Source organism: Python bivittatus, unplaced genomic scaffold, assembly GCF_059951505.1.
Source record: "Python bivittatus isolate LINGU-HERP-01145 unplaced genomic scaffold, Pbiv_v1 ctg000580_np1212, whole genome shotgun sequence".
Taxonomy (NCBI): Eukaryota; Metazoa; Chordata; class Lepidosauria; order Squamata; family Pythonidae; genus Python; species Python bivittatus.
In genome coordinates, this window is record NW_028277087.1 from 9,371,884 (window position 1) to 9,516,062 (window position 144,179).

Here is a 144,179-nt window from a genome sequence, read left to right on the forward strand (position 1 = left end):
CTACAGACTCCTTTTTTTTCCCCCTTGCCAAACATATCCTATGCCAACAAGACTTTGTTGATAGAATGATGAAGCAAGAGTCAAAACTGATCCCCACACACTTTTGATTCCTTTGGGGTCTCTGTACTCTCAGATGGGATGTATGCATTTTGTTTCTCTTCAATCCATGTCATTACTTTTAGTAAAGAGAAAAGTAAGAAAGCAGCAAAGATGGAGGGGTGGGTGGGGTTCACACACTTCCTACGCTTAGGATAACTGAGTTGAGTCCTATGCAGAGGTGCTACTCCAGCACAGCATCCCTTTTGGAAAGATTTCATAGCAACCTAGAGCTAGAGAACATTATTCTTTCAAAAAATTAAAAACTGCACTATTTCTATATCTGCCTAATGTATGTGAATTATGGAACACATTGATCCTGAGGAAAACACTGGAGCTGAGCCAAAATATTCCCACCTATTTCAATATCTATTTGCAGATTATTATGTTCAGTATCAATTAAATTCAGGTACTTTCATGTCTTGCAGCTCTTGGCAGCTAACAGTAAAATATAACAAAGTACTGTTAAGTTGCAAACCAAAGCTTAAGGTGCCCATTTTATTTCTTATAGCCCCACTTCAAAACAAAAGGATAAAACTTTTCAATCCACCCATTCTAGAGGGTCCTGGGAATGTGGTGGGCCATATGTGCTTTGAAAAATACTTTGCGAATAACAAATGTACTCAGTGTGTAATGTAGACTAAGCGTGTGCATCTGAAACAATTTCATATTCTGTTTTTATCCTGGTGTAACCGAACTTTTCCATAACATTTGTTGTTTATGCAGCGTTATCAAGTTCTGCACATTTGAAGCAGCATGCACACAAACTGAAACACAGTCATGCTTTGAAATTCACAAAAATTGATCAGGAAATGCACACAGAAATGGGTATATTAGGCAAGGAATATACAAAAATAATACACAGATTAGAAATAATGGAGAGAAGTAATAGATAATATACATTATATTAGCTGGAAATGTAAAGGTCGGCAAGTTTCACAACTGATATGCATCATGTTTTTTTAAAAGGCACACCCTTCCACATTTTTCTAAAAGATTACTGTGATCCAGGCACAAGAACCTTCCATGGTAAATATGAGCAGTATAAGAAATAAAACACAGCATGGTTTAGCAGGATGGGTTGCCTCTAAGGGGGAATAAACTTTTGCATTGGGAGTGCCTGACAGTGCAACCCTGTTCACATTTACTCAGAAGTAAGATTTTCTGGAAACACATAGTAAATGTGTAGCCTGAATGTTCCAGTCACAGAGGAGAAGGCTAAACTGCCTTTAAGGCTTTTTGGGAAGAGAAGCTAGAGCAGGGATCTTCAAGCTGTGGCCTATAGAACCTTAGGATTCTGTAAGAGATGGATGGGCGCTCATGAGAGTCTTAAAGGCAACAACAACAAAGAATTCAAATGCAGTCAGTCATAGAGCTTTGCCTTTTGATCAGGGGTTCCAGGATCTTTTTTATTATTTTACTAACAGGTTCTGAAGCCTGAAATAATTTCAAAACTCTTGGACTAGGGGATCACGCAGAGTTGCACTGGTAGGGCTCCTCCAAACATGTCAAATTCTGCTGTGTCCCTCAGCTCCAGGGATTTCTAGTAAGTTATAACTGCTTATAAAAGAGAGATCTGGAAGACCTGTTCAACAAAGACTAACAGGAAGGTGGCAAGGCCAAAACAGTGCCTCAGGCAGAGATGCAACAAAGAAGTCTCTTCTGAGGGCAGCTAATCCAACCGCCCTGCAAACGTATTACATGGATTTAAGTACCAAGTCTTTAAAAAGAAAGCAAGGCCGCTTCAGGGGGAATATTTGAAGCTGCTTTAGAGCAGGTTGGACTGTTCTGATCAAAAGCAGTAGCATTGTCTCTGTGGAGATTTTTGCTGAGGATTTGGGCAGGGGGCTGTCACACTGGCTTGGTGAGTCTCCTTTCTCTCACGTCTTTACTTCTGTGAGCTGCTCCAGTGGAAAAGAGCTGAACAGCAAGAACAGAATATGATAAAATAGAGCAGAGGCTACCCAATGTTTTTAAAACCAGTGAACTTTTAAAGAGAGGCTAGAACAATATTTGTGTTAAATATAGGATCCACCAGGGCATAAGTGGCTGGGGGAGACCAAGGGATTACCTGGTCCAGCATTCTGCCCCCTCAGTGACCCTCCAGGTGTTTCTGGCAAGTCCAGAAGCAGGAAATGGGGCACCATCCTTCTGTCCAAGTCCCCTTTCACTAATATTGAACTCACTTCCCATCAAAGTTTGAGAAAGGAGACATCATTATTGAAATTACTCACCAGCCTTTCCTTCTATAAATTTGCAAATTGATTTTGTCAATTGGGGCCAATGTGTTCAGTAGTGGTGGATTCAACCAGTTATCCATGTGCTGTGCAAAGCAGGCTCTCCTCTTTATGACTCTCCCGCCCTTTAGCTTCATCAGATGAATTGCGGCATTATGGAGAGACTCCTAGACCTGGAAGGACCTGTTACAGCCATCCAGTCCAGTTCCATGTGCTGGGCAGGAGACCACGTGAAAGCTTTCTCACTTGTGCAAGGCTGCATTTTCTCCATCTTTAAACATCCTATTTGGGCTGAAATGTACACAAACTGAACAATTCATGGTGGTGGCCTACACTGTAGGTGACATTCCAAGGCAGTCACACCACAGATGATTATAAGTGCACTTTAATATCAGCAGGTTTATTTCTGATGCATTTCTTAGTGATCCCTAATATGGAATTTGCCTTTTTTTCCCCCCTCCACACCAGCCACCCACTTAGACTAGGTCTTCCCATCACACTAAGCTGTAATGTGGTTAGCTTGATTTTGGTGAAGTGTATTTAATTACTTATATTTTATTAATATAAAAAATTATATCCGACCCTTCTAATGCATATGCATTACTGAAGATGGCTAACTAATACAAAATTTAAATTATTTAAAAGAAGAACCAAAAAAAATATGCCCCGAAATAATTACAACAGCATTAACAAATTAAAGCATACAATAGAGCCAGCAAGTAACATTTCTGAAAATATTCCACTATCTTTGAAACAAATGCTGCCTTCCTAAAACAGGAAGTTCTTTCCCACTTGGCAAAGACCACCAGGGAGGTGCCAACCTGGTCTCCTGAGGCAGGGAGTTCCATACTTTAGATGCAGTACTGGAAGTCTTTCTGCATGAAATGGTGAAGGGATGTCCCATGTTAAGGAATGGTTAGATTAGTTTGGAAAAAGCCGGTTCCTAAAATATGCCAGACCACAGGTTTTTTAGGAGCCTAAATGCTATCGTCAGCACGGTGAATTGTGCTTGGTGTCAGTTAACTAGATGATAACTTAATCCTAAAGACTCGTGTAATCTGCTGTGTGAATGCAGCTGGCTGTGGCTTATTCTGTAAACCATAGTTAAATAAAAATGGTTTAGTGCAGTGAGAGTCTTTGGATTGCTGCAGGATAGACAGGTGACAAATAAATAAATAAATACATGCGTGAAGCCCCCTAAAAGTGGCCTTTTCAGCCATAGTCCTGACAGATGCTGTCCCTTAGGGAGAGGAAACCGATGATTTGTTCAGGAGAAGAATCAGGAAATTAGATCTGATCCTAATACACTGAGAACAGTTGGGACCCGTCAGTGAAAGGAAAAACAAAGCGAGTGGCATGTTCACACTGTCCACTTTCGCTTTACTCCATTGTTGGCTTAGGTTCAGAAAGGAATGAAAACAGAATAGTCTTTTTTGTCTTTTGTTTCTTTCCGCTCTCACAAAATTATATACATCAACAAGCTTATCTAGTCAAACACATGATTTTCTGGTTTTGGAAAGGATTGTAACCAAAGCTGTCATGTTTGGGGCAAAGGTCACCCTGAGTCTGATTTTTCACACTCTGTAAATTGGCCCAGGAAACTGCAATGAAACAGGAGAGGAAGTGACCCGTGTGGATTGGCAGTGGGGGCCTGAAGCTAAGCTTGTCAGAAAGAAGAGAGAGATTATGCATACCAGAAATCTGTGCAATGGGGGGACCAGGAAGGGGGCTGCCTTTGCTCATTGCTGCTGGGCTTCTCTTTAACTTGCACACTTGCAAACAGACAAGTTTCATCGTGAAAGGACACTGGAAATACAGTGGAAACAACAAAGTGCGGGGTCCAAATCCGTCTTCAACTGTAATCCACACTACCCGTGTGATCTGTTGAACTGTCCTTCAGTTGAACACACTGGCTTCAGGATTGGGGTGTCCCCAGCAGGAAGTCATTTTTCTCCCTTTCTGCCTAAGCTTCTGAGTAGGTAGTTTACCAACTCGTCCAGTGGATTAGCACAGCACACAAAACTTGGTTAATTTAATGTTTATGGTTTCTGTGATTATCCTTTTATCAGGAGTCAACAACTTTTGCAAGCCTCTAGATGCTGCTGTAGGATTTTCCACCACTCCACTTCATGTGATGACCTATTGGGTTATCCTGGGCCAAAAACCTATCTATGCTGTGCATAATTTGTATGATTTCTAGTGTAGTAAACGATAGGTTAAACATGAGCCAGCAATGTGAAATTGCTACTAAAAAGGCAATTGAGGTGCATTACAACAAGACTATAGAATTCAGACCATGGAAAGTAATTGTTTTACTCTACTCTGCCCTGGTCAGGCCCATTTGAAATACTGTGTTCCAGGGGTCATTTCAAAAAGGACAGTGACACATTGGAATAACTTTGGAGCAGAGCTTCCAGGATTGTGAAGGGACTGGAAATCAAAGCCTACAAGGAACAGTTAAAGGATCTGGGTATGTTTAGCCTACAAAACAAAAAACAAAAAAAACTAGGGGAAGATATCATAGCAGTCTTCAAATATCTCAAGCTTGTCACACAAAAGGAGGAGCGAGTTACTTATTGCTCCAGAAGGGAGTTCTAGATCCAATGGCTTAAAATTACTAGGAAGGAAGTTCAGGCTGGACCTCAGGGGCAACCTCTTAACTATATGAGCTATCAGCTACTCCAGAGGTTTGCAAACATTTTCAGGCTGTGGAATCTGTTAATTAAAAAATTGCTGGACCCCTGATCAAAAGGCAAAGCTCTAATGATAGAAAATGGGCTCCATTCAGGTGAACTTTCCTTTCCCCCCCTGTAATCTCTTACGGTGAAGAGTTTCTTGGAATGTTGTTTGAAACATCCTTCCTTAAAGCATCAGATAGTAAGTTTTGCTGTTAATGTACTCATCCCACATACTTTGCTTACTTATCTTCCATGTTCCAACCATTTCTCTTGATCCTTCAATCCCAAACATCTTCCTATGAAGGCCAAGGAAACAATAACATCAAGGATAGTGGAAGGCTGTAGCAGGCTGATATTTCATTTTGGTTGGAAAAATGGCATCTGTTAGGAGTGAGGGGTTAAGAGTGCATTGGTAAGGGTTCAGCCTCCAAGATACTTAATTTATTTGGGTTTTTTTTTTAAATGGACCACCAATTCAGAAACTTATACTTTGTTTTCCAGGAAAGATTGTATAGGATTTCACAGTGAAATCAACACTAGCTGTGTGTGCAGTACTCTGTAAGCTGAATTGGGATGACCATTTTGGTGGATAAATCCAAAGAAAGAAGAAAGGAAATATAATTCGTCCTGTGAAACTATACAGGTAGTTTTTCTATGCTTTCATGTGTTTGAGAGAAAGCCCTCCTGGATGAACAACTTAATGCAAATTTGTTTGACCTAAGCATCCCAATTTCATAGGCTGCCCTTTTGCTATTATTCCATTTTCCCTACATTAACATTTTGTGCATGAGGCAAGAAAAGAGATGGAAGAAGCCATTTGAAAAGCCACAAAGGAGACAAAATTATTGCATAAGTAACCAAAGTCATCTTCCATTTATGACCCTTCCACCCCTCCTGTCTTTTTTCCTAAGCTAAAAGATCTGCTGACAGAGTGGGAATAGCTGTAGAATGTCTTTTGATAGAAAAGGTTAGGAACTCTCTATCTGGAAGCCCTGTAATAATATACAAAATGCAGGAGGTCCCTGACTATATCTTTCCTTACAAAGAAACAAGGATTCCCTTTGAAACTTTCTGCTCCTGCTGATGCACACAGCTTTGTAGAATCCTATGTTTATATTCCCTGCTTAATCCATTTTTCTGGGTTTGCACAATAAATGAACCATAAAGTAAGAGGACATGAGTGGGTAAACCAGAGCAAAGTGTTGCCTGCCTGGAGACTAGCCTTCCCTAACTTTGTACCTTCTAGATGTATTGGCACTGCAACTCCCAGGCTTCCCAGTCAACATGGTCTTCCCAACTGGGGATTTTAGGAGTGATGCTCTCAAGAAACCAGGACATGCATAGAAATATACACACAAGAGGTACAAACTATTTGCCGAATGTCCAAGCCACCAAGATCTTCCTAAGAAGTTGAAATTTAAGGGACAAGCAAGTCCATGCACCAGGAGATGAGAAATTCACTTCACTGCTGCATTGTTTTTCTCTATCCCTCCTTGCCACTTTTTCTTGCAGCCAGTGCTTAACTGAAAAGTACAGAGATTAAAAGATTGTTGGGCAGTTATAATCTCTGATTTTATAAAGCCTTTCTCTGGATTTCAGGCCATCAGAGCCTTAAGGAAATGGCAGAGAGGGGCCAACTCTGGTAGCAGGATAGAAATGGGTACCATCGAAACTGTGGACAGGATCAGATCATACTGTGCCAAGGAGAACATCTTATAATTGAAGAAACAGAGTTCTGTGATTGAAGGTAGGTTAGTCAGAAAGATCTGATCACTGAATTAAATTAAAAAAGAGGTTGAGGGAATTTTTAAATGTGTAAAAAGCAGAAGAATCCCTGCTGGCACCATGCCTGGAGCCATTTTGGCAGATCTGATTCCTTTCTTGAATTGCATAACACGACAGGGGTGTTTTCATCAGTCACTGTCATCATCTATGTTCTGGATCTGCCCTGTCTCCCAAAGCTGAGCCAGGACGCCCCTACGGCAGATCGGCTTGGTGGATTTCACAACCTGTGATAAAGCAAAGGTTCCATCAGATAGGAAGAGCACTCCTGTCTCAGCCTTTACACACACACACACTCACACACACACAGAGGACGCTGAGTCTCAGTTTAGCCATACCCAAGTATAGTTTTTAAGATCCACCATTGGGCACAGTACGTAGCAGCATGTTAAGACTTTAACTGACCCCCCCCCCCCCGAAAGGCCAAGCAGGATTGGATCTGGTTAGTAATTGGATGGGAGATCACCAGGTCATCTCAGGGCTGCACATTGAGTCAAAAAACATTCCAGAACAAGGCAAGAGCAAACCACTTCTATACTGTGGCCAGTAAAATTATATGTTGTGCCCATTTAGTCATCAGGAGTGGAGCTCGCTTAGAATCAGAGATTGGATGGGTTGGAAATGATCCTGGAGACCTTGCTGTGATGGGCAAAAGTTTTGAGAAAGATAGATCTACGGGATTAGCTGTCTGTGAGAGCTCAGTCCCTTTCAGCTGCCACCTCTTCCAATCTTGGATCAAGGTGTGGGAGACGTAGCAGGGGATGTCTGCCCACTTGCCAAGCTCTTTCCAGGCTGGATCAGCCTAAATAGTTGACAGCCTGAACAACAGCTGATAAGAGAGGGGGTACCTGACCATGCCACTGCCAACATAGTGAAGTGTATCTGATTTTACCCATGGTAAAACTGCTGTGGCTTGTGGGTTGCTTAAGGAGAAAACACAGCTTTAACACTGAAATAGGTAAGAATAACTTCAGGCTGTCTGGAGCATGGGCCAGGGATGAGATGAAGGCATTGTCCAGGGAAACAGCAGATAAAAATGGCGACCAGAGCAGGTGATTAGATGCCAGGGGAAAGGTGCTCAAACTGGTATCTCCTTCCTGTTACCCAAAAGCAATGCCAAGATACGCTGCTCCCCACAAAGCTTACTTTACCTCACTGTCAATCTCATCCTTGAGTTCAATACCAGCATACTGGAAAAAGGGAAAAGGGACAGAAAGTTAGAAGGCGGGAGTTAAAACCAAAAGTTTGCAAACTGTGGGAAAGGTTGACTGTCCTCCAACATTTTTAGGCTAAAATGGATCTTGTGCAGTTCATGACTGGCAGCCTTTTTGCAGCTGAGTATGGCACATTTTTAAAGCATCGTTTTAGGCACCACAGGCCTTAGGGTGCATCATCAGGAGCAGAATTTTCAGGCCTTTTTTTCCTATTTTGTTTGTTGGTTTCATAACACAGCTAACATTTTTCTACTTGTTTTACCCCCTCTCTGTCCCGTAAAGTAGACATGTATGCCATTGATATTTGGTGGATTTCAATAGTAGAAATGGGAGGGGGGGGGCTGCAAAAAGGAGTTCTTTAATTTTAATCAATTACAAAGACAGAAATATAAAACAAAACCTCTTGAAGTTGTCTGATTTCTCAATCAGTCCCAACCTTTTCCTTTATTTCAGATGTGGACAATCTACCACCTGCAGGTCATTGGTGGCTCCTCAGTACCCCTATTTGTGGCCCCCAGAGTCCCTCCAGAGAAGGTGAGTCTGAGCATGTTGACCTTTTTTGATTAGTTAAGGAGCAGTTTGGGGGCACTTATTTCCTGTCAGGGTTAAGTAGCAAAATTTTGCAAGATTTGAGGCACGCATGTAGTTCCTTATATCTACCCAAATCAAAGCCAGCCCTGCCCATCTGATGATGTCACAGCACCACTGACCACACCTTCTGATATCTCCAGCCAGGGTGCAAAGAGAATGTTCAGCCTCCAGCTTAAAAAAGGTTGCCCAATCCTGCTTTATGTAGAGCATTATATCCACCCTAAAAGGTTTTGCAGCTCCTTATGTGAACTGAATGTGCAAAAAGCATCAGTCCATGTTATTTACGTTCAGAAACTTATATTTCATTAGGATGTTTCTGGAGCAAATTACATTGTGAATAGTAATCACAATGTTGGGCTGACATTGTGGAAACCCAGATTCTAGTCTCCCTTCAGCTACAGAAGTTCCCTGAGATGCTTTTGGCCAGTCTGTCTCTCTCAGCTCAAGAGCCAAGGTGGTCTACCGGAGAAGGTGCTGGACTAGGAGTGGAAGACCCAGGCTACTGTCATGTAAGACACTTCACCCTAAACCCAGGTTGGCAAAACACATGTGATACCCAAGCAACTAACCATATTCTGGCATAATGTGAGGTTATGCATCATGTGTCATAGATCTAAGCTCTGGTCTCATCAAGAAGGCCATTGTGTGTAGCACATCATAACTGAGGGCCAGGAATTTATTTCAAGAAAGCAGTTCTGTGGTTCCCATCATGGATCAGCCTGATTATCCATCAGTCCTGCTGTCTCTAACAGCAGCCAGAAACATTCTGGTCTTTAAGGTGCTAAATTTACTTCTCTGCTGTTGATCCTTGGCCAGCAGTATTTTTCAGTAGGCTACCTCTGATCTTGGAGCTTCATGTAGCCATCCTGACCAACTGCTGTTGCTAGAAACTCCTCTACCTGCACGAGTTTGGCTAAGGCTAACCCCCATTCCTTCAAGTCCTTTCCCGTTCGTTACCTTCCCTTCCTCCTTTGGCCTCATCCGGGACTGTATTGGACTCTGGCATGTTCTGAAGTTTGGTTCAGGGGAGTTTGTTGTTACACTGGTGCGGTACAGGATGGGTGAAGTAGGTAACTTCATGGGTGAATTAGGAACAAAAACAGGCGAGGAGGACACAGAGTAACTGCCAGCATCTCCTGATGCAGCTGAGGAGGAAAAATACAAGAGTGTTAAGGCCAAGCCAAGCGACGTCTTCACAGTGCCCTTGCTGATCCTAGAAGGAGTCAAGTGGAGAGAAGAAAGGTAGGAATTTGTATCGGAGTGAGATTTGAACTCAGGGCTTCAAACAAAAACCCTTTGTTGTCCTCTGATGGCCAACTGGACATGATGTTTTGTGTGCAATTGGCAGCTCTGTGAATATTTTTTAAAGTAATAGCAGCTATGCAAAAACATGAGGGCAGATCCAATTCATGGCTGCTATTGTGGGGCTTAACTGTTTGGCTATTCTGAATTGAGGGGAGGGGAGCTCTTATTTTTGCAAAAGCTTCATCTGAATCTGAACTCCATTCAGGGCCTCAGTCAATGTTTTACTTTGAAAAAGAAAAGCTGGCTGCTTTACATAATAGCTGACTATGTGATTGACCCAGTGTCCAGTTTGCCTCCAGCTGTTCCCTTTGACTTTGCACCTCCCGGAACAATGAATATGGGGTGATGGAACCCCTTTGGACATAAAATAAATTCAATGCTGGGTCACAGGACCTTCAAGTGGACATTGGCTTGGTTCAAAAAAGGATTTGGGCAATTTGCAGAGAAAGCTGTCGGAGCTTCTAGTAGACAGCTATATGATCCTCCATGTACAGAAACTGTCTACCTGAATACCTTGCTTGATAGAATGTCAGAGGAGGTCTGAGTTACCTCCATTAGTTGGGCACTGTTTGAAAAAGGATGCTGGCTGGGGAATTCTGGGAGTTGAAGTCCACACATCTTCAAGTTGCCAAGGTTGAAAAACACAGCTATGGGCTAACAGGATCCAGATAGCTTTCTCCCCATCTCTGCTAGGGTTTCATTTTCCCACTCTTGTTTTAAGCTTAGAAGAAAAAAGATTTGCCTTTTCCGCCAATGGTACATTTTTTAAAAATCAAATTGTTTGTGTGTACTGTTGCACGTATCCTCCTCTAATTCTCCCCCTAATCTTTGGCTATATGATTTATTTATTGAAACAGAGATGACACCACCTATGAGTTTCTTTGGAGATTTATGGGCTGCCTTTTCCTGTAGCCTATTTTCACACAGCTAGGGCTGGGAAACAGCCTTCATTGACAGCAAGGATCAGGTACCTATCATTCTATATATTACATTGTGACTGTTGTTCTTTTGATAATGATTTAGAAACATTAAGCTGCCTTTGAAAACAGAAACCTTTCCCCAAAAGATTTCTGTAAAACCAGCCATCTCCAACAGTGCCCTTCATACAGAATGTTTTAGGACTGCAATTCCCAGAATTCCTAGCTAGCAATAGCGGCTGGGAATTCTGGATTGCTGTTCCAATATTTGGAGAACACCAGATTGGAAAGGACTGCTGTAAACAAGCTTTAAATAAAGAGTAATAAAATATATTAATCTCAGTAATATAAAAAGAGAAAAAGGACTGAAAATGCAGGATAGCCAGAATCAACAGTATTGCACAAATTTTTAAAAAGTCAGTTAAAAGAAGAGCAGTGTTATATTAAAAGCAACTTATCTGCTCTGTCCAAATCTGCACAGAACAAGTTTTTAGGGCACAGCTAAAAAAACAAAATTGCCAAATATCTCTCTCATGGAACGGAGCTCTAGAGATTTGGACCAACCATGTCAAATGCTGACTTGCATTCCTACCGGTCCAGTCATACTGGAAGAGTCTCTTGAGCATTAAACCATCCTTGAACAAAACAGTCCCATGGTTCTAAGGAGAAATTTTTCAAACCTGGTAGCGTACAGTATGGTAGTCTCCTGCACCAGTGCTATGTCATTGGTCAGAATCCAGCACAATTTCATTGTTATTCTCTGTTCCTCTTACCTGAACTTTGAGATGACACCCGTGAACTTGGGAGCTCCTCGGTGGTCAATCTGATCTTTCTCCTCTGCTCTTGAAGTTCCAATTCTCTTTGCAAAGCATCTTGGATTTCCTGGTCAATCAGGGTGGATGTCCGGGGCCGCCATGTCTTCACAGTATAGAGCTCATCCCGTGGAGCTGCTTTCTGAGGTTTATGCTCTTTTTTCTGAAGGCTTGGGGGTCTCTGACCTTCAGGAAACGAGAACTGGAATTTCCGAATCGGAATGGCAAAATGTTGCTTCTTTAGCACAAACTTGTCTCTTGGAGATTTCAAATCCTGGCTACAGGAAGGGCTTTGGCTAGGGAAATCCATCTTTCGGGTAGAAGCAGCGGAGCACAGGTTTAAGGATAGTTCATTTCCTGGGGTTTTCTTGCCAACAGCTGGAACTGAAGAGGGCCGATGGATCTCAGAGCTCCAGTTCACATTCTGGCTTACAATTCTTTCTCTGTCCTCCTTGTGTGGGACAACGGCACAACAAACTGGTGCAGAGTCACCATTCAGGGGCTCCAGCAGCTCACCCTCTTTCTTTTGTTTGCACAGAGAAGGCAGCGGAGCCTCTTCCTCCTCCCGCTCAAAAATTTTCCGACGTTCTGCAAGCTCTTGGCGAAGTCCTCGGTCATATATTCCTGGCAACCTCCCTTCCTTTTGCAGGTCCTCCTCACGCTTGGTTTCCTGCTCAATCTCCCTCTGGACATAAAAGGAAATGCGAGGCTTATCCTTCCCTTTCCTGGAGGAAGCTGGAGAAGAGACTGGGGATGAGAGAAGAGGCTTGGATCGGATCTCCACCAGATCATCTCTGGAACTGATTCGCTGGATGCCCCGCTCTTTCCAAAGGTTCTCCTCCCTCTCCATGGCCAATCTGATTTCCCGCTCAATGGGGGTCTCATTCCTAACTTCTGGCTCTTTTGCAGGATCTTGGCCCCTGGCCAGAGGATTTCCTGATTCCTTTTTGGATGTCCTTCCATTAACATTCCCCGTGCTCAAGTCAGGGAGTGCTTCCCTCAAGCTAGAAGGCATCTTTTCTCCAGAAATGAAACTAGTCCCTGAATAAGAATTGGCTTCTCTTTGGGGGAGAATGAGAAGGTCTGCCCCCTTTGAAAATTCTTTCAATCGTCTCTGGCTGCACTCATCTGAATCCTTATCCTTCCTTGGCATTTCAGGATCCTGAGGTTCTTTGCTCCCATAAACATGGCTTGTTGCCTTCAGCTCCCTCACAGAAGGAACTTGTTTCTTGGGTTCCAGCAGCATCTTTGGATTAGTCTTTTCCAGCACAAGGAACTGCTGTCGGGCAGCAGCAAAATTAATCTGTTCTGTATCTATGTTCTCAGGATTGACAGGGATGCTTTCCCAATCTGGGGAAGGATTGTCAAAACAAAGAGCAAAGCTAGTGGAGTAGTTCCTTCTGGGCTCTGTTGTACCCTTGCCAAGAGAGGCCATGTTATTGGCTTCCAACTCATTCGTGGAGCTCCATTTTTCTGCTATTGTATTGCTTTTTCTCACAACTTGGCTTCTGATAATCTCCTGCCGTTCATCTTCCAGTTGTTTGGCTATCTCTGGTGAGGCAACCTTGGAGGGAATCTTATATTGCAACCCCTCATCATCTTCTTCATAGAGTCTGGAAGGTTTCTTCTCTCCTTTGTAAGCCCGGATGTCATAGAGTGAGCCAGATTTGAGTACTTCCAACTTGGATTCTCTGTCTGGGGGTGGCATCCAGAGATCTGTCCTTCCATTTATAGATTTGGCCATCCACTGGGATTGATCTTCTGTGGAATCTAACATTCTCCATCCATTTTCAACCTTCAAATCAGGATGACCCAAGTCAAGAAACTCATTATCTTTGTCCTCAAGGCTTATTTCTTGTTGTAAGACTGCTTGTTGACCACTCTGCTCATGTTGACCTTCATAACTGAACTCTGTGTTCTGAGCGGAATTGTAGAGAATGTCCCTGGTGTCAGACTCCATTTTTGGAAGAGAGATTTCATGGACGTCGTCTTGAGTTTCTGGAAGATGTTCCTTAGTGACAGGAATCTCTTCAGTCATCCAGTTTTCTTGAGAAATGTTTGCATCAACAACTGGGCTTTGTAGATTCTGAAGGACAAGAAGACATTTAGATAAATTACATGCCTTAACATACGTATAATACACGAAACAGAGTAGTGCTTAAGACATTGGATTGAAACTGGGGAGGCTCAAGTTCAAGTCCTCATTAGACATGGAACTCTCTGGGTGATTTTGAGCCAATCACTCTCTCTCTCTCTTTCTCATCCCAAGCTCCCTCATGGGATTGTGTGATAGGGTTATGTTCCCATGAGCTCTTGGAGCCATAGTGGTATACAATACAGACATTTAAACAGGCAGAGATATAGCGATACATCTCCAACTCCCTGTCAAGGCAAAATTGTATATTCTTGCGAAAGCAGCTGTTTCAGGATCTAAGACTTAGAGTGGATCCTTCTCACTAGAAATGAGTGAGTTCTTTAAGGCAGGGTAGAGAATTTATGGGTGTCTACATGTTGCTGAGCTACAACTTTCTCTAGCACTAGCCGGCATGCCCAATCCTGGAACATGCAATCCAGCCATAACTGGATGTATTTCAAGTTCATGTTAGTTTATTTCATTTCATTTTATTTTAGCCCCTGAGTGAGCAATCATTTCAGATACTTTTACTTCCAGAGATCACATCTGTGTCTACCACCTGACGCATATTCCACCTACACCTTCCTCCTTGCACACACATCATTATTCGCTCCTGCAGACATTCTCACCTTCACAAAACACACACTGTCCATTCAGGATCCCTGGAAGGAAGATCTGCCTGCCTGCCAGCATTCTGGGATGGATGGAATTGCAGTGACAACAGGGAAACGGATTCTCCATTCCTTACTGGCCAAGTTCCTTAGCTAACTGGGCAAGGAAATGAGGCAGGGTATCCAGCGGTTCTTTGGCACAGGCTTATTATTTATGTATTTATTAACTTTTTAGACCACATGACTCTTGGCAGTTTGTAAAAAAGAAAATGTCCACAGTCTAATAGTGTAATAATAATTATAGTGTAATCATAAATCGGCACTTATTATTAATTTAGAACCAGAGCGACCTATAAACACTTCTGATGATGCTTTCCTAATTGCATCCAAAGGCCTTCTGGAAGAGTTCCTTATTAACCTGCTACTGGAAGGCCAGTAGGTAAAGCACATCTAGCCTGCAGTGGAAAGCTAGTTCACAAAAGCCAACCCATGATTAAACGGGAAAAGCCTGGGCCCTCCTTACGCTTATTAAGGAAATTTTCGAAAGCCTGTCTTGTTCCTCTCCTCCAAAGGGTTTAGACCAGTTCATCAGAATGAAATCATTCTTATAATAACTCCATGGGGTGGAAGAGAAGGCCAATCCAAGCAGAGTTTTATGGCTAAGTAGAGACTCAACTTCTAATGCCACCTTGCCTGTCCAAAGCTGTGAACAAATGGCCTTTTGTGATTCTTCACCTTCTAAGTGACCAGCAAAAATGGAAGGACCACAAATTTCTTCAAAGGGAAGGGAAACACAGGGGTTCTCAAACACTGTGATACCATGAGTCCGTACAAGAAGAAATGATTTTGTGTGAATAAAGTTAATGGATTCATTAGAGTTGGGCAAGAAATAAGCATGCCACTTACATTTAATACTTATCACCTGGGGACCGCCAAACTCTGCAGTATTGTTGTGGGCTTGTGCAAGCAAGGTGGGGAAAAATTTGACCGGGCTCCTACTTTACCTGCACAAGCTTGGTCAGGTTCTAAAAAAAAGAAATCACAATTTGTGACCCCTTGTTCTAACACGCGCTGCAGTTCTTTCTTTACATGTATTGATTTGTCATGGGGGTAAAGAGGTGGCTGCCACTGAAATTGAGACCTAAGATGATGACTAAGGGGACGCGGTGGCGCAGCGGCTTAATGACGCTGAAAGTTGCTGGCCAGAAATGGTCGACGCTTCAGCGGTTCGAGTCCAGCCTTCGCGTTAGCAGGGTGAGCTCCTGTTTCCTCCCCAGTTCCTGTCAACCCAACAGTTTGAAAACTCACGTGAGTAGATAAATGGGTACTCTCACTCCGGTGGGAGGAAAAATGCTGGCGGCGCCTTGCAAAAAGGAGTCGGGAGCAGTTGCTGGTAAGCGCGAAAAACCGTGCGCGCCTGAAAAGGGCGCGAAGCAACGGAAACCCCGCCTCCTGCGCTCGCCAGCTGGGCTCTGCTCTAGGAAGGAGGCTCTGGCAAACCACTTCCGAAACACTTGCCTTGAAAACTGCAAGGACTCGTCCAAGCAGTCACTGCAGAGTCGGTAACGACTGAGCGCAGATTAAAAAAAAAAAAAAAGATGATGACTATTTTGGACAAAATTCTTGAAAGCTTTAAATATCAGACACCAATATTCCAGAATTCGTGGCCCAGCCAAGCTGGCTACCCTATGACGAAAGATGAGTAACTATTACCCTCTACTGGAAGAAACAAGAGTTTCAAGTTAAGTTGGATGGGTGAGAGCAAAAACAAAAAACAAAAACAAACCTTTATTTTTACACAATCCATGATTAGCAGAACCCAAGCTTATTTGTAAAGATTGTGTAGCCAGAATGGAGTCTTTTGCCATCCTGACACAGTGTTAACTTTACAAGTGTGAGGGGCAAAGCAACCAAACGTGTGAGTCATAAACTGTTTCACAATAAGAAAACAGTGCACTTTAACCCAAAGGCCATGCAACATTTAATTAAATTCCATCCCTCGTCCCTCAACCTGGGCATTCAGCAATTTGGCACCAGCAATGGACAATTTCAGCAGAGAGAAATAAAACTCCAGTTTTGTTTTTCGTTCCTTTAAAAAAAAAAAAGAATCTGGATTGAAAGGGATGGAAAACTGGGCTTAAACTAACCAAGTGAGTTTCAGTAATAATGAATGTAAAATATATACACTTTTTTTTTTTTTTTTGGTGCCTTTGAATCAATCTTGACTCCTGGTGAGCGCTTGGACAAGTCCCTGCAGTTTTCATGGCCACATTTTTCAAAAGAGGCTTGTCATTGCTTCTTCCTAGGGTTGAGAAAGAGTGACCGGTCCAAAGTCACCCAGCTGACTTGATGGCCAAGGCAGGACCAGAACACAGGTTCTCTGCTTCTAGTCCAGCACCTTCACCTGTACACCAAACTGGTTCTTGGGCTGAGAGAGGGGGATTGGCCCAAGGTCACCCAGGTGGCTTCATGCCTAAGTCAGGACTAGAACTCACAGCCTCTTGGTGTCTAGCCCAGTGCCTTTGATCACTACCCCAAACTTTTATGATGAATGTAAGACTTTGCATTAGGAAGAATTATTTACCACAAATGCAGGATAGGTGACACATGCCTTCTAGCAGCAGCTATGAAAAGGAGCCAAGGGTTTTTGTGGACCCTGTGCAAAACACGAGGCAGCCATACGATGAAGCTGCTAAAAACTACAATCCCTGCAGGACTGCCCTGACTGAAGCACATGAGAATTTTGAAGAGCAATGTTTCCATTCTATTCTGCACTAGTCAGATCTCACCTTGAGGACAATTCTGGGTACCTTGTTTAAGAAACAGTTTGACAATCTGGCTCTATCCAGAGGAGGGTGGCAGTGATGGGGAAGGAGATGGAGATTAAGTCCTGTGAGTCAAGGTTGAACATGGGGATATGCTTAGGCTGAAGAAGAAACAGGGATGGTCCAATACGATACTCATCATCATAAATAAGAAGGCTGTAGATCAGTGTTGATCTAGATCAGATAGGTGGACTTCAACTCCCAGAATTCCCCAGCCAGCATGGGGAATTCTTGGAGTTGAAGTCCATCCATCCTAAAGTTGCTGAGGTTGAGAAACACTGATCTAGATGATGGAATGGATTTGTTTTCTGTTGCTCCTGTGGAGAGGGCGGAAACTGAATCAGTGAGTGTGAATTTCAACAACAATATCAGACTAATTTTTAGGGACCTTATGAAACCAGCTGTTCAAAACTGGGATACCTCAAAAGGTATAGAATAGATTTTCCTTCTAGACTATAGCAGTATGTTTCCTGCACTAAGAGCTAGACATTGTTTTTTGAAAGTCCCTTTCAATAATACGATTTCATGGCACTTTCCCCCTCCAGCTCAGATTATGTAATTTAGATCTGTGCTATGTTGTTTCTCTCTGTTTATGTTCAAACGGTGTATTTGTAAATAAACTCCAAATATACAAAATAAACAAAACACCCTACAGTTTTCTGGGAGCTCTCCTTCCAAAGGAAACCAAACCCAGATAAGTTCCCTCTGGGGAGCATTTCAGGACCACAGCAGTGAGGAGCTAGTAATTCTGGTTTTCGAAATGGGATCAAGTTTCTTTGCAAGGGAAATTAGGCCAAAAAAGAAGAAGAAACAGCCAAGCTCCAAGTTGGAGGGCTGTCAGATTTCAGCTTCTTTTCACTTTTCATTTTTGCAATCTTAAATTTCATTCTGCATCAGTTTGAGAATTTAAAAAAATGTTTGCAGGTAGACTTGTACATATATTTGTACGCATGTCTCCTAACATGCTCAGTTTTTTTATACAGCCTTTTCACAAGTGGGCACTTTTCCCAGTGTTTTTCTACCTTACTTTCATTAACCTGTGTACCAGTTGTGCTCATTTTCCCCAATTATACTTTATCTTGTGGTTATCTTAGAAAAGGACTCTGTCGCAAAACTCAGATTGCTATAAATTCCCATACTGACCTGAAAATAAAAAGGAAATTAAAATGGTGAACCAAGAATTTCTCTTCCATCCCCATTCCAGGTGTAATTCAAGTTGATTTTGGAAACCTTAACAGAATAACTCAGAGACCAAGTCTGATGTCTCAGAGTAGCGCTGGGATCAGCAAAGTGGTGCCAGGGGTACCAAGGGCTGTTCTTCAGTTTATTCTTGGCACCTGCCAGCTTTCCTGACTCACCTAACTTAAAGGGGAGATTCTTTTAATTAAAAGAAAAAGCACCTTGAGCTTCCAGCATAATGTTTTGTTTACTAGATTGCCTCTGGAGACCTCCTAAAGCCCACTAAGATGCTCGGGATTAAATGTGATGTGTCAGTGCAGTCCACAGCTTCATTTGGAAGTGCGTCCACTTACCCCTTCCCTAGAAAAAAATGAAGGATTAGGGGATTTGTCATCATGTTTATCTGAGGTCATTTCTATACTCCTGAATACCATGAAGTCAGAACTGAACTCCTAGATCTGACCTTGTGACTGGCAGAATGTGGAAGTAGCCAGTGAATAACCATAGAAACGTGTTTGTGTATAATAACAACAGGATGAATCAGGCACTTGGTGCTGACAGAACTGGAATAGGCCAGGTAAAATAGCATTGCCACACCCACCCACCCAAGACAGCTTAAATAACCACGTGCATTGCAGAAACAACCATGGAACTGCAACTCCTACTGATTCTGGGACTACTGATGGACCAGGGCAGTGTTTCTGGCTGGGGAATTCTGGGAGTTGAAGTCCACACATCTTAAAGTGGCCAAGGTTGAGAAACACTGGATCACGGCATCAGTTGTAGCGTTCATCCAATCATATGAAACCCACTGTCACATCCACAGCCTGCTAGGAGATGGTCAAAAATGAAACCCAACCCAATCTTTATACGTTACCTGCCGATTACCGAAGGTGATGCCTGCTGTATGAACAATCCTGTAAGGACAAGGGAAGGGTGACTAGCATAACTGTGGGATGGGGAGGGGGGAATTTGGGAACCCTTGCCCAGAAGGGGTATTTTGGCTGCTTGCTCCCCCGCTAAGTAGCTTGGTTTGTTCAGGCTTCAGGCCAGGCTCCTTCCCTTGCCGCCCAGGGAGCAGAGAGATGTTGCAGGCGGGGTGGGGTGGGGAGAACAAAGCGCAGTGGAGTGCCTTTATCTGAGTCACAGGTTCTCTCCCCAGGAGAACAAGCTGTCCTTGTTTAATTCTCACCTCGCAGTGGGAATCGCATCTATTGCGCACTCCCAGGTGTTTGGTATCTAATGCCGAATGCCGCCTTGTTTCTTTCTCTTCCCCAAACGCTCAGCTACTAGACTTCCATGCTAAAGGAATGACTTGGGAATCTGCATAGTGTAGGGAAACTGAGATGATGTGTGAACTGTGGATTGTTTTGACCCAGGTTTTTGTTTTTTTTTTAAACAAGCTGCAGTGGCTGGGTTCACACATGCTAAACCATAAACCAAGGGAACAAGACTGAAATGTTTGGACAATTTTAGGGGGCAGGCTTTTGAAGGATGGAGGTTAAAAAGTAAATGGAATCAAGCAGAGGTTTAACATGTCTAATTTTGCTTGATATTTTCACCTCCTACCCCTCCAGCTGAAAAATGGCGCCCTCAAATTCTGGTGAGGGTCCAGAGATCATAGAAAATGGGCTGATGAGCTACAGGTAGCCTGAAGGTTGCCTACCCCACTCCAGTCATAAGCCTAGGACAAGATAAACCACATTACATCTTAGCCCAGATACAAGATATGAAGCTGGCGATTTCACCATGTCTGATAAAAACCAAAAGAAACATTTTTGAGCAGCCAAGCCTGTATCTGGTAGTTATGGACAAGAGTGGGAGAACAGTTTGCACGTATGCCCCTTCCCTCTGAGCTTTCCAGAAACACCTGGTTGGCACAAGAACGAGAGTCAGATTGCTCTTTTGATTTAAGCCAGATGAACCCTATTTTTTATCAGAGCTAGATGGGTGTCTCTATGCAGAGACAGTCTACCTGCAAATAACAATTATGGCAGATATAGAATGGGGGGAAGAACTGTTGCCTTCATGCCCCTGATTGTGGGCTTCCTGAAAATATCTGCCCTACTGTTACGGTATACAAGATGCTGGGCTAGATGGACCTAATTTGGTTTGAGTTAGGGTGGTACTTCTTACAAGGTTTTAGAGTGCTCCAATATGCTAATGCAACTAAGCACCAATCGGGGTTCAGATGTTGCTGAATTATAATTCACAGCAGGCTCAGATAAATTGTATCATAAATGTTGAGGAATGCTGAGATTTGCCACCCCTGATTTACGTGATCTGGAAGGCTGCTCTTCGCACTCTCTTCTCTGCATTCTCCCCACTTATTTTTGCTAATAATTATTCCACTCCTTCTTTGTGGTTGGCTGCTATGATGTTTAAATCCCTTAAAAAAATTTTTTTTACAAAAAATAAAAAAACAAAGAAAAAAGCTACAAAACCAAACAAAATAAAGCTCTCATTTCACTTGAAGAAAAGGGGTATCAGAAATGGCTCCACTGCCTGTTTTATTCTTGTTTTATGCCTAATTTTATTTTTTGTTTAGACAACAAAATAACATGTTCATGCACTTCCTTACTTACAATGCCAGGGCCTTGCCACTTTCCAAATCCCAATATATTAAAAATTAATTTGAGTTAATCACCTGGGAGTTAATTCTGCTTCACCATAGGTGAGTAGGCAAGCAGTATTTCTTGTTTTTTTCAGCGAGGGGAAAGGAGGTTCGGTTCTAAGCCTTCCCCCACAAGGTAAAGCTGAAGTAGCGACTCAGGAATTCCTGTCCACACCCTCAGCCCATCCCCACTGTCCCCAAGTATTTTTTTTCCCTTTGCCAAATTCCTCAAGTTTTACTCATTCCAACAAGAGTTTGTTCAGTCCTCTCGGTCTGACCTTTGGCCAAACCCAAGATAGATGTTTATGACCTCTCTGCAGCTTATCATGCTGGGGAGTCAAAAGTCCATCCAAAGAGGTTCTTGCTATTGCAGGAATGCCAGCTGGGTGTTTGCTTATAGTTGGCATCACTGTAAAATGTGCTTCCCCCTGCCCCCTGCTTTGCTCAGGCAGCTGTTTGAGTTTGGAGAGTGCGGTTGCTGAGAAAATTCAGGACAAACACAGGATCGGACAGGTTGGGACTCGGTAGGAATGAATTGAGAGAGCTTGCTAGAAGCCCCCTCCCCCCGGCCTCCTTTTTGCACAATAGATACTGCCCAGGTAGGAGATGTAATAAAAAATTGAGAAGACAATGTAAATCATTGGCTCTGTGGCTGACAAGTAAAGTGCCTCCTAAATCAGGTTAAAATGAATCCTGGTGCTTTCATGTTTTATGTTTTAAACTACACTTTCCTGTTTTAAACTACATTTCCCATAAATGCTTATCATTGTCTGTGCAAATGGGAACTATAATCCAGAAAGTTAAAGAGCTCCAAACTGGCTAAACCTCTTGTCCAACACCCCCTTTTCAATATGTCTTCTTAATGCCTCTAAAAAGATCAAATGGACCATCCTCCCCTGATCTTTGACCCCAGCAACTGGTCCTGAAAGGTATACTGCCTCTGAGTTTAGAGGCTCCACCCTTGGGGGAAAACAGATCAGAGGGCATTTTATATCCATGGAGCAGCCAAGCTGATCTCTCTCCCCAAGAATGTATCCCCAGGGTGTAAGAAGAAAAGATTCTGCTTTAATTTAATTCCACTGAATTAGCATCAGAACATCCTGCTGGATTGTCCAAAGAAAGCTACTTATCTCTTTCTTGGAGCACATCAGCAATTCATTCAGAGTCCTGGCCTAAATAGTTTGAGAATTACTGCTAACTTGTTAAAGGTCAGCACAGCTTGAGCATTTCAGCACAGCAGTTATTGAGCATGATGGCGAAGTGGACATTCCATGTTCAGGGGCAGTCTATCTCTGAAACCCAGATGCTGAGGAAAATGAAAGGGAAGGCCCATTGCTTTCCTGACTTGTGTCTGGGCATCTTGGAAAGAGGAAACTGGACTCCATGGACCCACTTTGGCCACCAGCAGCTCCCATCTGGGGTGGCTAACAATGGTGCTTCCGTGCTCAGAAGCAATACATCTCAGTACGCCATCTTTATGTGACACACATGAAATACATTTCCACAAACAGGTAAAAAGCATCATCTTAAATTATTTTAAAAGCCATCATGACTAAGCCATGCATTACCTCCAGATTCAGAGGCAGTCTACCTCTGAATTACAGAAGCTGGGGTGAAATGCTCATGACTCCATATCCTACTTGTGAGCTTCCCAAAGGCTACCGTTTAATCCCTGTTGGAAAAAGGATGCTGCGATAGATAGTTGGAGGCATCTTGATTTAATCCAGCAGAGATCTTCATATAAGGCCTGTTAGGTTCCCTCCTCGATTGCTTGCTTTTTAACTTTCCTTCTGGCATTTCACTTAGGAATTAAAACATCAGCTCATACAAAACTCTAGAGAAGGGCAACACTTGTTCTCTCTTGTTCTAGAGTGGAATAATGGATTTAAGATAATGCAGGGGTGTCCGTGGGGTGCAGGCAAAAAAGTCAACACTGTTTTTTATGTGCAACACACATAAACAGTTGCACATTTCAACATTAGAAGTCGTGGGCTTCCTGTCATTGGATGTGTTCAGGCAGGGGCTAGACCAGTGTTTTTTCAAACTTGACAACTTTAAGATGTGTGGACTTCAACTCCCAGAATTCCCCAGCATGGCTGGCTGGGGAATTCTGGGAGTTGAAGTCCACACATCTTAAAGTTGCCAAGGTTGAGAAACACTGGGCTAGACAGCCATCTCTCCTGAGGACTTGAATTTGGATGCCTGAAGTAGGCCAAGGTTAGATTCTGTAGTCTCAATGGCCCTTTCTAACTCTCTGATTCTGATTCCGATTATAGAGTAGTTCATATACTGTATCTTCCAGTTTTTCCTGTGCCTTATGGAGTAGCAGTTTGATTCCAGAAAGTCAATTAAAAGGAGGTCCCAAGATTTTAGGAAGACAAATTATCTTTCTCCTCCTAGGGATAAGCAAATTCTTAGTTCCCCTCATTTTCCTAAACTTCATTAATATGTTTAAAGATCACATTAACATTTCTCCAAACTCACAGATTCTTATAGGCAATTCTGTATGGCATTCAGATGTTAAAACCAAGTTCTAGATTATCATGCCTTTTGGTTCGTCATTTTTTGTAAAAATGCACATTCACTTACATTACTATCCATCATCCTTATTATTAGTGAAATGCATTGCAAAATTTGAAGAACTGTGAATTTCAAATAATAACTAAATTTCAGTTGGTGTATGAGTTTGGAAAGGAAATTAAGTAAATCTGCACCCAAACGCGTTCTGAACCCATTTCTCTCACACATCTGGCCGATACCCCATTCCAGGGTTGTTTGGGGACCTGATTCTGGAATCAGGAGCCACAGGCAAAATTTGGCTAGAAACCGTATCTGTCCGCTCTTCATTCCACCATACAATCCCAAATTTGAGCAAGCCTATTCCAAGTCCCCAAGGACTCACCTGCACAGGATCCCAGAGACCCATTTCTGAATTTGCACAGGCAGCGTCTAAAATCCATGCCTAGCACAGGCAAAACCAGACATGTCCAGTCACAGCCTTTGGAGCCCGGACCAACATTTCCCAATTTGAATCTCTTTCTGCTCTGGGAGGCCTGCTCGGGGGCATCTGATCAGAGAGGTATTTGCAAGTCGAGCTGCGCTGGCAGTTTTGAACAAGAGTAGGAATGGGAGGGGCAGAGACACTAGAAGTCCGTGGGCTGTGTCACACTGATAAGCTTTCTCCACCAGGATCTCACCCTCACACACACACACACACACACAAATGAAGACATTCCTAGAACTTGAAATAGCAGAGGTGCAATTAATTTCAGGCCAAACTGAGCCCTCCCTTTTGCCACCTGCTATGGAAAGCATTCTTGCTGATTCTTCTAGGAAGAGAGTCAACGCTGGGAAAACAATAAAGAAGAAAACTGGTCAAGCCTCCTACTGCCCCACCGCCCTAAATTCCTAATCTGAATCTGCAGTAAAGTAGGCATTAATCAACTGAGGTCATTTGAGGGTGGCATTTGTTCAGAAATTATCCCAATCAAAAAAAAGATCCACCCTAGAGAACCGTCTAGAGACAGGATCCTGTATGAAAATGAAAAGTAAGGATTGGCTCATTTTAATCCTGCCCAATTCCAGAGGCGACGTGTTCTTTCAAAGCCCCGTGTGCAAAGTCCTATCTGTTTCATAAGACTTTTGGTGAGGATTTAATGAGCCCTTCCTGATTTGGAAAGCTCTCTACAGTTCTTGTGGTTTCTGCTCTGTTTCGGGGTTTGTTTTCGCTGTTTTCTGCTGCTTTTTGTTGCACACTGAACTGCTATTTAACAATGGTCTATGGGGAAACTGTGCTGCACTGTCATTTCAAGAAGCCGGGAAAAAAGACCTTTTAAAAATCATTTAATAAACAATGTGTGCCCTTCTAGAGCCTGTGTAGATGAATTTCTGCCAGAACCCATTTGGCACTGAAACATCCTCCAGTATATTATAGGAAGGCTAAACTAATTGTTATATCTTTGACTTGGGGTTTTAAGAGATTGGTCAAATGATGGAGTTCATCATATCTCAGTTCCTAGATCAGTGTTTCTCAACCTCGGCAACTTTAAGATGAGTGGGCTTCAACTCCCAGAATTCCCCAGCCAGCCATGCTGGCTGGGGAATTCCGGGAGTTGAAGTCCACTCATCTTAAAGTTACCGAGGTTGAGAAACACTGCATTAGATCATGGTAGTAAGAAAGATAGAGCAATCAAACCCTGTGGCATACCAGGTTGACAGTCCTGCTCCATATTTACCCTGGGAAGTCTGTTAACATCTGGAGGGGGGCATCATACGCCCACTTATCCTCTGAGGTGTGTATGTATGTATGTGTGTGTGTGTGTGTGTGTGTGTGTGTCCCACTGCAACCTACATGGGGCAAACTAGACAAACTTCCTCTTGCATTCAGCCTCTATCCCTTCACTTGTCCTCTCCCAAAGGCCTCCAATGGTTTTTAAAGAGGGAAAGACGTGCTTGGGTTGAGCTCAGTTCCTGGGGATTCAGTGTTTCGACAGTTAGAGAAGTCTTCCCAGTCTAGAATAGAGCCTGGATTTCTTGGGTGGTTCCTCGCCTGAGAACTAACCAACCCAACTCTGCTTAGCTTCCAAGATCAGCTAAGGTCAACGAGATGCTTGCATAGCTAAAATGTGGTGGCAAATTGTCTGCAGAAGCACGGTTTCTGGGTGATTTTTGAAATAGAAACGAAGAAAGAAAAAGCAAGGGAAGTTTTCTTCACAAAATCCTCCCTCCCAAAATGTTGGCCTTGCCAGATAATCTTGGGACATTGTCTCATTGGCCACCAAACTCCAATCCAATAGAAGGTTGGAGAGAAGTTACGTAAAAGGGTGTAGGACATTGTCCATTAGCATATGATTGCTCCCTGAAAACAGAACCAAATTTGTTGTGTGGGGAGAAGCACCAGAAGAAAGATTGAATACAAAAAGGGGCCACAGCAGGAAGGGGGCCACAGAGAACCCCGCCCCCAAATACTCACAATGTATCCTATGGGAGAGGCAATTGGGCATCCATGTGGAATGTTCCTGACTGCGCCTAAGGCCGCCTCCCTTCCAGTTACCTGACCCGCCCTGTGCTTCCCAGTGCATATGCACAGATGTGTCATGAGGGGAGAGCAGAAATACATAGATACAAGTTATTTCATTGCACAGAAAAATACAGATGCTTCCTATGGCCCTTGCTGATAAAGGGGTTAGAATTATTCCAGAAGCCATGTTCCTTGTATTAAAAGAGTGCCCCTTAACCACTGAAAAGTTGCCCACCTCTGTAATGTAAAAGAAAAAAGGACACACATCTGAATTCAGAAATAGCAAATCTGAAAAAAATATTGGAGACCACTTCAGTTCCCAGGGCATTCTATCACTGATCTGAAGATGGTCATTCCTTTTTTTTTATATTAATTTTATTAAAAATTTGAATTAAAAAGGTAAAAACTAATGCAAACTAAAAAAAGAAAAAATAGAAACTGCACAAAAGAAAAAAATAGAAAAGAAAAAAATAAGAATATAGTAAAGAAAAAGAAAAGAAATATATAAAGAAATGACTTCCCCCTTTATCACAATAAGTATAAACAATTTTAGTAACTTATCACCTTCTCTTAAAATACAACAAATGATCTCTTCTTCCCATATCTCAACTCTTATCTATAAACAAATCCCTAAAACCCCCTCCATTCAGTCCTGATCAGCAAAAGTCCATTAAGGGTTATCAGAGATAACAACTTACCTATTTTAACCTTGATCAAATAAACCAACTTTATATTCCTTCCTTTTACTTTTAATAATCCTGCTCTTTAGTTCCTTCAAATAATGTCCTAGAGCTTGATTTCATTTCATTTTTTTCTTTGTCTCTTCTCACAAAATTCAAAACTTTAACAAGCCTCTTTTGTAAATCCAATTTAGGAAAATTATCCAGGTCACACTTTGGGTTTGTTATTTGTATATCCCTTTTAATTATTAGGACAGCAGCCAGTTTCATTTGTATGTCCAGTGTAGCATCTTTTTCCATATCATTCTTGTAGCCTGTCATTCTTAAATTTGCTTTCAGATCAGTCTCAGTCTTGTCCAGTAAAAGTCTTGTTCCTCTTCCGTAACATTTTTTAAACACTATCTATCTATAGAGGCAGACACTCTTAAAATTAACTTCTCGGTCCATTGTTCAAAAAGATCCTTCAGTATGTCCAATGTTAAAATATTTTGCTCCATTCTTTATTAGTAAGTCAAATTTAAGCATTCTTCTCCTTTAATTGTAATTTTCTAGTTCCCTCTAGTGTCCAACCTTCAAAGTCTCATCATGTTTTTTTTTAAGAGAATTCAAAACAAAAGCATTTTCCTGCAGGAAGGATTTTTATAATTAATTCCAAAATCTTATTTCAAATCCATCTGGACCCTTAGTCTGTTTGTAAGTTTCCAGAATCAATTTTCTAATCACCCTTTTGCTGTTTATTCCATAAGAAATTTTTTTTTAAGTCTTTAAACTTGTATTTAAAACTTCTTTTGCTAGGATTGAAGGAAACTCACCCAGTGCTGTAAAATATGTCAATCCAAAGGTTCCTAATAGCTAAAAAGCACTTAAGAAGCAATTTCCAAAAGTAATTAGAAAAGGAGGTATGCAAACCCAGTGTCCTTTTGAAGGCACCAATCACACTTTGAGGAAAAAGATAGCTGTTCCCTCATCTCTCAGAGCTCTAACCCCACCAGAGACCACTGTCTTGCAGTCTTCTCGCAAGGAGTGACTGTATGGAACACTTGTGGATAATCTCAAGTCCTCTTCTTGACCAGAGAGGAATTACTAAGAGCCGGTCTACTTGCTGGCTCTTCATTCCTCTGCAGTTGTTGGCTCCACTCAGTTCGCCATTTTTTCTCAGGAAGTCCCTCAAGATGGTCATTCTTGAGCAATAGAATTACAAAAACCAAATATATCATGAAAAGTTTTTAATTTTAAAAACACTACAAGTGCTGCTGTGGCAATGCCAACCTACACTGAGTAAACGGAGCAATGCAAGCCTTTGTAATGTCTGTAGTATGAAACATTCAGATCTGAAGTCCCTGTCTCCTGGCCCTCTCACACGCTTACTACAGGATGCACTGGGGAAAAGCAATGTAGCAAGAAAGAGAGGGGGAGAAGCAATGAGCAGAATGAAGCTCAGAAGACCCAAGGGAGCAATTGGCCCTGCCATTGTTCCTCCCTTCAGCACCTCTTCCACCTGCCTAATGGGAGAATAGGCCTTGATCCTTTATGTTCAGAAGCTTCATTCTTAGAGCCCACTGTAATTTGCTGCAGGCTCAAGGAAATCCAATCTTATCCCAAGTTAGTCCAAATCCAGGAAAGAATAGGTGTGTGTCAGCATAGTTCCCGGAATATTTCTTCATGACAGAGGAAAACGTGTTAGGTGCCAACTGGTGATCCTGTAAATCTCATCTTAATGGTACATTGAAGACAAAGTCCACGGCTTCCAATGAAAACTTCATGCACGCCCTTGCAACAGTTGCATTTTTATGACCCAATAGAAACTAGGTTGCTTCGGGTTTTTTTCTTTGTGCCCTAACAATTCTTGAAGGACTTTTTAAACATTTCCACAGGACAAGGCCTTGTATCCTCACCTTGCCACAGAAAATTTATGACTGCTTTGCTCCAGAATTTTTGTGAGATGGTAATTCAGCCCGTCCCCAACTTCTTGTTCTCCAGATGTGTTGGACATGATCCCAGCCAAAAGATGTGTCACATGGAGCCCAGTATATTTAAAGAGCCCCAGGTTGGAAACTGGGTTGCTAGGATCTTCCTGCAAGATCCTAGGAGCATTCTTTGACTCCTGATAAACTGAATTAGCCAACCTTGAACTGTGTTGAACCAAAACAAATTTGATACTAACTAATGCAAGTCTTCCAGTGCTAAGTGGGTATAAGATTCAGTTCCCAGAACTGGGCTGCAAATATCCAGATGATCATTAGATGGCATCAAAAAAAAATACAGAATAATCTAACTTTAGATAAGGTAAATTGGTGGTTTCATGAGCATGACTATGTCATTTTCATGTTGGCAATATGGAAGTAGCGTGCCACTGCCTATTATTTAAATTTATTGGCTGCCCAACTGCAGTGGGCTTTGGATGCTTTTTCAACTACTCAGACTAGCCTACAGTCCTGGGATGTCCTAGTGGTTTCTGATCCAAATGCTAACCAGGCCTGATCTTGGTTAGCTTTCAAGATCAGCCAAGGTCAATTAGAAGTTGCTAGCTAACTCAGTTTAGGGAACTGAAGAGCAATAAAGCATGTCTCAACATGGTTGTGGTTGATTGCAACATACTATTAAGACCCCAATTAATATCTAAACTTAAATGGCTTGAAAGGTCTTCCTATCCCGCTAGCCTGATGGTTGAAGGTACAAAGTTGGCTCTGGATCAACTGATGGTTGAAGGTGTAGGGAGATGCTTTTCTCCCCTCCCAGCAGCTTCTGCCCCCACCTCTTTCATTCATTTTTTAAATTTAGATCCCACCTTTCCTCCAGGAGATCAAGCATTCCCTCCTCCAGTTTTATCCCCAGGACTACCTTGTAGAATAGGTTAAGCTGAGAAGATGATTGGCCCAAAGTCTCTATCCTGATACAACATATTAACCCATTTTCTTGGCTCATACAATATACACTGAACCATTCACTGGCCAGGTTTTCATAATACACTAACACAATTTAATGTGTGAATGCAGCTGCCAGATCCTTTAACAGATTTGGGGACGAGTGTTGTGTGAATGCAGCCACTCAACTCCCAAAGCTGAAGATAGATTTCAGATGAGGTCTCCCAGTCTCAGGGCAACCCCTTAAAAGATGCACCACCTGGTTCTCATGACTGCATTGCACTCTCTCTGTCTCTGTCTCTGTCTCTGTCTCTGTCTCTGTCTCTCTCTCTCTCTCACACACACACACACACACTCTTAAAGTAGAGCATCCCCTTCCAGCAACTAAGGTAGGGACATTTATTACCAATGGTTGCCAACCCTCCAGTCCGATCAGACTCTGGGTGGTGAATAGCAAAGCACAAATCACAATCATAACAGGGGCAGCCATAACAGTAGCCGCCAAAGGCAATGCATTTCGTTTACAAAATTTGACATCATGCCCTGCCCCCCCCCCGGAAGAGATGCTTCCAGAGATAGCATGCTTCAAGGGGGGGAGGGGGCTGCTGCTGACAAAACCTGCTACCTAGCCCAAACTGCTTGCTTCTCTAGAGAGATGAGGAACCTCCAGAAGCCCTCACGAGATGTTCAGGCCAGACAGGCCATTTCAGTTCTGGCAAGGCATTTGCCTCATGTAGGCCAGGGCTGGGCCACAGGGAGCTTGACCAAGAAGGAATCACAGAAGTGATGCAGGGTCACATGAGGTTAATTTAAGAATGAGGTTTCTGTGACAAAGTAAGCCCTTTGACAGTATAGATCAGACTAAAATGTGGCAGATGTGATAGTTACGGGATGGGCCAAAACACCTGGTTATTCTTTGGAGGAACCTTTGCAGTGAACAAGAAGCTGGTGTGAGAGCTGAGTTTGGAGAGGTAGAATGGTTCAGAATACAGTACAGAAATGCACTAGGAGGCACCTTGTCCCCAGCTCTGTTTAACTTAACAGACAATATGTCTCTGGGGAGATGGACAGCATACAAATTTAATAAATAAATAAAATAAAATAAATAAATAAATACTGGAAGGCTTGTCAGCTGGTATCAAAATGCAGGCTGCAACCTTAGCAGTTTCAGGTATGAAGATGATACCACTGTGTTAGCTGAAAGTAAATAAGACAATGAAATGAAACATGGGAAGTGAAAAATCTGGGTTAATACTGAATATTAAGAAGTCAAAGGTAATGTCAACCAAAATATTTAGTGGACTTACTTTTTTTTTTTTGGCAGGGAAGAGGTTTAAGAATAGATAATGACAAAGATATGTTGAAGTTGGAGAAATAAAGAAGAAATTAATCCTGAGGAGGAAGACAATAACCAACGCAGACAAGATATTTGTAGGGCAACAGATCACCATCAGAATAATTAAAGCAGTGGTTTTTCCAAGAGAAAGGATAGTTACAAAAGCTGGACATCAAGAAAAAACAAGAGAATTTGAATTATGAATCTGAAGATGATTCCAAAAACTACCACTGATGCCTTTGAATTGTGAGGCTGAAGAAAATGAATGAAAACAGCTTGAACGACAAGAGCAAATCAGTCAGCACTAAACAACAATTAAGAATACTGTGGATTACAAGAAGAACTAACCATCGAAAAACAGATGCCTCCCTTGGGTCAGGGATCAGCAAGTGACCTTTTAGACCTACACCTCAACAATGCAGCAAGACTACTCAGTGTCCTCAGAAAAGCAACCCGAGGATTCAGCCAGTGCGCTACAGGGAAAATAATGCCACTTTTATTCAGACGGCATTCTGTGCTCAGTGATTAATCAGGTCACTGGTTCAATGTGACTTTCCAGGTTGTTGTGCGAATAAAATGGGATATGTGCTTGTGTAATCTGCCCTCAGCTCTTCCTAGGCGGATGGGAAGGCTATAAACAAGGCCAGTGTTCAACAGCGGGGGATCAGGTTTGGATAAAGGGCTTGCAGGCTTAAAATCATGTTTCTGTGCTTCTTAGAGACTTCTGTCTGGCTAGTGTAGAAAAACAAGTACTAGGCTATTTTCAGTTGCATCAGGGAAACTTTTAGGTAGAGAAGTTTATCAGATGGCCGGAGTAGAACCTGCATGTCTTAAGGCAGTCTATAATATGAGAGTGCTGTTCCCCAAAACGGGAGAGAGGATGTCCAAACTCCCTGAACCTCTGCTTCCACATCTGCAGCCAGATCCATGTGGGATCCTCTCCCAGGTGGATGTTTTAAGCGCCCTAGGAGGCTTTGGTGTTGTTTCATCAAACCTAGCCCTTCAGCTGTTATTTGAAACTTGCATTACTGTTTAACACTCTCCTCTAAAGAATTCTGGATGAGGGACAGCAATTCATTATTCAGCCTGGCTCTAACATACAGAAAGGGCAAACGCAGAAATAGCAGGAAGAGTCTACCTCACAGGGTTCTTGGGAGGCTGAGGTGGGATCTCTGTGATAGGCAGTATAGATAATCTTATAAATTGGGGGGGGGGGGCACAGTTTTTTTCAGAGTGGACTGCCTTTGGTCACTGAATAGCGTCCCCTAAAGTGGGCATGGCCAAGACAAAGAAGTGGATCATACCTACAATGATGCAATTGAACCCAAATTTAAACCTGATCAAAATTAAATGATGTTAATTAAATATAGTATCTGTTTAAAAGGCAAGACTTTCAAGTGACATTCCTGTAAAGTCGCTTTCTTAGCAACACCACCCAATCCCTTCCATAAATCTCATGGTTTCCTTCAACGCCATTCAAATTTCAAATTGGTGGCAACCTTTGGATGAGTCCTGGGGATAGCCACACGTTGATCTTTATTGTCTTACCTGCGACCTGGACCCCAGAGCTGCACAGAAGACCTGCCACGGTGGAGTGTATTTAAAGAGCGACACTCTTGAACCTGCCTGCTTGAACTGGGGATGGAAGACAGGAGAAGGAGAGTGTTCTGGCTCGGCCCCAGGGTGCTGGGGGTGAGAAAGGCTCCCATTTTCTGAATCCCACATGCTCTTGAGTGCCACACGCAACCAGCATCCGTTGAGATTCAAAGTCAAACTGAGGAGCTGGAAGAAAAGGAAAGTGAATCAGCACACACCTGTTCAGGTAAACTCCCCATCCCGTGGCCACTCCTTGACTGATGCTTCTTCGCATTGCCTCCTCCCCTCAAGAAAGAGGCTAGAAGGAGGAAATGGGATGAGAAGAGAAACTGCAGATGAATGTGGGCCAAAAGGAATCAGGGCAAAGCGAAAGTGTCTCCTTTCAAACTTGTTGCATCAGAGAGGGAGGAAGATTTTTCTTAAGAAAAAGGAGAGTCGACAGGAAACTCATGCTGGGAGGACAGTCTTTTCCTCCGGCAGCAAAGTTTACCCAGGGTAACTTACCAAACTTTTTAAAATCACAATTTTAAAAAACTGAGATGGAAAACAGGGAATGAAAGTACATAATGTCCAAACAACCATAAGTTCTAAGTTGCATAACAGAAGCAGGATGAAAGAACTTACCTCATTGTGCATGGTTAAAATAGTTAACTATGTGCATAGTTACAATAATAAAATATGATTGTAATTAAAATATTAAAAAGCCTTGAGAAAAACAGTGTCCTTGCCTGGCCCCCGAGAGATTATAATGGAGGCATCAGGCGTTGCCTGAATGTAGAGGAATTCTGAGGTCTAACGGGGTGAGAAGGCAGGCCCTTCGATATGCCATATGCACAGCGCCCAGAACACGGTGGCCTTCAAGAATAATCTTGATTTGGGCAGGAAGATATAAGAAGAGACATCATTTCTTTCAGATTTTGGGATCCCGCACCATTAAGGGGTCTATACAGTTCTTGTTGGCTTGGGCTCCTATAATCTGAAGGAATGCCTCTTCCTCGGCCTTCCATCAAATCAAATCAAATCAAATCTTTATTATGGTCATAGACCAGCATAAGGAGGGTGGGGTACAGTCACTTAAAAAGCATGAAAGATCCATCGGAGTTTATTAAAAGCAAAGTTTTGAAAAAGGGAGGGTAGGAGCATTAGATGGGTGTGGGGCAGCGTAAAGGTTAGTATAGGGCAGACTGTATCAAATTACTGAGCACTCTAGTATGACGAACTAGATGCTCGTTAAGTCTAGTTTATGGCACAGGTCTGATGAGTTTTAATCGCTGCTGCACAGAACCTGGCAACATTACACGCGTAGCAGGGTTGGTATCTGAAAGCAGCAGCCATCAGTCAAAGGTTACTAACACCCAATTCAAGACGGTAGCATTAATCCCTTTAAGGCAGTATTGTCCAAACTTGGCCACTTTAAGATGAGTGGACTTCAACTTCCAGAATTCCCTAGCCAGCCATGCTGGCTGGGGAATTCTGGGAGTTGAAGTCCACTCATCTTAAAGTGGCCAAGTTTGGACAACACTGCTTTAAGATGATCGTCTTGAATTGGGTTTGCTAGCACCATATTTGCTGAGTAGGAACCTTGGCTGGGCCCAGAATCGAAGCCTGGCTAGTGTTTGGATAGGAGATCTGCAAGAAATCCCAGGGCTATAGACTCGACCAGGAGGTTGAAAGACGTTCCAGAAAAGGCAATGAAAAGCCACGTTGGTGCTATTGCCAGGAAAGCTACATAAAATCACCACAAATCAAGCTTAATTGAAAAGAGTCTCTATCTGCTTTGTAACGGCATCTGGGTTTTTGGGTAACCTTTTATTTAAAAGATGGAGGTGTGAAAGAGGCAATGGAGCTTGCTTGTTTTATCACCAAAAGTCACCAGTGCAGCCTTGCAAATCACAGTTTTCCAACAGGCCATGGAAAAACATGAAAGGCAAGCATTGGGGATTGCCTTTGACAGGCTTGGGAATCTCAGGGAAATGGAGATGGCTGAGATGGCTGCATGGTTTGTAACACCAAAGATCCTTTCCTTTGGTCTTTTTAAAAAAATAATATTGATGTTTTTATTGTAGAGTGTTTTAATGTTTGCCTTTTTATCGTACGTCACCCAAAGTTACATTTGTGAGATGGGTGGCTATATAAATGTGAGGAATAAATGAATAAATACATGTATTTAATTCAATTTAGCCAACTGGCTCCTGGGTGTTTTATAATATAATACCATAAAAATCAATATAAACCAAAACCAAGATGGGATCCGGGCATGATATACAGACAAATACACAGCAGACACACCAGACAAGGCCCCAACCACTCTCCCAACCAAGGCTTGGGAGAACAACTTCAAGACTTTATGGAAGGCCAACCCAGGGGAGTCACATAGATTTCAGGGGGAAATAGGCAGTCCCTCAATGTGTGATGTGCTTAGGTGTGCTTTGCACATCAATAAAACATTCCTCCCTGGCTCCATTCTCAGAACATGTTCAATGGTTTGGTTTCGGCTTAGCATGTCGTATGAATCCAGCCAATGTGGTCTGCAAGCTGGTTTAGTGTGTTTTGCAAATCTGTCCAACAGTGTCTTACTCCGTAAACCATGGCTCCATGTGATGGACCTTGCTGCAACTGAGTGTGCAGCTATGCAGACCACGGTGGGGCATTTCTGCAGGGTTTCAGCCACGCGCTTCCCTCATGCGGAAGTGAACAGTCACAAGACAATGGGGGCACTGAAGAGTTTTGCAGAGGCGGCACCGCGCCATAAAACACTGGAAAGATAAACTGAAGAGGGAACAAGAACAGGTTCCAAAGGCACCCATTCCAGTTCAAAATGCATTGTAGATCACCAGGACTGTCTGCATCCAAAGAGAAGTTTGGAGGGAGAGAATCTTGGAATGATTCCCAATTCAGAGGAACAGGAGCAATAAAGGAATCAATGGCCAGGTAGAAAAAGAAGAGCCTCCAGGAAGAAAGGACCAATGCGCAAGAAGGCAATTTCCACTTGCGACACTAGATGGTGACCAAGGGTAAAAACACAGCCAGGCCTTTTTTCTCAGGAACACAAATTTGGCCTGGGGCTTCTGCCACCTCTTTAAGCTTTGGTGGTGGTTCTTCAAAACGGCCTAAGCTGGAAATTAGAAATGTGTATGTAGCACAGATTGAGACCTGCCGATGATGATGATGATGATGATGATGATGATGATGATGATGATGATGATGATGGGTGGTCAGTCACACAGTCTGCCAGATGTTTAGACTGGATTTGCCATTTTTATCCACCTATCAAGTCCTTCCCAAGGACCTGGGATAGGCAGATGTTTGTTATTATCATTGCCTTTGAGTCAGTCCTGACTCCTAATGACTGCCTGGACAAGTCCCTGCAGTTTTCTTGGCCACATTTTTCAGAAGAGGCTCGCCCTGGCCTTCTTTTTCCCAGGGCCGAGAGAGAGGGACTGGCCCAGGGTCACGCAGCCAACTTCCTGCCTAAGGCAGGACTGGAACTCGCCGCCTCCCCCTTTCTGTCCCCTTTAACCACTAGACCAGAGTGGCGCTTGAGACCTCCGTAGTCTTTTTCATATGTGTGCCCTGTATTTTGGAGTTTCCTCTTCAGGGGTATGCAAGGCGACCTGGGCAGGTCTTACTGGGCAGGCAGAAATAATCGGAGACAGTCCTGCAAGTAACTCAGCTAATTGTAGAAACCGGGGTGTCTGCAGAGGGAGTCACATAAAAAAGGGACAGAACTTTGATGATGTGGTTGTGGCCTTCATCTTAACTTTTTTGACCCCTCTGTGGACACCCCAGCTTCACAAGAAGGTCCCTGCCTTTCATAGGTTCATAATTAAAGTTAATGGAACTTCAGCATTCAGAGGCAGTCTACCTGAGATGATGCAGCTTGTGGATCAATACAAAAGAAGGTCCCTGCCTTTCATAGGTCCATTGTTACAGCTAAATGGAACTTCAATATTCAAAGGCAGTCTACCTCAGATGCAGACGAATCAGGAATTCAGTTATGGTAAGCAATTCTTACAAAATGTAGAACGGAAAGCTGAAATAGCCAACAAAATTAGAGGCGTGGGATAAGGGGAAAAAAAAGAAAAGGAAATGCAGCTAAACCTATGTTGTGCCAACACAGTTCACAACATTTCTGCACTCCTTTGTTGAATTTTAGTTCGGTTTTTATATTGGAGATTTAATTCCAGAGACCTGGAAATTAAATCTGTGAGAGTATCCTTCTAGTGACTCTCTGTAAGCATTTTTAAAAGCAGCCACATTCTCTCTCCAGAGCAAAAGGAATATTTGGGGACAAAGGCCAGAAAAAAGGGAGTGCCCTAGAAAACAAAGTGGAATGGAGAATCTGACATTGCTGCTCAGGAAACAAAAGTTCACACTGTTAAAAGAAAAGGCCGCTTTGTGAAGGGAAATGGAGTTGTTGCCTCTGTACACAGGCAAGGTCAGAAAGTACTGAGAGGCTCAAGAAGCAAAGCATGCAGGGGTGCGGCGGGCAAACTCTCTTGAGAACACTTCAGGCACAGAGGGCTACTCTAGGCCAGTGTTTCTCAACTGTGGCAACTTGAAGATGTGTGGACTTCAACTCCCAGAATTCCCCAGCCAGCCATGCTGGCTGGGGAATTCTGGGAGTTGAAGTCCACACATCTTCCAGTTGTCAAGGTTGAAAAACACTGCTCTAGTTTATTGATGGCTGCAATTTTTCCTGGCCTGGAGCGGCTCCCTTTGGGGTTCATCATTCGCAGAGGGAACTTCCTTCCCAGCTCTTCTGTGTTCCTGGGAGTCTCCCATCAGGAAACAGAGCAGGTGTAATGGGATGTGAGATTGACCTTGGGAGACAGGAGGAAGAACCGCAGCCTAAACAAAGGTCTGATAGACGAAATTGGAGTCCGAAAGAGGAGGGGTGGCGAAAGCATCTCCTAAGGGACTGTCCCTGGTTTTCAGGAGAGTAAAAGTGAGGGACTTGCAAGATTCTGTGAAAATAACCTTACAATAAAGATAGAGCTAGTACTCCTGGTTGTGCTTCTTGTCTGGATTACCTCGCAAGGCTGACATCAACCTTGCAAATCTGAAAGTACCCCTCCCGTCCTTCACTTTTCCTTTCCCAAAAACTAGGGAGGGTCCCTTCGGAGACGCTTTCCCCCACCTCTCCTTCAGACTCCAATTTCGTCTATCAGATCCTTGTCTAGGCTGTGGCTCTTCTCCTGTCTCTCAAGGTCATTCCCACATCCCATTACAGCAGGGCCTCCTAGATCTGGAACCCTGCATACCTCCTGAACCTTGGTCCTTCCCCACAGGACTCTGAGGGATTTGGCCTGTGGGTTTTGGAAGATCAGCTGGGTGATCCAGGAAAGATCTGCGGGAAACGAGGATGGGGGCTCAGCTCTAGTTGGCAACAGCGAAGCTGCTAGAGGGGATGGATGGTGTCTCCAGAAGGGTAAACAAAGGGAGGGGAGGATGGGTTGCTGACGGGGCAGAATGCCGGCACTGGAATGTTGCTGACCAGGAGCCTTTGAAAGACCCAGCAGTTCCCCTGCCATCAGTACAACAGAGATTCAGCGAGAAAAGGAACATTCTCGATGGGATCAACGTGGCTCTCCTTAGCCTGCATTCTAGCCCAGTGTGATGCCTTCTAAAGCAAGCCCTGAAGCCAACCACTTTCCTCATGTTGTTGCACCCCCGCTGTACGTATCATCTGAGGTAGACTGCCTCTGAATATTGAAGGGCCATTCAGCTATAATTTTGGACCTATGAAAGGCAGGGACCTTCTTCTTTATTGATCCAGAAGCTGCTCTGAGATTTTTTTTTCCAGCTAAGGACCAGGGTATACGCTATTATTATTTATTTCTAGCATGTTCTCCTCACAACCCCCCCCCCATGATCTAGATTGGAAAGGGGGGGACCTTGAATTACCTAATACAGTGTTTTTTAACCTTGGCAACTTTAAGATGTGCAGGCTTCAACTCCATGGCTGGCTGGGGAATTCTGGGAGTTGAAGTCCACTATCTTGAAGTTGCCAAGGTTGAAAAATGCTGACCTAATCAGATTCCATGGTGGATGGCGACTTGAACCTGCACTTCTGGGTCACAATCCAACCCTCTCACCACTAAACTATACTGGCTAAAAAAAGAGACTCTCACCACATCTTGCTTTGGGGGAACCCAGGGCAGGTCATCACACTATGGCATAATGTGGTTTGTTTGTTTCGGCAGATCACCTTGAATGAGCACAGTAATTGGGCTTTTTAAGCCTAGGTTGATGGTGTTACTGTGTTATGGTATATATCCAATGTCTGTGGTGCTACAGCATGCTTAATCAGCTCAAAGCCCCAGCAAATGCATTTCCACACCACGCTAAACTTTGTTAGAGTTAATGCTGGTTAGGATGGTGGCTTGTTGGCTTGCTTGTGTTTTGTTTAACATGTGGTGTGTACTCATTTATGCTTCAATGTATTGTGCAAATCCAGAAAATAGATCAATAGAATGTTAGGTTAATGGTGCTATATAACTACAGTAGCGAGTTTTAATGAACAGAACTGGGATTTTGAATCTGGGTTTCCCCAACCTGATTCCCTAACCCAGCCTTCACCAACCTGATGACCCTCAAATGTGTGGGACCAGTGTTTCTCAACCTTGGCAACTTTAAGACATGTGGACTTCAACTCCCATGCTGGCTGGGGAATTCTGGGAGTTGAAGTCCACATGTCTTAAAGTTGCCAAGGTTGAGAAACACCATGTTGGACTACAAGTTCAATACACCTCCACGTTGCACTGAGTTGAGAAATGCTGCTCCCCTCTGACTTGTCATATTTTGGGGAACTCTTCTGCCATTTTTCCCCACCAATTTTAAACTTTTAAAAGGGAAACTGGGGTTTTCTGCATGAAACGTATCTTAATCAGCTGTGGCACAGCTGTATTTTGTTAACCGGGGTTTAGGGTATTATGTGAACTCACAAGTGTAGTGTCCTTCCCTAATATTGTCCCCAGCATCTGATCTTTGGAGGCAGACTGCCCCATCTCCATGATAGCCATAGAATAATCGTAAATCATAAATTGTAGCTGATTTAGAGAAAGTTTCTGCCAGACTGCAAATTTTTTAAATTCTATCCTCCCATTTCCACCCATAAAGAGAGGCACAAGAATGAATAGAGAGCTGCTGGATCGAACAGAAGAATCTGTCTTGACAGTGTAGTTTTTCCAAGTGGCCATCCAGATGTTTTACATGTTCACAAAATGCAGGGTAGATTCTGCGAATCAAAAGCGGACGGTCTCTATGGGAGTGAGAGGTGAGGGTGGCTTAAATGCCACCAATCCACTAATTCTTTTTTTTCCTTTTACAGACTGTCTACTAGCAGTCATCACTGCATCCTGAGGAAGTGAATTCCATCAGTTAACACTAAGTTCTGGATGAAATGGGAGTTCCTGTTCTCTACTCTGCACCTTCGGTCAAATCGACTTCTTTCAACAGTGCCCAGGCACAAAAGCTGCTTTCCTCTGATCCTCCAACGATGTCCAGAATTCCCAGCCAGCTAGGTTGTGTCAGGTGGCTGAGGTTTCTGGGAATTGTAATTCCAACATTTCTAAGGGCAGCACAATTGGGAGGGCTGGCCTGGTTCCTGAAGGAGAGGAGAAAAAGACTTCTTGAGCAACTCCCCTCTTCTTAGTTTGAAAAAATTTGAGGACTAAACTGCACACAAAATGGTGATTTTGTCTTAAAAGCTGCCAGGAAAGTAAAAGGGGGAAATAAATGTGCCCGGGAGCGGCAAAAGAACTCAAGATGGTGGCTGCACTCACCCAATTGAAGGTCCAGCCCTTCTTAATGGGTTGTACATATTCAATGCATGTAAAAAGAGGGGAGGGGGCTTCGGTTAAGGTCGACATTGTGACCTTCCAGCAGAAATCTATAAACGCTAATATGCCTGGGTATGTATGTATATGTATATTTAAAAAATACTAAATCTAATAAATAAATTAAAATTAAAATCACAGTAAAAATGGCCATCATGTCATTACATCTCATGTGAGATTTGACTATCTTGTTAAAGTATGCTGCTGTGGATGGTGCTGTTGGAAGTCAGAGGGGTGGATCCCAGCGCTGGTGGGTGTGACACCCCACAGGGTGCAAAATCTGTTCGACTTTGTCACCAATGACAAAAGGTCATCAAGGTCAGATGAACAGTGGTGGGAATGGCTGGAGGGACACTATGGGTTTGGGCTGATGAGGGGTTTCCGCTAAGATGGGAGTCAAAAAAGTCAAGCTGGCAGCTGGAATCATGTAGTTGAAGCCCTGCTGCTTTTTTTACATAAGGTAGGTGGACGGTGACCAAGCCAGAAATCTTTTAAGGATGACAGATGTCTCATGGAACACTTTCCCAAGAAAGAATGTTTGGTTTGACATTGTCATATGATGAAAAAAAATTATTTGCCAAGACCAATATTTGCATGTTTGGAATACCTGTATTGCTGAACACTGATGCTGAACTTTTAGAACTGGGCAGCTCTACTGTTCATCTCTGTATGATGTTGCATTTATCATATGCCACTTTTGCAGATTTTCTAAAGAGCAGCCTAACTATCATTCTCACAATTTTTAAAAAAGAGGAAAAGAACACTTCTGAACTTTTTTGTTCCAGATGATTCACACTTTTTATTTGCTCTGTTTCAGTATATTACAAACTAACAACAGGGAAGTGTGCATGTGTGTGTGGCAGGGTGTCTTTAAGGTGGACCTTCAAACAGTTGGCCATGATGTTTGGAAAGCTTGGGAGAAAGGGGGAAGTGCACTTCTGCGAGCCAAAGAAGATGGAAGGAACTAACAGTGGAGAACTGGGCACACAAAGGGTATCATCACCATGTCGTATACATTAGATGAGACAGAGACTGGGTTGTGGGGGAGAGAAGACGGGCAAGGGGTTTACTGCACCAGCACTGGAATCTCTGAAGCAGTACCTGACAGCATGTTCATTCCTTGGTTCTCCCTCAACCCCCTTGACAGATCTTCTCAGTTTCAGAGAAACAAGACATTGCTGATGGAGATGGAGATGCTTGATGTCCGAAGTTGAGGGCTTTCCCGATGGCCCAAGGAACAGCTTGAGATGTCTAGAGCTGTCTAAGACTGCCCCTTGTCCATTACAGGGAAGTAGATTCCGGAGTGCTCTCTCCACAAAGTGTCAAAAGTTTATACAAATGGCGTGCGGGGCTCTTGCCTTGTGAGCTGACAAAATTATGAGTTGGTTGGTAAGCGGTGAGTTTTCAGAAGCCCATTGAACAGATGATCAAGTGACACACCTTAGTAATACTGGAGAACAAAGGGTCTAAGAAGGTCCAGTTTCCAAGTCATAAACTACAACAATGGACTTTTGAGCCCAGAGCCAAAAAATCAGGGCAGCTTGAGTAGAAAGTCTGGAGACACGCACAATCTTTCCTTGGCTTGGAAGTCATGGGATCCACCTCTTCTATCTTCCAGCTCTCCAGCTCCCCATATCAAATAGGGAAATTTGGCAAGGATACATCAGTGGACTTTTCTTCCCCTGGAAGAATGGATTCAAAGCACAGACCCACCAAATTTGAAGGGATTCCTAGAATCTCTTGAACAGGGATTTCCTCCACTCCACTGCACAATTCTTGAATTATCATCTTTAAACACCCTCTTTTGCCACCCATACATTGTATTTATTATGCAGGATAATTCAATTTTATTGTAACAGAATAATACATGATAACTTTTTAAGCACAACCAGCCTTGCCCAACCATGGAGATTGGTTGATCCAACTTAAATCCCAAAGGAATTCCTTTACAATTAAATTAGAATGATCATGCCCTTTCATTATAATTATACCAATGGGATTTTTTTTTAGACCTTTATTATATTATTCCCTTGGTCTCCATCCCCAATCTCCCACCCATTTGGAAATGCAAAGGTAATTTTCAGCCAGAGAGATAGAAAAAATAATGGTAATAAAATAAGGCATAGTCCACATGTGGCTGGCACTGAGCGAATGCAGATGACCAAGCTCTAATTACATAGAAGCTCAGCCCCTACCTGTTTTTATTACCCACATGATCATGTGGGGCCCCAACAATACAAGTGAGGATCCTTACAAACGTTGAGAAAGGTCAACTATATTAGTGCTAAGTTTTCTGCATCAGCACCAGTTCTGTGATTTGCCCTCAAAAGATACTCCCTATCACAGATACTGATCATCTCAACACTGGAGTGCACTGGAGTGCTGAATATCTTCTCCCTCTCTACGGGTTAGTTGCAGGTGGGCTATGCAGCAGCTAAACCATGGAACTTTGTTCCCTTCTCTTTAGGACTGCTTTCAACTCTTCATCAAGGTTTACAAATTTACAGTTGAAAGAAGATGAATTTGAAGAAAGCCCATCACTCAACAGGACAGCATATGCTTTGCATGCCAAAACTTCCAAATTCGATTAGCTAAGGAACAGAACTAAGAGGGAGTTTTCTGATGAGAGGTTTTAGAAGGGCTACTGCAGCCAGAGTGGACATCCCCGGGCTCAGTGGACAAATAATCTCACAGCTCAGTGTGCAGGCAAAAGGTTCAGGTGTGATCCTTGTTCAGCATCTCTGGTAAAAGAAGTAGCAGGTCATCTCTGCACGGCTTCTTCCAATACCCCAGCTGCTTTGCTAGTTACAGGAAAGTAAGGAAGCAGAGCATGGGAGGAGAAGGGAAACAGGATGAGCTCCTTCACAAAGAAATGATTGTCAAGCCAAGCAGGAATGTGCAAAAGAAGCTTACCCAGCAACTTCTCCCTGCCCTAAAATGCTGCACGGATGCATTTTATGAATACAAATGGAAGAAGACGCTTGAATGATATCACTATGGAAAACTCTTCTTCTAGGTTCTTTTGGTCAAAGCAAGGGAGTGTTCTCAGAGTAGGCTTCCCCCAACTTGGCACCCTAAAGTTGCAACTACAGTACCAGATTCCATTTGACCAGGCTGTCTGTCACAATCTCAGTGCTACTGGGGAGACAGGATGGGGAATCTACTCCAGAATCCTGAAATCCTTGGATAGAGCTGATCTATCCATGATTGCAGTGCTTTTGGGGGGGGGGGGAACTGCATGGTCCCATTGGACATACCCACTCTTATGTGCAGAGGGGGTCTTCTCCACCATGTAACAATTTCTTCACTGCTTCTCTATCATGTCTAAGGAAGACTAGTCAGGCCTGCTCCTAGCACTTGTGTGGGTTCAAAGATGCTGTGGACTCTGATACACCATTTGGAAGATATACTTTGGGAAGCTGATGTAATAGTATGTTCAGAGCTTGGGAAAGATTCAGGAGATGCTTTGAAAACAATTATCTATACACCTGTCAGATATCTGGGAGGAGAAGAATCAGCTTACTAGTTCACAAGAAACACTTGAGAAAGTCTCAGTCTGAACAAACTGAAAGATAAATTGAGTTCTAAAGTGGAAGTAATCTAGTTGTTGAGATTGCTATAACTTTATCCTTCACCCTTTCAGTAAATCTTGTTTAAAAAGATTCAGTGGGGAGCTCACTTTCAGTTGAATTGGGGGAAACTGATGCACCTTGATTCCACCCTCCAGCCCCACTCTAGATTTTCCAAGATCAGCCCAGCCCAGAGCTTGGAGTCACATTCTTGAATCTTATTTAGGAAAAGAAAGCCGTGCTGATAATCTAGGAAGGAGCAGAGGAGAAGGAAGTGCAGTTATGAAACTGGTCAGTGGTGCCACACAGACAGTTTACCAGCATAAAGCTGGGTCTCCTGGGGAAACAGCTTAGAAAGCAAGGCCAGTCCATGGATCTCAATCAAGCAAAAGGGAAAGTAAGATGGCCTATTAACTGGGTATGATCATGGCCAGAAGGATAATTACCCTGGAGATTGATTGATTGAGATATATATATATATATATATATATATATATATATATATATATATTCATGCATGTTGCTTCTGAATTCAAATGGGTGGGATAAGCCTTCTGCAATCTGGAACCCTCCAGACTTACTATGACTACAATTCCCAGAATTCTAGGTTGGCAGATCTATGCCAGGTGGGAGTCTGGGAGCTATGGTTCCTATACATCTGGGGAGTGTGAGATCAGAGAAGGTTGCTCCAGTGAAATCTAAATATTTCTTGTGTCATTTGTCTCAGGAGCTGAGGTGGAACTGTTTACTTTGGCACTTCAGGTTGTAACATCTCAGGAATGGGAGCAGAGACGTGTGGCAGACTCTAGTTTCTTTAGGGGACAAGATTGTCAGCACCTTTTGAATCTGATAAACCTCTTCTCCGAGACAAAAATTCCAACCACCACAATTTAAAAGAAATGTTTGTGAAGCAGCCTTGAACTGAAGAACCTTTTAAAGGATGTAAATAGAAATGGGAAAGGCCAAGATAAAGATAAGGATGAGGGAGGGGAAGTCTTGTTGTTACATATCTAATAGTATCAAGGGCACTTTTTCCTTAAAAGACTGGGGGAGGGGGGAGCAGACAGAAGGAAGTGGTATTTTCAGAACAATGCCCCTCTTAATTGATATCAGAGAAGTTCCTCATTGGCGCAGCTTATCAGGTACCATGGTGCCAACCAGCTATCACCAATTCTAATTGTTCTACAACTTCACTATTCTCCACTTCGTGTGAATGACTGGGAATCTCTCCTTTTTGCATCTAAATTATATTCCATCCTGTTTCTTTGCTTATTGTTGGTTTTAAATGCATTTTGCTTCTTACGTCTCCTTCAGTGAACTTTGTGACCCTTCCATCCCCCCAGCAATCTAGTCTGGGCCTTTCACTGGACTGTTCTTCTGCCTCTAGCCATTGGCGGGAACATGGGTTGATGGGATCTGAGACTCCTGAATGTCTGGTGCTGAGCACCTGACAGTCCAGCACAGCTCTCTGCTCCACTGATAGAATCCACTGTATCTTTTCCCAACCCGGATGCCCTTCAGATGTGTTAGATGACAGCTCCCATCATCTGTAGCCAAATGGTCCAATGCGTAAGTCCTGGGTTGGGGAAGACTGGTCTAGCAGCCACAAAATATACAGTTAGTGTCAATAATTCTTATCTTGGACTGGGACTGCTCACTGAATCATAAACTCTACTTGAACATCAACCATAGTCCTAGAGTCTTATAGTCCAGAGAAGGAGTCATCATGGCATTTGGAAAAAAAGAAAATATACAAGAATCAAAATCAACCTAGCTTTTTCAGAGCTTTAAAGCTCAACAATTACAACCTTGTCAAAGTTCTTCCAATCAACAGGAAAAGAAAGGCAATAATTTCTTGTGGAGATGTTGTAGAATTATTTTGGAGGTGAAACCAGCTTCCAACATCTGGATGCTTTGGATCAGGACCAAGTTCTGTTGTGCGCAAAAAATGGGTTGACCTATTTTTAAAGCTTGTGAAAAACTTGATTTGCTTGTTTCTGATCTTAACACTCCCATTGTAGAAGATTTTTACCATCAGTATTCTTAAGGAACTTAGGAAGTTAAGATTATGAAGGACTTTGGGAGATATCAAAGATAACTGGATTTCAAAAGATTCAGAAATCTCAAGAGGGAGCCAAGAACTGTGAGTCTCCTTCCTTGATCAATTAATTTTTTTTCAAATATTTCAGAAAATAGAAATGGGGCTGAATTGTTAAGGTGGGGAATCACTTGAAGAAATAAATCATTAAATTTTATGTCTGTTCCTTTATGAAATAAAGAATAAAGATGTTAATGGAGGCAGGGAAAAATCAGACTGGCATCTTGGTGTCATTGTTGGCTATTTTACACGATTTCACCAGCACTGCACTTATATTCCCCCAGTCACTTGAAAATAAGGGGGGAAAATCCATGGGGGATGCAAATAGCACATCTTGCTAAGTAAAAATAGCAACACTTTGAACTCAGACCTTTGTAGAATTGAGAAGATAACCGGAGAGGCGGAGTCAAGGTGTCCAGGTGAGAGTGATGGGAAAAGGCAGTCCTGATTGGCTGTACAGTTGAGGGTGGGGCTTGGCAAGGGCCTCTTACATAACCGAGCAGCATTTACAACGCTGTTTCTTCATGTCAAGATCCTGATCTGCTCCTTTGGGGTCCGTGTCATTGGCTGATGGCTGTGCCCCAGTTTGGTTCTCCTCCTTCTGAGCCAAGGGTTCCATCGCGCTGCCATTAGGTGGGGCATGATCTGCTGTATAATCTCCTGCCGGTTTATTCTCAGCATCTTCTATCACCACCAGCTCTGCCTTGATTTGCTCTCCCTCGAGCCCCAGCACTTTTTTGGTCTCATTTTCATCTTCCACGTTCTGGTAGCCCATGAAGATCATGGTGACGGGTTGTTCTTTGCTGGGCTCTGGGCCATCACTGGAAGCCAGTAGCTTTGGACTCTCCATTGGTTTAGCCTGCACACCTGTGATTTCCTTCCGTGGGGTGACCTTCTGGCTTGGGAGGTTGCTTAGGGCCTCTTTGGCAGCCTTCTCAGAGACTTCACTCAGGGTAACTTCATCGGCCTTATGGATGAGCTCATCCACTTCAGATGAGCTGAGCTGGTGGAGGCCGTTTTCAATAGCCCCATCTTCTGCATGGACTGCGTGGACCACTACAACAGAAGACAGAGAAGGTACACAATGAGGATGATGATAAGAGTCACCAGACCTTCATTGTTGCTTTCAAAAATGACTTATGGGCCGATATCATCGTTTCTACTCCTTAACAGAGGCTGAAGTGGCACTAGAGATCCAAAGATGCCAAGAATTTGCCCTTTAAAGCAGTATGGATTTTTATCTTGGAGGGATTTGATAAGGCTCATGGACTTCTGACAGCTCTAACAGTTAAGCACCTCAAATGCCAACCACACCTACCCGTTCTTTACTCAAGTGTTTTGTTCTGTATGTGTGTATACTAATGTCAGGCCAGTTCTCAAGCAATTTGATGAAACAGCCTTCACTTTTCTTTCAAAGGAGATGAGGTGGTCATGGAAGGCCAAAGGAGATGTATGAATGTTCTGTCTTCCACTCTATCTATCTATCTATCTATCTATCTATCTATCTATCTATCTATCTATCTATCTATCTATCTATCTAATCATCTTTCTGGCAGCCGGCAGCCTCCCTGGCTTCCCCCCCTTTTATTCCATCCAAAGAAAAGTAGGGAAGATCTATGGGGCTTTTTCAGAGTTCTTCCCTTGAGAAACAGCTGGAGATTTTTTTTCCCCTAGAGAAATTTAGGAAAAAGAAATCTACGCATTTGGTGGAGAATTTAGAAAGGCCATTTGTACTCGGCTATCAAAGGTATACCTTTTTTTTTTTTAGGTGAATTTGGTCAGAAAAAGAAAAAGCAGTAAGTGTAGGAAATGAGTGGGATTTTTCAACCATGACAGTTAGTGCCCTTTTTATTCTCTATCTTCTCGACCTTCACTTTCTTAGTAAATCAATAAGGATCCCTTGCATTATTATATTCTTCACACTGGAATGGAAGGTAAGAAAAGTAAGGAACATTTTGATGAGGAGTTAGTGTTTTTGGCAGAAAAATGAAAATATGACTATGTTTTTTAAACTGAAAAAGAAAAAAAGGGTAAATATGCCCTCTAATTGAACCTAACTCCTGGGTATGATCACTTAGTGCTCTAGAATTGATTGGATATTGTTTTCTTTCCAGATTTTTTTGAGCTGTCCACTCGAGCCTACTATTCCAGAATTTCCCAGGGATTTCCCATCCAAATACAAACCCATTGTGACCTTACTTAGCGCTTCAAAATCAACTAATGTTGACCAAGTGCTGCCACCTGCTGAGACTTAAAAACTTTATGCTAAAATCACCATCACCATCATCATCATCATCTCAAACATAGGATAGATATAATTTCAAAATTGTCCATTGGGATTTATGTGGAATATTCAACTTTGCTGTTTGCAAAAACCACTAGGATTTTTATGCTTGAAAAACATTTGCAAAATGAGATCCAAATTTTGTGGGATTTCAAAATTCAAACTGTTAGGATCATGATATAACACGTGCTGCTCTTACAGAAAAGAAGGTATCGTTCATTGATATCACAATATCTGGAGACAGCTGAATTGTTGAAAAATAATGGGAGAAAATATCTGAACACCATAATTTATAAACTGAGGTTGAAAAATAATGGACCATTAAACATTGATTGTTAATACCAATTGTAACGGGAACTCTTGGCACCATATGAAAAGGATTCACCAAATATTTAGAAATGTTAAACTTACTGGACTTCTGTAAAAGTTGTTTTACAGCAATACCTCCCTAACTCAGGTCGTAGGAGTGATTGGAGTCAACACCCGGTCAATGAGAGTATGATATTCATTTGGATAAATAGAATAATATTAATAATTATCAATAGGAAGTCTCGGCTTCTGAGCATTGCACATATTTCCAGCAGACAGCCTTCCTCCTGCACACAGAACGGCACTGGAACCCTTTTTCTACTTTGCCTGCCAAGTTGGATCCAAGGAGTGAGACGGGGGTCCCTCTTTTCCAGTGCCGGGGAAAACCAACACAAGTTGCAATTCTGAATCCATCTACCTGAAATTAAGTCCGCTAAACTCTTCGGATTGTAAGGCTTCTGAGGGTGGTTTTATTTGGGCCCTTTCCAGGGCAGGCCAAGATGGATGGTACCCCATCCTCTAGAAGCTTCCCAACATCCCGGGGCAAGTAAGGTGGCAGTGAGCTAGTCAGGGGTCCCAGATCAGGCAATGTGCTTCAAGGCTGAAAGGGCACTGGGTCCTTGGCCCTAACACAATTCCAAACACAACTCCTAACAGCTGCTGTGTTGTGGGAAAGAAACCAGGACTTGCGTCAATGTGATGTGATGTTCAGAACTCCATCTGAATCCCAGGGAGCATGAAAGATGATTGCAGGAGGCCAGACACATCCTTGGTCTGGGGACACTCCCTTCCAGTGCATACCTTTCAGCTCGTCCTCGTACACTTTGACTCCCTGAACTGAGTTCTCTTTGGGTAGTCTAGTGGTGCTGGACAGGACTTTGGTCTCCCCCGTGAGTTTGTCCTTCTCCACAGTGATCTCTACAGAGTACATAGCTGGGACACAAACAGGACACAGTGAGCAGCAAAAACGTTTCTGCCCCCTCCGCCCACCAACCTCTCCCTCCCTGAGCTCGGAAGTGAAGCATTCAGTACGAGCAGGGAAGGTGGGAGGCGCAGGGCAGGCTGGGGGCCCTGTGGACGGGCCCAAAGCATTAGAGGCACAGTGAAGAAGCAATGCACAAGGCAAGCGAAGGGCCTGAAGTGCTTTCTTCTAGCTCAAAGGAACAACGAACCAAAGAGCATCTGAGATGTCGCTCCCCTAAATCCTTGGTGGAGCCCCTCTGTGGCTCCCCTGATGGAATCCTAGTGAGCATTTCTAAAACGTTGACCTTCGGGATGATCTAAATCAGTGTTTTTCAACCTTGGCAACTTTAAGATGTGTGGACTTCAACTCCCAGAATTCCCCCATGCTGGCTGGGGAATTCTGGGAGTTGAAGTCCACACATCTTAAAGTTGCCAAGGTTGAAAAACACTGATTTAGATCTTCAGAGTGTTATCAGGCACACAGAAATGACGAGCTCAGCCTCAAGTAGCTTATAGTTGACCTGTTAGCCAAAGGTGAGATGTGGGTTTAGTTAAAAGGTTATTGATCAGAGTTTTTGCTTTTGCAAAAGGTGGGTAGGATAGGGAGGGAAAAACAAGAAGAGGTGAAGCTTGAATGAAGCCAAGGAAGGATGAATTTAAGAATCGCTCAACAAAGGATGGCTCTGCATAAGTGCTGAGATGAGTCTCCAGGAGAACAGACCCACAAGAGCCACATGGGAGAAAAGAAGGATGATTTATTTGTGATGCAGTAGTAAGTATAAGCAATAAGCACATTAAAAAAATAAGGCCCCCTTTCAGCTGAGCTCAATTTTGGTGACTTCCTGGATATTTCTTCTGCAGTAATATAAAGATGGTTTATCATTTCTTTCTTCCAGGTGGCTTTTTCCAACTTCCCAGTTTACACAACAGCCCTGGATTTTCCTGGGGATCTCCTAGCCAGGAACCTTGTTTCGCGTTTTGAGATTGGCCAAATTTGGTTTTATAAGAGTAGGATTAGGCACAACAAAAGTCTCAAGCAGGAAAGAACAATGAGGGAATCAAAACCGAAAGCAAAGAAACCTGGATTGGGCATCCAAGCAGATGGGAACTCGGAGGCAGGGTTTAAAGCAGGGTTAACTTGCCTATATCGGTGGGGAGAGAAAGATGTGATTGGAACAGGGGAATTTGGGGTGAAAGGGAAAGACCACAATGTGGGAAAGCACAACTGGAGAGAAAGGGGCTGAGTCAGCCAAAGGACTGTCACTCATTGCCCAGCAAACGTGCGGCCAATGTCAGCATAACATCAGCCCAAAGTTCATTTGCTTACTCTGACAAAGATAATATATTTTGTCACTGTTCACATGCAGAAAAGGAATATATGACTGTACTAGCAGGCTGTCGATGATCTCAGATGAGGAAGGAACATAAAATAGCTGTAAAACTATTTCATTGGCAACAGGCAAGCATACTTTCAGCAAAGGTGCTGCTGAAGCAGGGCAAGGAAATGTCAAAAACATGAACATCAGGATGATGTGCGCTCAGTTGAAATGCAACTACCATTTTGGCTTTGTTAATTACTTAAAAGCAGAAATGCAAAGCATCGAGCGGTGAATAAGATTAAGATGAAACGATGAATAGAATTTTAGGAAGTGTTTTCCCCCAAAAGTGCTAAACCATCCCCAACTTGGTACCCCCAGATGTGTTGGACTACAAGGTCTATATTTTCCAGCTACAAGTGCTACATTGCCTAGCTAGGATGGGAGTTGTAGTTCAACACGTGTGCAGCCTGCCTGATTGAAGAAAACTGGCATAGAGTTTGGGATAATCCCAGTTGACAATTGTCCCTGAAAGCACATAAAATTTAAAGGCCAGGACTCCTTTAAAAACAGTAGACAAACTGCTTTCTCAGCATATTTTTACAGTTTTAATTCAAGATGGCTCAGTTTTCCAGTTCCATCAATTTTGTTTGTTGAAATACGTATTTAAATACAGTGTAATTTTTGAAACAAAAATGTAAGTGCAACATGTACTTTACCTCAAAGCACACATTTCTAAATGCAGATTCTGCATGATCGTTTGCAGAGTGTTGCCTAGTTGGTCATGGAATAATTTTCTGGGGGAAACAGCAAGGACTGTGTGGCCTAGTGACTAAGCAGTGTTTCTCAGCCTTGGCAGTTTGAAGATGTATGGCTGGGGAATTCTGGGAGTTGAAGTCCATACATCTTCAAACTGCCAAGGCTGAGAAACACTGGATTAAGGTGTTGGACTGGCAGCAGGGAGACCGAGATTCTGGTCCCCCCTCAGCCACAGAAGCTCTTGAGGGACTTTGGACCAGCCACTCTGTCATCACAGCCTACCTCACAGGGGTTTTGTGGTAGGGAAAACTGGGATGAGAGAGCACCATGTACATTGACTTGATTTCCTGTAGGAAAGCCAGGCTAACAGAGTAATAAATAAATGTATGTTACATTTGCCAGGAAATTCTGGGAAATGTGGACATATAAGACTGCAGCCTATCTCCCTCCCTGCCCCTATGGATTAAAATGCCCTATTAGAGCTGGACACCCAACAGAGCAGAAAGGCGGCAAGTTCATCATGATGATCGAAGCTGTGTTTGAGCCCCGAGCATGAAACAGGTCAAACTGGACAGCTCACTCAGGTTTTTCAGTTCGAGATAGTTGTAGTGCAGTTAATGGGTAACACACCTGTTGGTTAAAATGACATTTATCAAGGGCAGATCCAGGGCAGTTCTGTGATGACCGGGTATTTTCCCCCCAACCCCCTGGCCGTTCTTCCTTTGACATTGCAGAAACTTAGGACGTGTCATTTAAGGCCGTTATCAAGGCAAAAATACATGCAAAAGGGAACACCAAATCTGACCTTTTAAATACCTTTGGAATGGTTTTTCTGGGTGGGAATTTGTAACTAGAACATAAAACATGACCTTAGTCCTGAGCTTTAGGCATAGGATAGGATAGGATAGGATAGGATAGGATAGGATAGGATAGGATAGGATAACTGAAGTTTTATATAAAACTTTACTATTTACTACCCGTGCAGCTGAACTGTGCACCATTTGAAGTTTCCGAATGCTCTTCAAGGGCAGCCCCATATAGAGCGCGTTGCAGTAATCCAGATGAGTCTTGTCTGGATTACTGCAACGCGCTCTACATGGGGCTGCCCTTGAAGAGCATTCGGAAGCTTCAAATGGTGCAAAATGCAGCTGTGCGGGTAGTAGATGGTGTTGGATATTCAACACATGTAACACCAGTGCTTCGTGAGCTGCACTGGTTGCCACTGGGCTTCTGGGTGCCATTCAAGGTGCTGGTCATCACCTTTAAAGCCCTTCATGCCTTGGGACTGGGTTACCTGAGGGACTGTCTTCTCCCAGTTGTTTCTATCCATCTAATTCGGTCCAGCAAGTTAGGCATGTTGCGGGCCCCATCAGCCAAGGAATGTCGGCTGGCAGGGACCAGGAGATGTGCCTTCTCTGCTGTAGCCGCTGCCCTCTGGAACGTCCTCCCTCCAGAGATTAGGATGGCCTTTCATAAGGCCATGAAGACCTGGTTATGTGTCCAGGCCTGGGACCTCGAGTGTTAAGGGCCCAATTTCTTGGCTATATGAACATCTATGCCAATAGTTTTACTCAGTGACCATATATATTTATTTGTATTGTTTTAATTGTTTTATGTTTTTATGATTGTACACCACCCAGAGTCACTTGTTGAGATGGGCAGCTATAGAAATCAAATCGGATAAATAAATAATTAAATAAACAAGCCTATCTAGGCCAGCTTCTTAATTCCTACTGAGACAGCCGGCAGCTGAGTATATGGAGACATTTAGAACCAGGCACAAAGTCAAGGCAGTGCACCAGGATAAGGAAAAAATAGTTGAAAGGAGGTGGGGTAGTTGCTTCAGCCTCATCTCAGCCCAGATGGAAGACTTAAATAAACTGGGCTCATGTCTCTCTATAAATCTGACACAAAAGGGACACATCATTCAGTTGGACTGATGGGACAGAAATTGACTGTCGGAAGATTTAGGGACTAAGAACTTTGTGGAACTTTATGGCAACTTAGTGACAAAGCAGTTTTTCCCGCATAAAAAAGATTACCAGGGGACTGTTACTGAATCCCTGGGAGAGTGGAGAGAGACAGCTGAAGGGAGGATATATGAACTGGGAAAAAATAGTTAACCATGGTTTGTTACATAAATCACCATTGGCTGGGTTTGTGCAACACAGCAAAACATAAATCATGCCCAGAGGCCACTGGAGTGGACAGCTATATTAATAATAATAAAATTGTCATCATAAAATGACAATGGTGAGGTTCACCAACAAGCAACATGAAAACTAAATGAGCCACATGATGGCTTAGCATATAAATAACAGGTTCTATTAATTCTAGTTTTCAGCAAAGCCCAGATCCAGGCAAAGGTTTCCATATAATTTCCTTTCTCCCCATGTAGATTCAAATACGCAGAAGTGGACATTTTTGTGGTAACTCTGGACCTTTTGCTTGGCTCACAATTCTCTCTGTTCCTGTGACTCATCTCAGAATGGCAGGGGAATTGTCCCAAAGAGCTGGCCAGCTACTCTACCAAGCTGTGTGGAGACCTCAGATAGTGTAGATGGAAAGGCTGCAGGAACCTAGTAGCTAGGGTCTTTCCCCATTCGCACTTAATCACGGCAGTGCAACATCTTGTTTCTGCCATGTCCTGAGAACGCTGCCTTCATCTCAACCCCAGCCCATCCCTGAAACAGCTTAAAGTAGTCTTTATTGTTCTGGGGTTAAAATCCCTTTAAACATGCAACAGATTCGACGGTTTGGCCCTGGATACCATCTGATGCATTTGATCAGTGTTGCAGTCAGGTGTCCCCTACGAATGGAATCAGCCAATCACCTACTGGTCATTTTAGGCTGATGCTGGTTCCTTCCCCTCTCTTTGGGGATTGAAGACTGTCCTCCAGGGCTGCTCTCTTTTCAGAGTCTGATTCTTTTAAACTAGCCTCTCCCCCAGCACCCACCAGATCTTTGAGCTGATTCCTGACTCAGAGGCCTGGATCAATCTGAATAGTGGCCCATACCTGAAGCAGGAAAAAAGCCTGCTCTCTCTTGGCTGCCTCACAGTGCAATTCTCCCAATGGCTGCCAATTTGGGCTGTTTTAGGCTGCTTTTGAACACAGGTTTAATCCTGTTCTGGAATAGCACTAAACCCATATGCAAAAGGAGTCCAGTGGTCAGCTTTGGTTTGGTGCAAGTGTTTTATACCAGGGTTCCTCAATCTCGGCAACTTTAAGATAAATGGACTTCAACTCCCAGAATTCCCCAGCCACCCATGCTGGCTGGGGAATTCTGGGAGTTGAAGTCCACCCATCTTAAAGTTGCTGAAGTTGAGGAACCCTGCTTTATACAAGTGCTTTCAAAGGGAATCTGCTGTTCTAACCCTCTGTCAAAACTTGCCTCCCTCTACCCCAACACATGTTAAGCAGAGTGAGAGGTATATGTCTCCCCGCTAGCTGGTGATGTTTGGTAGGCCGGAAGAGAAACAAAACTTGGAAATCCACCAATCCCTGTTCTTAATGTGAACCACACATTGTAAATAAGGACAGCACCATTTCCCAGAATCAGGACAGGGATTGCTACCAAGGCGGCAACTTTGATGCCGTTATAGTTTTCTGCTATCTCAAGGACTGTTTGCTCTTCAGCTTGACCATGAAGAGGAGCCCTGTCCCCAGGAAGGCCCTGCTAGCTATCCTATCAAATGGTCACTAATAGATTCACCTACCATTCTAATAGGTCCTTTTTTAAAAAAAAAAAACAGGCCCTGATATGGAAAAACTCCCTGACAACAACATCTAGACAACAGAAGAAGTCTATCTATGGACCTCCCCATCTCTGGCATCTGTGGGCTCTCCATTTCTGTAAAAGGCTGGAGAGCTATCAATCGTGGACGATTTAACGGATTTTCCTGCACACTGCAGAAGGATGGACTTCCTTGTGGTCCCTCCCTTCCAGCTCTAAAGTTCTGTGATTTTGTGACAGAACATGTCCCCATTTGCAGCATGATGACCTGGGAAAGAGGTGATACCGCCCTGGAGTGGCAGGAAGAACTGCATCAACATGGACCATGCGGCATGTCTGAATGTTCATCTCCATGAAAAATCATCCTCTTCTGGGATACGTTTTTCATAGCAATGGAGAATATTGTACTGGTTATTTACATTTAAGGAGTTCCTTCTTTAATGGGTTAGCTTTACAAAAAAGAGGCAGGTTGGAATAGAAATGTCTATATTCCATCATCTCCATATTCCAGTAACTCATTTTTTTTATATGACTCCACTAGCCTAAATTAGAGGATAGAATCTCATTTTGCCTTAATAAATTTCAATTAACAATAGGTCAGTCCTTACTTGTTTAAACTTTCCAATTAGGTTCTGTGATTTAAAAAAAAAAACATATCTATTTAGCTATAGTTCACCAGCTAGAATCTGCAGTTTGAGTAATGTAATGAATATCTATTCCATTTCAACCTTTCAATTATTGTAGTTTCTCTATCAGGAAAATCTGTTCATCTAAAGCTTCCCATTAGATTTTGCAATTCGATAAGAAAGCAAATCGCTTTCTCATCTAACTTCCAAGAAGGTTCCATGGCTTAGCAATAATAAATAAATAACATTTAAAATTTCCAATTACTTTCAGCGGTTAAACTTAAGAAATGTAAACCTATCCTTTTCCACTGCAATTCATCTAGGGCTCCTTAGCTTCTTTTAAAAATGGGGATGGAAGAAAGAAAAAGATGAGAACAGTGTTCCAAATGGTCTAGAAATTCCATCCTCTGTTTTAATTCCTGGTGTGTGAAAGCTCTTTACAGTTACCCAGTGATGAAGGGTCAGAAATATTTTCATGTATATTTCACTTTAAAGGCCTAGTACTGAACCCTGATAGCAGAACTGTGTCACAAAGTCCAATTATGGCAAGCAGTTCTGTAAAACTAGCTGTCTGACTGTCTGTCTGTCTGTCTATCTGTGTATCTATCTATACCTATCTTTATCTCTATCAGTCTATCAATCATTTATCCATCCATCCATCCCTGTCTACCTCTTTCTATCATCCATCCATCCATCCATCCATCCATCCATCCATCCATCCATCCATCCATCCATCCTCTTTATCTATCCACCTCTATTTCTCTCTCTCTCTCTCTCGCTACAGACAGAGATAAAGACAGACAGAAGCGAGCACCAGGCAGCATAACGCAGCAGGGGTGAGGCTCTCCTCTGGCTTTGCAAGGAATGAACTATGACTTGGGGCGGAGATTCCCCAGTTCCTTCTTGGTGAAAGCAGACAAGCGGCATGCGGTTATGGGCAGCCTGGGACACCCGGGGCACGCGTGGGCCATGGGCCATGAGGAAGTCCCCAGGTCTGAGCAAAGACAGCAGGACCAGACCTACCTGCTTTCATCAATCCACTGCCTTTGCCTTCCACCACTTTTACAGGGCTGTTGGAGATTTTGTTGTCTGCTTCAGGAGGGGGAAAAAAAGGAAATCAAAACTTGAATAGTAAACACAATCATCTTCCCCAGATCTCTTTCTGCTTCCGGAATCTCTGCCTATCCACCTTTTCTTTCCCCAAAATAAAAACTTCTTTCTTTCTTAGAGTTATGTCCCACCTCCTCTAAGGAGAGAACATTAATGGACATAATTGTTCCTTCTCCCTCATTTCATCCTCGTAACGATCCCGAGGTTTAGATTTGTCTGAGAAATTTGACTAAGCGTCTCCAGGACGGTGGAAAGGAGGACGTCATGATGCCCATTTCATCAACAAATTAGGGATGGCCACCTGTGGAGATAATCGGTGGGTTCACTCATTGCACTAAGCCATGGTTCATTCAACCATTGTTTATTAAATAAGCCACAATTAGCTGGGTTTGCACATTGTGCAAACCATAAACCAATGTTTACACAGGCTGAGATCACACAACACGCTAAAGACTTGGCTGTTCGCTCAGGGGTTTCATGAAGGTGATTGAAGCCCACTTTGGGTTGTGTGGGTCCATTTCTTTTCTGTTCCTTCCTGGTTTTTGTTATTTTTGCCATACTTTATTCTTGTCTATTACTCTATTTTTTTAAATTGTTTTTCTTATTCTTATTATTATTTTTTACTGTAAACTGCCCACAGTCATTGGAAGTCAGGAGATATATACATTTAATAAATAAATCCACCAAAAATGAAATACACCCATCCTCTTCAAATTTTGTCCAAAGTGTCATTCTGGGATTTACTGCTTCCACCAGTGTCCCCAGCCTGGTGACCCCCAGGCATCTTAGATTATGGCATCCATTAATTCCCAGCTAACGTGCCAGTAGCATTCTGGTGGGAATTACGAGAGTCACAATCAAATGCAACGGAGGTGGGTGGTGGTTACTTCTCTGCTTTTTTTGTACAAAAGCTTCAAAGTTTCTTATAAGTCAAAGCTTTTGTTTCTAGAGCATGTTTAAGTGTTGAGGAGATTCTCAGAAAGAGAGAGGCGAGAAGTCTAAGGAATGAAAGGAAATGCACGAAGGATTAAAAGGTATGGAGAGACAAAGTGAATAGCACTGGCGTCAACTGCACATAGCTATTTTTCCTTTTCTTATCTCAGGCTTTGAATGTCTTCGGTTTCCCGTTTCTTACTCTTTGCTCTGCATAATATTGCTTGCCCCAAAGGGGAACAGCATGATGAGTCTATCTATCTTCAGATAGATCTATCCACACACACATGGTGAGACCACGCCAAATTGACTGTGGCAATTTTTAGGCCATTTTATCCTCCTCAAACGTGGCAGCATTATTTTGGATATTTTTCAGAAGTAAAGTGGGCTTCTTTAATGGGCGAAAGCATCCAAGAGGCTTCCATAAGCTCCCTCCCCCCCATTAGTCTTGTCCTAAGGTGTTTCCTGAATTTGGGGCAATTCAGAATGGCACTGTCCCACATTTAACTGGACCACTGTTGACTACACCCAACCCAATTGCCTGGAATCACCTTACACACCAACTACAAACTACCCAACCATAATATAACCTGTTACTGTATGTGAACCTGGATGGTGTGAACATACAGTATCATTTCATCAGGAGGTCATTTAATTTGAGAAGGGCAATCACATAAAGAGGGCCGGTAAAAATGAGGCAACATTTTAAAAATAAGCCATTTCCAGCTGTTTAGACTGCTGTAACATGCCCTGTGTAGAACTGCCTTTGGAAACAGACTGGAACCTGCAGTGGGGCAAAATACAAGGGCTTCGTTTGTTTGGGTCTGTATGGATTGCATATGAAATGTTGGCCCAGGCATATGTTATGGTGGTGATGATGACAATAATGATTTGTATTATGCTTTGCTGTTTTAATCTTCTGTCCCCTGCCCCGAGTCACTGTCATGCCCTAGGTGGCTATGTAAATTGTTTGAATGAATGAATGAATGAATGAATGAATGAATGAATGAATGAATGAATGAATACCCCGTCAGTGTAGAATGACTCCAGTTTGGAACCAGTTGGCTTTCAGGCCTGATTCAAAGTGCAGCTCATTAAAGCCATTTATTTATTTTGCCTGATTCCAAAACAACTCTGGGCAAGGTCAAACAAAAAACAAATTAAAAACACAATACAATATAAATAACCAATAGGGCATTGGATCACTCAGTGCAGGACATGTCCAAAAACTTATCCAACGAGGGGCCCTGCCCACCCTTCCCCAAGGCCTGGGAGCACGGCCAAATCTTCAAGGCCCTCCAGAATGCCATCAAGATGGGAGCCACATAGATCTCAGGAGAGATCTCACTCCAGAGGGCAGGTGCTGTGTTGGAGAAGGTACAGTGCCTGGGTCCCAACAGATGGCATTGTTTAATTGAAGGAACCCTGAGCATGCCAACTCTGCCAGCTTGTAATGACAGGGCAGAAACCATGGCGTAGGACTGGGTTATATCAAGCAATACTCTGGTGAAACACAGCCTGCCCATCTAGTACAATCATCTAGAGAGGATCTCTTGAGGGTCCCCCACCCTCACAAAGTACAGGGGATATGGACAGACAACAGATGTTCCTGCAGGTGGCTCCCACTTTATCGAACATCTTTTCATGGAAGTATGGAAGACCTCCTTGCTTGCTTTTCAGAAGCAACTTAAAGCTGTACTATTCCAGCAGGGTTTCAGCCCTACGTCCTCTTTGGGTGTCAGCCCTTCAAGGTAGACCAGAAACAGACTCCACAGGAGGACTAGAACTCTACTTGACTGAGATAGGCTACAATAACAGAACCTTGAAAATCTGCCCATGTCTCCCCTTCTTTCCTGAACTGCAGGGAGTCAGGGGTTGGGGGGCAATCTGAGTCTCAATCTGACACTTTCCCACCTCTCTGGACTTAACATGTATTTCTTCTGCGCTTGGTGCTTCCCTGACAATCTCTGCATTCCTTCCCCAAGGTTATCTACCATATCTACAGTATATTGGGTAGCCATCATAGGATGATGGGGGGGATGATGATGATGATGATGGTGATGATGATGGACTGTTTTATACTATGGTATGGTAGTTCACTGCCCAGAGTCTGTATGGATTGGGGTGGCCTATTAATCTTGTAATCAACAAACAGCTTTCAAAAACTAGGGGGGAAAACTCTTTAAATGCCTTTTCTCATTTAAAACGTTTTGGAAAGAAAAATAAATAAATATGCTTTATATTCCTATTCCTTCTTTGGGAGAGAGGGAGAGGATAATCTAACCAAACAGAGGAGAACAAATAACATTTAATTGCTGAACAGAAAGCTGAGTCAATTTGGATATTGCTACCTTGCAGAAGTGATTTTGGACATCACCATAGTACAGTGTTTCTCAACCTTGGTAACTTTAAGATGTGTGGACTTCAGCTCCCAGAATTCCCCAATCAGCATGGCTGGCTGGGGAATTCTGGGAGTTGAAGTCCACACATCTTAAAGTTGCTAAGGTTGAGAAACACTGCCCTAGTGAAACCAAGATTTAAAAGTGGGCAACCTATTTGGGCCAGGACACATTTATTTAAAATTTTGAGAGCAAGTGGTGGAGACGTCCAGAAAATGGTGCTCTAAACAATTCCCCTAGGATGCTCCTTACCATCCAGGTGGGATCTCTGAAGAACCCAGAGGAATTCCTACAGATAACTACAGTGCTAAAGGCTGTCACTCTGCTTTATCCTTCTGACTCCACTGTAGCGCCACTAGCTGTGAGCTTCCTACAGACTTTTTTTAAAACTAGAAGATGCCTTTAAAAGAGAAATCAAGTGAGGCACAGAGTCTGGTAACACCAAGGAAGGTATCTAGAACTACATTGGTAGCTGTGGGCCTCTCACTGTTAACACTTGAATGCAAGTAAAGAAATGGAATAGAATGAAAGGGTGTGATTGATTGTTACACAGCATCTTGTGTAGGCAAGAAAAGGCAGCTCTTACAGGGGCATCTACGAGGGGTAGAGGGGTCAAAAAAGTCAAGTGAGAAGTCACAACCACAGAATTGAAGCTCTGTCCTTTTTTTATGTGTATCATGCATGCCCCCTGCAGATGACCCTGAGCTCCTAGTTACTACCCATCATCGAGATTCAGGACTTTTTTCTTTAAAAAGCAGGTGCAATTTGTGTTGGAACCTACCTTTGGCTGAGCCTAGAGGAGTCTGTGGGAAGAAGAGACATAGGTACATTACCAAAATAGAACAAGAAAAGCAGACGTTTCTTTGCCCATCCATCTTGGCTGTGAGTCAAAGCCCCGTGCGTGGCATTCTGGATCCTGCAGGAGCTTTTAAAGGCTTCCCTATTAGACAGCATCAGTCTCCTGCATCTTTTATCAAATTGTTCAGGAACATGAGACCTGAAGCTGTTCTCTCGGGGTGGCACTGCACGATGGGCTAAGCAAACCCTGGAACCATTGGCCAAACCAGAGGCAGAAGTTGAATCCCAGCATTAGCCAGAACTGGAGCCTAGCTTGCATCTAGTGATCAGATCTGCCTGCCAACCTCTCTTCAGTGAATTATGGTACCCATGTGGGCATGGCGGGGGAGGGCCTTTCATTCCATCCTCTTAAGAACCCTGTATGGAGGCCGCATTGAGAGAAAGAAGCTGGTCCTGACCTTCGGCGTGTGGGGTAGTTTCTCTTCCTTGGCCACCACTCTGGTTTCCTCAACCATGTTCTCTTTGGTGGAAGACGCTGAGATCCCATTTTCCAGTTGTTCCAGTTCTTTCTCCAACCTAGACCAGGAAAAGATACTGGCTGCTGAACACTGTTTAAAGCTGCAGAGCTGAAATACTGATTCCAGAAGAAGATATCCTGCTTTGCTACCCAGACATACAAATTATTCGATATAACATCCTTTCTTCATCATTAAAAAACTTATTTGCCTGATCCTCATCAATGAGAATAGACCACCAATTCTGAAATTTAACTCAACATATTATATTGTAACATAAGCTGTGGCTCTTTTTCAGAGACATCATTCTGCCCTAATTATCCTAGTCAAATAAATGAGCAAAATAAATAATAAGAAAAAATGTCAGATATCTTTGGAGCTTCCTGTAGCCTATTTAAACTGTGTGTGTGCACGCACATGTGCATGTATTTCCAGATATGAATTTTCTGGATTAAAACATTAACTTTTTTTTTTAACTTGCAAACTATAGTCCAGCATCAGAAGAGCCATAGGATTTATCAGATTTCCCTCTCCAAGATCACACAGTAGAAAACAGAAGGAAATGTTCAACGCCAGATTCCTCATTTTCCATGGACCATCTGGACGTTTGAGTCTGTCCCCTTCAAGTGTTGGATTTGCTTATTAGGAGGAATCATAGAAGTTGAGTAAATTGCATGTCTACTGATCTGAAGTATTTTTTGCTCTCTTTATCTTCCTGCAAAGCCCTGATCCAAGAGAAATGTTGGGCCAGCTACTCCGCTGGTATTCCTTGCTTACAATGAGGAGGGATTAAAGCATCCAAACACACACACCCCTACACAATGTAGAGGGTGGTGAATGTGTTGCTTCCTCACTACTGCCTTCCTGATTTCTCAGCTGAGTGCTGGACTTGGAGTGTGCCACCTAAATTGTGGAGTTATTCTTCCTGTTTCCAGTATGTTCTGCTAAACCTGCAGAAATACAGTATTAAATCAGAGGAAGGAAATAATAACTTGATAGCCTGGGCCTTCCCTACAGTCTTTCATTCCTGCTCCAACCTCACTGGTTTTGGGAGTCTTTAGTTCCTGAGCAATGATACAAGCATAGGTACTCATCCCTCATAGCATCCTCATATGGAGCTTCCTCATCAGCAAGAATAATCAGGCCAACTCAATGGATTTAAGAAAACAAGGTGTTTTAAGAGTTTTATTGAATTATTTAGTAGGCAATAGGCCAGTGTTGTCCAAACTTGGCCACTTTAAGATGAGTGGACTTCAACTCCCAGAATTCCCCAGCCAGCATGGGTGGCTGGGGAATTCTGGGAGTTGAAGTCCACTCATCTTAAAGTGGCCAAGTTTGGACAACATTGCAATCGGCAGTATGGCCTGAGAAGTTCCACTTAAGAGAACCTTTTCCCAGCTAGGTGAAGCCTCCCCCATTTCAGCTGAATTGTATCTTCCTTAGCCAGCATGGGCTACAGGGTGAGAATCAAGGGAGTTGCTATCCAGCATTTTGGGAAGAAGGTTGATCTAAGCTGTGGATGAGCTTTTGGAAAACAGAGGCATGCTCTGTTGCTATGCTATACGTGATTACGTTCTTCTTCATGCTTAGAGGGCTTTTCATTTTGGTATGTTTTTGTTTATTTTGCCAGTTGTCTAGGATTGACTTCCTACTTGGTTTTATATTTGATGCTAATATATCCCTAAGGACCACTCTGGCAAAATAGAAGCACAGTCAAATAAATAAGATCAGAAATGAAAAGTTCATTAATGTCACTTTTCATCTCAGCTTCCTGCCAAAGAGAGGAGATGGGACGCCAGGATTCCATTTTTTCATCTTTTGCAACAACTGAGCGATGTAAGTTGGGTTGTAAGTCTTCCAAGGAAGTTTTGCAACTAAGCAGATGTTCAGTCCCAGCTATTATCAGTGTAAGTCCAACATGCCAATCAACATACATGATTGGATCAAGTGACGTGAATGTATGAATGAAAAATTCCAAAACTTTCAATGGACATGGAATAGATATGAGTATTTGCACTAAGAGAGGGTCTCTAAAGTAGACTTGGGCAGAATCTACACTGATAGAAGTCATTGTCAAAATGCAATCTATTAGCCAGTAGGCACATGCCAAATAGTGCAGCATAATATCCAGTATTTATAATGTGAATATGAAGTGCCCAGTTAGTAACTTTGTACAGACCATCTATTATTGGCAATTGCACTACAACTGTAGGCTCCTTTGCATGCTTTTTAGCCTAATTTCTTTTCTGAAAATATGCAAAGATTTAAATCACAATTTTTTTTTGTTTGTTCCTGTGCATTTCACATAGGTTATTTTTAAAAAGAACTCAATCTGTTCCTGCTAACCAAATCCTTGGGGGAATCAGAGAATAAATGTATCCTTTCTTTCCTGTCCCCCATTCTCTACTCCAGTGTTTCTCAACCTTAGCAACTTGAAGACATGTGGACTTCAACTCCCAGAATTCCCCAGCCAGCATGGCCAGCTGGGGAATTCTGGGGGTTGAAGTCCACACGTCTTCAAGTTGCCAAGGTTGAAAAACACTGCTCTATTCAATTTCACAACTCAGTTTTATCAGAAAACCCAGTGCAGTCGGGGTCAATATCCGCTGGTGACACTGATCAGCTGACTTTGGCTATCTAAAAAAATCCCCCCAAATCTAAGCAGTGTTGGTTCTGGAATTCCTAGGCTATCGACTAGACTGAGAAATTGAAACCATCTCAGAATATGGCAATGGAAACTGCTTCTACACAGCTGCCAAGAAAACTCCACAGACATGCTCAGGAAGTCACCAAGAGTGGAGCTCAACTTAAGGAAAGCTTTTCTACCAATTTCACATTGTCTATTGCCTATTTTTTATATATATTAAAAAGCCTCTCCTTTTTTAAGTAGCATGCATCATCTCTTAACAAGTAACATTGATTGCAACACAGCTTGGAAACACTTTGTACTTGGCAGCACACAGAGGTCACAGTTGCTTAAAAGACCATTCAATACAGCCAGGGAGGGGAGAAAGATTTTAGAAGAAAAAGAATGCTAGGATGACAGCTTGGAGAGGTAATGTGTATCCTGTGAGTGCAGATCCACCCTTCTCATACATTGTTAATGGCATCTTTGGGAAAGCTCCTATAGGCTTCACCAGGGGCCTGGAGGCTCTTTCTACTGGGAGATTAGAGGGGAAACAACTACTGGCTGAAGTAGAGAAGGGAAAGATCATTTGGGCTGTGGTCTCTTGGCAACCTAGGCAATGCCAGGAACAGTCTCTAATGCAGTGTTTCTCAACCTTGGCAACTTTAAGATGTGTGGACTTCAACTCCCAGAATTCCCCAGCCAGCCATGCTGGCTGGGGAATTCTGGGAGTTGAAGTCCACATGTCTTAAAGTTGCCAAGGTTGAGAAACACTGCCCTAATGGACCTGAGTGTGGAGAAGGTGCAAAGGAAGAGGGGAGAAGCAGGGGCAAGTGGGCCAGGCACTGTCACTGCAAATTAACACTCAGCCCAATGGCTGGCCTCAAAGAAAGCAAGAATCCGCTCAATGTCTGCAACCCCGCCTTGTTTCTCTTGCAGCTGTTTGGGTGCCAGGAATCCTGGCCATGCTCTCCTCTTTGGCCTTCCAAATTCAGAGATTAGGATACAGCCAAAAGAAGACAACAGGGGTGGGGAGGCCGAGAAGGTCATTGCAGCTGAAACAGAGAGTTTGACAGTGTAACTAGGCTTTTAGAGATGGGGAAATTGGTTGTGCCTTACTGAACAAACTGATACTGGAGAGAGGCAGAGATCATGACCCCCTCGGTCTCAAGTCTTTTGCTTTATCTTGTTTTATTTTAGCTGGAGAAAGATTCAGTATAAATACAACGGACACAGTTCAGGATTAGAATCCCGATACAGAACATCCATTCATTTTTGCAGCTGGAGAATATACCAGCCAAATAGTTTACGATTGAAGCTACTTCCCCAAGACTTGGTGGGATATACTGCATAATAATTAAGTATAATAATACCTATACAGGAATATATTCCCATCATGTATTAAAGTACTCCAATTAATTCTGGGATGGCCTCTCAACTTTCTCTAAACGCGTTTCATCATCTTGGTGATTCACTTCCCTCTGAACAGTCCCTATCCCCACCACCACCCGCCCCCCCCCATCCTGGCTATGCGCTGCCTAGAGAAGCAGCAGGAAACAGCTGAGCAATTAGGGAGAGACGCCATGGAAGTGGTGGGGTCAAGGAGAGGGAGCAGGATACGGGAAGAGAAGACTGGTGGGCTAGACAGGAAAATCTCATGGGCCGTCAGCAGCCCCCGCGACCGGAGGCTCCCCGCCCAGTCTTACCAAAGTTACTGCTCCAACCAGTTTTCTACTTTTGGCTCATCTCATTGTATCAATATGCTGCTAAGTTAAACTTGCAGAATCAAAGAATTCTGGAGTTGGGTGGGAACGCGAGGATCATCCAGTCCAACCCTCTGCAGTGTGCAAGAAAACCAATTAAACCCCCCACAAGAGATCCAGCCTCTTCTTCAAAACCTCCAGAGACAGGCAGCCCACTCAGAATAAGTAGACTATTCCACTGTTGTACAAAGATTTTCTTTATATTTAAGCAAAATCCAGATAGCTGAAACATATATTTATTTCTCCCATTGCTATCCATGTAGTCTGGAGCGCGCTTTTGTCCAGAAATCAGCAATTCTATAGACTGAAGCGCATTCTGCTCAAGCAGGGTGATGTAATGGTATGTGGGAATGACCTTGGGAGACAAGGCAAAGAGAAGCCGCCAAGGGAACGGTCAGATAAAAGGCAGCTGAGCCTGCAGCAGGAATGTGGGTGGGGAAAGAGGTTCAGAAGGGACCCTCCCTAGTTTTTGGGCTGTAAAGGGGACGGGGGAGAAAAGTACTTTCAGATTTGCAAGGTTCTGTTAATATAGCTTTACAATAAAGTAGAATTAGCTCATCTGGTCGTGTTTCCTGTCTGGTCTACCTAGTAAAGCTGATAAGTATCTAAACAAGTGCAAGAGTTATGCATGTCAACCCTAAGCCTTCCATCCTCATCCTCACTGTTGAACAGCAAGTTCTGATGAAAGAGAGTCCTCCAGGTAGAATAATTCTGGGAAATGCATTCCAGCATATCTGAAGGGCACCAGATTGGGGAAAGATGGAGCAGAAGGTGGTATTTGCATCTAAGCAAATCTGAATTAACCTCCTTTTCTTCTGATTCTGCTGCTCAGCATTACAAGATGGGATTTTGACAGGGCAGGGTAGGCATTTAAATGCCTGTGCTGAGTGCTTTTAAGAATATCTTTTGCCTAAAGAGGCAAAAGGTATTGTAATCAACATAACTTACTCTTTCTGTTCTGGTGTTTTCTAATATGATGCCATCTAGATTAATTGACTTAGCTGGATAGGGAATTCTGGGAGTTGAAGTTCACTGCAACTGGAGGAAACAGGGTAGGGAAATCTCGCCTAGAAAGTTAAAGGGTTCCTTCAAGTTTTCTTCAAGCCCAGCTTAATTCCTAGTGATTTTGTGGACATTTCCAAGTATTTTTCTTGGCAAGAATACGGAAGTGGTTTGCCAAGTACTAACCAACTCTTAGTTTTTTCAGAATCAGTCAAGGTCAGATAAAGTCTCCCTTGAACCAAGTCTAAGTGACCTTTGGGGCTTTCTGGTTATCTCCCATCCTAGTACTTATCAGGCTTTCTGAAATCATCCAAGATGAACTAGGTGCTACTACCTACCTGGAATGGATTAGGAGACTAGGTTCAAGATCCACATCCATAACCAGATAAGAAAGTTTACTGGGGTATTTTGAACCAGTCCCTCATCCTTCACCCAACCAACTTCACAAGTTGGTTACACAGGTTTTGTGTAAATAACAACTGGATGAAACCACATCACACTCTTCAGTCCCTCAGGTCCCTGATACTTGAGAGCAGTAGTAGAAAAGCAATTCAGTAGAGCAGCTAATGGGACTTGGACCAAGTTGACCAATATTCAAACCTGCTAGTGTGACCGTAGACCCAGAGGCCACTATAGGGAATCAAAAAAGATGGTGACTGCTGATGCAGAATTGGAACCCGTCCCCTTTGATGTGCATCACACATTAAAGAGGGGTGCAGACTGAATCACACAGTCATATCTCCAATCTTAACTTTTTTGACTTGCCTCCTGCAGAGGCTCCTGGATGGAATAGGTGTTGAAAGCTCACTTTTACTTATCTTGCAGAGTTGTTAGGAATATAATGTGCAACATAAAAAAAACACTGCTTTGTGGTTACTCTTAAAGATAAACAGTGAGTTAGAAATGTTATCAATAAAAAAAGGGGAGGAAGCATCCTTAGTAATGTTAGCCTATCATGGACTCTTTCAACACCTTCTGAGCAATCTTTATTCCTGCTTTTCCTAAAACCTTATTTAGAAGGTGATAAAACCATATACTACTTTCAGCTGGAGTATAGCCCTCATCTGAATGGGATGAAATGGCAACATCACCCATTGATGGATTTTGAGTTAGTGATATTTAATGTAGCACAGTGCTCCTGATTACTTTCCAACTCGGGTTTGTCTGCAGGGAGGTCAAAAAAATCAAGATGGTGTTGACTTTGGTGTCAACACCACGCCATGATGTTGGCATGGTAAATATAATCACCTGCAGTCTGGCTTTTAATGGGGCCTGAATACTTACAAATATCGCAAATTAGCAAATGTATAAAAGGGGGAGACAGAAATTAATAGTTTTTTTAAAAATTATGATTAATTCATTTTTTATTTTCTACTTTTTAGGTACTTTAACTTTTGTTAAATTTGCTTCATCTATCTTTAATTTCCTTTTATGAATATATGAATATATCAATATATATACATATACATACATACATGCATACACACACATGCACACACATTAAGTAACAATACAGCGGAGATCTTAATATTAAGTAATTAGTTTAAGATTGAAACTATTATTATATCACTAATACTTTGATATGAATTACAGTGGTTCTTTTTTTATCTTATATTCGACTTTGGATAAAAAGTTTAATAATCTTATGCTTGTAACACTGATATCCTAAATGGCAATTAATATTGGTAGAAGTTTTACTTTTCTCTTTTTACCTTCAACGTGTTAAGCTTTTTAAATAGTAGAATGTTAATAATTTTAATCATATCATATAAACACTACTGCATTGAAATCTGCATTGAAATAATACAATGTATCAAGATTTATAAGATTACAATAAAAGAAAAAAAAGTCAAGATGGCAGCCATAACCCTGCAATCAACATGACTTTTTTGACCTCCCTTCCTGCAGACACCCCTCTGTCCCATTCAGTCTAAACCAGTGTTTCTCAAGCTTGGCAACTTTAAGACCCGTGGACGTCAACTCCCATGCTGTCTGGGGAATTCTGGGAGTTGACGTCCATGGGTCTTAAAGTTGCCAAGCTTGAGAAACACTGATGTAGGCTGCAGGTTGCCCACTCCAAGCAGGCAGTTAATAGGTTAATCCAAGAATATCCATGGTTCCTCCAGTTCCATCCTGGTCACATTTTATGCTTGTAACACTGATATCCTAAATGGCAATTAATGGAAAACCTTGGAAAGGTTTTCAGCAGCTTTCCCTGCTAGGTGTCAACCTAACGTGCACCATTTTCCCCCAACCTGCCATCCTCCTGGCATGTGGGGACTGCTGGCAACCTTCAGCTAGGCTTAGAGCTTCTGGGAAGCATAGTCCAAATACGTGGTTGGAGAAGGTTGCCATCATCAGTACCTTTGAATGTTCTCTTCCAGTTCCTTGGCCTTCAAATTGTCCTCCTCCATCAGCTTCTTTGTGGCTTCACCCTCTTCAGCTGTGGATGAAGGAGCTCCCTCCAACAGCCATCTCTCCCTTAGAGCCTTTGACTTGAAGACAACAGGAAGACAAAGAAGAAGAGATATCTTATTTCCCCCCCAATAATGTTGTTCCGTTGCATAACCTGATCGCTGTTATGGCTTATAGGCTTAATCAGGGCAGGAAAAGACCTAGCCACTGCCCTTCCCCAATATCCTAAACTCAGCTAATATTAGAAGAGAATATGTGTAGCTCAGGGTTGAACTGTGGAGTCCTTGGGGTTCTCTGAGCTTGGTTGTTTTCTTGCAGACGTTTCATTACCCGACTAGGTAACATCTTCAGTGCTGAACATCTGAACATCAGCACTGAAGATGTTACCTAGCCAGGTAACAAAATGTCTGCAAGAAAACAACCAAGCTCAGAGAACCTCATGGACTCCACAGCTAATATTAATCTTTTGTGGGTGGCTGTGCAGCTCGGCGTAACACAAACCCAGCCCTTTGCTTAGGTTAGGGTGAAATGTCCTGCATGAACCCCAGAACGTGGGTTCGTTTAGAGACCAGAAGAAATGTGAATGCAGTAGTAATTAACAGGTCTCTCTGATTTTTCTTAGCATAAAAATGTATGGCTTAAGAAAGGTGCAGTAACTTTTGTATTCTGCCCTTTAAGCACCAGGAATAAACTTTTCACTAGATTTCACTAAAAGGCCAGGTTGAGGAGAGATCATCCTGGAAAATGTCTATGCCAGTGTTTCTCAACCTTGGGAACTTTAAGACGTGTGGACTTCAACTCCCAGAATTCCCCAGCCAGTGCTGGCTGGGGAATTCTGGGAGTTGAAGTCCACATGTCTTAAAGTTCCCAAGGTTGAGAAACACTGGTCTAAGCAATCACTAAAAGTCAACACCAACTTGATGATACCTAATCAACTGGATTTTTCTGCTTTTCCTCCACTGGTTGCAGAGGACACCCTTTATTCGGTTTGGGAAATGGTTCCCTATGTATTTATACTAATGCTGTGGCCCACCAGCACACTTTTCCTTCTTCCAAAGTTCCCCAGCATGGCTATAGCCCAAACATTTGTCTGGTTTATTTGGATTTTTTGGCATTCCTTTTTTCAAAAGAGCAAATTAGGCGACTTAGCCACCCACTTCCCCCCTTAAATTTAACTCCTGTCCCCACCTACTCTTGAAGGATGACCCCTGCCAAGCACACAAAAGTCCTCTGAGGTTCTTGGGCAGATGGGATTTGGAAATCTCATAAATACCTTTAAGTGCTGCAACTGGCGTCTGTCATCTTCTAACTGTCGCCGCTTGTTTTCAATCTCCGTTTGGCGCTTTCTCTTTTCCTGCAGTCCGAGAGAGGAGGGGGCAAGAAAGGGGGGGGAGCAAGAATTAAATACTAGTTCCCCAAGGGAAAAAGCAAAATGTTAGGTGTAAGAGGCAGCATGCTTCCCCTACAATGTTCTCCTGATTGGGAGCTTTGGGAAAGGTGGTCAAAAGAAGGGACAAAATGTACTTTGGGGAGGGGGAATTTAAGAATATTTGGTCCTTATTTTAAATGATGATTTAATTAAGCAAGGACCTTACACCAATCTTCTTAGATGTCTTGATATAAAAGAAATCCACTAAAATTAAGTGGTCTTGACCAATAATGCCTATTTCCGGCAGCTTCTTTAAACAAGGTATGCCAAAGAACTCAAGATCAAGTGAAGCAATGATGCTGTCTCTTATTTCTAGAAAACAAGTAAATCCACCACACAAGTGCATTGGCACAAGTGCTGTTCATTCAAATGTCTTCTGTGCTCAGGCAGAAAGTAATAGTTTTGAAGGAAGAACCAGCTTTCCCCCAGAACACACTAGAGCCAATTGTTAATTTAAAAAAAAAAGGAAAGTGAGAAAGTTTCCAGAATTTAAGCTTCTCTATACTGTATGCCAAGTTGATGGGATAACAAGCCTGTTGTGATTACTCACCGGAGGCATTAAATAACTCAGTGTCTTTAAGAAGACATTTCTAGGGATGTTTATAGAATCTGAGTTCGCTGGACTGTTGGTCTGTTGACTCCATAGGCCTGGATTTGTCTTCAGATTAAAACTTTAATAAAAATCCAGTGCAGAAGCAACATTTTGGGGCTCCAGGCTCAATCACCATCATCCTTAACCTGGTGTAAATAAAGATGTCTCCCCTAAACTGCATAGATTTCCCATTGATTGCATGTAATTTTTCAGATGTCAGGTCCCTGAAAAAAATATAGCATGAAATTGCTCCATTCTACTGAGCCTCCAGCAATTAAGATAATTTCCAGAGTTGCTCGACCAGTGATGGCGAACCTATGACATGTGTCAAAGGTGACATGCCATGTTGTTTTGGGTGACACCTCAGCGTTCACCAACACCTGACAGCAACCATTCTCCCTGTCTGAGTTACCAAAGAAACTGAGCTTATATTACTCGTATTTCATTTTTGTAATTATTTGACATTTCTTTATATAATACATAGCACCACATATGATTGGACTTTATTTTTTTAAAATAAATGAATATGTAAAGAATTGTTTCTCTTTTGTGTGTGTGGGGAGAATGACACACCAGCAGAGTCAAGTTAAGCGTTTTCCGAATTTTTGACATGCTGAGCCCAAAAGGTTCGCCATCACTGTGCTAGACTATACGGTGGAACCATCTATGGGGGAAAGAATCTACTGTACAGAATGTCTTCAACATGGGGTCAAGAGGGGCTTACAGTCTTCCTAGAAACATTTAGCTACGTAAGATGCACAATGAATGGCAATGCTTGGCCTCTTTGTATGTTGAACTGGACACTTAATGCTCAGTCCATCCAATCAAAGGGAGAACTGGCTGAAAAACACCAAGGGGGCAAAGGAAGTGAGGCTGGAGCTCATCCTCATGTCCCATTAACCATGGCACGAAGAGACCCTGGTAACTGTTTTTAGAGGGCAACTCCTCATGATGCAATCTTCATCTCATCCCCAGCCCACCCCAAAGGCAGATTTCATTCAACTTGAGCTGTTCTGGTTTAAAAGTACTGCCTTTCTTGTTCTTCTTCCAGCACAAATCTTGCCACATGAACATCAACAATGACTCAGTCTTAGTGCTGGCGATGGTACAACCAGGGGTTGGGATATGGAGCTCCCACCGGCCACCTTCCGTCCAGTTGGTCAACTCTGCAAAGTGCCATTCAGACATGACATGAGCTCCTTATGTGAATGGGTCTAGTGTTCTTCTGGAAGAACACTGTCATGGTTTTAAACATGTGCTTAGTGGTCTTTGAAAGAGCAGCAGGCGTGTGTTTAAAAAACAGGACTCGCACTCTCTGTATAGAAAGGTGATTTAAATTGGGAAAGAGAACTAGGTTCTGCCTCCTGTGTATTGCTGGTTGTGTCCCAAATGAGGGCATTACAGGTTTTCTGCTGCTTCTGCAACTTTTGAATAGCTGTGCTTTGTACTGTTTTTATTATTGGGGATCAGTGGTGCCAATTTGCCTACCCCAACATCATTTTGTGTACTCTATAGGATACTTCTGGGTGCTGCTGGCCACACTCCCTCCCTCCCAGCAGTATTATTCCATTGCAACATTTGCTGATTCGCAGTATTTGGGAGCTGGCATCAAACTGACAAGAGTTCTGCCAATTTCCAGATCAGAGGTACAGTTGAGGGGCATGGGGTAAGGTGGAAGGGATCATCCCGATGCTCCTTACAAAACCTCCACCACCCCAGAAGCTCTCTCCCACTTCACCTTCCTCAGCTTCACTGACCTGGGTTATTTTTGGACACAGGTTTACCAGTCTTTCAGAAGACCAGTAGACCCATGTTCAGAAATAGCCTGAGGGACCAATTATGAATACAGAGCACCTCCGTGCCAGCAACCTGTCACTTGGGCAACTTGAAAGGTAGCTAAGCCTCTCTCCCACTCACTCAGTGCAGACCTGCCCCTCCAGATGCTCAAGAGAGCAACTGGTGGCGTTTTTTCCCCCACCAGCTGTTGATGCTGGGTGAGAGAGGAAATGAACCAGGGGAGTCACCAACAGCTGTCCTATGGCAAAGCTGTAAGGACAGAACCATCATCAGCCTTATTACTGAGACAGATTAGAGCAGTGTTTCTCAACCTTAGCAACTTTAAGATGAGTGGACTTCAACTCATCCAACTCCCAGAATTCCCCAGCCAGTCCACTCATCTTAAAGTTGCTAAGGTTGAGAAACAGTGGATTAAAGCTCAGTTGTTGGAGCAATGCAAATTAGGCCAGCATATTTTTTCTGTCAACTCAAGAACTAGAGGAAAGTACATTAATGCAGCCAGGAGGAAGAGCCCTCAGGAGCAAAATGGATCATTCAGGATGATGGATGAATCAGCCAATGTGGCCTACCTATTTCAAAAAGCCCTCTAAAGATACTTCAGTGCTGCCTTCATCACAAATTACAGCCTTGGACAAGGCCATTAAGGTGACAGAGTCCGCCCCTCTGCTCAATGCAGAAATCCACATTAGCAAACCCTGACATATATTTATTCACCCTCTGCTTGAATGTGACCAGAGAAGATGAACCGTAATCACATTGCTCCTATCATTAGAAATATTCAGCTGGAATCTGATTTAAATCGACTATCCCATGTCCTGCAATCTAAAATGACAAAACAGTTCATGACCATTCTGCGACCACTGAGCACAATCCTCCTCAAACATTTCTATCCTGATCGATCAATCGATCCTTTCCCCAAAGTGTTGGTAAGCCAAGGAGGATAACAATAAAACTGCATGAAAATTGCAGTCAGAAAAAAGAGGTCAACATAAGGTCTCTTTCAAGCAAAGTCCAACTCCTGATGACTTTATGGACACATCCATGACAGTGCCTTTTTGGGGGATTTTTTTTCAACTTCCCGGTACTGCCCTGCAATTCTTGGTAGTCTCCCATCCAAGTACTAACATGAGTACTTAATTATGAACCAGCAGAGTGATGCAGCTGCTAAAAAAGGCAAATGCTATCTTAGAGGAGCAAAGAGCCTTGATTATGGGATATAATGGTTCCACTTTATTCTTTCCTGGTCAGATCCATTTTGACTGCTGTGTCCAGTTATGGGCACCAGTTTTCAGAGAGAACAGTGGTGAACTGGAGGAAGTTCAAAGGAGAACTACCAAGATGGTGAAGGTTCTGGAGACCAAACTCTATGAGGGACGGTTAAAGGACTGGAGTATGTTTAGTCAGAAAAAAATGACAGCAATCTTCAAACATTTGAAAAGTTGTCACTCAAAAGATGAAGGGAATAGAATAGAATTTTTATTATGGTCACAGACCAGAATTAAAGAGGAGGGGACATTCTCTACTCCCCCAGAGTCAGGACCAAAAGCAGTGAGTTAAAATTACAAGGAAGGAGGTTCAGCCTAGACTTCAGGAGAAATGATCTGATTGTATGCACTCTCAGCAAATGGAAGAGGTTGCCCCATGAAGTGGCATGCTTTCCTTCACCTGAGGTCTTCAAACAGAAGTTGGATGGTCAACTGTCAAAGATGCTCTAGTGCAGTGTTTCTCAACCTCAGCAGCTTTAAGCTGTGTGGACTTCAACTCCCAGAATTCCCCAGCCAGCTGGGAGTTGAAGTCCACACAGCTTAAAGCTGCTGAGGTTGAAAAACACTGTTCTAGTGGACCCAGCACTGAGAAGAGGGTTGGACTAGATGACTTCTGTAGCGCTTTCCAACTCCATGATTCTACTAATCAGGCTGACCTTGCTTAGATTTCACTGATGCCAGACAATGCTGGACGTTTCTATCAAATAATCAAAACAAGGGAGGGCTTTATAGAACAGCATGGAACACCTTTCTACAGCAGCCTGAAGCAGTATAGCTAATGTTAGGTTTAATGCCATATGGAAGGCTATAAATTCCCCATCCATGTCCTAGCATAAAAAAAGGATCGGTGGTGGAGTTTTTCAGAGCCCATCTAAAAATGGGATAAAAGAAGATCTGGAGGCTTTCTCTGCCAAGGGGAATGCTACACTGCAGAGGCACAATCAAAGCTAAGCAATGGACTGGGAATCTACAGAAGCAGGTCAAAAAAGTTATGTATTTACTGCACAAGACATTTGGTGAAAGTAAATGAAAGTCCTTTACAGTAATTGCATATATTGACACTTTATTAAAAGTGATCACTGTACACATCCTTACGTCTGGAATAAGTCAAAAAAGTCAATATGGCAGCAGCAAGCATGCAATCACAGCTACTATCTTGACTTTTTTGACCCTACTCCCTCACAGATACCCCTGGCAATGAGTGGAAATAGCTCAGGTGGATTGCCTGGTACAGGCAAGATGCCTCCTCCCAACATCTAAGAGAGACTTCCCAAGCAATAAAGCCATGGGAAGTAGCCCCTGAGGTTCAAACAGGGGCTACTTCGATTATTTTGATTTAGAACAAAACGCCTAAGCAATTTTGAAATTGCAAAGAGTCCTGCCTGGTTGAGCAAAATAACTAAGAAAACATATGAAGATGGTATAATTCAGCGTTCTCAACCTTGGCAACTTCAAGATGTGTGGACTTCAACTCCCTGAATTCCTCATGCTGGCTGAGGAATTCTGGGAGCTGAAGTCCACACATCTTAAACTTGCGAAGTTGAGAAACACTAATATAATTGCAGGGAAAATTCAATGTTTGGAAAGATTCCAATGAAGACTGAAATCAGACTCTGAGCTACACACCAGCAGTGGCCTTGGTTTTCTCTCCTGGAAGAAAGGAGAGAGAAAGGAGACCAATATATATTGTTCCAGAAGGCATCTAAAAATATGTCCGCGGCTCCCAAACTGCACCGTGATGCTCCGGGGCACTGCAGCGAACTCACATGGGTACTGTGGGATATTTAAAATTTTTGCGACTCTATTTGCAAAGCTGGATTTTTGGTGGTCTTTTGGCTTAGGGGCCCTGTGAAAAAATTATTGAGAGGCTAAGGGTGCCGTGAACTGAAAAACTTTGGGAAACCCTAAAATATGTTGATATATCTTCAGCTGTTCTCCATTCCCTGCTTCAGACTATTTATGTTTGTCACTTTCATTGTATTATATATTGCTAATTAGTTTCACATGTATTCATACTAAACACAATGCATAATAGAGGCTGAAGGTAGTTAAACAAAAAGCTGGTTTGTTGAGGATTATTTTACAAACCCTGTTTTGGAAAGTTGCTGAACAATCGCATAACTGTTAGCAAAAGGTTATTCAGAGATAACTGAATCTTAAAAGCTCAGCTTGCTGGTATTGATAGTAATTCAGATCCCTGATTGGAAGAGGTTAGGTATGATTAATTAGAGCTATTGCTGTATTATTATTATTATTATTATTATTATTATTATTATTATTATTATTTAGAGCTATTGCTCAAAAAAACTTTTGACAGTCCCCTCCATCAGACTCAGACTTTTAGTCCCTTTGCAGGATTCTAAACAGGATCAGAAACAAGGACTAGCAAGGCGATCAGTAAACCCTCTTAACAAAATAGCCATTGCTATCTCTCCTGATAGCAATGAGAAAAACTAAGATTAATGAAACACTTCAATATACTTTGTTGTTGTTTCATCAGCTCTACTGCCTTTTTGGCGTACAAACCTGTGTTCACAAGATATCTCTTTTCCACAAGGAAGAACTTCCGGATTGTAAGACCCGTACAACGGTGCCATAGTCTTCCTATGGAGGATCTATCGATCTATCGATCTATCTATCATATTTATATAGCCTATCCTATTTATGTAGGATGTGGGTTCTTCATCTCTGGAGGTTTTAAAAAAGAGGCTGGACAATCACCACTCATGATAGTTTAATTAGTTTTCCTCCATGTTGCAGTGGGTTGGACAAGAATATCAGTGTTTCTCAACCTTGGCAATTTTAAACTGTGTGGACTTCAACTCTGGGGTCAACTCTATGCTGGCTGGGGAATTCTGGGAGTTGAAGTCCACACAGCTTAAAATTGCCAAGGTTGAGAAACACTGGACTAGATGATCTTTGTGATTCTTTCCCACAGGACAAATGTGTGTTTCTGTGATCAGTTCTGGCTACTCAGCTTGGTGGGCAGACTCTCCGGCAGACTCCAGCATGTCTTCAGTTAAACATGGGTTCACACATATTTCTATGCTTCCCCAAATGGAATTTTAATTTAATTAGGGTGGATGGAAACCCAGGGCCCTTTTCCTCCAAGGGAAGGCAGACAGTGGTGGCTATTCTTTACAGGACACATTTGTTCTTATTTTCGAAAGGGAAATCAAATGCGAAGTAAGTCAGGAAATGCGCTGAGCCGGAACAGGGCCTGAATATCTCTCCCAAAGGCAAACAATAAGGGATTGTTATGAAGGGCTTGATTTCCTTGCTGAAGGACCGTACCACATTATAAGCAGTGCAAGAAAATAACCATTTGCAATTTATATAGTGAAGGGCTTGATGTCTATTGGCATTTGCTGTTTCCCAGCTAAATATATCTCGCAGGAAGATTAGGACATTAAATCTTTTATTATTAGGAAACGGTTGCCTCTTTTCATTTTTTGTCTGACTACTATTATTTCTTTATTGTTATTGTTTGTTTATCATTGGAGCGCACTTCTTGGCCCTGTCAATGGTGCTCCATTGAATAACGTTGCACACACCAAAATGCCTCTGATGGCTGTTCCGTTCAAAAGATATGGGACAGAAAGAGGGTCTTTGGCCATTCCCCTGGCAGTGCCACTGGGCAGCTAGAAATATAATCCCAGGGGGCTAAATTTATACCCAACAAATGCAGGTTGTAAGGTACAGAGAACAAGGCTGGCTTCCAATGGCTTACATGGGGCACTAACATGGGGGTGCTGACTTGGGAATGGCTGGGGAGGCCAGGAGCAGGGCTCAGCTGGAAAAATCATAACATACAGATGTAGCTTGATGGAAAAGATCAGAACATAGTAGTTATTGGGGCTTTACTTCCCTGAAATAAAGCCTATGTAGGGGAAAGAGGGAATGGCCTTGAAGGACAGGAGGAAAACTCAGACAAAACCCTGCCTAGTTCACACAAAGATAAAAGGAGGGAGGGGGGAAGCACATTGAGACTTGCCTTGATGTCAGCCCTTCAAACTAGACCAGACTAGGAAACCAGTGCCATGTAAGTCAGTACTACTTTTATTGTAAAACTGTAGTAATAGAATCTTGAAAATTGAAAATGCATTTCCCTCCTCCCTCGCTATATCTGTGAACTAGGGAGGAGCTTGTCTGAGACATTTTCCCACACTGTTTTCTTGGTGCAGGCTCAAGCTCTGCTTATCTGACCGTCGCCTTGGCAACAGCTCTTCCTCCTGTCCTTCAAGGCCATTCCCTCAGCCTTCTACAGGCAGTGGCTTTTGGCCACTATTTTGCAAATCAGGGATCTTTTTACCTGGAGTTGACTGGCATTTGGGCATTGGAAGTAGCTGCTGTGTGTGAGGCTATGGCTTTTCCTTCCCCTTTTCCCATTGCTGATCCTCACCTGCCTTCCAGCTGCAATCTAGTACAGTAAAACACATCTGGCTCTCAAAACTACCTATTAAAAAAATCCAGCCCAGAACCTATAATACAGTTCCTTTTTCATTAAGAGTTTACCTTTCATCAAACATTTAGATGGTGTCAATACTTCAGGGGCATCCATGGGTGGGGGGAGATTTGTATGTATGTGTGTCAAAAGCCCTGCCCCCCTTTTTTAGTGCATGTGGGGTTTTAATTGCACAGTTATAGCCACCATCTTGACTTTCTTGCCCCCCCAAGTATCGTTTCTCTTTTGGTGCCAAGTGAAAAGTCTGTTTACACCTGCGTTTGGGATTTAAAATCATAGCCTGGTCAGGCCCTGCCGTCCCTCATGCAAACCTGTGCCTTTCAATTACTTTATGACAGGCATCATTGTTTTGTTCTTTTAAAGTTTATTTGTATTGCACTTTAATGTTTTCTCCTTGCATTTTATCGAATGGGACTTGCCCTGTGATTTTTAGTGTACACACATTTATTTTATTTATTACAATTATTTATAGCCTACCTCTCAGGATACAGATCCTCCCCAAACAGCTTAGAAGAAATATAAACCATCATAAATAAAAATACACTGACTATCATTTAAAAAGAAAGGAAGAAGTTTCTATGATCTTTCCTACATGGCATTAATTCATAGGGGGAAGAGGAAGACCCCAGTTCCTGGCCACCTGCCTCTCTTCCTCCTTAGCAATCCTTCAAGGACAGTGAGCATGCTAGAAATAGTTAAATAAATAAATAGATTTTTACTTTAAACTTTGGCTTACTACAGCCACTGTTTATGTCAGGAAACGTTTAATAACAATTGGATCCAATCTGATTGAATTTGCCAGATTTGGGCAACCAATTGAAGCTCAACCTGTTACAAGCTATGCTTTCCTGTTATACTTAGCATCGCCTGGCATGCAAAATATTCAGTTCTGTTTCAGTCTTGGTGATTGTTGGGGGAAGGGGATCAGTGTCTGCAGAGGAAGGTCAAAGAAGTCAAGATGGCTTAAAGGGGGGCGGGGCTTCTATCACTGCACAACCGTGACTACGGATGGCCCTGCGCTCAGAAGCAATTTCGAATTTCTATCCCTATAGGGATACTTGTCACATTTCCTCAGAAGTGTAGAGGCTTAGGGTCCCACACTCTTACAACTGCCTTCTTTTCAAGGAGTGGGGTTTACTCTCTTTCTCTCTTTCTCTCTGTCTCTCCCCCCAACCCCCCACCATTGGCAAAGATCATCTCTCTTCACCATGTACTTCTCCAGATCTCAAAGGAGGTTCTTGTGCTTCATTTGCTTCCTCCTGAGACTGGAAGGGAGCCTGCGCTGTTTTGTCCAAGCTGTTTCACCATGTCCTTAGCCATGTTTTGCTCTCTCCCAGCTTGCTTTAAAACAATCTCTTCTTTTGTGCGGGCCCTGCATCAAGGGAGGGACACCAGTTGGGGAGATGGCAACCAGCAGGGAGGCTTCAAGGGGCAGGCGGCCTGCCAAGTGCGCAGCAGGGGCTGGGGTGGGGAGCACAACTAGGGCCAATTTAGAGTAAGATCAACCGGTTGGCTACAGTGAGAAGGGATGTGCGGATTTTCAAAACCCACTTCCCTTTCCTGCATGTTTTGCATGAGTTTGAAAAATTTGCATAGCAATTTTCAAGTTTGTATACTACTGTATAATGCTGTGTTTACTGTAATACTGTACACTATTTAAAAAAAATTGTAAAGATTGCCAGGCTGGATGGGAGTTATTCTTTTTTTATTATTATTATCAGGTGAGGTGAGCAAACTGGTTTTTCCTCAAACTCCTTTTCATTATTAAAAATCCTCGTGCTGTTATGGTAGCATTATATTGTCAACAAGATTTCTCCCCTTTTACAGCGCTTCCTGGACTGATCGTGTGCAGTCTGTCCATGGGTTTTGTTTTGAAGGGAAAATTAATGCTAACTGGACAATATTTGTGCTAGTGTTCTCTCCATCATGGATTCTTCTGGCAATAAAGCCTCCATCTTTGTTCTCAGAGGAACTGTGGGTAGAATTCTATCAGATCCTTAGTAGTCAGTTATGATGATGAGAGAGCTAGTCAGTGTTTCTCAAACTTGGCGACTTTAAGACACGTGGACTTCAGCTCCCAGAATTCCTCAGCCATCTGGGGATTTCTGGGAGTTGAAGTCCACATGTCTTAAAGTTGCCAAGTTTGAGAAACACTGGGGTAGATTATCCTCCTTGAAAAATGACTGCAGATGTAGTAGTTCCATGTGACTTGATGCATACAAGCCAGTGGTTCCAATTTATCATGGGACAGTCCAGATTTTTCCAAAGGAAGGTTTGCAAATAATTGCAGTATGAAAACAGACATGATCCTTTTCTGCAATTCAGTGCATCTGAGACTGAGCTGCAGAGTCTCTGGTGTGCATCTCACTTTGGAGTACAAACTCATTAAGAAACTTTAAGCAAGCCACCGCCCCACCTGTACATTACACAGAGAATTATAAAGTTGACTTATGGTACACAACTGGAGGCCTCAGAGACACAGATAATTCCCCAAGAATGCAGCACCCCTCTGTGACTTCCATATGATAGTACATAATTGTAATTTTTAATGTGACACGGGGAAATAGATATTAAAGTTGTTTATTTGTAATTAAATTTAAATGAATCCTTTTTTTAAAAAATCCCGTTCTCACAACCAACTCAAAGACTGGGATCTACAGCCTAGAAGAGGCTGTGCACGTTACAGAGTTGCAAAGACTGATCTGAAAAGCAAATGCAAGGCTGAGATGCTTAACCAGGTGAGTTCAAGATCCAGCTGCTGCATTTGCACGGTGTGCAATGGTTAAGTGTTAACCATGTGTAAGTGTTTAATAGCTTAGTGCGTGTTCTGCAAATGCGGCCCAAGTGAAGCATTTTCGGCATTTGGAAATGTTATGCAAATGCCAGTGATGATAAATTGTAATTATTGGCCCACCACCAAGTTTCTAAATGTTAAATATATGTGTTCATATAAAGCAACCTTATCCTGATATAATCATTGGACATGTATTACTTATAACTAATGTAACGCTCATGAACTCAGGATATTATTTTTCCCATTCCAATGATTTGAGATCATTGAAACTCACACCACCAGGGTTCACAGACAGTGTTTTGCTACTGAACCATGTAGCCTCCTAGTCAACAGATGAAGTTGCCAAGATCACAATACGGGTCCATCAAGCTTCAGGTTGCTGGCTCTGACCACCAGCAGACCTCTGTCTATCCTTCCCACCAAGGTGCCCTGGACACATGGAGATCTGCTGCCAGTCAGAGCAGGCAGCCTGAAGCTGTGCTCCTGGAAAGATGTTTGAGTTGTAGATTCTACATCCTGGTTCCATGGAATTTGGATTTCAGCTTTGTTTCAAAGGGGAGGCAAGACTGGATAATTTGATTCCGCACGGCCTGGAATTCTGAAATCTGAACTGGAATGATTTGTACAACCCTTTTCATTTTAGCTTCTTTTGTATTGTCGAAGGCTTTCACGGCCGGCATACGATGACTGGTGTGGGTCTTCCGGGCTGTGTGGCCGTGGTCTTGAAGTCTTGTTTCCTAACGTTTCGCCAGCACCTGTGACCGGCATCTTCAGAGTGCAGGAGCACAGACAGGAACTGCTCCTGTCTGTGCTCCTGCACTCTGAAGATGCCGGTCACAGGTGCTGGCGAAACGTTAGGAAACAAGACTTCAAGACCACGGCCACACAGCCCGGAAGACCCACACCAGTCATTAGCTTCTTTTCTTTTTAGTTTTTGGTTGCTTTTCCCCCTCTTTTTCCTGTTAATGTTATAAATAACATTATTGTTATGTTTGTGTTTAATGTTATTTATAACATTATAAATAACATTTTTCATGTTATATCCTATAATAGTTGTTCCATTTACCTATAAGTTAGTATCATATGTTATGAGAGCCAGTTTGGTGTTGTACTTAAAGGTGTTAGATGAGGAGCCAGGAGACCATGAGTTCTAGTCCTGCCTTGGGCACAAAGCCAGCTGGGTGACAGAGAGCCAGCCACCCTCTCTCAGCCCTAGGAAGAAGGCAAGGGCAAACCACTTCTGAAAATGTGGCCAAGAAAACTACATGGACTTGTCCAGGCAGTTGCCAGGAGTCAACACTGACTCAAAGGCACACACGCACACAAATGTTATCAACTGTCATGCTTTTATAAAGCACAACACAGATTTAAGATAAAAAGGTTGCTATAGGTCTGTTTATATAATGGTTCCTGGGCTGGAAGCTGGGAGTTTCTGCATGTAGAACAGGGGCTGAGTAACTGCCAGAGGGGAAATATGATCAGGAGGAAGACAATACCCATAGAATACAGTTTTTGATAGGCTCATAAAGTTGGAAACAACCAACTCCCTGCCTGGGGCAGGAATCTTCATATTGTCCAGCTGAAAACCTCTAGTGATGGAGCCCCCATGACTCCAGAAGGCAGGTTGTTCCACTGCTTAATAGCTCCCACAGCCAGGAGATTCCTCCTTAGTTTGAGTTTGGATCTTCTTCTGTAAAGCTTCCACCCACTGGTTCTTGCCATACCTTCAGGAGCTATGGAGAATAAATCCCACCTTCTTCCCTGGGTTAGCCCTTCAAGTACTGAAAGACTGCTGCCATGTCCCCCATAGCCTTCTCTTGTCAACAGTCAATTCCAGTTCCTGGTCAATTCTGTCAACCCAGTGTTTCTCAACCTTAGCAAAGATGAGTGGACTTCACCTCCCAGAATTCCCCAGCCAGCATGGAGAAGTCCCATGGAGTGGGAGTGGACTTGAAGTCCACTCATCTTAAAGTGTCAAGGTTGGGAAACACTGCTTTAACTGCTCTTAATGGGGTTGAAAACACTCATTCATTTAAGGCAGTGTTGTCCAAACTTGGCCACTTTAAGATGAGTGGACTTCAACTCCCAGAATTCCCCAGCCAGCCATGCTGGCTAGGGAATTCTGGGAGTTGAAGTCCACTCATCTTAAAGTGGCCAAGTTTGGACAACACTGATTTAAGGCATTCTGAAGCACGTAACTGCAACTGCCCTATCTGCAAAGGGAGGAGGAGAAGAGGGAGTGGAACGTCACTCCTAAGCCATTGATAATTTATCCTTAAGAGGAACACTGTCATATTACTCTCCCCCCCCTCCCGCAAACCATCTATCCCTTTGAGCCAAAATAACACCCTCTTTGTTTTGGAAATCTGGATAATTCAGGGTTTTTCAGGGAAAAGGGACACATTACCCAGTGAGCAGTGGGGAAGAGTCTTCATTCATAGAAGCACAATGCCAAAAGGGAGGGGTGATATAAAACAGAACGCTGATTTATCCAGATCTCAGAAAAGTGATACTACTGAGGCACATGGCTTGAACACTGCCTCCCTCCCTAAGCTATTCCTATTATCAGTGCCAGACTCCAGCTTTGGGGGCAAAATGACCACTGGGGAAGCACCCTCCAGAAGTTCACCCTGTATCTTTGGGCCCAGTTGTGCCCCTGCCCAGGGAGGGAAATCAAAGCAAAAATAGCTGTTCCTCTTCCTCTTGGCTGCTGTTGTTCATTAGGCATTCACTCCAAAAAAGTGGCAATCCAAAACGTGGAGAAATAACAATGCAGGGGCTTTGGGGGTTGGCAGTAAGCCCCCTGCTGGCACGTGGGCTTTGGCAGATGCCTGATACTGTCATCCCTGCCTCTTCCTCCTCCTCCTGCTATTAATGGTATTGTTATATTTGGTCCACATTTAATCAAACTTTGTAGCTCAAATGGTGGAATGTGTGCAAAACAAATCATCATCCTGGGGGAAGCACATCCAGAGTCTTTGCATTCATGAAAAAAATAGTTCCTATGATTTCCCCACCAGGATACATCTTCTATTTATTTGGCACTTAAGTCATTCTAGTTCAGCTCCCAGGGATGAGAAGTGTTGCACCAAGTATCTCTCTGCTTACTTGTATGTCTGCACATCCATCCATCCATCCATCCATCCATCCATCCATCCATCCATGATTCATTCCTTCCTTCCTTCCTTCCTTCCTTCCTTCCTTCCTTCCTTCCTTCCTTCCTTCCTTCCTTCCTTCCTTCCTTCCTTCCTTCCTTCCTTCCTTCCTTCCTCCCTGCCACCCATTGCTATATACTGCAGCTTTCCAGGCATTCCAGAGAAGATCATCACCCTGAAAGTGTTACAAATGCAAGTCAAGTCAGGATGGAGCTGACCTCCCCCCCCCCCCCCGTCTCTCCACTTGAACAAGTCTCTCTGCACAATAACACCCTTTTCTGGTCCTTCACATAGAGCCTTTTCTTCTCTGCCTTTAGAAGTCAGCAAAGTTACAACATCAGCCGGATGCTGAGGCTCGATCACAAGGGCCCCCTGGTAACAGGCTCTGTTGATCTCCAAAGCACTGAACGACTAAGGTTAGAGCTGGCTGGGGAGCCCATGCCAGCCTTTGCTTCATCTCCTTGGTGCAATCATTTTTGGAATTGTCCTGTTCAAAGTGAGCTGAATCAGAAGCTCTTTGGGTTGAAAAATGTACATTTGGTACCATTTAGGAAAGTCAAGTTAAATACCTATCCAGCTCAAGAAAACAGGGACTTTGTTTTGGTTCCAGAAATTCTTCTTTTTAAAATTTATCTGGATTTGGGACATCAAAGTCACCTGGCTATCTTTCCTGATGAAATCAATGCATTTTTTCTTCTTTTTATTGCCAAGCATACAGATGTGCTTCCATTTCTGAACTAAAGTTGTGCCTTCCCCATTAATGGTGTACACACGTGCACCAAGAAAACACAGCAAAACCACACAGTCTTGGTGCATCACACTGTTCTTTGTCTATGCTGTTCTACCACATGCAGGGGTATCTGTGTGCACCAGCAGAATACTGCATAGGAAGAATCCAAATGTAATCACACAAACGACCATACGGTTGTTTCATTGTGCTGCATAAATGCTTATGTAACAGTAATACGGAGACAAGAATGGTGAGATGAAATGAGCTGAAGGAACAGATAAGTTGGAGCATCTATGCTGTCCACTTGCCAGAACTATTCATTATTTACTTAAAATGTTTCATGTAACTCTTCAGCAACTACCATAGCATAATAAATGCATGAGATTACTGGTATAATAGCTTGCAAGGTTATCTGGGCTTATGCACTCTGAGAAAAAGGACAGGATTCTGGGTAGCACAAGGTTGACCACCTGTGGCCTGATCTTTGTCCCTCTTGGCTTCTGCAAGCAGCTAAAGATGGGTAAGTTGGATTCAGGAGATGGTTAACACCTCTCCGAAGGAGGGGACTGTCCTAGCATGGAGGGCTTTTTCAGGTGTCCCCTCCCCTGGGGTGAAACAAGCCGAAACTAAATCCCAGCAAGACAGCAGCTGTTTGCCCCGAAATCATCTGGTTCTTTGGGGGCTTCCATGCTGGCTCTCAATGGGGAGTGCTTCTCTGAAAGAAGGTCTGTACCTTGGCATTGTCCTGAACTCCAGGCTCAGTCCCTTGACTCTGAACATCCATACTCTGTCACCCTAGGATTTTAATAAGGTCTCCTGTGGTGTCTTGATCCCCCCCAGGAAAGTGAAATCTGTTTCTTTGGCTTGTCCAGTGAAATGTTCTTTTAGCCTGGTCTTCTTCAGGGATTAGTGCCATCCACAGCAGTGTCTTGCTGGATGCCATCCAGTCTTCCACTTCTGGTTTCCCATCCTTAATGAGGTACCCAGAAAATCTGCACAGCTTTCCTTCTCTTGATGTGTTTGGTTGGTTCAGTTTGCTGGGCATTGAGGGCAGCTTTGCCAGGCGCATTCCTCCTTTTTTGTGACAGCGGCACCGCTCTCTATTTTTGTCTTCTCATTCTAGCAACTTTTTTCCTAAGTTCAACCTCCTTTTGCAAGTGTTTCCATTTTATCCTGTTTGTGACGCCAAGTTGTAAATGAAGTACTGTACATTTTATTTGCAAGAAAAGTCATTGCAGGGTTCTTTTTCTTTAAGAACTCTTTTTTTTCCTGAGAAAAACTAAACAGAGGGGAATTTACACGCCTTGTAGGTCTCATATTAGCTGCCTTTGCTTCAGGCAGACCCTTTTTTTTTTCTTTTTTCATGCCATCCTCCTTGATTGCTTCATCTCTATTCCCTCGTGATCAAAACAAACAATCCCATTCAGTTACGAAAGACCCTGCAATCGCCCAGCAACCCTCTTATCCAGGGACCTCTCTGCAGAACCATACACCAATGGGACCTGCACCCCCTTATACTATTTTATCTCCCTCGCCCTGCCAGTCTTCTCTTCTCAAGACTAAACCTTTCCATTTCCTTCCATTTTTCTTCATAGAACTAGTCTCTAATGATCCCTTGATTGTCTGCACTGCCCTTTTCTGGCCCTGGCCCTTTTGATCAGGATGCTCCTGCAAGGGTTGGTGTTCAGAATCAGATTCGGTACCTGAGGTGCAGAAAGACAGTGGAACAATTCGGAAACGATTTCTGTTGACCCCAAGGAATGGGACGCAATGCAGAGTAAACCAGACTTTGTGTAGTGAGGTTGGGGGGGGGGGCAAAGTTTGCATCCTCTTCTTCCTAGTCAGAATGAATCCTTGCTTTGTTGGTACAAGCCTGTTTGCTTTTCCAAACAGCAGCATCTATTGATCCCGGGAAAGGAAGGCAACGGATCTGCAGCTTTGGAATTAAGCCTGAAGGACTCTGATAATCATTCCCTTCATTAATTCATATTATAAAGCTGATCTCCCTTTGTCTCTCTCTCTGTCTCTCTCACACACACACCCCACCAGGACTCCAAATTGCTTTCCAGTAATAACCAGGAGCAGGCGTGGAAGCCATTCCGATCAAATACCATTTTCATGGAAGCAGGGACAGTTGGAAGGCTCCTATAATATTGGGGAAAAGTGATCCTGCTGGATTTTTCCAGAGAGCATTCAGGGAGCTCAAAACTCTTCAGACTTAAGCTGCTATTATGGAAAACAGGCACTTTGAATCATACAGTGTAAGATGTGGAGTGGGACTTCTAAGAGGCCAACCTCATCATTAATGCACAGAATCCAAAGCCAAAATATCTTGGAGCAAAACACAACAAGTTATGGCAAACTCTACACATCGGTGACATCACTGCACAAGCCCCTCTATGTGACACTGCTGCAGGGCGGGACTTGTGTAGCAATGTCACTGGGCATGCTCAGATGCTGCAAAAGCACATCTTCCTTGACAGACCAGCCAGCCCACCCAGCTTGTTTTCTGCCTGTAATTGACAATTACTAGCCGAGTAGAACAACTACAGCCTTCTGTCCTGTTTTTCACTGGCAAAGAATAATGAAAGCACCATTTTAATGTCCTCCCCCCTCCCCAACTTGAATTTTTAATTTTTTTTCTGGGAGTCAAATTATGTCAGTTGACTTCACAACTGTAATATGGATGCCCTGCCATCTTGGTGCTTCAGGCTACCCAACTTTACCCTCAGGAATTGATTCCATAACTCTTACTAGTGAAACACTTACCCATCATTCAACCAAAGTTGAGTCATCAGGATGCTAATGCTTCCCTAACAGAGCTGCTTAGGGCTCTAGTGTAATTCTTTACATTTCAAAAACTTGAAAGTTCTGAAAGTACTTAGTACTGAGCATTAAGCAAATGTGGAGGATATAATTACAAGCAGGTGCAAATGTGATTCAACCCAAGAGTGACTTACCGCTATAGCTTGGAGCCTCTCCTGCTGAATCGTGCTTGTTTCGATGATCCTGAAAGAAAAACAAGAAGCAGATGAGAAATCCACCTATTGAGGCCTGATTCTTCCCACCCCAGCATGTCTTCCAAAGTTCTATCTGCCTACACTTCAAGGTGGGCTGACCTCCAACCTTCTGTGATGAATGCTTCACTCCTGTTTTATAGCATATCTCATATGTGGCACTTGTAGGCACCAATATTCCCTTAAGGTCTGCCATGCTCCATGTCTCACCATATCTTTATCAGGCTCTTTTAATAATAATAAAGAAGTTAAATAGGAAGTTAGCATGCTGGAAAACAGAGCACTAGACTCAAGCATAATCTGTATTCCCAAGAAAGCTTCTGGGCACAGTGTATAACCTGGACACATCTTCAAAAATAAAAATAAGAGGGTCTTCATTTGGAGGTCTGGCCACCAAATAAATAGGGAGTTGTGAGTGGCTACCCCCCCCAGGACAATCAATTTCATAGAATCATAGGGTTGGAAGGGTTCTTGAAGGTCTTCTAGTCCAACCCCAATTCTAGTCCAATTTGTAGGAATGCTCATAAGTCTATGTCTTCAAGTGTGCTCCAAAGCCCCAAAGGTTGTGAGTTGTCGGCATCTGTCCAAATCTCGGGCTCCTGACCTTGACCCAGGATTACTCTGGTCTCCAAAGTAAGTATAGGGTAGCACAGAGTAATAATGTACCCCAATGCAGCCTTATTAAGTCCCCTTAGGATAAGATGAACTTCTCGGTAAATCTACAGAGGCTTATGCAGAAAATGCTTATATGAACCAAGTTAACTATAACATCCTGTTTGGTCCAAAGATCCTTCTTCACCATTCTTTTATAAGTTGACATAACATTTTTACCATTTTGATTGATGCACCCACACAAACATCTGTTGACTGTGGCTTCTTGGGGCTAGTAGCCACATCCTGGGCCTTAAACCAAGCACAAAAAATGTAATTACAAGCATCTGCAGAACTTCTAAGAGACAGCTAGAGTGGAAATCTCTAGGAAAGTCAATGGGTTTGAAAAAGGCTTCATTTGGTACTAAACTTTATTATTTATTTTAGATTTTTTTTATCTGCCTTCCTTATTTTTATAAATAACTCAAGGCAGCAAACATACCTAACACTCCTTCCTACTCTTATTTCCCCCACAACAACAACCCTGGGAGGTGAGTTGGGCTGAGAGAGAGTGACAGGCCCAAATTCACCCAGCTGGCTTTCGTGCCTAAGACGGGACTAGAAGTCACAGTCTTCTGCTTTCTAGCCTGGTGCCTTCACCACTAGACCAAACTGGTTCTCAAAATTGAAAACAAGGATTAATCCTTTTAATTAAAAAGGATTAATATTTTTAACTGATCACCATCTACCCCAACTAATTGGGAAGGTCTTATTTATTTTGCTTTTCATCTACCCAACAGTCACAATTCTCTGGGTGGATAGCAAATCTACTTCTCCAAAATGTTTTAAGATATTTTTTAAAAATCTCTGACAAAAAAGAGAAAAAAGTAAAATAAGGGCAGTTAATAAATAAATAGCCCAGGAAAGACCATAAAATTTATAAAACCCACTATCATTATCCCAATATAACAGTACACAATTAAATCAAATCATCACGTTTTCCATTAAATTTTACCTATGAGATTACATAAAACATAAACTAAATTATCAGTGGTATCCAGTGGAGTCAAAAAAGTCAAGATGGTGGCATGACTGTAGAATCAATGCCCTGCTCCTTTTTGACATGTATTGCATGTGTGATGCGCATTAAAAAGGGGTGAGGTTTCAATCCTGCACTGAAGGCCACAGTTTTTACTTTTTTGATCCCCTTTGGACACCCCTGTAATAGTTTCTCTTGTGTTCATTTTTAAAAAATCCAACCTGTTTATGACGTAGTATGGGAATTTTTATATTTTTTTAATAAAAAATGAACTATTTTAAGTATGGAGAGAACAGTATTGTATTTGCCTGCATTTATCTGTTAAAAAAGGAGAGAGAGAGAAAAAGAACCACAAACATGATTGATTACATGGAGATTTAAACCCAGAGTTTTACAAGTTAAGGATTCAGAGCTTGGATAGACACTTTTGTCAATTTTACATACTAATCCCTATTCACACTGGTCAGCTTCAAGCTTTTTCCATCCTATTTATAAAGAAGTTTATGAAGCTTGGGAAGTTCTTAGTGAAAAAAATGAATCAAACAAAGCAGTTAACTGTGACAATGACTATTCTTCATAGTTTTGCACAGCTAAATTGCCAACCTAGGAAGAAGTCATTTACACACCTAGAAGGTAAACTTCCCTCTCCCTCTCCAGACACACACAAGTTCCCGATGCCCAATTCAAATCCTTCATTTTTGCAGAGGGCAGATCACCCACATGGTGGTAATGAACACTGGGGAACACACACACCTCTTTATCTAAACAGGATCCTGGTGGCTTCCAGATAAAACTTTCTTCAGCACCCAGCCTCATCTGTACAACCTTACAAGTACTCATTTTTAAAGATCCAGACTTTGTCATCTTCCATTTGTGTACCTCCCCCGTTCCCCCATCTTCTCCCATTACTATGTCTGCCAATTATCATTCTGGAGAAAGTTTGGAAAGGAACAAAGACAGAACAGCTGCCCAGTATTTACTGCAAGTAGACAGGGTGGGATAAATCATTTAGTTTTCATCTTAGGGTGGACTTAACTAAATTTTGCATTTCACATCGATAGGCAAACTGAAACTTAGCTGTCCTTGGAAATTCATAGTTCTTCATGCTTGGGCAATACAGTTCACCTATTCTTTAAAGAAAGAATATTAAGGTAAAGTCTATAAAAATGGAGAAGAAAGGAGAAGAACATATTCAGAAAAATATGGGCAAAATGGAGTAAATGAGAGAGAGCTGTTTGTAAAACTGTTGCACTTTGGCAACATTTCAAGCAAGAAGGGTGGACCCAAAAATTATCAGTGTCAACAAAGCAAATTTAAAGGATTCTCATAAATGAGCAAAAGAGTTACCCATCCCTGATCTATTGATCAGTTATGCATCACTTCAGAGCCACCCCCTGAAGAAGTGAAAAAAGTCTTCACTCTCCTACCATGCACAAATATGAAAAATATTGCTAGGTAGACAATAAAGATATTGTGTGTCTGTGTATGGTTAAGCAGCCTCTACAGATGGCTGCTGTATGTGTCAACCGAGTATTACAGAAGTGTCTGGGGGTGTTTCTTTGAGGGGGACACAGATGGTTTATCAAAACTCACTGGACGCAGTAGACAGGCCCTTAATGACCATTTCCTTCCTCACCTTCTGCCCCCATCTTCCCTCTTTTCTGCATGTTTTTTGTTCCTAAAAACAGGCACTTCCTTCTTGGTGCTCTTGGGGTTTTTGGCTTTTGTATTGTTCTGGTGGGTGGGGAAGCCTCCTCTCATGTCAAAAGGGGAAAGAAAGAAAGAAAGAAAGAAAGAAAGAAAGAAAGAAAGAAAGAAAGAAAGAAAGAAAGAAAGAAAGAAAGAAAGAAAGAAAGAAAGAAAGAAAGAAAGAAAGCGTGAGAGAAAGAAAGAAAGAAAGAAAGAAAGAAAGAAAGAAAGAAAGAAAGAAAGAAAGAAAGAAAAAAAAAACCTGGCTTGCTCCTCTGCTTTAAAACAAGGCCAGATGCATGAGAAAATTAGCAAGGATGAACCATTTTGCACTATGGGGTGAATGGGATCATCTACTCATTGTTCCTCCAGTCGTTTGTCTAGTTAGGGCTACTTGGGCTGGTCTGCCAAAACCCAAATGAACAACAGACTGTAGCACCAGGTTAGGAGTTTCTTGCCTCTCTGCTGCCATCTAATGGTTCTATGGATTTTTCTAGGTTAGACCTGGTAGCCTTACTCCGAGCAGCAATTACCAAAGCTGGCAACTGGAGATGTTAACGTCAGGCATGGAATATTGAGAAACATTTCAACTTTTGGTGGTGAATGGAGGATTGCTGAGGTCAAATGTGGCCTGTGCCCTGGGAAGGCGGTGGACGTACCAAGGCAGTGGACATGCCAAGAGATAGAGCAGGGCTGACTAGAAAAAAAATCTAATGACACAGGGCATCTTCTGGGTGTTCACTGAACAGTAACACAACCCCAAGATAAGGATGGCCCCATTAATACTTAGAAAATTCATTTACTGGGCTTCTCTATGGAAAGTCTGTGCCCATTAGGTTTTGACAATGCTAGAACTGCCCTCAAACAATGAATTTGGGATATAGATCTCCAAATAAATTTAAGCAAGGTATCACACCCCATTATTTATCAGATTCTTCCAAAAGGGTTTGCTCCAGCCTCTTATCTATCATCCATCACGATTCTGAAATTTCATAAGGCCTTCACTTTTGGCAGCCTGGATGCATTGCCCTCAGCAGTCCTTTTTGGACATTTTAAGGGTATTCCTATGTCTCTCCGGTTATGTCTATGTGGTGATGGCTCAATAGAAACTCTAAGCCATATGCTACTATGCTGCTCCCCATATAAGGACTCTAGACTGACTTTCATTTATCCGATCTTGAAGAAATTTCCAAGAAGCGAATGTGATTTCTACTTACTATTACTTTTTTCAAACAAGAACTCAAAAATATCTTCCCAAATCGCCCAGTTTTGTGCTATCATCTACACAATATGTTGCACCATTAATTAAGTTTAGATACTCATTTATTCATCACTTTTTATATTATTATTTTTATTTTATTTTATAATATGTGCTCTTATTTATTTTTGGATCCTATTATACTCATTGTTTTTGTTATAGATATATAGATATAGATGTATGTAACAGTTCTACTATTAGATATTTTATTGTATCTGGCCTTATGGCTGTAATAAACTGATTTGATCTGATTTGGGCATCTTCTGGGCTTCTGAAAAGAAGAGAAAGAATGACAAAAGTGGGGCTAGCAGACTGAACTGGAGGAAAAAAACTTAGATGGCAGCAAGGAGTTAGAATTTTATGTCCTGTATGTCTTTTCTGCCACCCAATGGTCCAATGGGTTTCTACACCATGATATGATAGCCCTAGCATAACTACCAAAGGATGAGATGTACTGAAAAGAAAAAAGTGACAAAGATGGACTGTACAGCTGTGACAGGCTGGCAAGAGGGCAGGAGGGTTGTAAGGTCTGGGGCTATCTGACAGAAGTCGCCTGCACTCCTTAAGTCTTACACTGATGGTGATCTTAACTGTTTTGATTTCTACTCTTTCCTGCAGCCCAGCAGGAGTCAAGCATCATGAAGAAGGACAAATTCCACAGCCTGAATTTTCCACTGATTAAATGCCACCACCTAATCATTGGGTTACTTTTAGTGTCTGTTTGCTTGGAGATCACTATTCCCCAAACAGATGCCTTCTGGAGCTGCTGGAACTACAATGTCCAGAATATCTCACCAGGTTTGCTGAAGGGTCATGCCAGCTGGGGATGATGGGAGATCTAATCTAAAACACCTAGGGATCTGGTGGCAGTGAGAAAAAGGCTGGACTGGTCCAAGCCAGGATTGCATTAGATTAGGAAATGAAGAAACCAGCTTCTGGCTGCATGCTGCCACTGAAGGGGAATATTTGATTCTATATTTGCTACCCTCTTCTGCATTTTGATCCCTATATCAAAGAGTTCCAGCCCTCAGACTACTAGATGATTAGACAGAAGTATGTCTAACAAGAATTAGAAATCTATGGACCTGTGAAGGTTTCCTCTGTCTCAGAATGAGCTCTGATTTGCCTTTTAAATCATGATTTTGAATAATCAACTGGCTAGTAGATATCTTGGGGGCTAGCAATTCCCAATACAGATAGAAAAGAGAAGGAAAAGGAAAAGGGGAAACAAAGGAAGAATTTAATTCATGTCACTGGTTAAATGAAAGATGTCCAATACAGATAGAAGAACCTCAGAAATCAGTTGGAAGGAGAGCATCAAGATTTATGACCAGATCTCCTAATTTGAAGGTCTCTTCAGAGGGAAATGAGAGTGTGGCTCAAAATTGTTCAAGAGAGCAATCCACATGTTAAAAACTGAGTCATGAAAAATACAAAGGAAAAGCATTAATGGTAACACTTTTAATGTTTTTAAAACATTAAAAAAAAGAGGGGGGATTCAAAATACCATAATTCCATGAAAATCTGAGTCTGTACCTTTCTCTTCTTCAAGTTAGTGTTGTCTGGCAATATCCATAGTAAGTCAAGATGGTGGTCAAGACCACATGATCAAAGCCCCAATTCTTTTCTACATGCATCGATGTCATATACACATACAAAGGGGCAGAGAGTTTTGATCTCATAGCTACCATCTTTCTTTTTTATTTTTGCATACCCCAACCTGCTGCCCACCGACACCCCTGTGCAAGGAAGACATGTGTTTTAGGACATTCCCTCTCAAATGATTTCCCTCCCTCCACATGTTGTATACAATATAAGGTACAAGTTAATTAAAAAATAAAAACTCCAAGCAATTACAAACAATAATGGCATAGATGCTCCTCTCCTTGCCAAGGATCACCAAGGCCTTCTGGAAAAGCCAAGTTTTTAAACTATTCTCCAAAAGGCTAAAAGAAGGGAACAGCCATTGAGAACATCTGCCTCTATGCTCTCACATCATACCTGCCTGATAAGAAGAGGCCTTCAGTAGGCATTCCCTATTCTCTACCTGGGTCAGGCAGGCAGAATTTACCTGGGATAGGTGGTGTAAGATACCCAGGCCTCAAGCCATATAGGGCTTCACAGGTAATAATCAACAACTTGGACTGCATTCTGAAACAGACTGCTAACTAATCCAGCTCCTTTAACAGCAGTGTGATATGACAATACTGTGATTGTCTAATAAGTACATGGGCGGCTGCATTTTGCACCAGTTGAAATTTCCTGATAGTCTTCAAGGGCAGCCCCATGTAGACTGAATTGCAGTAATCCAGATACAAGGCAACAAGGGCACGAGTAATCTTCTTCAGAAGAACCTGAAGCCATGGTGACTAAGAATTCTAGGTGTTAAAAATACAGTCCCTGAAGGGCACCAGGTTGGAGAAGGCTGATTTAAAATATCTTAAATAGTTCTAGGTCATAGTTAAGCAAGGTAAGTTCTTGAGGATAAGGAGAGGCCATACTTCAAGCTTATAGGGATCTACTTTTTTTTTTTTTTACTATAGGTTTGGGATCCATCTAATGCATGCATACAGGGGCATCCACAAGGAGATCATAAAAATCAAGGTGGTAACTATGACCGCCACCTTGACTGTTTTGATTATCCTCCCACGGATGGCCCTGCATGCATCTCTCTTTCTCTCTGCTTTTCCCCTCTAGCTATGCACGTGCACACACACATGCGCACGCACACACCACACACACACACAGAGAATGGAAGGATTCTAAGGCCAGGAATTTATATTCAACAGAAGAACCAAATGGATCTTAAGAGTCCTTCCACAGAAGAATACTTCGCCAATTCTTCACTCTAGGCCTATAATTTATAGCAGCTTGGGGGAGGGGGGAGCACTTGGTTATTGTCCTCTGTTAGGGAAAATAGCATCAGGAGGACAACACAAGGAATGCACTTGGTGGCTCATGACTAAGCCAGAGGCCACCCTGGTAGAATTAAATGCTCCTATAGATTTTCTTTTCATTGTTGAGGTCATCCTATTTGCAAGCTACGCAGAAACCTCAGGTTTACTATGCAAAACAGGGCGCTGGGATTGGATTCAGTGCACTGCTTTTTTCTTATGGTGAACAGATCTCATGCCCGCCAACATTTCAGAAGGAGAAATAAGGAAATGGAAATTTCAGTACACCGTGCGCGGCACGACGTCTACACTTTTTGCTCCTGTCTCCAAACACACATTCAGTCTCTCAGGTTGTAATGGGATAGTCTTTGTTTAGATGCAACCAAGCGAGATATCCAAATGATTATTTCTTTATGGTTTCTTTGTTATGTTTATGTCCAGAATACAGAAACATTTGCAGCCAGTTCTAGAAAAAGTTTCAAAGAGCCGCATCCCAATTTTGATGGGATCAGTGCTAAAGTGGATAGCGATAGTGGTGGAAAAGGAGGAAATAGGGACCAGCTCATCCACCTTTTCTCGCATGCTTAATGCCTACTCAGAAGTAAGGGCGTGGGTTGCACACACAACTCTTGGTATGCCTGCTCAAATATAAGAAAAGCAAAGATACAATCAATCATAGTATCCTTCTGGACCGACTCAAGGGGATGGGATGGGGGGGCAAGGTATTGTGGTGGTTCTCCTTCCAGCTGGTGTTATTAAGGGGGGGATGATCAAGCCCTAAGCTCCTGCTTTGCTGGGTTCCTCAGGGCTCTACCCCCTGCCTTCTCCTTTTTACCATTTTACATGAATGAGGTCCTCTGCCAGCATGGGGTGAGATATCATTAATACATTAATGGTACTCAGTTGTTATCTCCACCCTGGTCAACTGTTTATGCTGTCCAAGTTGTTTTTCAGTGTCTGGAGGCTGTGGGCATCTGGATTTAAACTCAATCCTAGGAAGATCAAGTGGCTGCGGGGGTTTAGGACTACCCCTGTACTGGGGACTTTCCATTTTTAGTTCTGAATGGAAGGGCATTCTTGCAGGCAGAACTGGTACGCAAGAACTGGTACTGGATTCTTGGCTGCTGCTTGAGGATCATGTGGTAGCCACAGCCAGAAGGGCCTTTATATTTTGCACCCCCATTGTGTCAGTTCCTGGATCAGGAGGCTCTACTCATGGTCACTCATGCCTTGGTCACTTCCTGCTGGACTACTGCAATGCGTTCTACATGGGGCTGCCCTTGAAGACCACTTGGAAGCTGTAACTGGTCCAGAATGCAGCAGTGGGGGAATCATGGGCATGTCTCAGTATGCTCAGGCTACAGCTCTACTTTATGAGTTGTATAGGTGGTCATCATTTAGTGACTGCCTCATTTTAGCAACCATTTGCTGTTATGACAGCAATGAAAAAGTAATTTTGTGACCAATCCTCACATTTACAATTTTCACAGGTCTATAAAGTAAAGGAAAGCTGAAGTAAGCATAGTTGCGGTTTCACTTAGCAACTGCTTCACTTAACGACTGAGTTGCCAGTCCCAACTGTGGTTGCTAAACGAGGACTACCTGTACTGGCTTCCAGTAGGTTTCTGGGTACAATTTGAGATGTTGGTTATCATCCATAAAGCCCTTAATGGCACAGGGCTGGGTTATTTATGGGAGCCCCATCCCCTATTAATTCTTTTAATTAATATTAATTAATTCTATTAATTAATTCCTTTCCTACCAGCTCCAACAGACTTGGCATGTTCCAGGTGCCTTCTATCAAGCAAAGCCATTTGATGGACTCAGCAAGCATGACTACTCTGTCACAGCTCTTGCCCTATGAAACAGTTTACACACACACTCAGGTGGCCCCACCCTCTGGACTTTCAAAAGGCACTAAAGGTCTGGCTATTCCTGAGGGCACTGGGCCAGGTGTTAAGTGGGTCTGACCAACTGAGAGATGTTTTATGGAGATGTTTCATGGTTGATATTTTTATCTTGGTTTTTAAATTTGCTGAAAGTCACCCAGAGTCATTTTGAATTGGGTAGCCATATAAACTGAAGAAACAAACAAGCAAACAGATCAGCTATTATCTAAAAAATCGGCATGCTTTTTCAGACTCATTAGATTCAGTGCTGCTTATTCCTAGGTAAGCTACCAGCCTCCTTACATTCACAATACAGTTATCATACAACAACAGTTTTTTCCAGCTCCCTCCCCACAATTTTTTTTGGAGGGCACAGAATCATTTACAGAAGCCCCTTTTTTCCTATAAAATAGTTGGAAAAATTGCTAATTGCACACTGCTTTACTAATACATGACTGTTCAGATGTGAGTCCAATTTAATTCAGTGAGATTTATTCCCACATAAGAGGAAAGTTTGATTGCAACCTTTTAAAATGCAATTATACGACAAGCAGAATCAAACAGGCGTGGACTGAATTTGCAATTTTGAGGCAGCTTCCGCTCCCCCCAAAGTCCTTCCCTGTTGTCCCCACCGCTTTGACCATTTGCTTATACTACATAAGTAAAGCACCATCAGGAAAAGCAAAATTGTAATTTGTACCTCATCTTTCATCTGCCAGATCTTTACCAAAAATAACTACGTTCAATCACACATTTCTGTGCTCAGTTTCTAGCCATTTTTCAAGCAAATAAACTCCTGAGGTCCTTATATGTAAAGTGATATGTTAGGACAAGCCCTAAACTGCTGATAGGAGGCAATTTCCTTGGGTCATAACTGGCTGCAAAAAGGCCATGCCTTCAGCAACAAGAGGAAGATAAATCCTTCATTAATCAAATGGATATCAATGCATGCTCAGAAGCCGCCTTGGAAGAAAAAAGGCAAACAAAAGATAATTGGAATCTGGGAGGAACATGGTAAAGCAATTCAAGCAAACGTATTGATTTCAAATTTGGGGTCTTCTGTGAAGCTCAGCAAGGTTGGGTCTCATTAGTAAATAAAGCCCTGGCTTTGGATTTAAGATAAGGAACAATGGATTTAACTTCCAAAGAAACAGATTTTGGCTGAACATCAGGAAATACTTCCTAACAATAAGAGCTGTTCAACAACAGAACTGACTGCCTTGGGAGGTGATACACACGGGTGGTGTGTAAACAGGGACTGGATGATCGTCTTTCAGGGGTGCCGCAGTAATAGTGGATTCCTGCCCCAGGCAGGGAGAGGTACTAGATTATCTCCAAGACCTTTTCCAAGCTTTCCATTCTGTGATTCCAGAGGTGCAGGGGGGCAAACATAGCACCTGTCTGCAACTTTTTAAAACATCCACATCCCCACCCCACCCAGGACCCTGGGGTAGCATCATTCAATCCTTGGAAAAGATATGGCTGCTTTAAAGGGCTGCAGGCTATTGCACATTTAGGCTCACAAATGCTTCAAAATACATTTTCTGACTTAATTCCAAAGCTTGGCTTCAGTTAGTACCAGGATGAAATTCCTGCAGAGAATTCCAGGACTGTAGGCCAGACGTGAAGGTGAAAAACATTCCAGGACGAGGCAAGGCCAAAAGCACTTCTGTGGTGATATCTGGAAAACATCACGGACGCATCCATGTCGCAATCAGGAGGGGCCGAACTTTATTTCCAGAATTTTGCTGCTGGACTGTGCTTTGGAGCAAGTAGTAGGGGGAAAAAAACTGTGGCAGCTGGCAGATATGAGATCTACCTTTCTAAAGCAAAAAAATAACAGAGCTAATTAGAACCTTGCTATTGAGAAACAGCCTAACACAGAGAGCCAGATTCTGCTTCTGGGGCCTCTAGTTCTGATGGATGGACTTGGCTCAGAGTTCTCTAGCCGGATTCTTTGGAAGATGCTTTGTTCTGCCCAAGTTTCTGTGGAGTCTGGCAATGGCATTTAGAAATGAGCAGAGCTACTCCTGGCTTGTCTTTTGAAAATCATCGTCGTCGTCATCATCATCATCGTCATCATCATCACCACCACCATCAATTAAATTTATATGCTGCCCGACTCCCAGCAACTCCAGGCAGTTGATCGCAGAGTGGCTTCATTTTACTCATCTCCCTGGAAGGCAGCAGCATTTGGGAGTCATGTGAAAAGAACAATCACACATGCACACATCGCGCATCCTGTTAGTCACACTTGGCACCTTACTTTACTGCTCCAGAGTTACTGCGTGAGCTACACCAAACAAAATTCGTCAGCAGTTTAGAACACACACACACACCCCAAGCCAAGCGTTCTCCATCTCCATAAAGGTTTTGTTCCAAACTGTGATTGTTTTTCCACTGAACTTTGCCTCACTGAGATCATGGAAGGCTTATCGCTGCCAAAGTTCTGGCACTCTCAGGGAGATTCACATTTCTGACCACCACTGTTTTCAGCAGGTGTGTTTTTTTTTTTAATTTAAATAAAGCTGGTGAGGTAGAGAAACTTCTCACCCCCTCCACTCCATCCACCCACTTTATGCTCTAAACGTCAACATCTTTCACAGAAGGGGGCTGTAAAAATTTATTTCGAGCCAGCGACTTGGAGTATTCCAGCCAAGCAGAGGAGAGAAAATAAAGTAAGAAATGGCTTGCTATCTGAAGAAAGTCAGCGGTGGGCTGGAAAAGAAGGTTAAAGAACCATTTCTGCTTAGGGAAGGTGGTGAGAGAGTCCCTAACTCATCTTGAGCTGCATAACTGTCCTGCTTAATTTCATATATTCTTGGGACCAGAGCTTGGCTATCCTGTGGCCAGGGCCCAGGTTTTCAATGCAAAACCAAAATTCCAACCTCTGGTTCTCTATCTTTTGTAAAATGTGTATCTCCAATACAGAAAGAACAGCTGAGCATAAACAGCCTTTTTAAATTCTCCATCTGGTTGGAGCAAAGAAATTGGGTTGGCAATTTCTCCAAAGGTCCCTGGGGAAAGGAAAATATTTTCCCAACAGCTTCTTAAGGACAGGACACTCTACTGTACTGAAAAATCCCCATAGGAAGAGATCCCTTCTGATGCCTTTTATTGAAATTAGAAACATGGGAAGCCAGGAGCTCCTGGATTGCCGGAGAGAGAGGTTGTTGTACAGTAAAAGGCAGAATATTCACATACAACCCTTGCCTATCTCATTACTAAAAAATACAACTGTGCAGTTCTTTGGATCCAAAGGTGAAAACATGTCATGGAGTGTGCAGGGACAGGCACACCGCCCGCATCTGTCTCCTTAAATCAGTTTTACAAGGCTGGAGAATGTCTCTGTCCAGCACATATGCAAAGCCAAAGAAGCAATGTTAACCATGGGGGTTGGGATGGGGGGGTAAGGAGATCCCAAATCCATAGTGGGCAATGCTTTTATAAGGCCAATGTAAAGATTACAGAGAATGTGCACACTTTGGAGATTTCCAAAACTCTTTTTCAAGCAAACAAGGAGGTGCTGGGGAAGAAAGGAGGAAGGCAAGGTTGACACCATCTTGAAGTCACGTCACAAAATCTGTGTAATTAAGCGTTTCAAGATGGAAGAGGGGAATTAGCCTCTACTCCTAGGTTGTCCTTAGGGTTGCATAGATCAGGGTTCCTCAACCTCAGCAACTTTAAGATGGGTGGACTTCAACTCCCAGAATTCCCCAGCTGGGGAATTCTGGGAGTTGAAGTCCACCCATCTTAAAGTTGCTGAGGTTGAGGAACCCTGGCATAGATGAAGCCACCACAATAAAGGAACATCCATTTCAGAAAACCTAAATTGCAGTTACATTAGAAGCTCTATCTCTAGGTATAAGTTTGAGGCCTTTCCTAAGGGTTCATTTTTCCCAACAGCTTCTCAATAAACAGAAGAACAAGCAGGTGATTCTAGCCTGGTGTTTTTTCCCCTCTGCCATTGCTCCCAGGTCCCATGACGGTTTGTCCCAGCACAGCTCCTGCAGGATAAGACAGGCATAACTCTGAATCCCACCCGTCGCCCAGTAGTGAAACCAAGCTCAGCCAGAGGCCCTACAAATCCAAACGACAGCAGGAAAACCTGAGCAGGAGGACAGCCATTAGCCAGACCCAGCTGCTGTTCAGCACCCCCATTCCCAACCTTTTTCCTTCTTCTCCTTCCTGTTTTGCACCTCTGGGTATATTTATTTGTGAAACAAGGCTCATCTTAGTCTCCCCTTTGCTGCTGCACTCTCCCAGAGCATCCTGTTGCCTGGCTAATCTCCGTTACCACGGCAACATCATCCCAAGCACCCACCTCCCAGCTCTCCAGCATGATAAATGACAACCAAGTGGTTTCTTTGCCCCGAGGAGATGGAACTGGCCAGCTTCCACCTTGGGGACCGGCCAGGGGGCAGGGGTACACGGAGCCAACCCTGCCTGGTGCCCAGCTTCTGGCCTGAGCAATAAACAAACCCCATCATCCCCGTCTCACCTACTATGAGGTGTTACAGCTCAACCTGTTACAATTTTTTTTTGCCTGAGTATTGTGCTGCTGCTTCAGGTGAAAAGATACGTGCATTCCAGATGGAAAGAATTTAATCTCGTTATAAAAAAGAAGTAACTGTGCCAGCATGAAAATTCAGAAATTTAAAACTCATATTAGAAACCCTTCATTAGGCCACCGGATAGTGAATAAGCCTCCGAGTTCTGCAAAAGGCTTCATCAGACAAGATGGAAAAGAAAAACCTGGGGAGATGGAAAACATGATTGATGTTGAAGCTTTTGTGTGGGTTTATTCAGTAAACCATGATTACACAAATCGTAGCTTAGTGTGGCATGGGAAATCAATCATAAAAGTTCACGTGCTATTACAGATTTAATGTAGCAGGAATATGTAGAAAGATGTCTGGCATTCAGATATCATTCTGTTTAGCGTTGCAAAGATGGTTCAGCCAATCCCAAAGTCTACTTTGGGATGAGGAAGATGAACCTGTTTATCCAGGAAGCAGTATAAAAATAAAGTAAATAAATAAAAATATTTTTGAAATAAAATTCCAACCCTTGGCTGCTCCAGGGAGTGATTTGTTTCAGAAAACTGGAACACTGAAAGTCAGAATTGCTGGATTGCAGTAAGAACATCGGAGAAAAAGAAGAACATTGGAGAATTCCCCCTTTGTCTTTTGAGCAAATTGTTTCTTTTCTGAACTGTTTCCCCTGAGCAAGTCAAGAAAGCATTTGAACAAACTTTAAATTCACAGCCCTCAGAGGCAGAGTCCAGAGCAGAAACGTAGAAGAGGCAGTTCCTTTTTGAATCTCGACCGTTGGAGAGGTAAGTCCAGTGGACTGAGTTCCTCAGCCCTTTTGCCGTGGAGTTCTAGGCCAGCAAAAACATGGCGGCTCCTGGGGAATGGGGGTCTCCAGATTGCCTAAGGAGGAGTGACAGACATTGGAGGCAGGTTGGAGACAGAGCAGGCCAAAGCTCCCAGGCTCAGCAATAGTGGGACTATCCCACTAGTAGACTCTGCAGTCTAGACTGGCCAAGAGTCTGAGGGAGGGAGGGAGGGAGGAAGGAAGGAAGGAAGGAAGGAAGGAAGGAAAAGGAAGAGGAGGGAGGGAAGGAAGGAGCAAAGCAAATGCAAAGCAAAGCCAAGCTGAGCCAGCCAACGATGTGACTAAAGCCTGAACAAGTTGGCTTTCTCCCTCCCTCTCTCGCTCTTTCCCAAGCAGAGAGTTTTACTCAGCTGACAAGAGAAATATTTTCCCCAGTGCTGATGTGGGCTGTTATTTTTTTCCCCCATGTTCTAAAGGAAAGGTCAAGTGACCCTTTGCCTCCACATCCATGATACAGAACAACAATGTTTGTTTGCCCTGCTGTGGCTGCAAACAATTTTTTCAATGCTCTTGCGGCCTTCCAAAGTAGCCTGGCTCCTGCTGGCCCTCTTCTGCCGTTTTTCCTGGGAACAGCCTATTCCCACCCTGTTGCACCAGAACGCCAGCTCTGGAGACGTTGCAGCCTGACCCACTTAGTTTTGGATGACACGCTTAGCTAACGTTATGGGGCGAGTTCGTGCATCTGCCCTTTGTGACCCGAAAGCACTCGGTCTTTCATTAAAAGTAACATAATGCTCTTGCTTGCCACAGATGAAAACAGCATCTCTCCTCCTGCCTCTCTACATCCACCCACTTCCCTCAGTCACTTTTAACTGAATATCTAAACTGCAGTGTTTAGGGGCAATGGACCAATTATTTGTTTTCAAGCTCCTTGTGCTAAATTAAACCCAATATTGTGGAGTCCTTGGGGTTCTCTGAGCTTGGTTGTTTTCTTGCAAACATTTGGTTACCTGGCTAGGTAACATCTTCAGTGCTAGATAACATCTTCAGTAGCACTGAAGATGTTGCCTAGCCAGGTAACAAAACGTCTGCAAGAAAAAAACCAAGCTCAGAGAACCCCAAGGACTCCACAGTTCAACCCTGAGCTACACATATTTGCTTCTATTGAAACCCAATCTAGAAAGGGCAAAAAAGAGTGGCCCCACCGATTCTATTTAAATTGCTACTAAGACTCTCAGGTGGCAGGAAAAATGGGGGGAAAGGCCCTGCCCCCTCAGACTGTTTACCTTCGGGCTAGATATATTGTTTCTTCTTCTATATATTTGTTGGGGACAGATCTATCAAGAGCTCTGAGCTACTAATGAAAATAGGATGGAATCTTATAATAGCAACCTACTTCCCAAAAAACAGAGGAAGAAAATACTACTTTCATGTCTGGGAGATGACAACAGGGAAAGACTGTTACCTTCCTGCACTCCCTATGATAATCTGGATGTTGGATTAAGTGGACAAACAGCATCTGGAATGTTACATCCAGTTTTGGTCACCACGATACAAGGATGCTGAGGAACTGGACGGAGTGACAAAGATGGTGAGGGTCTTGGAGGCTCAATCCTATGAAGAACAGTTAAAGGAACTAGGTATGATTAGCCTAAAGAAGAGAAGGCGAAGGGGAGTCACAGCAGCAGTCTTCCAATACTTGAAGGGCTGTCCCAGGGAAGAGGGTGTGGGTTTATTCTCTATAACTCCTAAGGGTAGGAGAAGAACTAACAAGTGGAGGTTTTACAAAGGGAGATCCAAACTCAAAGTACTGTAAGGAGGAATCTCCTGATCATGAGAGCTATTAGGCAGTGGAACAGCCTGCTCTTGGGGTCATGGGGGCTCCATCACTGGAGGCTTTCAAGCAAAGATCAGACAGCCATTTGACTGGGATGTTCTGAGAATTCCTGCCCTGGGCAAGGGGCTGGATTAGAGGACCTCTAAGGTCCCTTCTAAGGTCCCCCGTGATTCTATGATATTTCAATGGAGCCTCAATGGTGTTGTTGAGAGACAGGATATCCCTGAGAGGGAGGGAGGGAGGGAGGGAGGGGGAGGGGGAGAGAGAGTGAGAGAGAGAGAGAGAGAGAGAGAGAGAGAGAGAGAGAGAGAGAGCGAGCGGGGATCTGCCTCATGTACAACCTGCCAGTGTCTTTCACAGAGACTAGGACTAAATACAGTAGGTCCATTCTGATCTGATTTGGCAAGGTTTATATTCTCAAGAACAGACTGCATTGCTTTTGCTACCTTTGTGAAATTGGTTTTTGCCCTGATTGTTTTATTTACTAGTGTGACCACACTAGATAGGAGCTCATTGCTGCTGCTGAAGCGTCCATACTAATTTAGGAACGAGATGTAGGATAAGTGGTTTTATTTTTCTTCTCTAAGGATCAAAGCACAGACTTTGCACAAAGAACAGACTCAAACAACTATATAAAACAGGTGCAATCCACTGACGCATTGACTTTAATCTGGAAGACATTGATGGAACTTGGAAATATCCATATATGGTACAGGTGGACCTTGGTTAATGACCATAATTGGGACTGGCAACTCCATCGCTAAGAGACACGGTCATAAAGTGAAATATCACATGACCACATCAACTTACGAAGGCAGTTCCAGCTGTGACCATTAAGTGAATCCCACACAGTCATTAAGCGTGACATCACATGACCTTGACTAGTACCCTCTTGCTGGCTTCCCCATTGACTCTGCTTGAGGTAAGCCGGCTGTGAAGGTCGCAAAAGGCGATGACATGACTGCAGGATGCTGCGACCATCATAAATGAGCACTGGTTGCCAAGAGCCCGAATCACAATCATGTGACCGCAGGGATGCTGCGACAGCCACAAATTCAAGGACCAGTTGTAAATCTCCTTTTTCAGAGCCATTTTAACTTTGAACAGTCGCTGAACAAGTGTTCACTAAACAAGGACTACCTGTATTAAGGAAGCTACTGGGAAGATAAGCTTTGAAGAGCTCAGCTGCTTTTCCAGCGTTAACACATGGTTCCAATCTTCTAGCACTGATCTGGCAGCCAACGGTAACCTATGGCTGTACTGCCCTACCCTGAAGTCCATTTACTCAAGAATATCTTCTGGACATGCTCCAGATAGAGCCCCTCCTGTTAAAGATTCCCTGCCTGGGGCTGGATTATTCAAGGGGTGGGGTGTGTTGGTAGAGGCCTCGTTCATTCATAAATACCTCCATAGCTTTTATCAGTGGGGCAAGTGGGAAAGATTCCTAAACAGAGATTGCTCAGCCACAAAAGGATATGATGTTACTAAAAGTCTTGGAGAGAGGCTGGAAGGAGGGGGAACCTGACTTCCTCTTCTCTAAACAGCCTTTTTCATCAAATATGCATGCCGTCCATTTTCCCCTGGCCTTGCCATCGCTCTTCTCAACCCTGCCTTCCTTTTAATGCACATCCTTAGCACTTTGAAAGCCAATTGCTTGCTTGCGCTCCTCCTCTTTATTCTTTTTTTCCTTCCACTGATTACAGAGCGTCCTGAAGGAGAAAAAAAAAATCACCCTGGGGCTAGAAAGAGCTGTGTTAAATACAGGCTTTGTTTCAGAGCAGGAGCTGTGAAAGCAAGGAATGATTGATGGCGAGATGATAACAAGGCTTTCAAGATCCACAACATAAAGGAACTTGAAAACACAGGAAGTCCTCGTTTAGCTACCACAATTGGGACCGTAAACGTGGTCATTAAGCAAAGCAGTTGCTAAGTGAAACTGGGACTGTGCTTATGATCTTACTTCAGCTTTCCTTTGCTTTACACAACTGTGAAGGTCGGAAATGTGAGGATTGGTGATAAAGTTACTTTTTCATCACTGTTGTAACTGCAAACAGTCGTTAAACAAGGCAGTCGCTAAATGAGGACTACCTGTAATGACAGAGATTGCATGCCTTCCCCTTTTTCTTCAACAGTGTGCCTACTACTCCTAACAGTTTAGGGCTTGTAACCAAAGAGTCAGTTCAGTTGAATATTCATAGCATAAAGCAAGGAGGATGCATCTGACTGGGTGGGTGTCCACTTCGATCCCCTTATATCTTTTCCCACCAACTGTCTGCAACCTAATGCCTGGTGAGAATTTCCCATTTAGCATTATGGTGGGCTACTTTGACTGGGAATTTTGCAGCCCAACCACATCTGGAAGGCATCAGACAAAAGAAGACTGTTATAAACAGAACAAACAGCAAGTGTCATTAAGCTCTTCAATTCTCTGCCACAAGAGGAAATTATGGCCAGAGGTCTGCTTTGCTTACAGAGCCTACGATAAAAGACAAAACGAGTCCATGGAGAAGACAGGCTGTTCCAGTCGCATTTCACCCCCTATATTCACAGAGAGTACATCCTAGGTGGATCAGTCAAAAATTTCACCACCTAATACAGAAGCTCCTTTTTGCAAAATTCCTGGAGGCATCTAGCTGGTTGCCATTGGAGTCAAGATGCTAGACTGGCTAGATATTTGCTTGATCCAAGAAGGCTTCCATTTTGTTAAGTCTATCAACAATTACTGTCCAAGATGGCTAATAAAGGAGCATTCATGCAGGACAAGATTCTGTCTTTAAACACCTGTTACTGAGGACAAAAGCCATTTACATCCAAATTGGCGGGGGGGGGGGGGATTTAGGAAAAAAACTGACAACTCACAATCTGTATTTCTTTCTGACTCATCAAGCAAAACCTAACTTATCACGTAGGGACTGGGGCCATGAGGGGATGCGTGAGATCCGATCTGCTGAACCCCCAAAGGGAATCTGTGTTGCTCCCCACCTGCCTCCAACACAAGCATGTATATATTGCCTTGTGTTTGATACTGAGCAGAGGTAAACTGCCTCTGTATGTGGATGCTCGGTATTAGCCAATATAGGGGGCTCAGTATAGGTAGCTCAGTCAAAAGTTTCATCACCTAATACAGCATCTTATTTTTCTGCTCTGGTCAGCCTGAAGTTTTTAGAACAAGCAAGCAAGCAAGAATCTGTATGTAATTAAACAGCCGGGAGACAGAATTTCCAAATTTCCACTCAGCATGAAGCTTGCTGGTTTATCTTGGACCAGTCAGTAACCAACCCAGCAGAGTGGTTGATGAGATAAAATGAGGTGGGTCCCATGTGCTATTTTCAGCTGCCTTGAAAAAAAAGTCATAAATCTAATAGCTTATCTCTGTTTATCTCCAGGAAGCAGATAATGTCAGAGGTAGACTGCTTTTGGACACAGGAGTTCAGACTAGGTCTCATAGCTAGATAATTACGAATAATCCTATCTGGATTTGTTACTGGATCAGTCCAAATGCCTGTATCACCTGGCAGCCATTCAGTGTGTATATAGAGAACGTACACTTCTAAGGGTGCAAGCCCTGTTGAGCACAGCAGAACTTCACTTACTCCCAGGTAAATATTCATGAGACTGTGCTGCAAATGCCCCTTGCCATGACTCTTTCTTTCAGACTAACTCAGCATTTCTCAAACTTGGTAACTTTAAGATGTATGGCTGGGGAATTCCTGGAGTTGAAGTCCTCACCTCTTAAAATTGCTAAGTTTGAGAAACACTGGCCTAACTTACTTTGCAGAGCTGTTTTAAAGATTCAGTGAGATGCCTCTATGCTCCTTGGCAGCTGTCAGGCATTTGGTGGGATTAAGGAACATTTGGGATCGGGGTGCAGAATTAAAAGGGATCAGGATGCAAAATTAAATGACTGCACACCCTCACTGCTATGATCAGGGAAAGCCACAGCACAGGGATTGCAACTCTGCAGCCCAGAAGTGAGTTCTCAGTTACCTAAACTGACTTGCAAGTGCAAATATACTGCTTCAGCAACTTTGGAGGAGACCCACATTGAGCGTGACCAGATCAGCAGTCGAGATGGGTCAGTCACAGTCCTCCGGCTGGCTAGCTAATAAGTAGGTCTCCTTTTCAGCCTTCTGGACTCTAGAATCATGTGGTTAAAGGGGGGTAGAAAGGTCATTTAGCCCCACCTCACCATGCATGGAGAGACACAACGCTGCCAGAGAGAAATCTACAGAGGCTTTTATTAAAGATGGGAGTCTGTTTATGGATTATATTACAGAAGTAGAGAAAATAGCCGGATGATAAAGGGTTTTATAGATTAAATAAGGGGAGATAATGGAAAATGTAAATAGTGACTACAATGGTATAAAAGAATAAGAAATGGTTAATGAATCCATGAGGAAAGTGAAGGACATAAGTGGATGATCTGCGGATTGTCTCTCTTTTTTTAAGTTAGATGTTTAGTTTTGTAATTATAAGTTTATGTTTTTGTATATGTTTATGTACCGGGTTTTTTTTATACCTGTTTGCAGCCCCAAAGATCTCCAAAGTCATGCATAAAAGTTAAAAATGCAAAGGCTTCACCCACTTGTTTGCCCCTCGTTCAGCAGCTGCCATTTGGAGGTATACTCCTTCTGAACAGAGAAGCTCCATCACCATGGCCAATGAGGCTAAGGATATAAAAGAGTCCTCCTTCTAAGGCAGTGTTTCTCAACCTTGGCGACTTTAAGATAGGTGGATTTCAATTCCCAGAATTCCCCAGCCAGCCTTGCTGGCTGGGGAATTCTGGGAGTTGAAGTCCACCCATCTTCAAGTTGCCAAGGTTGAGAAAACTGGTCTAAGGTCTGCAGAGTGAGATCTGAGGGTACTACAGCAGGCACAACTCTGTATCCCTAAGAAACCAAAATTATATTTTTAAAGCATGACTGCAGACTCATGAGATTGCCAAATTACACAAGATGTTGATGTTCTCCCAAGAAATGTCATGAAATTGTATTTATTTATCTTGTTTGTATGCTCCTTCATCGAGCAACTCTATGATTGTATTTCAAGTGAGAATGCCAACATCTTGCAATTTGGGAGCCATGTTTTTTTTAAAAAAGTTTATTTATTTATTTATTTATTTATTTATTTTGGCTGTCATACTATGGGATCTAGCCAAACAGCCTAAAGAAGAGCAAAAAAGGTGATAACAACTCCCTTTTACTGTCTGTTTTGTCATTAGAGCCATACCGTTAATATTACGACCGAGAGCATTTGAGAGAATGGCAGCATTAACGCTTCCATTTCAATGTTTTTCCCGCAGCTTGCTTTTCTCTGCAATGGCAGAGTTGCCAATGCTTTCAATTGCTTCCTGCTCCTGTGTTTTTTTCAAAGGAGCTGCTGGTAATGCAGTTATCCCCACTGTGTGTCCTCTAGATGCATTAGACAACTCAATTAGTGGATTACTGGTTTTGTAGTCCAACACATTTGGGAGGTACCCAACTGAAGATGCTGTGTTATGGTTTGAGGCATAGAAGCCTCTCTGATGTTGCAATGTAATGCCCTGTTTACCTTACAGTTGCTCCACTGCTCTCAAAATAGATTGGCATACCCCATGGGATTGGGAGGAGAAGCAGAGGAAGAGAGATTCTGGACTTTTTCCCCATTCTTTCCCTGCGTCTGACTCCCAGTCAACTCCCCTATGCAAAAATCTATTGCATATAAATAACAACTCCACAATTATAATATGGGAGAGTGACTACCTGAAAAATGATGAAAAATGATCAACAGCCTTAGGTGCTGCCGATGCCTTGATGGAGACAAGCCAAAAACGTGAAATGAAAAGATGTGAAAAAAACCCTCCTTAGCCATCATCCTGCCTTATCTCTAACTCACTGAGCCAGACAATGGGAAAATGTAAAGGCTCTGTTTGGGAATCAGACTAAAGTCAATTTTAAACTGTGTCTTTCTGTTTCCACTGAGAACAGGTAAATCTGTCTGTTTTAGTTTCTCTTTGTTCCTCATTTCTATGAATACGTCCAGTTTTTTGTGTGTTTCATTGTTGTGACTTTGTCAAATTTTATTTGATTTTTTAAAAAGAAGTTGGCACTAAAATTAGTTAAGTATTTTGGTGCACATTTCTCCAGTGATATACATCACAGCATTGTTTCTAAGTTTGCCTATTATACACAATGTGGGTCTTTTTTGGAGGGGGGGGAATCTACTAATGCATTTCTCCTACATTGTTTTAACAAACACATGCATTTTTCAATAAACTGTTCCCTAATTTACATTCTTTATTATTATTTGTGAACAATACTGCAAAATTCAGGGAATTGCAAATTTCAGATGATAACTAAGTTTTGTTTCATGTCTTCCTTTGTGAACTAAATTAATCTCTTCCTCATTCCTAATCCCCCCAATGGCCAACCAGAAATTTTGGGGGGGGGGGTATGAAGACCCATTGTACAACCTACAATAAATGACATTCTATTCCAAGGTAGACTGCTCTGGACTTCTGAACAGAAGTTCCATACAGATAACCTGATTGATAGTTGTTGACATGGAAGACAGATCTCAGAAGACAAAAGAGTGTGGGTGAATCTGACCATCTTTTTTCCCACAGTGGCCAATTAGATGCTTCTAAGAAGTTCCATCCATACATCTCCACTGCTTGTGGTATTCAGAGCTAAACTGTTACTGAATAGGGAGGCTCCATTTAACATTCAAGGGTATTGAGCACTAATAAACTTAGCTAAACATTTTGCCAACAACTGAACCAGATCAAAAATCTGCATTAGTCAGCTTTCTGTTTTCAGCCAAGATCTCTGAGTATGCATCTCATATGCAAAGACTGAATACTTCTTGTCCTAGAGATACGCTTTAATAACTGCTTCGCATTGGAAACATTGTAGGTTGTATTAGTCTATGGTAGAAAAAAAATCTATCTAATAGTACCGTTTCTGACTAACAATTTTTATTAAAAGGTATAAGCTTTTGTGGAAGCTCACAAAAGCTTGTGCCTTTTAATAAAATTTGTTAGTCTGACAAGGTGCCACCAGACCCTTACTGATTTTTACATAATAACTCTTCAGAACAGTCTGCTCATCCATTTTTAAATTAATTTGATCCACATCCTGGCCACATCTTGAGTTACTTAATGGAGTCAAAATTATTATTCTGCAATCTGTTGTGCAAAGTTTGGGGAATGACAACTGGCCAAGATGTGGGAAGGGTTGTGGCAAGAAGGAATAATCTTTTGCAAAGTTTTTCTAGCTTGAGGAAGCGCTCTAGCATTGTTGCTCATCACAGCAAGGAAGAAGGCAGTTGATTAATTCTCATGCTCTGGTCCACTTTCAAAATTTCTACTCTCAATAACAGTAGTGACAGTAGCAGTAATAGCAGCAACAGTGCTATTATTATTGTTATTATTACCTGATTTAGTCTTTCAATTTTGAGTGTCACCTCCAGAGATGCTTCGCAATACAGGGGAAATGTTTCATTTGCAAAAAAAAAAAGTTCTGCTTTGATTGAAGAGTTCAAATTATTTTAGGTTATCAGTTTTGGCTACTCCCTGTAAAGGACTATGATCTGGCAAGGTTTACTTAGTTTCAGACTAAATTTTGAGATAGTGGAGGTTTAGGAAGGTCACTGATGCTTGTACGTATTTACAAAGAAGTTGGGTCTTGTAAAGCGCTCCGTGAGCTGACAACATACTGTATACAATTCTCCATCTCGTGGGACTAAGTTTTAGATTGTGCTCAAATTAAGCTGTGGTGGAAGCTGATGATGGTCCTGTCAGGAGCTTAATTTGTCACAGCCTTACCCACACGAACACCATCAGAGAGATTAGATACTAACAGTCTTACACCCACAAACACAGTCTCTCTCTCACACACCACACATACACCCATACTAACACATGGTTCACCTTCTTCTTAGGGCTGTGAGGAAACGAAAAATTGGGGCTCCTTTTCAAAAGGGGTGTCTGCGGTCCCACTGCTCTTAAAATGGGTGTTGCCTCAGACCTCTGTAGCGTTAGCGTGAGAGCCAGTTTGGTGTAATGCAGTGTTTCTCAATCTCAGCACCTTTAAGAGCTGTGGACTTCAACTCCCAGAATTCCCCAGCCAGAATTCTGGGAGTTGAAGTCCACAGCTCTTAAAGGCGCTGAGATTGAGAAACACTAGTGTAATGGTTCAAGTGGTAGACTAGAAGCCAGCTGGCTTCATGTCTAAGGCAGGATTAGTCCAACCCCTTGCACCATCAAGCTAACTCTACAGAGATCTGAGACAATACCCATTTAAAGGGCAGTGGGATCACAGACACCCCCTTGAAGGTGAGGTCCAATTTTTCCCCAAGGAGGAAATGAAATGATGGGTGCTCAGATGCTGCTTCAAGTTCTTTGGGAAACAAGTGGGCAGTAAATGCAGTTAAAAAAGATAACCGTGCAATCAAGGAAAAGCCAAGAAACGCACTTCTTAGAGCTACAGCTGACAGGCAAGAGCAGGTGCGTGAAGCAAGACCCAGCAATTCAGACTCCAGGGCCGCTCCTCAGAGGACCTCAGTTCAAAATGCCTAGAAGCAGAGGAACCAAATTCAAAACGTGTTTCCCCAGTGCAAAAAAAGGCCAAGAAGAAAATCCTTAATTTGCTGAAGCGCCAAAATAAGGACAGGAAAGCTAAGATTAAAAAGAAGGCGCCTAGTTTCTTCCTACAGTATACACGTCTTCATGGTAAAATGCAAATTGTAATCTCTTCTTGGCTGGGGGGGGGGTCTATATTTTAATATGCATACACTGAGGAGAATTATTATTATTAGCGTTGCTGGTTCGTTTTACATAGCTACTGGAAGAATAAAAATCCGTTAGCTGAATGCTTACCATTAGCTGCCAAAAGACAAACGAAATGTTTAAATGAAAGCACAGGGAAGCCCCTGCTTTGCCCATCTGCTTTCCCACAAGTCAGATAAACTCCACAAAAGATAAAAACGTCAGCCTAAAACCAGGCTCCAGTGAAGTTTGAAACCTTTCAAAGCCAGGTTACCCCAAGAACGCGGCTGTTCGTGAAGAAGAACTGAACTTTCCTTAAAATGGCTATCGCACAGTTTTAGTCTAAATGACATTTCAATCCTTATCTTTTTGGAGTACATTAAGGTCAATGCATTTTTATCCCCCTACAACACCCACTTCCATTATGAATCCCGGGGTTGCATTCTGGTCATACCACAGAATGCTCACAAACATTCAAACAGCAGAGCGGAAGGGTCCACAACAGAATCTTGACATTTCAATTTGCTGCAGCAATTTCTCTAGCAATCTAGAAGAAACCCCTGGCTGAAGTGTAATTCTGTTCTTTGGCACATGTGGATACCAAGACAGCTCAGCTGGGAAGACTCCCAAGAGATTCTGCCCGGCGCCAGCAATTCCTAGTGGAGGCTACTGTAAAAAAGCCCAGTTTTCAGTCCCTTGTCAGAGAGCGGGCAATGAAGTGTCAAAACCCTTCCCTTTTATTCCTTTTTAGCAAAGATTTCAGGCAAGAATGCAAGATGGACTAAAGGAATGTGCCCATCTCACCTGCCAACTTTGTGGTCCCGTGTGCCCGCTGGAAAAAGATCCAATTGGAAACAGGCAGGCAAAACTTGGGGGCAGGTTTTTATAAAATACAAAGGTATGGAAATGCATGCACCCGATCGCAGCTTTGCCATTTGCTGAGTAGGCTTTTATGGGAAGGCCCTGATCTGAAGCCTTCCCTTAAATCCATTCCTTTGTTTTCTGTCAATCCGGGGCTTTTAGGGCATCTTCCTTGTCAAAGATGCTTTCGCTCAGAGCATCCAGATAAATTAAAATTAAAAAATGGGGAAGGCTTGCTATTTTTGCTCCAGGGGAGCCCATGAAAGCCGTTGGTTTGGAAGGGCCCTCTCTCAGGGAAGGAGGCTGAATTGATGGGCCCACCTTACCCCACCCTGAAAGACAGTCTCCTCCTCGGTCCCAGACAGCAAAAAACTCAATTCCATTTTGGACTGGAGGGAAGGGGGGCTGTCTGAAGCCACCGATGTGCATCTCTCAGAATCGCCTGAGTCATTGCTTGGGGGGGGGGCGGCTGGGTGGAGACAGTCATGCACTACCACGCAAACACATACAGGCATATGAAAGCTTGCAACAACAGGTAAAGAGAGAGGGAGAGGCTGGGAGAAAGAGATGAAGCCTCACTCCCTGAGAAAATGGACCAGCCTTTCTTTCAGCTCTCCTTCCATTCTGGGGTGTGTACCACCACCCCAGCCTTTAGCAGGAGTTGGTGGAGAAAACAGCAGGGCTAAAGTCCAGGAAGCCAATGCAGCATTGCTGGGGGGGGGGGGGAGCGGAGAGATCTGCCCCGGCCAAACCTTGCTACGGCTCCTCCCCGCCCCATCAGCCACAACCAAGGGGTACCCGGAATCCTGGGAGGGAGCAGCTGCAGAGCCGCTCCAGCACGGGAGACGGAGCGAGGACGTGGGAAGACTCCGGCGCCAAAAGGCACCCGCCAGGCGCGGACCAGGAGCCGAAGGACGGAGCGAAGGAGAGAAAGAGAGATGCGCTTACTCCATTTTTCCGGACTCCGCGGTGCTTCCTCGGCTTCTGCCGGCCGTCTGGCAGCTTGCAAGGTGCAAGAAGAGGGAGGGGGAAGAGGCGGTTTAGCGGGATTAATCTTCCTCTCCTCCTCCTCCTCCTCCTTGTCAAGAGCTCTGATTTCCAGAGGCCGTCAGAGAAGGTGGCGGTGACGGCGGCGGCGGCGCCGGACGACTCCACATCCCATCCGGCGTTGGTTGTCGTCCCGAGCGGACGGGCTGTGCGAGCCGAGGATGCGAAGCCTTGGGTATTATGTACGCGTGTGGGATGGATGTGTGTGTGTGCGTGCGTGCGTGTGCAGTTGAACCCCCCCCTCCAGCCGGCCTTTCTCCAGCATCGCAACAGCGCCGCCTGCCGGTCGTCTCCCGCCGTCGCCGGTGTTTTCTCCACAGGCGAGCCTGGCGGGGCGAGTGCCGGCGAGGCTCCAGAGGGAGCGGGGCGCGACGGCTGCGGGAGCCGCCCGGCTGCCCCAACGCCCCTGCCCTCGACCCGCCGCGGCGGGCTGTGCTGCCTGCTGCGCCCCGGGGGGAAACGGCGCGCGGCTGGCTTCCCTCGTCGCGCTAGGCTCTAACGTGGTTGGATCGGGGCTTAGCGCGGCGGGGGCTTTGTGGTCTTGAGAAAGGCGATCCAGGGCTCCGCTTTGGCGGCGAATCAGGCTGGTTCGACACAAGCCACGGTCAAAGCGCGCGGCGGTGGAGCGTGAACCGAGAGCGCAACCAGCCTCAGCCTGGGCGCCAACCTGCGAACCCGGGTGGCTTTCGCGGAAAAGCCGAGACGTTTGCCTGGGGGTGGGCGGCTCTCTTCTGAATGGAAGAAAAGAAAGAACAATGGGAAAAGACCCCTTCCTAGCCAGAAATCCCTAAGCAAATTGCAATTGGATTGCTTGCTTGCGTTTGGGAGGTAGATTGCACCCTGGTGGGGCAGAGGCTTCTGAGCATGTGCAGAAGGTTTTCCCCTCTGGAACAAAAGAAAAAACGCAACAGATACATGTCACTATTTCAGGAGAAAGACAGTAAACAAACACAGAAGAGCTTCCCACTCTTTGTTGTTTAGACCAGTGTTTCTCAACCTCAGCCACTTTAAGATGTGTGGACTTCAACTCCCAGAATGCTGGCTGGGGAATTCTGGGAGTTGAAGTCCACACGTCTTAAAGTTGCTGAGGTTGAGAAACTGGTTTAGATCAAAATGAACTGGAAGCTTTGCAGGGAGGGGGAGGTAAGGGAGGAAGAGCTGAGCAGGTTGGTTAAGTGATCTGCTCAGACTTTCTCCTTGCAGAACATCCTCTCGATGGAGCAAATGACGCTACCTTGGAATCAGAGCTTTGCACAAAATGCTGAACCCAGCCCAGGTTGGCGAAAGTCAACTGGGTTCACATAACATTCTGGTCCCAGGCAGTTAAACCATTTTAGGGCATAACGGGATGGCCTAGTTTGCTTCTCTCACCTAAGACAATATGGGAGTTCCCTCAATGTATGAGCCTAACATCACGTATAGACCCAGCTATGGAACTGGAGGGTCCCTCAAAGATTATCTGTTCGATGCCCAGCCCATACCCAAATCCATCACTATGGTTCTCTGATTGGGGACCATCCAATTCCTCTTAAAGGTGAGGCACGCAACCCTTTCCTTAGTCGAAAATTGTAACTGAGTTGTCTGTGTTTACTCAACTCGCTTTATTTATTTTTATTTATTTATTAAATTTGTATGCCGCCCCTCTCCCCCGCTTAACCAAGGCACTGAATTAACTCATTTGGAGGAGTTGAAAAATACATCACACCATAACCTAATCACACAAGCTGCATTTGCACAACGCACTAAGCCAAAACCAAAAATGTAGAGCAGTGCCCTCCCATCCCAGATTCATATTAACTGAGCTTAGTATGTTGTGTGAATGCATCTGCTAAGTTTATAGCTGGTTAAGCGTCCTGTGCAGACGTAGTCCATGTCTTGCAATAATTGCTTTTTCCCAATAAACACGCCTGGCTCTTCTAACTTTTTCTTATGGAATTAGGCTCTATGTAATTAAGTGAAGTCTTCTTCAAGATGAATTTGATTCCTGTTGACTGGTGACACGTCAATATAGTTTTCATGGCAACAATACAGAAGTGGTTTGTCATTGCCGCCTCCTCCTCCTCCTCCTCCTTCTTCCTATATTTTGTACAACTCAAGGTGCTATACCAAACAGTCCTGCCTCCTATTTTTGCCACAACAACCCTGTGAGGTGGGTGAGGCCCACCTTAGAGAGTTGACTGGCCCAAAGTTGCCCATCCAGGTTTCATGCCCAAGGGACGACTAGAACTTGCTATCTCCCAGTTTCTAGTCTAGCACCTTAACCACTACACCAAACTGGCTTTCAACTTTCCAATCCACCCTACAGCACTGGGGTTTTCTGGTGGTCTCCCGTCCGAGTACTAACCAGTCTGATCCTGTTGTATTTTTTCTAATCAGCCAAAATCAGCTAGATGCTGTTACCAGTTGGCGTTGATTGTAGTATCCTTGCCATATCCATTGCCTCTTCAACAAATGTCAGGTGTGATGCAGCTATCTGCCTAGAGCTCAGGCCTGCCTGTGTTTCCTCCAGAGGTTTTTGCAGCGTCCAGAGCCCACCTCCTGAATTTTGCTGCTAAAGTTCAGCTTCAAAATGCCAAATTTCGGTGGCACCCATTTCTGGGTTTTATTTTAATAGAGATAAGAAGCAAAATCGGTGCTTTAAGCCTCTGTTGGCAGAGCTGTTTTATTTAACCCCCACGAGTCCTTCAAAATGTAATACTTTAAAAGAAAAATAATGATAAAAAAGATAAGAAAGGGTGCTGGAAACTTTGATCCAGCCTGTTCTGATAATGCCACGGTGTTACTGTCATTTCGCCAGCCACCATGGATTTCAGACTTCTTTTTAAAAAATGAGGGGGGCAGGACCTGGTTGGAAAAAAGAACCCATTCCCAAGAGATAGAAAAACCAGTCTTTGGAGGGGTGTTGTCTAATTTGATAGGCAGCAACTTCCTGAGACTGTTGCCGATTCAAGGCCCACCAGCCTTGTCTTATCAGCTGCTAGTTGCCCACCATTGAGCAGAATCTTCATCAACATCTTCCTGGATTTCCAGCCATGACTAACCAAACATCTCTAGCAAACCCACAAACCAAATCCAAAAGTAATATTTTTCACAATGTCCAAGAAGGAATGTTCAAAAGGAGAATACTTGTGAAGATGGAAGACTCATTAGCTGTTAGGAATATTTGCCTTGCTGCTAATATGTAGACACTGCCATGTTATTTGATTCTGTTTTATTCAGTGATAGACTATTCCAGCTGTGGTGTTTTAGCAATCTTTGCAGAATTTGTCTATTTTTTAAACTTAATTATGCATACTGATTCAGACTGGCTAGCTATCTTGAATAACTCCCAACCAATTTGAATTCAAGAACTTCACAAGTTTTATTTTCATTTAATTATAGATGATTAACCTTTAATATCTTTTGTATTACTATGAATTATATATTAAAATGGACTGGTAAGATTAAAATTGTCCATATAATTAAATCAACCGATTACATCATTAGGGAATCAATCGGGATAAATAAAGGTCATGGGGATTTTTATTTCATTTCCTGGAGCATTTTTTTTAAATTGGGAGGAGTTTTAAAAAAGGCTTCTACAGCTTGTTCTGAAACTGAACTCTGTTGAATTCAGGGCTAGGTGGGGATTTAACCCCAAGTTTTCTATGATCAAGGCAGGCAGAATGCAAATTGGGGTGAGCAATTTTTCTTTCTTTTTTTTGATTGAAGAGAATATTAGAGGATTGGTAGAATTGGGTGATGAGTTCAAGCAAAATAGGTGTGCTAAGTATAGTGGAGGCTTTCATACTCCCCATTTGTCCTTATTTCCATAAAATAAATAAATGGGTAGCTTGTCTCTGATTTTGGTTGAACAGTCTTGGGAAACTCAAGAGGTACAAAAATGGAAGCCACCAGTTGCTCTCTCCTGGTGTAAAGATCTGTTGGGAGATTTCTGGGTGATCTGCAGTAGATCATTCAGGGTTTTCAACATCTCACTGCTTAAGAATCCCAAGAACCAAATGCCTTTTCTCCTTCTAAAGTTGATTGCTGGCAAGGAGACTGTTGCAGAGAAAAGCAGAAGCAGATCCGTAAGTGGACTGAGCTTTGCGCCAGTTCCAGTCCAACGCTTAAATGAAGCACATAGAAGGTACTCTCCTCAATTCTCAGTCCGCCTTCCTGAGCCACCCCAGGCATTTCTTCCATGCTTCAAGTCTTTTGCTTCAAGTAGGTGTAGGAAGCAGAGTGATCTGGATCAAGCTCCTTAAGCAGAGTGAGGCTGAATTCCAAATCCAGCTGGAAAGAGATGAAGAGCATGTCAACATTGCTGGTGATGTGAGGCCCTGAGGAACCATCTGGGACAAAGATGTACAATTTAGAGGCACTAAAACTTATTTATGAGCTCCCTGGCCTAGTTTGTGGCTTGAAAACAAGCAACTGGAGGAGAAGAGTGGTTGAGAAATCAAGTGAAGGTTTAAATGCTGGGAGAGAGACAGGCAGGCGTGTGCACACACATACATACATGCACACACACACACAACACTGCAGCTCCTTCCACCAAGCATCATTTGAGGAAGAATAGCTGTCCAAAGGGCATAAAAATCTATCTTGGAACTTCCATGACTCAAAGCAATCCATCTTCAAATACCAGCTATTCGAGGATATACAATATGGGAGGGCTACATAATTGTCCTCTGCTCAAAAGTTCCTAACTGGCCTCAGTTGAAAACAGAATGCAGGACCCGATGTTCTTTGGGACAAACCCAAGTCACCTCTCCTTGTGTTCTCTGCAACAGGGAGATTCTCTGTCTTCTGTCTTTCAACTGAGATTTTGGAAAGGATTTTAAATAGAGGTAGCTGCACCAAAGGGGGCAGGTAAGGAAAGCTAAAAGTGGAAGCTTTGTGTGCAAAGGTCATTGACCCTTGGGAATCACCTCATAGACAATGGGGCAAAGTTGCTGACTTGAAGCCTTGCTACAGGGACTCCCTGGCAGGGAACAGGATGCCACAGAGTAGATGGCCTTTTGGTTCTTATGTTCCTCAAAGGTTTGGGAAAGTCAACCGTTGTGCATGTTCAGAGGAGAAATACAAGTTTTGGGGCAGGGAGACAAAATGGAGATGGCTGTAGTCCATGTTGCTTATGAGTTTTTTCATCTGGCTTGGAATCAGGAGACAGGGTTGGGAATGTGTCCTAGCTGAAACCATTTGTCCATCTAACTCATTTCTATCTAGTCCAGCTTTCCTAGATCAACAATTTCCAGATAAAGGAAGTGTCAGTTCTCCAACTTGGTTTTCTTTTTTCTTGAACCTGGAACCTCTGGCATACGGAGCAGTTCTTTTATCAATGTTCTGCCATTGGCAGTCCTGCCCAGGAAGTGGGAGGAAGATCCACCATGCCACCCTCACTGTGTTCTGCAATAAAGCCCAACGAGGTGGTCAGGATGGGCCTCAGTTCAAGACCTCTCTTGTTCTCCGTCTTGAAACAGCTGGAGGAGCTAGAATTGGATGGTTATATTTGTCAACGGTTTGCTCATGCTCAGTTGACAGAAAGATTGAAACCGGACAAGAAGAACGATGACTTTACAAATCAGAAAACTGACTTTGAATTGGACCTGTGTACCAATGATGAGCATGTTATTGCTAAGATGCATAAACTTTCACTGAAAATCAGTATGGAAGACTAATATGTTAAAGATGTATGGGCAAATGGGCAAAACACTTTGGATACAATATAATGTTGGATCAGTGGGAGAACATGTGGAGTAAAGGGTTGAAATTTACACTGAATTATAATTTGAAAGAGGATTTTTACAAGATGAAACAGCCGGTTTGATTTATCTCCTGGTCCGGGCAGACTTGACTCAAAGGGAGCTGGAAAGATTCTCTTTTGGGGGCACTGCCAGATCTAGATTTTTCAAAACAAGCTTAAATGGAACATTGCCATGAACTTGCCACCTACCCATTCTACAGAATGGTCCTTAAGTAATAGCCATGCCACCTTTGTCGTGTCTGACTCTTCGTGACCCCATGAACCCTATCGCACCAGGCCTTCCTGTCCTTCACTGCCTCCCTGAGTTTGCTCAGTTTCATGCTCATTGCTTCAGGGATGCTATCTAACCATCTCATCCTCTGCCGTCCCCTTCTCCTTTTGCCTTCAATCTTTCCCAGCATCGGGGTCTTTGCCAAAGAGTCCTCTCTTTGCATTAGGTGACCAAAGTATCTGAGCTTGAGCTTCAGTATCAGTCCTTCCAATGAGCAGTCAGGGTTGATTTCCTTTAGGATTGACTGGTTTGATCTTCTAGCAGTCCAGGGGACTCTTAAGAGTCTTCTCCAGCACCACAGTTCAAAGGCATCAATTCTTCAGCGCTCAGCCTTCTTTATGCTGGGCTTATAGGCTGATCCAATTCCCAAAGGACTCCAGGTGGTCTACAGATACACAGGAAAATTAAAAACAGTCAAAATAACATAACAATCATTAAATGATAAATGCAATAGCTCAAAAACATAGGAAAAAAACAAACAAGGGCGGTTCTTATCCATCCTATCCCCAAGGCCATCTGGAAAACCAGTAGGTGACTTCCATGGACGTTTATTTAGTTGTTTATTGAATTTATATGGCCACCCAGAGTCAGATATTTGAGATAGAGAGGGCCACATAAATCCAATAAATAAATTTTTTAAAATGTCCTTGCTGTTTTCTTGGCCAAATGATGAAAGTGGTTGTCACTACTGTTTTGGGGGAAGTTTTCAGTTTCCGCATCTCACCTTGAGCCCTGGACTTCCTGGATGATAAGTCCTGCATCCCATAATAATAAAGGGCAACCTTCCTTAGCTTTCTAGATCAGCCAGGCTAACTCTGGTGCTGCCACCTAGTTGAGAGAAATTGGCTGGTTGCTGGCTGGTAAAAGCAGAGAAAGGAAGTGTATTTTTCTGCTGGTCAGGCAGAAATACTGAATGCTTGTAGGCGAGATTCTCATGATTGGGGCCACAACCTTGCCTTGTTCACCAAATCTTACTCTTTCTGAGGGTCCTACTGAAACCCTTCCATATTTCCCACTGCTTCTTCACTTCTTCCTCTTACAAGCCCACACCTCCACCCCATTCAGATGTTTTGTTTTTTTATTGATTCATTTCAGGTGCTTTTATGCTGCTTCAGTTGGGACATATCTCAATGGCTTTCTGCAAAAACATCAACAATGTCAACAGTGTATAAATCGATGCATAAAGAATCGTAAGTAAATAACCACAGCTTAACAACACACATTTTACCTTATCCAAATTAGTCAGTAATTGCTTTGATCGATTATGTGGCAGCAAGTCAGTGTTGACTCTTAGCAACTCTAGAGGTTTCCTCCAGAGGTCTCTGTCCTCAAACTGGTCCTTCAGGTCTTCCAAGGGAGCGCCCATCGCCACTGCATCTGAGTCCATCCCCCTTGCTGCTGGTCGTCCTCCTCTCTTTTCTTTCACCTTTCCTAGCATTATGGACTTCTCAAGAGAGCTGGGTATTTGCATAATGTGTGCAGAGTACAACCTGAGCCTGGTCATTTGTGCCTCGAGTGAGAACTGGGTTGATTTGTTCAATGACCCATGTTTTCTTGGTTATGCATGGTATTCTCAGGAGTCTTCTCCAATGAGTCAGTAATCTGAATAGCTTATTGTTACACACACTCCCAAGTTTGGTTTATGGTCACTCACTCTCACACTCACAGCCTGTTGAGGCACACAGCACTTATAAGCCCCACTTGCTTTCTACCTGGGTTTTCCAGATAGGTAGAGCAGTCCTGGTCAACAGCCAGGAAACAATTTGGGACACACACAAATCACTTTCAACCGAACACACAACAGGCGCAACAAGTTCTTTGGAATACACGGAGACCCAATGAATTTAAAATAACAGCAAAACTATACTGATTACAATGTACATTTGCTCTTTCTCATGCACACACACACACACACACACACACACACACTCATCCACACTTACCCATGTCCTTCTGAACTAGGAAGCCTCTAAGTCTGGATCCAAAGAGGACTCAAGGAGTGGGCGGGCTTCAGGATCCCTTTTATCCCCAAAAGACCTTGCTTTGTTGATTTATAAGACTGGCAGCTACTCTTGCCTTGTTAATTTGCAAGTCTGGTAGCTGTTGAGGGGAGGGGGGATTTCCAGATGCTCAGGCCCAATTTCCTTCCGCTCCTTCAGGTGACATTTTTCCCTTTGTTTCCTTAATGACTTGTTTCCTTCTTATCAACCTCCCTGAAGGATCTTTTAGACAAGATTCCTGCTTTTTGTCCTCTCTGCCTAAGTGCTTGCTTCATCTTTAGTCATGGCAGCTTCACCTCAGGTACATCCCCTCCGCTGTTTGAAAGAGCCAGGTTTTCAACTGTTGTCACTTTGCCTGCTCCCTAAATAATTTCTGAGCCCAATCCCTTATGGTTCTTATTGAATGCAATATTTAGCCATCTTTCAAGGCTGCAGTTGTATCTCCTTCCCATTCATGAAATATTGTTGGCCTCAAATTGGAGTTCTTGCCTGGAGACGACTGCCAATAACTTCACTGGACACGAGAAACCTTTTAGAGCAAAATTCCTTTATTGATGCACAGCAAAGGGGATCCCACTGTGAAAAGAGGCTCCCCAAACACACAAAAAATCAGGGTTTTTATACATTTTGCTTCAAGGAGATATAACATTTAGAGATTAATGATTGGTCAAGAAGTTCTTCATCACCTTAATTGGGATTTCCCTTTGATCTCTCCTGTGCTGTGGCCCCATCCCTGTATCTTTTTATTTTCTCAAGAGATATCAACTACGGGTGAATATACTTAATACCTGGGAAAGGTTACTAAGGTTAGATATGGGCTAATGCATATCTGAGAAGGGTCAGCTATGGGTGAATACATCCTTGCCCTGAGAAGGGTCACTAAGGTCAACTATAGATTAATTGGGAAAGGTTAATTACAGGTTAAAGCTAGGCAAGGAGTTAAGACTAGGCAAGGACAGCCACAGGTCAAGGCATCCTTGCCGTCCTGCAGGAATCACAGGCGCAGTACTTTTCCATTCCATGCTCCTCAATATGTTTTACTAGATTAACCCATTTCCCGAGTTTGCACTCGCACTGACCAAAACAGGCTGGGTTTGCACAAGCATTAAGCTTCGAAGTCTAACCAAGGTTAACCAGAACCAAGGTTAGCATGTTGTGCAAAAGCAGCCACTCAGTTTTTAGTTGGGGGCATCTGCAGGGTGTCAAAAAAGTAAGAGCATAAATTTAGAGTAAGAGTTTGATGTATATTGTTACTGTACTTATATCAGTTGCAAGGAAGGTCAGAAGTCAATTCTTTTTTCTTTGTTGTTTCTCTCTTTTTCTTTTCTTTTCTGCACTTTTGATCTTTACTATTTTCTCTTTTTTCAATTTTCTTTTTCTTCTTCTTTCTCTCAATATTAGTTTTTGTTAGTTTTCACTGTTCCTTTTTAAACAAGTTAATGAGAGTATTATAAAAAAAAGTCAAGAGGGTAAGAGAGACTATATGATTATACCCACCCTTTTTAAACATACAGTACAGTATGCACAATCCACATTCAAAGGGGCAGGGTTCATTGTGGGTTATAACCACCATCTTGACCTTTTTGACCCCCACCCGTGGATGCCCTGAACTTGGTTCAGTGTGCTGTGTGAACAAAATTCCTTTACTTCTTTATCTTGCTTCATCTTTACTTCTTTATCCTGCTGCTGTTTCCTAGCCAATGAAAAGGCCTGGCAAGGTACTTTGTTTTTTAAAATAGAACCTAGTTGGAAAATAGTTGGAATTGATGAGCTGAAGTGTATGTTTGCTTTGCAAAACAAACCCGAGGAAGAATGGAGAGGCTAAAGACTTCAGGGACATACATGGAGCTGCTGATCAATAAGGTGCTAGATGGACCAGATATAATAATCATAATAATTTATTAAACTTGTATGCCGCCTGACTCTCAATGTCTCAAACATCTGGCTTGGTAGAAGGCGCAACCCACCAGCATCATCAGATAAGACCAAAAGAACTGCCCAATGAACGCTTCTGGGCTGCTGACTTTTGTTAAGGGGCGACTCAAATTCAAACTGCACTCCTAAAATGGGCTGCCTCGTCCCCAGATCCTACTCTACCTGAGCATCTGTTGCAAATTCCTTCCGAAGCCTCTTCTCCAGATCTGTGAGTGTGCCAGTCATAATTTGCTTCCGGGTCCAATTCAAGGTGCTGGTTATCTCCTTTAAAGCCCTACATGGCTTGGGCCAGGTTATCTGAAGAACCGCCTTTTCCCAATTTCATTTGCCTGACCCACCAGATCGGAGAGGCAGGGTATGTTACAGGTCCCCCCCATTAAGGAGGTCCATCTAGTGCATTGGTTCTGAACGGGGGCGGTACCGCCCCCCGGGGGGTGGTGGGAGGATGCTGAGCGGCGGTGAACTTGTTTTGGGTGGTAGGGGGGCGGTGGGCATGTTTTGGGCGGTAGAGGGGCGATGAGCATGTTTTGGCATTCAAACTTAATTTTAAAACTCCCCCAAAAAATTATTAAATCGATTATCCGGTTTACACCATTTGTACCAGCAATAAAACGAACTTATGCAATGGCTGCCCTCACGCACTTCTAAGAATGGTGAGACGAATTTGTATTCTAGGTAGGCTGGCCTTGAAGAACTCGACACTACGATTCTTCTCCGATCCCAACCAGCACAGCGCATGCGTCAGCTGTTTTCCCGCGCGATTAATCGCAGCACGTGCGTCAGCTGTCTTCCCGCGCGATTAATCACAGTGCGTGCGTTGAGCGTCCTTTCAATATGAATGTTTGATTTGTCCCGTGTTTCTTGAGTTGCTTTTCGTTCGCTTCATTTCTCTTTTTTCCCCTCAGTTTTGATTTACTTTCATTTACTTTCATTGTTTATTTGGCCAGTCGGCTAGGTAAGTGCGCTTATTAGTTCTTTATCGTGGTCATGAATTATTAATTTTGAGAAAGAGCATTTAAGCATTTTTTTTGCATTAGTCATTTTAATTTTAATAAAAGGAATGCAATTACCTTCCAGGGCAAAAGTATCGAGTTAAATCGAACAAATTTGGTGTGTAAGTCTACTGAAAAAAATTACTTAAAATTTTTGCCTTTTATAATTCAGTAACTCCCCCCCTCCATACCCTAAATTACAGGATTTTCACAAAGGGTGGCGTTGAAAAATTTTCCGCTCCTTAGGGGGGCGGCAGCTTCAAAAAGGTTGAGAATCACTGATCTAGTGGGACTGAGAAGAAGGGCCTTCTCTGTGGTAGCTCCCTCCCTGTGCACCATCATCCCCACAGAGATAAGACTGGCCCCCACCTTGACGCTCTTCTGCAAGGCCCTGAAGTCATGGTTTTGCCAGCGGGTCTGGGGATCCCAGGTTGATACGGAGCCCATCAAGTGGTTTGTTGAATGTATTGTTGTTGCCAGGGAAGGTGGGGGTGTAGTGGGTTTATATTTGGGGTTTTATTTCTATAAGCCACCTGGAGTCACCACGAGTTAAAAAAGAAAGACAAAAAAGTCTGGATAGTGGACATTGCAATACCTAGAGACAGCAGAAGAGAAGAGAAAGAACTGGAGAAAATCACAAAATATAAAGACTTGCAAATAGAAGTAGAATGACTGTGGCAAAAGAAAGCAAAGCAATTGTTATAGGCACCTTGGGTGCAATCCCAAAACATCTGGAGCATCACTTGAAGACCACTGGCATTGACAAAATCACCATCAGTCAATTGCAAAAGGCAGCTTTACTTGGAACAGCTCACATCCTGCAACGATACCTTTAAGTCCATCAAACAACAACATCTGCCTATCCCAGGGCCTTGAGAAGGACTCGATGGGGGGATAAAAATGCCAAATCCAGTCTAAACATCTGGCTGACTGTGCGACCAACCATAATAATAAGGAACCTGAATGATTTTTATCTCTGGCTGTCCTCCAATCATTTTCAGCACACTGGAAGCCAGTGGGAAGGTGTCCACCAATCAGGCACTGAAAGGGAAAGGGGGTGGGCCTGATATTATTGCCCAGATCTCTCCTGGGGTCTCTCGGCTGCTTTGCCTGCCCCTCCTCCCCCTCCCCCTTCGGGCATCTCAAATGTTCAAGACAATGTGAGATTAAGAACGATGTAAGAAAATGGCTCCTAATCACAATGAGATGACTACATCTATGGTTTCCCTACCCTTTTTAATTTTTTTATAATAATAATAATAATAATAATAATAATAATAATAATAATGCCGTATTTATGTTTTAGTTTTAGAGTATTTTTGTAATTATTGTTTTTATGGTTTTATTGTACACCACCCAGGGTCACATTTCTGTGAGATAGGCAGTGTATAAATATGATAAATAAATACAATAAATATGCTGCAAAAAAAATTAAATTAACCGAGTAGTGCCAAAATGGTGATCATTCAGACAATACAATCAGATACTGAAAAGCAGAAATAGCTCAGAAAGCAGGGAAATCCACTATGCCATGATTGCACAGTTAGTTAGGTCCTGTTTTAAGATTCTTAAAGGACCTAAATGGTTTCCTTTGACCCTTGACTCTTTCCTGATGCTATTTTGAGTTGTGCAAATATACTGTTTGGGTCCAGCCAATCGACCCTAATTACCAGGTTCGGGACTTGGTGCGAGGTGAACAGAACACCAAGACGAAAATCAGACTTTTTCTATCCACTTTATTTTAGAGCTCTAAACAAACTGGAGACTCCCAGCTAATGGAGGGAGTCCTGATTACAGATTTTACATAGCTTATATACTTTTTCTTCGCAGGATCCACATGACAGTTTAAACAAAGGAACCGGTTAACTTCTTACAAACATCTGTTTCACCAGGTCACTGTGACTTCAACCAAAAATGGGTTTTTGTGTCCTTCACAACATCCTCCTGCTATACATTAATTATTACTCATTATCTATCTTAAACCTATCTTAACCCCAACCCCCTTCCTCTTATCCTATCAGGAGAATAACATTACAGGCTTATAGATCTTGTATGTTCTGTCAGTTGCCCAAGCCATGACCCCTTATCAGACTGACCACAGCTGGTCTCTTCCATCTCTGCTATAGGATCAAGGAAATCACAAATCATACAATTATTGTTAAGGATACAATGAAATCACGAAATAATATAGTTATATTTAAAGCTTAAAGATTACAAAAACAAGCAAGGGGGTTACAAGGAACCCATAAAGCACATAACTGTCTTTCAAAATTGCATACGTATGTCATTGGGAAGGAATACATCACTCTCGACAAGAACACTGAGTAGAGTTTCTATCACAGATGCACACATTCTCATTTGCCAGCCCACCACGCATGTCTTCATATGCAGGTTCATCTTCCACATACATACTCAGGTTCATGATCAGATTCAGCTCCCATGCCCATTTCAGCTCCCGTGCCCATTCCTACAATACCATTGCTTTTTTGCCAGATAAAATGGTGGAGGTCCGACATCTATGAAAGGAACTCAGGAAATATAGGGCTGATGGCAAAGGCAGGTGCTAGAAAAGAAATAGCTGTGGTGAAGGACAGCTGGTGACCAGAGGAGAAGTCACACATCTGTGCCTTGCAAGTGCCCCAAACACACCTCTTTCTGTTCACATCTCTAACAAGCCAGCCAACAACGGGTGAAAAACAGTACAGATTTTACACATCTTAAAACAGTGGCAAGACAAAGGTGGATTAAGGAGTTGTAAAGCACTACTTTTATTCTGGTACATGAAATTATAACAGAAGTATGTTGAAATCATGGGTTGGGAATGAGTTGAGGCCACAGGTATTCAACCAAGGAGGAAGATTGGAACGGCTGGGCCGTTATGGTGCCTCTGCAGATAGCTGGTGTGGACAGCCACTGTCGGTGTTGGCAATAGTGAGCTAGAGAGACCAACAATTACTCTAGAAGCCAAATTCCTATACTCCTAGGAGATCTCCAAACAAGTGGATTACCCATGGAAACAAAGCTGCTGGCAGGGGTTCCTGATGCAAACCCTGTATCTAAGGTCATTTAATCCCCAGGACAGAATTGGGGAAGAGGGGTGAGGAACCCTGACCTGCAACAGAATTGACTAGAGCAGGGTTCCTCAACCTTGGGAACTTTAAGATGGGTGGACTTCAACTCCCAGAATTCCCCAGCCAGCTGGCTAGGGAATTCTGGAAGTTGAAGTCCACCCATCTTAAAGTTGCCAAGGTTAAGAAACCCTGATTTAGAGCATGCTGGCTGGGGAATTCTGGGAGTTGAAGTCCACCCATCTTAGTTCCCAAGGGTCATGAACATTGATCTAGAGCAAACATGCAGGTACCACTCACACTCCTGTCCAGCTAGGCCAGAGTTTCTCAACACTGGTTGGAGAATTCTGACGGTTGAAATCCATATACGTATCTTAAAGTTGCTGAGGTTGAGAAACACTGAGCTAAGCTGACAGATGAGTCTGTCTCTTCTTCTTGTCTTGTTCCTTGTTTCTAACAGTGATTTAACAAAGGCCAGTAAGATATCTGCTTGTCAGAGTCTGCACGCTCAATTCCCAAGTCTAGTAAATCCTCTGGAGTCTATTTGTTTCCAGTAAAGAGTTCTTTATTGAGAAGCAGCATACAGCATTCCATAAAACTGCTGAGACTGACCCTCCCCGGTCACAGCTCTCCTTTTAACCCCCCTCTATTCTAATTTTCCCACTCGATTCCTGCGCGCCTCTCCGTGCCTCTTCTTTGGTCCCACAGCCATCCAACCTTGCTGGCGCTTCTCAGGGAGATAACAGTGCACCGGGCCTCTGTTGTTTATTGTCCACCCTCCCTCTTGACTTTTATGGCAGGAACAAGCAAGTGGGCATACAAATTATGGTTCTTGTCTAAACTAACATTTGAACTCACTAGCTATTTGTCTACGCTGTAAATTTTCTAATGACTTTCTAATAGCCTTTCAGTAGTTGCTTGCGAAGATCCTGACACTGCTTTTATTTATTTTGCCCTCTTCCTGCTGTAGAAGTAAAATTGCAATGCCACAGCTATTTTTGTTTGTCCCAGGAAGCCGATTTGCAACTTTGCTTGGTCCAATGCGCACAGCGTGTAAAAGGCAGTAGGGCAAGGGATATTTGCGGTAGAGCCTGTTGTAAGAGACTAGACAACCACAAAGCTAGGTAGGATCAGTTTTGACTCGGTGTTTAAGGAAGACGTCAGCCACAAAATATTCCTGTTGACCATCTTGCCAGTTTTGAAACTTTCAAGGCTATCTGAAGCCTGTTGAATGCATCTGTTCTTTGGAGACCTCACAATGTGCCTGCGTGTTCCTGTCTCCTGCCTCAGTTCCTTGAAAACCCCTTTTCTTGGCTTGCCACTTGAATTTTGAGAACGACAATCCATTTTCTTCCATACTATCCTACTGTTTTCTTCCGGGGAGGACTCAAGACAGTTAACAAAATGTAAATAAATCAAAACAAACAATAGAACTGGAAGGTTAATAATGTAAATCACCATTTTTTAAAAGATTTTTTTATCCCGCCTTTCTTATTTTTATAAATAACTCAAGGCAGTGAACGTATTGAATACTCCTTCCACCTCCTATTTTCCCCACAACAACCACCTTGTGAGGTGAGTGGGCTGAGAGAGGGGGACAGGCCCAAAGTCACCCAGCCAGCTTTCATACCTAAGGTGGGACTAGAACTCACCGTTTGCTGCTTTCTAGCTTGGTGCCTTCACCACTAGACCCAACTGGCTCAAACTAGACCAAATTAGTACTCAAATGCTACCGAAAGATGGCTGGTGTGGGTCTTCCGGGCTGTGTGGCCATGTTCTGGAAGTTTTGTTTCAACAAAATTTCAAGACCACGGCCACACAGCCCGGAAGACCCACACCAGCCATCGTATGCCGGCCGTGAAAGCCTTCAACAATACACAGCTACCGAAAGAGTTGCACTGCTATTGATAGTTGCAGTTGCAGTACAACAAATGATACCGAAACAGTTGCAATGCAACTATTTCAGTATCACTTGAATACTGATGATACTGAATGATCATTTGAGTACGAATGATCCCTTCACTGCTAAGGGTGAAGAAGGCTGATCGGTCCTTTTCAAGAAGGGAAACTCCTTTGTGCCTGATATTTCTGGTGGCATTGTTGGGTTGGTCACTGTTGCTCTCTCAAAAGTGAGAGATGGTCTCTTGTTCCTTCCTAATGTTGTACTGTCCATAAAATCATAGAATTGGAGGAGGCCAATTAAGCCACTAAGTCTAATCCCTAGCCCAGTGTTTCTCAACTTTGGCCACTTGAAGATGTGTGGACTTCAACTCCCAGAATTCCCCAGCCAGCCATGCTGGCTGGGGAATTCTGGGAGTTGAAGTCCACACATCTTCAAGCAGCCAAGGTTGAGAAACACTGCCTGGCTGATGCAAGAATCCTAATTAAAGTGCCCCTGATGGATAGCTGTCCATCTTCTGCTCAAACAAATCAGCAAAGGAGAGTCCACCACTCATCTGAACAATTGCTTCCACTATCCTACGGCTCTTACTGTACTGTTCGGAGGTTTTTCTTAGCAGCCAGAACAGATGGGTTGGACCTCAGCTCCCAGATTGAACAGCCAACAGAACTTTTCAAGCTGAAATCCAACTTGAAAGACGGGCGACGTTGCTGTGTTTCTTTCCAGGCTCAGTTCAAAAGGCTGGTTCTTACCTAAAGCTCAAAAGTGCAAAGTCCTGGTCTTCCACATGTTGCTGAATGATCTTCAGGTAAGCTGCTCTTGAACATAGGGGTTCTGTTTTTCTTTTATGGGAGAGGCATCCATTTGAAAGTCCCTTTATTGATGCAGAAATCTAGTGCCATGCAGGATCCTTGATAAGCCATCTAGCTTTTGAATGTCTAATCCAGGCAGGACATGATAGTAATGCTAATTCTCTGCTGTTTATATTGCATGTAATACATAGACCGATCCCAGTATTCCCACTGTTTTATACTCCCCAAATGGATGAAAATTGAATGTACACTGAGTAAATGACTCTCTCACATGCATTGAGAGCACAGAATCGCACTGAACCTTTGAGTTAAATGTATGTATCTTGACATAAAGGCAAGGCTACAAGCTGGAGCAAATCCTGAACTTAATTTAGCACCTATTTGTGCTAGTTCTCACAAATTGTGTTTCAGCCTCATCATTTCCTTTTAATTTGATGTTTTCAGTTCTTTTCTCAAAGAAATAAAGCAATACATGTCCTTGTTTATTAGTGTAGAGGATAATAAAGACATTTCCTCCATATCCAAATGTCACACAAGCACACACACCCCCTTTACTAACTGGAGTAAAAAGATTTGCTCAAAGGCCAATATTTTCCACTTTGATGAAAAATCTTTCCAGCCTTATCAAATCAAGACAAAAACGTTCTTCTCTGTCTTTGATTTGATCAATGCAACGCTGATTAACACATTGCTTCTGGTGCCATTTAAAAAGAAACAAACCAGCGTTAAGCTAACAAAAAATACCCGCTGCAATCCCTTTCATTACTTGCAGAGCAAATTCTTCTTTTCAACCGCTACACAGTTCCTGGAAAAGGGAGGGCCTTTTTAGGAACTGGCATATAAAAAAGCCAATCAACACACAGCCCATGAAATTAACAGCCAATCGCGTTGTTCCTACCAGGAATGCAATTCTCTACGAACTTAACCTTTTTTCACTGTAACAACGTTCCGCTTTCCCACAATTTGGACCTGAGAAATGTTCATACAGTATAATACATTGTTCACTTTCCTTCTCCGTGTTGTACTTCGTTCTTCTTCCAAGTCCTAGCCATGCAGTCAAGCCAGTTTGTTTCTGCTCATAAGCTCTGAATGGTGACAACAGATTCATACAGTCTGCATTCTTCAGCATTTTCATCTTTCCTTCACTTTGACAGTCTGAGAGAATATAGTAAGATATATATAGATATAAGGCTAGAGATACGGTATTACATAGAGAATATAACATCATATATTTCACATCAGTATAATGGTGGTCCCCTTCATGGATCACTGCCTTGTCGTGGCGAAGGGGCTTGCGTAACTCAGTGAAGCCATGAGCTATACCGTGCAGGGCCACCCAAGACGGACAGGTCATGACAGAGAGTTCTGACAAAATGTGGTCCACTGGAGAAGGAAATGGCAACCCACTCCAGTATCCTTGCCAAGAAAACCCCATGGACAATGTTAAAAGGCTAAAAGATATGACGCCGGAAGATGAGCCCCTCAGGTCGGAAGGTGTCCAATATGCTACTGGGGAAGAGCGGAGGGCATTTCCAAGTAGCTCCAGAAAGAGTGAAGCGGCTGGGCCAAAGCCGAAAGGACGTTCAGCTGTGGATGTATCTGGAAGCGAAAAGAAGGTCCGATGCTGTAAAGAACAATATTGTATAGGTACCTGGAATGTAAGATCTATGAACCAAGGCAAGCTGGATGTGGTCAAACATGAGATGACAAGATTGAACATCGACATCTTGGGAATCAGCGAACTGAAATGGACGGGAATGGGTGAATTTAATTCGGGTGACCATTATATCTACTACTGTGGGCAAGAAACCCTTAGAAGAAATGGAGTTGCACTCATAGTGAATAAGAGAGTGGGAAAGGCAGTAATGGGGTACAACCTCAAAAACGACAGAATGATCTCAGTGCGTATCCAAGGCAAACCATTCAATATCACAGTCATCCAAGCCTATGCCCCAACCACTGATGCTGAAGAAGCTGAAATTGACCGCTTCTATGAAGACCTACAACACCTTCTAGAACTAGCACCAAAAAAAGATGTCCTTTTCATCATAGGGGACTGGAATGCTAAAGTAGGAAGTCAAGGAGTAATCGGAATAACAGGCAAGTTTGGCCTTGGAGTACAAAATGAAGCAGGGCAAAGGCTAATAGAGTTCTGTCAAGAGAACAAGCTAGTCATAGCAAACACTCTTTTCCAACAACACAAGAGACGACTCTACACATGGACATCACCAGATGGTCAATACCGAAACCAGACTGATTATATACTTTGCAACCAAAGATGGAGAAGCTCTATACAGACAGTAAAAACAAGACCAGGAGCTGACTGTGGCTCAGATCATGAGCTTCTTACTGCAAAATTTAGGCTTAAATTGAAGAACGTAGGGAAAACCACTAGACCACTCAGGTATGACTTAGATCATATTCCTTGTGAGTACACAGTGAAGGTGATGAATAGATTTAGAGGATTAGATTTGGTAGACAGAGTGCCTGAAGAACTATGGACGGAGGTCCATAACATTGTACAGGAGGCAGCAACTAAAACCATCCCAAAGAAAAAGAAATGCAAGAAAGCAAAATGGCTGTCTGATGAGGCTTTACAAATAGCTGTGGAAAGAAGGAATGTGAAAAGCAAGGGTGAAAGGGAAAGATATAAGCAACTGAATGCAGATTTCCAGAGAATAGCAAGGAGAGATAAGAAGGCCTTCTTAAATGAACAATGCAAAGAAATCGAGGAAAACAATAGAATGGGGAAGACTAGAGATCTCTACAAGAAAATTGGAGATATGAAAGGAACGTTTAGTGCAAAGATGGGCACGATAAAGGACAAAAAAGGCAGGGACCTAACAGAAGCAGAAGAGATTAAGAAGAGGTGGCAAGAATACACAGAAGAACTATACAAGAAAGATCTTAATGTCCCTGATGTCCATGCTGGTGTGGTCACTGACCTTGAGCCAGACATCCTAGAGAGTGAAGTCAAGTGGGCCTTAGGAAGCATTGCTAACAACAAAGCTAGTGGAGATGACAGTATTCCAGCTGAGTTATTTAAAATACTAAAAGATGATGGTGTTAAAGTGCTGCACTCAATATGCCAGCAAGTTTGGAAAACGCAACAGTGGCCACGGGATTGGAAAAGGTCAGTTTATGTTCCAATTCCAAAGAAGGGCAACGCCAAAGAATGCTCAAACTATCGCACAATTGCACTCATTTCACATGCTAGCAAGGTTATGCTCAAAATCCTACAAGCTAGGCTTCAGCAATACATGAACTGAGAACTACCGGATGTACAAGCTGGGTTTCGAAGAGGCAGAGGAACTAGAGATCAAATCGCCAACATTCGCTGGATCATGGAGAAAGCACGAGAGTTCCAGAAAAATATCTACTTCTGCTTCATTGACTATGCAAAAGCCTTTGATTATATGGATCACAACAAACTGTGGCAATTTTTTAAAGAGATGGGAGTACCAGACCACCTTACCTGTCTCCTGAGAAATCTGTATGCGGGCCAAGAAGCAACAGTTAGAACCGGTCATGGAACAACCGATTGGTTCAAAATAGGGAAAGGTGTACGACAAGGCTGTATACTGTCACCCTGCTTATTTAACCTATATGCAGAGTACATCATGAGAAATGCCAGGCTGGAAGAATCACAAGCTGGAATTAAGATTGCAGGGAGAATCATCAACAACCTCAGATATGCGGACGATACCACCCTAATGGCAGAAAGTGAAGAAGAACTAAAGAGCCTCTTGATGAGGGTGAAAGAGGAGAGTGCGAAAGCTGGCTTGAAACTCAACATTAAAAAAACTAAGATCATGGCATCTGGACCCATCAATTCCTGGCAAATAGAAGGGGTAGAAATGGAAGCAGTAACAGACTTCATTTATTTGGGCTCCAAGATCACCGCAGACGGAGACTGCAGCCATGAAATTAAAAGACGCTTGCTCCTTGGGAGGAAAGCTATGGCAAGCCTAGATAGCATATTAAAAAGCAGAGACGTCACCTTGCCGACAAAGATCCGCATAGTCAAAGCTATGGTTTTTCCAGTAGTAATGTATGGCTGTGAGAGCTGGACCATAAAGAAGGCTGAGCGCCGAAGAATTGATGCCTTTGAACTGTGGTGCTGGAGAAGACTCTTGAGAGTCCCCTGGACTGCTAGGAGGTCAAACCAGTCAATCTTAAAGGAAATCAACCCTGATTGCTCATTGGAAGGATCGATAATGAAGCTCAAGCTCAGATACTTTGGTCACCTAATGCGAAGAGAGGACTCTTTGGAGAAGACCCTGATGCTGGGAAAGATTGAAGGCAAAAGGAGAAGAGGACGGCAGAGGACGAGATGGTTAGATAGCATCACTGAAGCAATGAGCATGAAACTGAGCAAACTCAGGGAGGCAGTGAAGGACAGGAAGGCCTGGTGCAATATGGTTCATGGGGTCACGAAGAGTCGGACACGACTTAACGACTAAACAACAACAACAACAACAACAATAATGGTGGTGGTTCTCCAGTTTTCCTGCCTGTGAGGAGAATGCATTCTGGAAAAATTCTGAAGGCATTCACAGATAAAAATACCAAAACAGATGCACAATACTATATTTTTACTTTTATTTATTTATTATTTCAGTTTCAAGGCCTCTTGACTCCATAGCAACTCTGAGCAGCTGATGAATAAAGAATTAAAAGAAAACAAAGTATATCAAAAAAAAGAAGACAACTGACTGGAAGACAGACTGCCCCCCCCCAAAAAACCCTAAAGGAGCTCAGTCACCATCTTAGTTTATATAACCTATATGTAGCATTAACAGTGACACTGGCAGATAATGCATATATTTACAACAAAACATACAGTGCGAAGAAACATTGATATACACACTTCTCTTTCATTTACTCACAGGTTGAATCGGACTAAGATCCACACAATGATACTTTTTTTTTGTAGTCGATCAAATAGAATCACAGGAAAAGTGCCATTAGTAACTATGTCTGGATCAACCCGATTTGCATCGAGGGTGTGCTTGCATCATTCTGTTTCTCAGAATCTTTACTACCTTTAAAAAGGGTTTTATTTTATTGTTTATATATCCAAAATGTCTTTTCACACCCCCTGAGATGATATAATTTTGTGGGGTCCTGGTCTCACAAGAAAACTGCCTAACTGTTCTTAAACTTACTTTTGCAAACTGCTATGAAAATGGTGAATGTCCTAAATGAATTGTTCACCATCTGCAAGGCTGTGAGAGCTTCTCTTTAAGCCTGAAGAGGAAACGGAAGCAGTTCTTGGTTTAGCTGGCAATCTGCTTTGTCCGCATAAGCCTTCCAACATGTTCACTCCCACCCTTCCTTTTCACTGATTCTTCACTGATCTGCAATCTCCTGCCGCTTCTTTGTCTGCTTTAACTCTTTATAGCAGTATTTCTCAACCTCGGCAACTTTAAGATGTGTGGACTTCAACTCCCAGGATTCCCCCAGCCAGCATGCTGGCTGGGGAATCCTGGGAGTTGAAGTCCACACATCTTAAAGTTGCCGAGGTTGAGAAACACTGCTTTACAACCTGCTGGAAACCAAGCAGTCATTGCCCAAGGAAGGATCTAAGAGCTTATTTCTGTAGCCACATATTTAGCATCAGAAATCAACAATATTAGTTCCTTCTCATAATGATGGGCAATTTCCTAATTTACTTATATATTTTTTTTTATTTATATATATATATATATATATATATATATATATATATATATATATATATCAAATTTGTCACCACCCATCTTGTTAAAAATGACTCTGGGCGGTTTGCAAAGCAGTTAAAATCAATTAAAATACAATATGAAATGATCCTGAATAAATGGAAAATAAATAAAATCCAAGAACAGATGTTAAATTGGCAGTAGCTCGGGGAGCGTCATCAAGGTGCCAGGCACCCCTAGGATTGGGTAAGATTCTTGTCACCCCACGCAAGCTGGCAGAGCCAGGTCTTTAATCCTTTCGGGAAAGCCAGGAGGGTAGGGGCCTGCCGCACCGCTGGGAGAGAATATTCCGAAGGGCGGGGGCAATGGCGGAGAAGGTCCTCCTCCTGGGCCTCGCCAGCCGACATTCTCTCACTGATGGGGTCTGTAACATGCCTTCTCTGCCTGACTGAGTGGGATGGGCTGATATAACTGGGCTGAGACAGTTCCTCAGGTAACCTGGCCCCATGCCATGTAGGGCTTTAAAGGTAATAACCAACACCTTGAATCAGACCCAGAAGCAAACTGGGACGCAATGCAGCTCCCACAGTAAAGGTGTTATATGTGCCATTCTTGAGGCACCCAAGATTGTCCACGCAGCTGCATTTTGAACCAGCTGTAGCTTCCGGATACACTTCAAGGGTAGCCCCATGTAGAGCGCATTGCAATAGTCTAAATGAGAGATGACCAGGGCATGAGCGACTGACAATATATCACTTGGATTACTAACTCAGCTTCTCTTAGCTCCAAACTGTCCCACAATTATTGCTATTGAACTACCATCATCAGAGGAATTACTCTGCTCTACCATCCACCCCCCACTTGGCACTTGTTTCTGCTATCATGCAGCCTCTACTCCCTTATGGTTGCTGCATGGCATGGGACATACAGTGGTACCTCGGTTCACGAACTTAATTCATTCCGCGACTCTGGTCGCGAACCAAATTGGTCGTGAACCGAATCAAATTTTCCCATAAGGTTCAATGTAAATACGGTTAATCCGTTCTGAACCATATGTTTTTTTTTTTTTAACCACAAAAATATGAAACAAAGTACAGGACAGTATGAAGAGAGAGAACACTAACCTTGCTTGATGCGACTTCTGGCGTGGAGGACAGGAAGGCGGGTGGGGAGGCGGTTATTGCTTGGAGGGAGAGTCCCCCTCCCTACAGGAAGCCACGACCACGTGTCACAGCAGAGAAAATGGCCGTGGATCCTGTTTGTCACCCGATGCGGAGTTTATGAACGGAAGCAAAATTTTGCGAACAGTGCTGTTCGTGAACCAAATTGTTCGTGAACAGAAGCGTTCGTGAACCGAGGTACCACTGTATTTATTATTTGTATCTTTAGCCAAAGCAGCTCCTTCTGATATTCACAGAGATGAGATGAACCATGTGCATCAATTGATGCTTTTGATCTGTTTCTTGAATTGTGACACTGTATACAAGTAGTCTTGTTTAGCAAGTGCCTTGTTTAGCGACTGTTCGCAGTTATGACGGCGATGGAAAAGTAACTTTGTGACCAGTCCTCACATTTATGACCTTCACAGGTTTGTAAAGCAAAGGAAAGCTGAAGTAAGATCATAAGCACAGTCACAGTTTCACTTAGTGACCACTTCGCTTAATAACTGTGTTGCCGGTCCCAACTGTGGTTTCTAAACAAGGACTACCTGTAACTGAACCAGGCTGATGCCATGTTTAACCACTACATGAACTTTAGTATAAAAAAGAGTCAATGCACAGCAAGGCACAGACCGTATCTAGGTGTCCACAATGAGTTAACACCGGGTACAGAGACAGTGAAGAACTCAAGGAAGGATATTTCACTGATAAGCTGGTTTCTCACTATTTTAACTGACAGCTTGTTTTGCACACACGCTTAATGAATGCTTAGCATGATGGTTATAAAGCCTTTATGAACTAGTCCTTGGTACGGACATCCCATGGCAGAACACAGCGTATGTACCTGTTATCCGTCACAGGGAGCATTGTGTGTATACTCCTGTAAGTATTTACTTTTAATAAAGCTTGTACGAATCTTGCTGCCTTTCAGCTCCTGTTTCCTGGGAATCCCATATCGGTATAGCATACTTGTTTTATCTAGAGGTGCTCTCTGATGTGTCTGTTCGCTGGAGAAAAAGAAGCTCCTTTTTGTTGTTGTAAGAGGCTTTGCCTGTCATCTGTAAGCTTTAACCAGGCATGGATAAGGCCATGTTCCAACGTAGACAATATCTGCAGCTCAGGGTTGAACTGTTGGGTTCTTGGTGTTCTTTTGGGCTTGGTTTTTTGCTCCAGATGTTTCATTTCGAGGCAAGGTAACATCATCAATGTAATGTTCCTTAACAAAACTACGCAAGACCCTGTTTCTTAACACTTCTGCTGTTGCTCCAGGATCCAAAAGAGTAGTTTTAAATTCCCGCACCCAAGTCCCCCTGCAAATTTCTCCATATTTTGACAGCAGATCTAACATGTCTAGGGCTGGAATAACCCTAATGATATTAAAGCAGGGGCGGGGGGAGGCATCTGCCTCTGACTCACTATAGCAGTTGTCCAAAGCCTCCATTTCTTTTACCAAATGTCTCTCTTCTGCACAGTCCAGACCATTTTCTACTCTCCTTTATTCTCCAGATCTGCCAAACGTTGGCAGAATTAGTCAGTGGCTTCCTTTTATATCATTGCTCCTCTCTCTGAGCCAATTCCAAATTCTGCCAGGGCTCAGTTTCATTAGGGCAGTGTTGTCCAAACTTGGCCACTTTAAGATGAGTGGACTTCAACTCCCAGAATTCCCCAGCCAGCCATGCTGGCTGGGGAATTCTGGGAGTTGAAGTCCACTCATCTTAAAGTGGCCAAGTTTGGACAACACTGCATTAGGGCGACCATTGCTAAGAGGGTCTCTGATTCCCTTGCACGTGGGTTTGCTCTACTGCTATACATTAAAGCTGTTAACCGGCCAACCTCCCCTCTGCTTCTTGTGGGAGAAAAATGGTCTTTATCATTCCATGAAGCTCTCTATTAATGCATTAAAATAATTAGCCTCCCCAGGCCCATGTGGTATACCAAGCAACTAAACCACTGACTTAACTCTTAATTTTAATGTTAATTAAAATTAAAATTAAAGTTAATTAAAGTTAATTTCTTGACTTGGTATGCCAAGTAACTAAACCGCTGGCTTAACTCTTAATTTTAATTAAAATTAAAGTTAATTAATTAAAATTAATTAAAGTTAATTTCTTATCTCTTAACAATCACTGTGGAAGGCAACAGTGCACAGTACAACAATGGCATAGGTTTATAGAATCAAAACTTGCATACATTTCTCCCTTTAATACATTTCTCAGCTGCAGCATAACTAATTAGAGGCACCCATCACCAATTGACATGATTTCCCCATATCAAGAGCAAAGAGATTATTTAAATTAATAATCAGGTACAGGTAGTCCTCATTTAGTAACTGCCCCAGACAATGACCATTCACAGTTACAACAGTGATGAAAAAGTTTGCTACTAATGCCCTCATCTGCAACCTTCACAGCATCTCTCTGTCAGTCATGTGTTTGCCATTACAGTCAATATGCATTGTCCTATGTAAAATCGTAAGCACAATCGTGGTCACATGATTTTTCACTTAGAGACTGCTTTGCTTAACAACCAAGTTGGTCTCAATTGTGGTCACTAAACGAGAACTACCTGTAGTTACCAAAAGTTGTCTTTTAGTTCCTTGATTCTAGATAAATTTCCCAGTGTGGAAAAGACAGTGAGAAAAATAGCAGGTGAAAAGCAGCAAATGAATTAGCTAGCTAAAGAATACCAAAGTTCTCATACGCTACATACACTGTTACACACTTCACATGCTTCTCCCAACTTACACCCAGAGCTCCCCTTTGTCTCCTATTTTATCACTTCAAGGTGTTGGACTCTGATCAGCTGTTTTTCACTCATCTTGCATTGGGTTATTATTATAATGTAGAAGACAGTTTGGGGAGGGCTCCAGCTGTCTCTAGTAGTTCTTGATCATGGAAGTTCATGCCCTGACTCTTGGCACTTTTATCCCTCAGTCATACTTTGATCTTCTCCTGGTCTTTGGCCCCTCATTGTTTCAGCCCATCCTACCATGCTGTTGTTTTTCCATGCACCTGTGCATTCAGATGGACTGCACGGACTTCGTTAGACCAAACATTCATCATATAGTTCATTAAGCTCATTATCCATCATGATCACAAGAAAAGGGCATTTGCTGGGCAAGTCTGTAAACAGATTACATTCCGTTCAAAAGCAGATGTCCAATTTATACCTCCAACACTTTGTGCTAATAATACTATTTATTTATTTATTTATTTATTTATTTATTTATTTATTCAATTTATATAGCCGCCCATCTCAGACCAGTGTCTCTGGGCAGCAACAACAGTAAAAACAATCAACATGAAAAACAGTACAAAAAGTTAAATATAATATAAATGCAGCCAAGAGATCTTTAAAAAACCATTGGTATCAACACAACCATGAAACGGGGCCCTTCACACACTCAGGGCCCCAGGCCCAGGCATAAAGCCAGGTCTTCAAGGCCTTCCAAAAAGCCAAAAGGGTCAGGGCCATCCTAATCTCAGGAGGATGTTCCAGAGGGCAGGTGCCACAGCAGAAAAGGCACGTCTCCTGGTCCCCGCCAGCCAACATTCCTTGGCTGACGGGACCTGGAGCATGCCCAACCTGCAGGACCGGATTGGACGGGTAGAAACAACTGGGAAAAGATGGTCCCTAAGGTAACCCAGTCCCAAGCCATGCAGGGCTTTATAGGTGACAACCAGCACCTTGAATTGCACCCAGAAACACACCGGCAACCAGTGCAGTTCCTGAAGCAGTGGTGTTACATCTGCCGAGTAGCCGACACTATTTACAACCTGGGCAACTGCATTCTGTACCAACTGAAGCTTCCAAATGCTCTTCAAGGGCAGCCCCAAGTACAGTGTGTTGCAGTAGTCCAAACGGGAGGTCATGAGGGCATGAGTGACAGTGAGTAGAGCCTCCCGGTCCAGGAATGGGCACAATTGACATACAACCCAAAGGTGTACAAAGGCCCTCTTAGCCACAGCTGCCACCTGCTCTTCCAGCAGGAGCCGTGAGTCCAAGAGGACCCCCAGATTGTGCACCGGGTCCATCTGGGGCGGAGCCACCCCATCCAGAACCAAAGATGGAAGAACCTTGGTACTGGGAGGCCCAAACACCCAAAGCCACTCAGTCTTGCTTGGCCGAAGCCCACTGCACCCCATCCAGGCCCCTACAGCCTCCAGGCACTGAGATGGGACATCCACGGCATCACTCAGACAGCCCAGGGAGGAGGTATAAAGCTGGGTATCATCCGGTGATGATACCTCACCCTGAATTGCAGGATCACCTCACCCAGCAGCCTCATGTAGATATTAAATAAGAGGGGCCAGAGAACCAAGTCCGGTGGCACCCCACACAGTAGGGCCCATGGACTGGACCTCTCCCCTCCTACCAACACTGACTGGAACCAGCCTTGGAGGAAGGAGGAGAACGAGCACAACACAGTGCCACCCACCCCCAACTCCCGAGGCCGGTCCAGAAGGATACTATGATCGATGGTATCGAAGGCCGCCGAGGGGAAGAATATTTTATCATGCCAATACCATCATCTCCAATACTATATTGGGGAGAAAATACTTTATCATACCAACACTCAAGAAGGACAATCCAAAGTATACATCATTGATCAATAGCCATTGCT

General features: G+C 43.1%; 2 protein-coding genes across 8 annotated transcripts; both read right to left on the reverse strand.

Moving 5' to 3' along the window:
* Positions 1–909: 909 nt before the first annotated feature.
* MISP (mitotic spindle positioning) lies at positions 910–32,913 on the reverse strand. 3 transcript variants are annotated; one of them, XM_007436818.4, is made up of 5 exons: positions 32,444–32,913; positions 11,594–13,718; positions 9,556–9,743; positions 7,945–7,983; positions 910–7,020 (listed from the first exon to the last, which is right to left on the reverse strand). In XM_007436818.4, the coding sequence occupies exons 1-5, from the start codon at positions 32,618–32,620 to the stop codon at positions 6,925–6,927; spliced, it is 2,625 nt and encodes an 874-aa protein (XP_007436880.2). In that variant the 5' UTR covers positions 32,621–32,913; the 3' UTR covers positions 910–6,924. The 3 variants fall into 3 exon arrangements, with proteins under 3 accessions (XP_007436880.2, XP_015745049.1, XP_025028046.1); XM_015889563.3 differs by lacking the exon at positions 32,444–32,913 and adding an exon at positions 23,898–24,103; XM_025172278.2 differs by lacking the exon at positions 32,444–32,913 and adding an exon at positions 15,284–15,391.
* Positions 32,914–41,116: 8,203 nt separating this feature from the next.
* Positions 41,117–116,202, reverse strand: PALM (paralemmin). Of its 5 annotated transcripts, none has more exons than XM_007436816.3 (9): positions 115,889–116,198; positions 88,740–88,788; positions 70,826–70,906; positions 69,502–69,632; positions 61,690–61,807; positions 61,215–61,236; positions 57,015–57,080; positions 49,394–49,525; positions 41,117–47,055 (listed from the first exon to the last, which is right to left on the reverse strand). In XM_007436816.3, the coding sequence occupies exons 1-9, from the start codon at positions 115,891–115,893 to the stop codon at positions 46,487–46,489; spliced, it is 1,173 nt and encodes a 390-aa protein (XP_007436878.1). In that variant the 5' UTR covers positions 115,894–116,198; the 3' UTR covers positions 41,117–46,486. The 5 variants fall into 5 exon arrangements, with proteins under 5 accessions (XP_007436878.1, XP_007436877.1, XP_025028048.1 ...); XM_007436815.3 differs by having other exon boundaries at positions 57,015–57,083; positions 115,889–116,197; XM_025172280.2 differs by lacking the exon at positions 49,394–49,525 and having other exon boundaries at positions 115,889–116,202.
* Positions 116,203–144,179: the final 27,977 nt, after the last annotated feature.

Coding starts and splice junctions, on each gene's coding strand:
- PALM (XM_007436815.3), bottom strand. Junction 69,633..70,825: donor GCCAGTTGCAGCACTTAAAG/GTATTTATGAGA, acceptor GTTGTCTTCAAG/TCAAAGGCTCTAAGGGAGAG. Junction 61,237..61,689: donor AACTACCCCACACGCCGAAG/GTCAGGACCAGC, acceptor TTCTTCCCACAG/ACTCCTCTAGGCTCAGCCAA.
- MISP (XM_007436818.4), bottom strand. CDS start 32,620: ATGTGGGATTCAGAAAATGGGAGCCTTTCTCACCCCCAGCACCCTGGG. Junction 13,719..32,443: donor CTCTGGGGTCCAGGTCGCAG/GTAAGACAATAA, acceptor CTTGTCCTTCAG/AATCTACAAAGCCCAGTTGT. Junction 7,021..7,944: donor AGGATGAGATTGACAGTGAG/GTAAAGTAAGCT, acceptor GCTTTATCACAG/GTTGTGAAATCCACCAAGCC.